Raw genomic sequence first — 144,179 nt, forward strand, 5'->3', positions numbered from 1 at the left:
TGCTAATGATTTCACTGCGAGTTAGGTATTCAAACACCTCTAAGGACACACGTTGTCAGAATTTGCCTTTTTACATTGCTATGTAATTGGCAACAAAGGGTGGGAAGAACTTGCCAGCTTAGCTTGTCACACCATCCTTATGAAAGAGCACGGAGGCACCGACGAGAAATGGGGATTTTCGTCAGGTCTAAAATACACAGCAGACACTGTGGCAGATGGCACTGGATGAACTGAAATGGAATTGAAAAGTTCAGGGTATTTTATAGAGGAGGTTCACGTAAGACAAAACAAGGTAACAGCCTAAGAAATACAGAATAGTGAAGAGAGACCAAAAAAGTACTCTTACTCATCCTTCTGACATACAGAGATGTTCAATGAACTAAAATGATTATAAACACTTAGGCATTTACATTAAGGTCATAAGTGAATACTGATCGGTCCCTATACATTGGCATCTGCACAAACACACAAAGCCACCACTGCCCTGCACGGTTTGCAGTCCAAAGGGTGAGGGAATCTCTCTTTGCGTTTGTTTCAATGCAAAGCACAGGTCAAGTGTGAACCTCACAAGGTGCCGAAGGCAAGACCTGCAAAGGGTTAAGAAATCAAGTCTTTGAATAAACAGGTAACGAAAACATAGAAGATTATTAGATTAGTTAGTAAAAAAGAGTAGGAATAAGCCCTCAAACCTTCCATAATTGTCCTCTATGAGGACTCCATCACCTCTCCCCAAAGTCTTTGGTGCTGGCTGCTGTTGGAGACGTTACTGGAACAGACAGACCTCAGGTCTGAGACTCTGCCAGTCCCCTGCTCCTAAGATAGAACTCAGCTCTGCGGCTGAACATTTCAGAAGCAAGCATGCTACTGAAACAGAGTTTGGACAGCGTTTCCAGAGCTGCAGGGCCCATCAGGCCAGCTGATAACTCCTCATTAAAAAAAGCAACAAGAAACAAAAAACCAACCTCTTTTCCAGGCGGTGAATGACACTAGCATGAGACTGACAACTTTCAGGATGAGGTCACCTCCGTTTCCCTTCAGAAGTGAAGCTAGCAAGTATAATTAACAATAATTAAAAACTCCTTTCACAAAGGGACACTATACTTATTATCTCTGCTGAAGCCTAATCAAAAGCATCACAATGGGCTTGTTCATTTTTTTTTTTAAAAACGAAGATACAAGACAGAAAGAAACCGGCAATTAAGAACAGAAACCCAATCTCCTTAGGTGCTGCAGTATTTTGGATCAAAATATAAATTGTCTCCTACTTACCTAAAATAACAACTCACTACTTACTAGTTAGCCACAGCAAAACATAACCAAAATCTCTAATTTACGAAAAAAATGCTTACTGGGTAAATAAATGTGCTCATGACACTGAAACTTCTATGGGAAGTGTAAGCAATAAGCTGTAATCACACTCACGAAAAGCTATTTGCTTTGCTTATAATGATTTTCTTCTGCACAGGGTTCCAGCTGCATAAAAATATCCTGAGACGTTCACTGCAAGAACATGAACTGGTTTGTATTTCAAACTATTTATTATTCATATTTGTTTCACCTTATGTGTCAGAGGGGAAAAAAAAACCCCAATGGTCTAATCACTACTGACCCAGTAGCATATGGATAGCATTTCAGCCCCCAAGTATGAGTGTGTGGGTGAGGAGAATTGCTCTCCAGACTTCAGTGATAAACTGCATCTCCAGCAATTACAACAGGAGTTGGACGCTTATGTGACGATTTAGCTGCCTAAACACAGCACCTATGCCTCCTGTCGCTTTAGGTGACGTACAGTGTCCTGCCTGGCCCACACAAAACTCCCACAGAACTCGTGTTGTACCTGCCAGCTCTGTGGGTATGTCCCAAAGGCACCAGACACCAATGTGCAGAGAACTGAATCCTGTCCTTATGCACTTGCAGGTAGGTATGTGTGCATATATTGTGCTGTCTGGTCTTTGTATCAGAGCCAAATCCCACCCATGTGTTCTGCTGCGCATCTACAGTGTAATAATAATGTTAAAAACCTTCTAAAATGTTTTTATTTTTTGTTGTGGATGTTAAGGCCCCACTGCTCTTTATGAGGAAAGATACTTTGACATTGGTGTCTCTTCCCATACGCAGGCAGAACTGCCAGATCAGATTTACCAGCAGAGCTTTAGGGTCCAGATTAAACCTTGGCAATTGGCTTTCATCCAGAAACTCAAGTGCTTAAATCGCTTCTAAAGTGTGATTACTTTTAAAAGATTTACTGTTATAACCCCAAAGTGACCCTGCTGCTACACACTGGAGTGCTGCCTACAGTGTCCTCAGAAGCATTACATGTGCACACGGGTCCTCCTCTCCGCATAGGCAAACAATTTTCTTGAGAGATCGAGCAAATTTTAGGACAGAAGGGTAAGTCTAGGGAACTGGAAATGAGAAAGTTAAGTGGCAAGCAAGCAGGAAGGGATGGGTGAGCCACTAAGCGAAGCAGAGCAGGAGGAAGCCCACCTGCCCAGCAGCCACATGCCCAAGGAGCAGATGCCCCCCGGACAGATGAGAGGTGCCAGTCAGCAGCCACAAAGAGCAGCGGGGCAGGCGGAAGGGAAGGAAACACACAGTTATTAAGCAAGAGGTCAACCCCGTTTGAACGTCTCAGTACTTAAAAGCGCGGTTTTCAGAGAGAGTGAACTCTGCAAATCCCCACTGGTACCAAGGTGCAGCTGTAAAGGTCAAGGACCACGGACTGGGGATGCTGTGACACAAACAGATCTGGTGAGACCCCATCTGGAATAATGGGTCCAGTTCTGGGCCCCTCAGCTCCAGAAGGACAGGGAACTGCTGCAAAGGGTCCAGCGCAGAGCCACAAAGGGGATGAAAGGGGTGGAACATCTCTCTCATGATGAAAGGCTGAGGGAGCTGGGTCTCTTTAGCTTGGAGGAGGCTGAGGGGTGACCTCATCAATGGTTATAAGTATGTAAAGGGCGAGTGTCAGGAGGATGGAGCCGGGCTCTTCTCGGTGATGGTCAGTGACAGGACAAGGGGCAACGGGTGCAAGCTGGAGCACAGGAGGTTCCACATGAACATAAGGAAAAACTTTTTCCCTGGGAGGGTGACAGAGCCCTGGCAAAGGCTGCCCAGAGAGACGGTGGAGTCTCCTTCTCTGGAGACATTCAAAACCCGCCTGGACGCGTTCCTGTGTGACCTGCTCGGGGTGGTCCTGCTCTGGCAGGGAGGGGTTGGACCGAGTGATCTCCAGAGGTCCCTTCCAACCCCTGACATTCTGTGATCCTGTGATTCTATCGCTGCTATTTCATATATATATTTAGACCTGGGCTGAGCGTAAACAGGGAAGTCACATGGCATCCGCAGTGTCACGCAGTCACTTCCTTAGTGTCACACAGGCTTAGCACATCGCCTTTAACATCTATTAGCCCAAACAGTGTCTGCAAAAATGAGAACCTTTAAGCAACTCCTATTAACAACGCCCATCTCGGCCATCCTCCATGACTCAGGAATCTGTTTCTGGATGCTAGCGTATATTTTCCACTTCCTTTCCCTGCAGTGTATGTAACAGAGACGAATCTGAATGCTGACACAGTAAGTAGATTGATTGCAGTATTTTATTTTTTGGACTGAGTCCCAATTTTAGTCTGATCTAGTTCTCAGATAGGAGGTTGTACATTGTCACGTAGCCTGTAAAAGCAGTTGCTACACTGATTTGACTAGATATGCAAGGCTGTGCATCTGCGGATCAGAAAGCCAGATCGTGCACGCTGCAGATGCATCAAATTTTCTCAGAATAATAAACTGGAGATTTACTTAAAACAATACGGGAATAATTTTATGTGTTTCTTCCAAACACGAAGATATAAATACAGGTCAAATCTGCAAAGAGTGTTCAAATTTGCATCATTGTGTTTTAAAAGCAATTTGAAAAGAACACATTTTATAACAGTACAGAGAACAAGCCTGGGAGACAGCAGATTTTCCTCTTACTACTACACCACTGACCGTGGATCATGCCAGGCTCTGGGAAAAACTCAACTTTCAATCAATTACCCAAATGACAGGTGACATTTTCCAAGTGCTCAGCATCCAGAAGGCGTCACCACCAGCTAGAATTAAGCACATAGGTGCTGGCTGCTGCCCGGTACTTTGAAAATCTGGTCTTTTAAAGGACACTTAAAATGGAAATTTATTAATCAGTACATACCAGCAAATACAAGCAAATACATCCGAAGCACACACGCAGCTCAGAAGCTCGCTTTCCTACACAGTGTAAAACCAGCAATTCACTGTCCCTTTTCCAAAGTCATGCTAGCACATAAAGCTCCTCTTTTCCTCCCTTTTTTGTAATGCTGCTTATGCAGCAATACCTCTGTTTCAGATTGACAATGAAAAGGTTAATCTCTGGTTATTCCATGGCATTGTTATCCCATTCTTTGACACAGTTTTATTAACTTTGTTCAAGAAAGAACCTAGGCTTGCTAATGTAATGGCAGTACAACAATTACTCGTACGTACCTGTTAAAGAACGTACCATTTTGAGACCAGTTTCAACAGAAATTCACACCTTATAATACAACTACGATTTGGTCTGCACAGACAATTTTAAACCAAAACCTTAAAGCTTCCAGTCATGTCCTGAATGAGCAGAGGAAGGTCTTCTGATCCCTTACTATGTGTTAGCTGGTTAGCATTTCTTCTAGGAAATGAATCATCATGTTTTTAAGCAAATTATTCTCTCACAAATGGATTGGTTCTGCTAGACCGAGCGACACTGACAATACTGAAAACTTAATGACAACAAGCAATAAGCTGCTTTGAACTATTTTTCAGCCCAGAACTGTACACTAACAAGTCCATGCATATGAGCCTCCATCCACAAAACAGCATCATCTGTAAAAAAGGTGTTGTGAATCTCAGTACAAAGGTGTGTGACCTATCTTCCAGATGGGAAGCATAATACAAATGTTATTACATGCAGATTTTTAATATGAGGCAAATGAGGCTTCTTGCACCGGTTCTGGTCTTAGGGCAGTGATCACAATTTAAACACGTGGCTGATCGTAGGGAGAAAGAAAAAAAAAAAAAAAGATTTGGACAAAACCACAGAATCACAAGGGATGGGTGATGTATTTTTTTACCACCTCCTTGCCCTACCCCCATTTCAGCATTTGAAACTGTTTCAGCATCCTAAAAAAAAACCCCAAAAACCTAAATCATCTTACTTCTTCTTTAAGCTGCCTGGTTATTTTCCTACAGACGCTATCTCAGCATTACACAGTCAATGCAGCTAAGAGCTTTAATTGCTTTCCTGTTACTGAGACTGAGCTAGGGGTTCCCTTCACTTTCTCTTGAGCAACAAACAAACAGAAAAAGTCCAGGTAAGGAGACTATTAGAAAATATTCTCTCCAGAAATAAAATCTGGTTTACAACAGCAGGAAACAAACAAGAAAATATGCATAGACTTCTGTCAGCCTATTTCAATTCTGTGTTTAAAACGCTAGCTGAAGGTCTCGGAACTCTACGGGGCAGAATTGAAGTGCAATAAGCCAAGTAAAAGGGATGTATTTCTGAGCAACGCACCTTTCCACCATGTCGTTCTGAACTCCCTCCGTAGCGTCTAAAACACACCGCTCCATTGTGTAAGCCCAAGCCTTGAAAAAGTTAGTAAACCTCCTCTGCTGTAGTAGCTTCCTGCACCTGCCCCTACAGGTAATAAAAGATTAGAAGAATCAGAATTGCAATGATTATGAAACTTTTTTTTTTTTTTCCTTTCTGCTCAGCAAGAAGCTCTTTTCTTATGCTTAAAATGAAAGGAGTGGCTGTGTCGAAAAGAAAAAAAAAAAAAAGGTAAGAAAAACAACATAATGAAAAGGAAGCACACACCCATATGGAAAAAAATGGCAAAAGACGAGGCGTGCTTATTACAAATGCTCTGTAGCCTTGTCACTGATAAAAGCAAACAAATAATTAACGAAAGGGAGGCTTCCAGGTTTTCATTCCTGTGTATTCTCAGAATCTTAACAATTGTCTCCACTTGCATTGAGGTCGTATGCTGCTCTTACGACTGTTGTGGTACGTTTTAATATCAAGCCTAACAGCAAACAAACTTCTAGTTGGGACTGCAACTGTAAATATTTTAACAGTGTCCACGCAATCCCACAGATGGCAACTAAGAGCAGCGTTTCTGACACGGCAATTCCATTCCTGCAGTTCCTAAAGCACAGACAAAGCATGGATAAACACCACGAGGATTTCTGCTTACGTAAGAAATGCAAATCTGGGGCTCTGACATACCTACCACCCAACAGGCTTGTACTAAACATACCCACACATTCCTCTGTGTCTTACTTCGCACAGTTACTACACCATCTGAACATCAGCAAGAGATTTGCTCTGTTTAATGGTAAGAAACATCTGCCTAAGTACAGCAAATGATTTCTGGATCTGTCTTGGAGATTAAATGCTGACTACTGTACGAGCTGGCTCGGTTACACTTCCAAGCTTAATAGGAAATTCAGCTTGCAACAGGTGACCACTCTCAAGATGAGAAAGATTTCACTCACCGCTTAAGGATACTTTTAGAAGTTACCAAAACCCTGACAGATTTTCCAAACACCCATGTAACCCAGCCTGGCAATAAAAAAATGCAGCAAACACCACAGAGCTGGTAGGAGTTACTAAACATGCCGTAACACTGGGCTGGCATCTCCTTCCCCAAACTGCTTCCAAAGCACAATGTGGGTGCAAACCATCCTGCCTGACGCAACCTGTGCTAAAACCACTGATGTACAACGCACTGGCGAGCGGGGGGGTTAACGGGCTCCTCACAGCAGGCTGCTCGATATACCAGGTTTTCATCCTGCTGTCAAATCCACATGCAGACAAAGCAATGTAGTTTTCATCAAAAAGCAGGTCCAGCAAGGGAAAACTCTCACCTCCTCTAGCTACTGGACGAAAAATCTGCAGGGACTGGTTTCTAGTAGGATTTTTCCGTACAACACAGCATATTAAGTTATTCCTTAGTAAATACACACCTTTTTGGCAGCTAAGATAAAGCCTGTAAGTTCCTGCAGTAGTCATTCACCTCTATTTGGGCTTCAAAAGGACTTGCTCTATCACAATAAATATTGAAAATGTACCACGCACAACTTAAGAGGAGAGCAGAGCCATTACCTTAAACAATAGGGTAACTGTACCTGACTGCAGCGAGGTCACAGCTAGGGTTATAACGCTGCCATAGTAAATTAAAAACACCTATTAGTCACGGTGAACTATGTCCAGGCTTACAGCAGTTAGAGTTAAAGATCCTAATAAAAGCCCCGTCAGTCAAGGTTTGATAATGATTTACTTTACCTTCCCCCTTCATTCATTAAAATTAAAGGACACTCAAGTTTGGGCCTTTGCGGATCTGTAATTCCAGTGTATCCCTCATCTTTGTACCTTTAATTCAGCAGGTCCCTCCTTCCACCTGTAGCTCTCGGGTCATTTCAGCTCGTGGGAATACCCACTACAAACTGTAATGCTCCAGACAGTCTCCCTTGTGCTTCACCCGCTTTCTCTGTGACCTCCTTAGAGCCAAAAAACCCAGCAAATAATAATTATGGGTTTACATACTTCTGCAGGAACACTAGGAAAATCCAACCATCTGACCAAGGTGAAGACTACTGCTTACTGCACGCACAGACACGGCGAAGCTTAGGCAGAGTAAATGTTGTGCCACCCAAACGAGCTGGATGCAGACCAGTGGAAAGCAGCAGAGGTCTCGAGGGTCTGCTTGCTCACCTCCACACCCCACCATCCCTGTAAGAGCGCTGGCTGCTTGTCCTCTCCGCGTGTCTGGAGGGGGGGGTGGCTGTTACCCGTCTTTCAGGTACCATAGAGTTGGCCCGTAATGCGGTTCCAACCTTTTTGCTACATACCTACCCATCTACTCACCCACTCCTACCTCCTCTCTCACTTGCCAGTCTAATTACCCGCCCACTCACATTTTCTCTTACTCACTCAGTAACCCACCCATTTACATGTTTTTCATTCATCTCCCCATTCAGTTCCACGATGGGATCCTCAAACACCTTCAATCCACTCACTAATAGTAATTTTACCGCCTAGGATACACCCCTCCTCGCCACTCTCATCAACAGCCCTACCCTGCACCGAGCTTCCCGGTGGCTTGACGGAAGACAGCTCACCACCGCCAGCTCCACGAGGCTCCACGAGGCCAAGCGCTCTGTCACACCAACGCTAACCCACTCCTGGGATCCCTTCCGAGTCAAACGACGCGGGTGGACGGTGGGGACGAGGACCGCGCAGTGCTGGCGCCGGCCCTGCCTTGGCCAGCTCCCAGGTCCGCTGCGCCTCCGGTGGGTGCACAATGTACACCCTCACCCTACAAAACCCACTTTTATTTCAAGGCTTGCAGCACAACCCTTTTTTCCTTGAGGAAAAACGGTAGTAATGCTTCAGAAGTCGGAGAAGGTCTGGGGGAAAGGCGCTGGATCATGACTGTAGGCAGCTCTGAAGGGACTGGCTCAGGCCAGCGTGGCCACGCGCCAGCTCACAGCAACCGGCCTGTCTCTCATGGGGTGACAGCAAAAACAATAGCCATTTGTCCTCTTTATGGCCACGGAGTATTTGTTTTGGGGGTATATTGATCTAGCTCTTTGTGGTCAAGACAACGGAAAACTTTGGAGACAACACTGCTTGGGCGCCTGAGGCTTTTGGTAGAGAAGACCAAGCCCTGAAGAACAAACAACGAATAAGCAACCCCCCAAGTACCTTCAAAACAAGTGAAACTATAAAAAGAAACACAGTTATTAAGTCAAGAAACTTTGAGAAAATGATAGGATAATGGAAAGCTGGTGAAGAAAAAAAAAAGCCTCAAATACTACATTACAACTTCCATTACTTCTGTCACTAATGGAAAACTGTAATTTTTCTCATTTTCGTTATAATGCCCTCCACAGACCTGCCTGCACACATCCCCTTCCCCGCAGTTTAAATGCCACAACAGAGTTAAAATCACTTAAATTATACTGGTGTAACTCCCCTATATAAAAACATTTTCATTTCTGAGTAAAACTGGCCTTTTCAGGTAGTTTTCATCAATTTCTCAACTGACACCAGAACAGTCCACTCTTATATGGGAATAAAATACACATCTGAGAAATCACACTATTAGCAGTTCAGTTTAAAACCTATCTTTAATCAGTATGATTTTCCCCAAACCCTGAAGAACTGAACACGCAGCACTTAAGGTGATACATCTAATATTCAAAAGCACGTAATGTTATTCTGCTCATATTTACGGGCTGTTAACACCACAGAGAGAATTACTGAAAGATGAGAACGTACACTTGAAACAATATGGTGAAACAAAGAAATGGAAAAATTTAGGCCAAATTATCAGGCAAAGAAAAATCTCGCCATCAAACCTGGTGGAAAAGACTCCCGAAGATCGAAGTGGAAGGCCAAGTTTTTAGAGTATCTCTAGCCATAAACCACAGGGAAGAAAAAAAAAAAAAAAATAAAATTGTAGCAGAAAACATGTACTGGCAAGACGACGGTCTGGATGATCTAATGCACTTTCCATCTCTAATATCTATGATTCTGTAATTCCGTAGCAGCGCTTAGCAGAGGGCTGGCAAACTTTTGTAGCAACTCAATCGTCTGATTATTGTGTGATAATCAAAGTGTTCAATTAAAAGGAGGTCCGTGTAGCTGGATGTTGTAGCTATGCCACGCCACTCTCGTTCACAGTTGTGCATTACGTTGCCAGTGGAGCGCCTGATCTGAATGGCAGGCGCGCAGTAATTACAGAGTTGTGGGTAGCTCTCCTAAATAGGCAAAACAGAATTTAAGTAATTAAAGAGACAATCATCATCTTTCTCGCAAAATGCCCGGGGTCAGCTTTTGACAGCGGATTTGATAATACAGAGTTCAACTTTGTCAACATTTATGCATGCAAATAACTGCACTCATACATGCAAGGAAGCGTTAGCGTGGCTGGATCTATACTATACGGCATTTTTAACTATTTACTCTTGATTTGTGTGCTGAGAAAATCCTCCCTGAGGGCAAAATACCAGATTGTTTCTCAGATCACATGCTCCGTTTGCTATTTTCAAGTTATTAGGTAAGCGTACAGGCAGAAAGAAGAAAGTGCAAAAAGGACGCACGGCACGAGCACAACTTTTATGTTTAAAGCACATGTATGACAAGAACGGATTACAGCGATAAGAACTTTTAAGAATCAGGAAGATCAAGTGAAAAACTGCACCAGAAGCAAAAAAAGAAAACCTCCAAAGCAGAGGAGTGGAGAAGAGAGGCACACAGGAAGATAAACCTTCACAACATGAAGAACTGTGCTGTGTCTGCTGGGAGCCCACTGCCTGAACCATCGCTGCCCTGAAATCTTCTGTGGAGGGTTGGGTTTGGGGGTGGTCTGCTGTTTTTCCTGGCCTAGGGAAATCCTACCCCGACTCCCATTAGGACAGGGCGTGATCTGTGGGATTACAAAGGTAAATTTTGTGAAAAGTACGAACAGAAGAACAATTTGTGATGCTGTCCCAAAAAAATGCCCATTTGGTAAGTGCCATGAGCCTATCAGGCTCCATAAATATTATTTCTATACTATTTATTTACACTGATGGCCAGAAATTTTAGTAAGGGATGGACTCCTTTTTGCCACCGTACAACGTTACTAACCTCACTCGTAAGAGCTTAGGCTCTGAACAGAAAATGGAAATGCAAAAGGAATACACTGACCGCTCGCTGTACACAGATGCTTAAGTTAAATGTAGACACCTAAAATCCAGACGCCAAAGGAAAACAGGGAAGACTGAAAATCAACAGATTGCTTGTTGTGGAGAACAAGATTAAGTTAGCTCTTGCTTGCGCTCCACTGTGATTAAGAGACAGGGGAGATGCGGTTTCCCCAACAGACTGAACTGAACCTCATGCAGGTGGCACTGGAAGGGACAGTCCCACCTCCTCCTTTGCTTCTGGCCAAAAGTTCCTGCTACTCCCCATCAGCCCTTGCAATCATGCAGCTATGCAAGGAGTTGCATCAATTTTAACTTTCCCCAAAAGAAATGAAAGGCAGAAGGAAAAAAAAAAAAAAAAAAAAAATCTAGTTTTCAACCAGTTGAGCAAATTGAGCTGGCTCACCCCAAAGCCACACGGTCACCAGCAATGACCGTGGAAGCAGCTGGCTTTGAGCTTTGAAACTGCATGTGCCATCTGCAGAGCGGTTCGATTCATTAGGTACACTCCGGTCACACCAAGAGAAGACCAACTGCAAGCCAACACGTAACGGTCACGGTAGAACCTGCCCACAAAAGGTAATACTGTCACCTTTAAATGGGAAGAGCTCCCCTGGGAAGCTGGGCACTCTTCCCCTGCAAATCCCTCCTCCTACAAAACCCTCGAACCAGCAGACTCGAAGCAGAGCTTGGGCTGAGGCTGCTTTCTGCCTTCCCACTGGAGCTGGGCCAGCCCAGAGAGGAATTCAAAATTTACAAAGCCATGAAGAGAAAGCACTGCAGGGCAAGTATGACTCGATGAGAAAGAGACTCCCAGGAGAAGGGGTAGAGCCCTATATTCTGGTCCCTTCTCCAAGAATTGCTCATGCCTATTGCACTGAAGATTAGATAAAGTGTATATACAGCTCCTTTTATACAAAAGCTTGAAGAATACGTCCTATGAGCTACGTAAATACACTTAAGAGCCAGTGAGAGCTCTGCCCTAACAGGAGAACAGCATATACCTACTTGTATTCTTGGAAATATTTTTATTTTTGGTGGATAAAAGAAAATCAAAGAGCAAAGCTGAGATCTTCACAGTTATGACTCACTTCTGCCAACCTCATGTTTTGGCAATAAAACTGCATACACACTCTCACAGGAGCCTGTAATAACAGGTCATATGGGGAATTCAGTAGCCGCTTCGGTCCTTAAAGTTACAATTCAGGTGTCCAAACTTTGATTAGAAGTTAAAAATGCCTGCTAGCTTCCATTTACTGCACCCGTGAACCCCTAAAGCCACAGCACCGCAACACTGCCTGGAAGTGGCCCAGTTTGCCAGACATATGGGACACAAGCAAGGGAACTGGACGGCAGAGATCATGATACACAAATATACCCTGAAAATGCACCGATAAAAGTGGCTTCTACTCATACCTCACATTGCTGGTACACACACATTTTTATTTGGCTTAATGAAATTTATTTTTTAAGGAATTTTGGTATTACCATTCTAGTAGAGCCAAGCGCTTGTCTTTCCCAGGTCCAATTGTGAGCTCACCATTTTTTACGCAAACTTCAGCTGTAAACTCTGCATTTGGATAGCTACGGGCCACAAAGAACTTAACTCAAAAACTTTACAAAACAAACAACAAGAAAAAAGCCAACAAATTCTTTACGCCTCGCCTGCGAACTTCCGGATGGGAATCCCTCAGAGGTCAGCACAAATGAACACTGTCAAGACACTGCACAGCCCTCAAACATCAAGCGTCGTGGTGGTTCAGTAGAAGACATCATACCACACACCTGTGCATCGACTATGGATCATGCTGGTGTTTTCCTTAGATGCCATTTATGACTTGTGTTTAAAAAGTTACCATTTATCAAAAGGGAGGGGGCAGTTGGGTTTTTTGCTTATTTGCTTCGTTTTCTTACAAAATCAAGTCCTTCACTACCTAATGTAATAAGCTGTTTTCTGCCTCAGAGAGAAAGCGCTGCTAAACCTGCCTCCACGTGCTGCTTGCCTTTTGTTTTTTTGGTCAAGATAATCACAAAAACCATGGAAAAATGTGACCTCCACACCATGTATTTTAGATTCTATCACATTAGGTGACAATCGAAAAACCGCAAGGAAATGGAGGTATTACAAACATACACATAAAAAAAAAAAAGTCATTAGTTTTCAAAATAATGATTTTTTCAATTGTTTTTGGTGTGAACATCCCTGCGCACTGTGCTGATGGTAACAGTCTGCTCCCCCAAACAGGTGATTCTCAAGAGCAGCAGTTTCCCTGTCCCAGGCAGGTACACAACAATGAACTGAAGACCTAAGACTCCTTCTCCTCAAACAGGGCCTGCTGGCAATTTCTTAGTAAACGGAATTGCTCCAGTGTAAGCCTGAGGAAATTTGATCCACCGCTTCAATACAGGTTTAACAATTAACAATTTAGGGGCTATAAAAATTTGCAACTTCCTTTCTTTATCTGAAATGATGTGAAAACAATGATTTTTCTTTTTGTTGCCCCTTTTTAAGGAAAAATAAAAAAGTCCCTCCTGAGAACCTTTTGATAAGCTCACAGTTCAATGATTTTCAGAAGATATGCAATTAATTCACAAAGATACTCGGCAAAAAAATCTAACTTTGAATATCTAACTCATGTAACATTCTCCTTTATTTGTTTAATTCAAGTAAAATATTTTCCTCCGCCCTTTCCCTTTTCATAGGCTTTTCACACCCACATAACAACCAAGTGACTCTTCCCTGACCCTGCCCTCCCACGCCTTTTGGTACAACTGCTCGCCAGAAAGTCACCCCGCTCTCGAGCTCTTCTCCCAAGACCCGAAGGAAGCACTTAAGAAAAGGAAATCCAGTACAATGCTAAATCTTCCCCTTTTCTTAAAAAAAAAAAAATAAAATTTAAATCTCAGGGTTTATTTGTGGTTCTGTAGGCACGTGTGGTATACAACTGCCCCCTTGGTTGCTGTTTTGGAAAAGAGGGGGAAAAAATACCCGCACGTGTCTCACTCCAACTGCCGACTCAAGTGGGTTTGGGAATGCAAGGCATCCTGCTGTCACCCACCCAGGGAAGAAGAGCAGCAGTGCATTCCTCCCTTCGTGGTGGATGGTTAGGACACAGCACCAGCAATTCCTACAACTGGTGCCTGGGAGGAGACCCACCAGGAACGTGATAAATGCAATTAGCACTATTCTCCTTTCCCCATCTTCTAAGAATCTATGCATTCAAACCAATGTCCTGGAAATCCAAAAGCTACAGTACCATGTAGCAGCACCCTCTCTAAACAGGAGACACAGTGCTGGTAAAGCACTTAAGGAAAGTTAAACACCACCATCCTCATTTTTTTTGACAACTACGAATAAATAATGACTTGCTCAAGAAGCACCTCCTCCAAAAAATCCCTCCCAAAACCAGTGGCAGAGTTGACAGCAAATTCAGGGAGCGTGACTTCCAGACCTAGCTCCGTCAGCCGACGTGATTCCTTCTAGCCAATAATACGTCAATGATTTGGTTTTTTTTTGAGAAACCACTAATTGATAGCTTTTTTCCTTGGGATTTACAGAACCACTTAAAAATAACACCGTTTTTATTCCAGGCATATTTTAGGAAAAGTATCATTAGATTTAATTCCAGGGATGGTCATCCGATTTCCATGGGAAATTCAAGAACACCGAAGCCTTGTTCATTCATTGAACTATAACAGGAGAACTACAGCTTAGCTGTGACTCCAGGATGATACGATCCCAAAACTGGAGGGCTGGCCCATCCCCTTTGCTTAGTCCCAACGTTAGCAGAAGTTTGTAGGTTAAAGGTGAGAGGCAAGAGCAATTTCAAATTGGTTTTGTCAACCTGATCGACAAAGTTTCCCCCCTTATTTACAGACTCCTAAACGGCAGCAGGCCAGCTTGTGTTTCCTCTAAAAGCTGCTCCACTGAAAACATGAATATACCTTGCCACGTTCAAAAAGCTGTTACAGAGCTTTCTTTCAAACACATTTAGCAAGATACCATCTCAGCACTGAAAATGAGAAGTACATCCACTTACCAATGCATTATCAGGAGAAGCATCAGAAATAAAGTTTAGGTGTTATTCAGCAGTCAGCACCTCAGCACTTTCCTGGCACAAAGCAAATCCCACAGGCAGCAGGTACTAGAACCGTCTCTCCTTTGCTAGTCATACCCGTACGCTCACAGACGTCTTCCGAATCTGCCACCAACAAAAGAAACCACAGTAAGACTGCTTCCCTAACGCTTCATAACTGAGTCAGTAGGTCAACAATTTCTTCAGTTTAGGAGCCAGACCAATTCCCTTAAACACCCCCTTTTTTTTTTTTTTTTTTTTTCTGATGGAGAAGCCAACTGCCTCCTGCCAGTGGCAGCCCATCTACTTCCAGAACAGAACCAAACCGCTCCAAACCACCACCTCGTTTTGGCGCAGACACCCGTCCTGACGCAACTCCATTTTGTCTCTCACATCTGGGAAAAACCACAAGAAAATACTTACCATTGAAAGGGAGTCAGGAAACTGCTCCTTGTGCACCTTGCACGCTGCTGCCGGCTCTCAGCCCACGTTCTCGTTTCCCATCCCCGAGATGGGAGCGGTATGAAGAAGAGCACTTCATGTAATATCCCGGTCTGCCTTGTTCCATGCAAGCACAGAATACCCTGCGTGTGCATTTCAGGCGCACTGCTCGAACAAAGAGAAAGCTCTGAAGCTGCTATCCCTCTTCCCGATCCATGACTCAAAACGTCTGGTTGAAAATCGGTTTCGTAATAAACCCTTTAGTACCACCTACTCACATCACAGAGTGATTCTTGCAGCAAATGCACAGGAAATCACCAACGAGTGCCAATGGAGCTACTATTCCAAGAACTAGCTCTTTCGGTTATTCCTTCATCATTTGGAAACAGAGATGCTTTTACTTTCCCTATCGCACAGGATATGTATTTTTTTTTTTTTTAAGAAGAGCTTTTAACTATGATCCTGTAAAATACTTTGTTGATAAATCACCAGCTGAAAACTTGCCCACTGTAAAAAAAAAAAATAAAAAATTTCACAATACTCATTCCAGAAAAATACAGTAACTCCTTTCTGGAAATAAGTCACTCGACAAAAATCAGAAGAGCAGAATTAATTTTCAGAGACAGTTTGCATCCTGCAGAGCACACAAAGACGGTGTAGTCAGCCACGTGCCTTTCTGACCACCAACAGCAGACCCCTGACTCACCCAACCACAAGATGAGTCGCTATGAACGATTTCCTCTTCTTCCAACACTCCCCCGGGCTGCTCTGTGCCACCGGCATATCCTGAGCCTAATCCCGACTTTGATGGAAATTCCAAAACTCATCTCGCAAGGCTGTGGCCACCAGCTAACGATGCAGCCATCTGCCAGCTCCTGCTTTGAGTCACCTGTCAGCAATACAAAAGGAAATTACTCAGCAGCGAGCACGTGGAAGCCCACTGCTACAGGCTCTCGCGTACCCCTTACAGGAATACAAAATTCTGGAGCGCTCGAATCACTCTGAAGGAAAAGTGTTCTATTCTGTAGCACTCACATTCAAAAAGGTGAAACTTGGTTAAAATAGTTAAAAAAAAAAAAAATAGAAAAAAAGTGACAGGACCACAGACAGAGAGCATTTCGTCTGGGTTTTCTATTCCAGCGTCACTGAAGCTGCCGTGGAAGGGGGGGCAAAAAAAAGAAGACATTTCACAAACACTAGACCTTCACTGTGCGTGACAAGAAAAATAATTAAAACAACTGAGAGAACTAATCTGTGGCCGCTTAGGAAGTTAACTCTTCGAAGGAAGTGATTAAGTAAGAGAACAAAAGCAAAGTGTTATGTTTATCAAACAAGTAAACTTAACACACGAGAGGGCTTACTCATAGACGTGAAGACGAAGCACTGTCACAGCCATCCCCGCAGGCGCAGGTTCACATGGGGCTGGGATCTTATTGATTATTAAGCAGTTATTTCAAAGAAATAAATCTTTTAAGAAATACGAAGCGCTGCTTTGCCAAGATGCCGAACACCATCAGAAAGGCAGCCACAACGTCCTGTGCCTCTTCACGAAATTCCCTTGATCTAACTCCCATTCAGGGCAAAATGCACAAGGATTTTCCTGCGAAGACCTGATTAACCACTACAGTATTTCCACATTCAGTCCAGCAACAGTCATTTTTTTGTTTCATCACAAATGCTGCAGCTGACAAATTCAGCCCTCCGAAAAAAAGACTCCCAACTTCTCCCAAAAAGAGCAGGCGAACAGAAGACAGTTACTACACATGACACCTTGAATCTTCAGTAATTTCACAAAAATTAATTAATACCAGAGATTTAATTGTCTAACCTGCTTCTGCATGCAGAAAGAGCCAGACCTGGTGCCTCTACAGTGGGGGAGGGAGGCACTTCTTGTTCCTGTTTCGTACTTGACTTTTTTCCCCCTGCGCAGGAGATGATCTAATTATTCAACGTGTCAGTATATTGCTTCACCCTTTCTCGCGTGTCTCCTTATATTAACATATTTTAAGAATTCAGCTCATTAAGAAGCAGGCGAGGAACAAAACAGCAGATTATCCTTAAAAATCAATCACAAAGGCAGGAGTCTTTCCACGTTTTGTCCTGTACCTCTTCGAAACTCTACGGGAGCACGCAACCCACGAAGCCGAACGTACACTGGCAACAAAGCTCCCTAAACCCAGTCCTCACGCTGCTCAGACGTTAAGTGTACCTGCTCAAGACACAAGCCTGATCGATGAGCTCTGTGAAGGATTAATTCTGGGTCCTGCCCAATTAGGAAGGGAAAGAAACACCCAAATGACAGCCCTTTATTGTTCCCAAACACGCTGATGCTCAGCTGCAGGCACTATCGGTGAGAGGGGGCTGATGGATCTCATGTGTAATAACTGGCTATGAGTGATGCAAGCGAGGGATCGAACCACGTAAGGCTGCTACCGATCAACTTGAAATGGAGCTGAAAAACCCTGAAATCCAAATATAACGTGCATGGCAGCTGCATTTGCATACGCAGGATGCCAGCCGAAGTTTCCGAGCCTTTTTCTCAAATGCCTTTTTTACAGCAAAGAGCCATTCAATACCCAGCCCTTTCAGCAGATACGGATTTGAGAGATGCTCTTAGTGTTTTAAACCTTGACTTGAATTACTACAACAGGTTTGCTCATGAATTAGCTTGAGCAGAGGCCCCATGGCGTACATTAAAACCACTAGTTATCGGGAAACATTTCTTCAGCAAGTTTTGTGTATAATAGCAATGCCTATATATAAACCTGTTTACGGCTATTTCTAAAGAAAAGCCCGTTCTGAAGCAGCTCCTTTATTGTGATCGAACATGCTGGATTCATTCCCAGTCAAGGCTTATATAAGGCCTTCAAGGAAGTAGAAACTTACTGGGTACGAAATCAAGCCAGTATAGTAGTAGGTGCAACGGAATTATCCTGTTACACATTAAGTTTTACTAATAAAAGACCTGCATTGCAGTCAAAGTCAAATGCTGCATCCCACTGTACAAACAGTCAAATATTTCCTGCCATAAAAATCAAAACACACTCAGCCAAGGGAAAGACGACAGGTTAAAGCATTTGCTTTTTTTTTTTTTTTTTTGGTATAAAAACATCACATCACTCTCCTTAAAAGAAAAAACACATACTAGCTAAAACGGCTCTTCTTCATCGCTTGCCTCAGTCTGATTTAAATTTGGTTTAAAAAGAAAAACCCAAACACACAAATGCACATTCAAAAAAGACAGCCATTTTCAAATGCATGATGTAAACTTTCTCAGTGCTGGTTTTTTGGTTGCTTGCTTTTTGAGGATTTGGGTTTTTTATTTGTTTTGGTTTTTTTTTGTTTGTGTGTTTGTTTTTTTGTTTTTCCTGTTTTTTTTTTTTTTTGGTTTGTGTTTTTTGGTGGGTTTTTCTGTTTTTACAAGTATGTTGCTTGTGTTTTTGTTCTTCTGAACAAATCGCACCACTGGCAGGTACACCCACTTTTGTCTAATAAGTAACACACCTTTCTGAACTGTGGTCCGCCGTGTATCTACTATAGATTATTCCCGTGGCCTCTGTTCGGAGGGAGCACGCCCAGGTGTGCTTGCAGGGATGGTGACTCCAGAAACCCTTGCGAGGACGCAGCACAGCTAAGCCTGTACCTGGTCTGGTTCCCACAGAGTCACACAGGCCTCTGACACGGCTCCAGCAAGACCTACACTTCCCAGGACCACCAGATCCTGTCAAGCCACACCAAACCCAAACTCAGCCTTTAGGACCGAAAGCTGGGTATGTGACCAGGTCTTAAGCTCTCGTACTCAGCATAAAACCACCGAACTGGTAGACTGTAGCACCATGTGCTTTAAAATTTCAACAACAAAAAAACCCCGCTCAACCAAAAAATTCCCACTAAACAAAAACGAAAGGTTGTGAATAATGTCTTATGGTGGTCTTCACGCCGCAGGGGAGACCTGGTCTAAGCGCCATGCAGTGCTGGTGTAGGGAACCTGCCTGGGCTTAAAACACATCCCTATCTTCTGTGGGCTGGGAGGACAGCACAGCTCCCCGAGTGGGTGCGCTGAGCACACACAGACAGGCAGCGAGACAAAAATACTCACTCCAGTGTCATTTAGGTGTCTACATCCAAATAAATCAATAAGTCTCCACCTGATTAGCACATGCACTTTCCACAGCACTTCCGATAACGCCAGGGCTTTCTCCCCTCGGCCGTGTCCCACTTTGTGTCACCGCGCAGAGGCAGTTCAAGGACTAAACCAGGTGCAAACTAAACCTCCTCTTGCTTAAGATTAAAGTGTTAAGAGGACTGACCTTGTAGGTACCTCAGGCAAACCTTTCAGAGAGGTCCACAATATAGCACTGAGCTTCAGCACGAAGCACTGCACTATAATTTTCTTTGGAAAATACGGTCAGAGATGCTACTCACCCTTCTGCATCTTCCTATCGCTAAGTCTCTTACCTGTGAAGTGGGAGACATAGTCTGCTTTCTCCTTCTGCCTCCACGGCCTAGCAGCGTGCTGTAATTTGGATACTACACATTTATGAGCCGAGTGGTGACCTCTCACCCCTCTTTCTGAATCATGCCGCTGCTCACAAAGACATGAAAGATTCAGAGTGAGAGGATATGGAAGAGCAGCTTGACCCTTACCCTACAAAGAAAAGGAGTGCTCTGGGCATTTGGAAGTCTAGGTTTCGATTTCTTTTCTTAATCCTCTTTCTGCATTTTATCCAAGCTGTACAAGCAGACCTCAAGTTAGGACAGCTACACTTCTAGCATTCAATACTGGCACGCTTTTTTTCTTCCCGCTTAGCTTGCTGGCAATTCTTAGATATTTAACTCTTCTCATGCATTCTACACGCATCTTCTGTATTCTTTTAATTTACTGTAATTCCACTGTGGGCAAGTTCAGGATTTTTTAGATTTCGTTTCATGGGCTTGCACACAAACAGCATGCACAAAAGAAATCTGGAGCTGTAGGAGCTGATAGGAACGGCTGAATTCTGACCCTGGCACGAAAAGCATGACTTGAGGGGCATGTGAGGCAGTACCGAATTGCTCTCCTGACTTACTCTGGTAGCTACAACAGATGGAGCACATAATCCAATCCAAACAGCAAGCAAGTTCCTCGGTAATAAGAGAAAAAGGACGCAATGACCTCTAGGTAAAACTCCTAGGAACAGCAAGCACACATAAACATCAACCTGAGCAACTTTAATTCTGCGCCAGAGCTTGAACTGAAGATAACAACGAAGACAAACACCCCATACGGATTTAATTCAGACTGTAATTCACGGCACACACATGCCAAATTGTGGTATAAAACTCCTGCCTTTTAACACTCCTCATTCTAAGGGCTATTCTTATCTTGGTGATGAATGTAGGTTTTTAGAAAGATTTTTCGAGCCTTTTGCAATTTCGGTGCAGCCTTCTTTAAGAGAGAGGAAGCTGGAAGTACTTCAGGTTACTAGCTGGGGTGCAGTACGTCCTAGTACTATGATCTATGAACGCAGGGCATCTCATGACAGGGCTCCGTTGATGAATTGTTGCATGGCTACAGACAAGCATGTTATTGTTACCTCCCTCCCCCCTAAAGCAAGGGTGTTTAAACCTTAGGTTTATTTTGTTTGCAAAGTTGATTCAGATCCTTAAAACAGAGGCAACACCAGCATGAACTCTGTTTTCTTGGTATGAAGGTACAGACCTCTCAAATTTAGAAGATGACTATGAACTTCCCCGTTCCTCCTTATGGTTAACAACTCCTTGAAGAGCACTCAGAAAACCTGACAGGGTAGCAGGGGCCGTAAATACTCATTTTCTGCCCAAAGCAAGGGAGCATTTCAGAAATAATGAGTATTGGGGAGGAGGCTGGATTTTTGGGGGGGATTTCCTTTCTTTTGAGTGCTCTTAGTTTATACCACTAGATGGCACGTTTGAAACTCTTGGCATCTGGGTGAAATCACAGCCAAGTCTTCGCTCTGCATCACACCGTGCTTATCCTGCTAGCCTCGCCTGGGATGGAAAAGTACAGGTAAAACGATATCTCAAGAGCCAAAGAACCGAAATATGCGGACAACAGCGTGTAAGAATGCGCCCACGCAGGAAGGCAACGCAAGTCAGCGGGCTGAGAGCAGGACTGCTGGGGAGGCCTAAGCTCCAGCCCTTCTCACTGACCTTGGTGTGGCCTTAGGAAATCGCTTTACGGCTTGGGAGAGCATCTCCATCTGTGTGCTGGAGAGGGAGTCGAGACAAGAGGAAAATGGGAAAGGAGGGTTGAACCTCCGGAGGCATCCCACCGCCTTTCACGGAGAGCTGAGCACTGCTCCGCTCTCTGCAGATCCCCGAGAGCTCAAGAGACACGAAAACCATTCGCAACCTCTCCAACACCTCAGAGGGATGAACGGATGGGAGGGAGAGCATTCAGGGCGCAACCAAACCCCGGCGGAAGGTTTAGGCGATCCCCAGCGTCACGTTTTGCCATTGCGAGATCCAGCTTTTCCAACGGGGTCAAGCGCTTCGCATCCCACAGACCCAAGCGTTCCACGGCAGGGAAGTGAACACGCAGTAGCCCACGACCCAGAGTCAGCTTCAACAGGCAAGTCACCTCTTGTGCCGGACACGTTGCGGTGCGTACCTCGCTGTGCCCCGGCGTACTGGCCTTGGCAGGGATGCCAGGGTTTGGCAGCACCGCTTCCTTTAGGCTCCTGGCTTGTTCTCGCTGCCAGTTCCTTAATTTCACTGAACCCACTTTAGAAGTGCATTAGCACAAGCACGTATTCGCCCCAACTAACATTCCCTCAAAAAATAAGGACAAGTTGGTTCAGCACCAACGCAACGATCGCGGGCACTCAGAGACGGTACTTGTCACGGCATCGCACCCCGCATTCCCCGTGTGTGCAATTTCAATAGACGAGGATTAACGATTTACTATGAGCGCTTCAACACCTGACTCAGTCCTTGGAACAGGCACCCATGTCAATGGAAAAATAACTGTCAATTTGAACTGGAGAAGGAAAGACTTTTTTTTTTTTTGAGAGACCCAAGGGCGATGGCAAAAAAACACCATCTTCCCCCTTCCAAGAAAGAACAGCTCAGCCCCAACACGGCAGCAAAACAAAATGTGTTTTCCTTCCCTTATGCAGGATTTACCTTCACTGAAGGACCAAAACACGCTCCTCAGGCAGCACAGGAAAGCTCGCAGTAGCATCATCCATCCTAGACTGCTCTTCGGGAATTTTGCTCTTTCCTGACCTATCAGTCTGGCGCTACTTGTGTATTTACATATTCATGTTTACACAGTATCAACCTGCTAGGCAAATATTCCTCCAAATACACCAGAGGACATTTCTGTGTTGATGTCTCCAGACTCTGCCAACAAAGAGTCTGCAGACATCAACACACAGCAGTAGTATGCTGCTGAAATATTCCAGCAAGGCCTCTATTTTCAATGTACAAACAACTTAAGAGAAACTAATTCCAAACATAATGATGCAATAACCTCACCTGACTCTTTCCAGTCCCCTTGGGCCTGCACTTTGGATGCAGCTCTCACTCCTACGAGGACATGCCAATGCAGAGATGCCAGCAGTTGGGGGGGGGGGGGGGGGGGGGGGGGCACTACGGCAATTACCACAGTTTGAGCTCAGTTTTTTGGAGCTACCAAAAGGAATGGCTGTAGGCTGTCCCAAAATGCAGGTTTCCACTGGATGATGCTGAACCGTTTCCAAATATGCATCTACCATGTATTCTGACTACTTTTAAACGAGAACCACCACAAGTACGCCGACAGACAGGTTAACTTCTCAAAATAATTACAAACTCCAGTGCTAAATTTGGTGGGGAATAAAATGGCAGAGATCTATAAATTAAAATCCTTGGAATTCTGTTCCAGATTTTTCTTCTAGGCCAAAGAAAGCCCCAATACATTGTGTCCCAACCAGAAGCAAGGAGGAGATTTGACAAACGGGATTAATTTCACCTCTCTCTAAATACCTGCAGCATAGAAGTTGGTATGTGTGTCACAGGGAACCCCTTTATAGTCAGTGCAAAGAAACTGCCACTTCCATGACACGATTTGTCTGACTTAATCCAGACAGTTACTTGGGATGTCTTCCCAAGAAGAGAAGCTGGGAACATCGCAGCCCTGTCAGATGAGTAACAGTGGTATCAAGCCTCAAATGCTGCTTTAAGCTACTGTAGAAAGTGACACGGAAAACGGGAGGTTTTTTTGACAATGACTTACAGAGCAGCAGGCTTTTCTCTGTCGACTTAAGTGGAAAAACACGAGAGTTAACCGTTTTTGTTCAAGAATTCTCTTGCTCAAATTTGCAAACTAAATTTTGCAGCACTGGCCCAGTACGCAAGAGGTGGATAAAGAATTTGGGCAATGTGCAAAGTGAAAGTAACTGATTCATTTTCACTCAATAATTTCAAAGCAAACACAGTAACCTAAAGAGCAGAAAGTGGATTTCATCATGCAATACCCTTCTACTTTAATAAATGGATGTTCATGAGGAAGAAGGAATCACCTTGCGGTTAAGGGCAAGATGTTCACAGTGCACTACTAGTCTGGACTGTATTTCCCCACTCACGTTCACCAGTAAGTCTCCACCTCAATGCCACACATACTACGTTTACTACCTCAGATCTACATTTCTGGAAAGGACATGGTCACAGAAGGAGATCTTCTTGGGAGGAAGATGGAACAGGCGCTGCTGAAGTGGTTTCTCTAGTTTCTCAAGGGCTAAGCTCTCCCTGTACACAAAAGCTGACTGCAAAGAGGATGGATCCCAAGGACAATTACAAGGATGTGGCTATTAATAAGTAGAGTTGAAACTCGTGACGTTGCTCTGGCATCTGCAGCACTGCTTCATTTGATGTATCTTATCTGGAAACTCCCTGTCCAGTCAGCCTTGTTCTCGGCATAAGAGGAGTTAGCAGCAAGGGTTTCCTTAACCTCACTGCCTTTGCTGCTCTCCTCCTCAACAGACAACCACATGTATACAAACAGCTTTCTGAAGAGAACGGAGAGACCAAAGGGATCACTTCTGTGGAAATAACGTGAACTCCTAACGCTCGAGCACGTGTCCTGAGGCAGTGGGATGGGCCTGGCTATGCCCAGCTGCAATCTCTGAGCTGGACCTCGGCCCGCAAGAAGAGGCGATCCTGTAACACAGCACTGCTCCCCGTGCTAAGACTAACCTCAGGCACCACAGTAACTTTTATCACAGCAGAGGGTTTTTAATTTCAGAGCTCTATGCTGCTCATGCAGAATCAGACCTCGAAAATGTAATTCATACAGCTTTTAGTTCTCTTTTAATTATTTATCTCCCATCTACATAAACAGACCCACTCCCACCAACACTTGTAACTAAATTACTGTATTACAGTAGATTAGCAGCTTCTTCTGTAAAACTAGTGGTATACGACTGGCTGCCAGCAAAAGTCAACATCCTCGGTCAAAGAGCATCTAACAATTAAGATACTTCATTTATCTGCCACCAATGATGTCACCAAGAGCAAAGTACAACAACAGAACTGACAGCCAGGCGGGACAGAGCTTTTCTCAAGTATTGTTCGAGCGACAACCAAACAAACCCCTCATTGTTTATCTGCCTGTGGAAGTGGATGGCACACAAACAGCTACCTACGTGTTTCTCAACACATACTGGGAGATGCTCGGGCAAATTTATCACTGGAAAAGAAGAACGCATCCAACAGACTGCAAGCTGAATCATGTAAATTTGGGTAAAGAGAATCCCATTAAAGCAGCAAAATTAACGTTAAGCGTACCAGATGAAAGATTTCATTCCTAAAGCCAGCGCCGGAACAAAAATTCAAGCTACTTCGAAGATATTCAGGTCATTCAGACAATTATTTTAAAATGGCAGAGAAAGACAGTCTGATGATCCATGTACAGAAATCGGAGCCAGCAGCTCTGAATCATTCATAACAACACTTAGCAGCTCTATCATCTGCAGATCTCAAAGCTACTCCGCAAAATGGATATGAATCGCTGGCACCCAACTGTGGCTCCTCTGCAGTTGGCTGGCATCACACCGCTGCTCCAGGAGGCCTGGAGAGCACAAGGGTGCTTTCCAAACAGCAGGCACTAATTACAGCTTTTGTCCCTGTTTATCCACCTACCTACCTGCAACTCTAATTTAGCACTTCCCGTGGCTGACAGCGATGGCTGTATCCAGCCTCCCTCTGCACAAATGGAGAAGAAAGTGAAGTCTTCAGTCAATACTGGGATCTCTCTGACAAATCTCCCTTTTCAGAGGCCAAGCTGCTTGAAGGAGCTGTGTTTTATTCTGATCTCCTACAGCTGCGTGGACTTAGTGGACTCTCAGCACCTGCTATATCTGAGAGTGATCTTTCAAACCACCCTTGTGTCTGAGATTAACACAGGGCTCTGCTGAACCCACCTTTTCCATCCCTCCATCCCTGTGCTGTTTTACCCCAGTCACATTTATAGACTGAGGCCCTTAGACTGACTTTGCAAAAAAAAAAGAGGCTAATGCACAGAGAAAATAAGCAGTGTGCTGAAATAACAGAAAGACTCTCAAAGACAACAGCAGAGCCAGAGTGCTGGCTTTCCACCTGATCCACTCAGTGCTGCTACACCCGGTTTGAACATGTGTTTTGAGGTTGCAGATGACTCCTATAAACTGTCTGTGCCCCAACGCCCCCCTGTGTAACAGCAGTAGCTGTTTCACAGGGCAGTAGTGGAGGTCTGAAGGGATATTTGCCTTTTAATGGCAGAACACCTTGTAACAACGCTGCATTTGCTATTATCCATCACTGTTTCTGCAACTACCTACAGCACGGTCAGAAATACAAGCAGCTCTAACTATGGGGCAGGTACCTGTTTCCACGCCGTTTCAACAACGCTCCCTTTAGCCAGCCCCGCGCTTGTTGCACCTATGTGCCAAATAACAAGGGTATCAACTGTTGGGATCAACTGTCCATGGAAGAGCAGAAGTATTGCACGCTGAAACCTAAAGCAAATGTAAACCCCGCTGTCCTGTGGATGAAACTCCAGGATAGGACACGTTTCCCTGAACTACGAGTTCTATGTAGAGATGTAATTAAAAGAAAGAAAAAAACAACGAAACAAAAACCTCAAGGAAAAAAAGCTGCTACCAAAACCTTGTCTATATATTTCTGCTGGCTACAGAAGTCTCAGACAATAGGAGTTTAAGTCTCAGACACTAGAAGTTTAAGTCTCTTCTGCACTGTTCATCCCCCAGTCAGTTTTGCTACGTGTTAAAGGTCCAACTTAGACCAACACCTCAGAATGTTTTTTAATGAAGGCTTGATTCGCAGCCCATTTTTACTAGCTACCACTACAATTAGGGGATGATTAAAACCTTACATTCTCTTAGCTGCACCCTTTTACCTCTATTTGACTCCACAACTAAGTCATAATCCAGAGTTTTAGGTATCCTCTTTCCACACCAGCAATGGGATGACAGAAAGAGAAGCAGAATTCCTCTGCAGGTTGATCCTGAGTTAGGAGGGGCAAAGATTTTGTTAAAATTCAAAAATGACTGAGATTACACAGGAAAATACGGACTAAATCCATTGGGATAAATGGGATTATACCTCGTAAATCTGTTTTTGGAAGCAGGGTCCTCATTTTTATGTAAAACTTTGTACCTAACCTCCTGAGAGTGTTCTCCAACATAGTAGTTGCCTTGTAACCGTGTGTGTTTGAGATGCTTCTCCCAGTAATGCAAACATCATATAATGAAGCCACAATAACTTCAAAGGAAGAGACTGCTCAGGGCAAAGCTGAAAAACGTTTCTTGTCACCCAGACAAATTTTTATGAACTTGCTCAAGCAGAATCATTTTTAATATCACCTTCTCCAGGCGTGCCTTCAAAGAGAAGCGAAGCTGCTTCCCCTCGACACGAAGCTGCAGAGAAAACCATTTCCTGGTCAAGCCCAGCTTGTGCCAAGACTCTACTTGGCCGAGCCGCAGTGCCAAGTAGTGCCGAGAACTGCAACTCACAGCAAGGACCGATTTTAACAAGCACAACTTCCTGCTTTTCAAGGGGCTTATCTGAAATCCTCTTCTTCCACGTTTGCTGAATAGTTCTAAGATTCACCACCTATTTCTTTCCTTCAGTAAGTGCACCCACGTCCCTCCGCTGGCCTCAGCTGATACCCAGGAATCTCCTGTCCTCCTTAGCTCCATTAGTTAACACAAGAAGTTCAGTCTCCCACTTCTTTCCCCAGTCCACCATTTTCATCACATTATTTCCCTTTCACTACCATTTCAGTTCAGCAATAGTGGTCCTCAGCCTTCACTAGAAATACTCAGACTTTTTGAAGTCAGTCCACTATGTCTAAATATGAAGTCAAGAACTCTATTTTTTTTAGAAGGCAAATAAACTTTGGATAATTATTTTATTGTTTTTCTTTCAGTTCACAGAGGAATTCCAAAAAGAAATGCTACTAAAAATTAAGGCCCCAATACACAACGTCTTAATTTCACGTGGATTACTGACATGCCTGAAATGCTTTGCTAGGTGAGGACCTATCAGGAGATCCGTAATGCTTCCAGCAATCCCAGTGCAGTCCAGCTGAGTCCAGTACAAAACACATCTCTGCTGAAAAGAGGGAACTCGTGTGTCCTCCTGCCATTCACACTCTCCCAGCCCTGCACCAACTCTAGCACTCAGCTGGCAGCAAATCCTGCCCCCAGCGCAGGGTCCAAGCCTGGGCTGAGGATGAAGACGGGGCGACGGCAGTATGGACTTGGGCCTGGTTAAGGGGACAGCAAAGAAACAGCCTAAGCAGCCAGAAAAAAGAAAAGTCATGAAGGGAACAGAGAAATACAGCCGTGACCAGACGAGCTACAGTCTGTCCGGAAGAGGGCAGCGACAGAAAGCAAGCTTGTCCTACAACCACCAGCCCACAGCAGAACGTACAACCTTGCCTAGACAGAGGACTATACACCACCACCATATTAAAAGGTTAAAAAAGGAAAAGAAAGCCATTAAAAATGCACTGAAGTATACATTTCTCCAACAAGGTTCATTAGTGACACCCACTGATGTTGAAAAGAAACAGGCAGAACACACATCCAGTTTAAAGTGGTCATTCGAATCCCAGCAGTCTCACACCATCGGGCTCCTTGAGCTGCAGGGAACTGACTCTTGAGCTGTAATCACAGTCTCAGCAATGGGTCACAATAATGAAATAGCTTACAAGTTAAAGGCATACTTGTTAAGTGATAAAAATCAATACAAGGATGACCAGTTAAAAAGTTCATTACTGGTGTGTCCGATCTTCCCTTCACTCTCATCACCCAAAAAACACACATCTGCTTTTGAAAAGTATTACTTCTAATGACAAATGTGACTCAACAATTTTGATAGCACTGACTGGTAGCCTTCATTCTGCCAGGCACTTTTTCACTACAATGACTTAAAATTTTTTTTTTTTTCAAAAATCACAAATCCTTTAAAAATTTTATTTCCAGCAATGTTACCAGGTAAATGCCAGAGACAGCTGATCCTACTCTGAGCAGGAGGCTGGACTGGAGACCTCCTGAGGTCCCTTCCAACCTAAATTGTTCTATGATCCCATGATGCAAGTGTCATGTTACAAAAATCCATGCAGGCTTGTTCATGTTTTTTGGGTTTCATGAAAAAGAAAAAAAAAAAAAAAGGCAACTTCTTTGCTGCCAAAAGGTACAGAATTGGGTGGCAGCAAAAAAAGGACCTAGCAACTTTCTTTATACTGGTAATGCTTCAGACTTGTCTATACTTCTCTGAAATTATTTTCATCTTGGGATCTGAAAATTCCCTGTGCCCCACTTGTTCCATTTCATAATACCATTTACGCTCACATGTCTGTAAGCAAATTCACTCTGGCACAGTCAGCAACACCTTATTTACTTCCCTGTGAATTCCTCTTTGCAAAGAGTAAGGATACAGAGCAATCAGGCGAGTACTACTAAAGAAAGGTTACCCAAAAAAGGCAGTATGTTCTTTATTTACTATCCACATTTGAGTGTTTAAGTATGAGGGAAAATTTGACTACGTACTTCCTCCCAACCGCACTGCTCTTTGTAAGTCATCATATTCCCCAGAGTTTTAGTGCAGAGTTTTGGTCAGCCCCAATTCTTTTTTCACCCAATTTTGTTTTAGCCCCTACTTCAGCCTCCTCCAGCCCACACACTTACATGTACACTTGTTAACGGTTACTGCATTGTACATGTAACTCAATGAATCTGCTTTATGTCTTCTAAAGCTGGCAGTCCTTTGAAAACTAGTCCCCTTTCCCACCTTACTCTACATGAGCAGAGACAGATCTTCAACTCTTTGGTAAGTTTTTCCAACTGAGCCCAGGGATTTCATTCCCAGTACAGTGAGCACGTTGGCTATCTCATCCAGAGCTCTCCACCAGTCCTTCCGTATCTGACAGCCGTTCTCCAGGGCAATAAAAGGTTACGGTACAGAAGGTCTCTCCCAGGTTTCAACATGCAAGTATTCAAGAATGAAGATTCAGGACTGAGAAGGTACGTAAATGAAAGACACAGGAATCATTAGCGTTAATTTCTGGGACAAAGGTACTGCACTCTGCAAGGAAGGACAGAATTTCACTCTGGAAGGACTGGCAGCGAAATGCATTTTGTTTTCCCTCTCTCCCTTGCAGAGTTCGTGTAATCCAGGGAATTCTGCATCTGCGACGGAAGATTTGAGAAGTATTCTGCACGAGAAGCTTCCAGCTGGTTCAGGTAGGATCTTCAGATTTAAAATCAAGTAGTAGATTCAAAATTCAACCAAACCCCGGCAGTCAAATGCATAGGTAACTAAAAGATTATACAAATTTCCTGTACTAAAATCCCACTGAATGCTCTTTTCATCGTAAAAAGGGGATTAGCAGCATATAAACAATTTATATAAGGAGACTTTAACCATTTTATTGTCATGTGCCATTTAGCATTTGCAGAGGATCCGATTATAAAACTTTTACTTAGTTTTCCATGAGTCACCCTCTGAATAACATGTTTTGATTTACCTAACAGCAAGAACTCTTGGTAGGAGGCTGCTTGACTAAATGTGGTCATCCAGGCCTACCATCGCATTGCTGCTGGATGCAAATTCTGTACAGAAAAAGGAAATTTTGCTCACTGAACACTAACCAATTGTTCAATCTCACCTAGCTTTGAAGAAGTTAATACGGCGACTTAGATTTTGGCTGCAATGATACTAAAGGCTAGTGTCTCAAAAACAATCCGGCAATGTTTGGATCGATCGCAAGTGATACTGAATACTTAAAGCTATCTCGAAAGAAAAGCCAGTCAAACTTCTGGACCATGAAGCAGGAGAAAGGAACTCCTGATACAATATAATACAGTCAACTCTCAAATATGTCTGATAACAGGAAGCTGGGGTAACCTAGTTAATGAAAAACCATCAATAACAATACTATTCTTTGCAAAGCCAGCTCCTGGCATCTTTGGGTGGTTTTATTAGCTTGGCCATGGCACTGCAGAAAGGCACCGATCCAGCCCGGGTCCCAAAGCAACGCGGTTCCTCTAACCCAGCACTTCAGCCTCGAGGGTTTGTACAGAGCAGTTTATGTGTCTTTGCACAGCACTCTACAAAGCCTCCACCATCAGGGTGGTTTAGTCCAGAGTCAATACCACTGTTCTGCTCCTTGGCCACAGTAAAGTCACCACCCGAACGGTCTGCTCAGACGAGGACGTCACAGACCTGACTACACACATCAGACCACTTTAGCTCCAACAGCAGTAAACTCCGGTTGGCATCCTAGGGGCTGGGGTTATTCTTGCAGTGCATCAGCTTTAGATCTTCATGGGAAGAGTGGTGTTCGAGGGCAAGATCATTGCGGGGAGAAATAATTCTTCCAGCAAGCAAGAAACTGTCTGTTCAAAGAAGTAGAGAGGGGGGGAAAAAAAAAGCAGATGCTGACAGGGAAGAAAAAAGCCACTTTCATCCTCATGAGAGCAGCGCACTCCAAGGACTGCAGGTCCTAGTACACAGTGCTACGTAAGTACAAAGTACAGAACCACACGTGTGCCAGACAAACAGCAGCAGCCCTCAAACAATCCAAGAGCTCAATGCCCATTCTCCTGAAGACACAATACAGGTAAAATTTCCACCTATTTAATTTTCTTCCGATGACTAGTGCTGTTCCAAACACCAGTAACTTGCATGAGACCTCTCAGAGCAGCAAAACCCAGGCTGTTGACAAAGGTGGAATATACAACAATACACCACTACTCTAAAGAAGTACATACAGGGGTGGAAAGTCAGTAAACAAAACAAAAATAAAATGCAGATGGTATGTAGCTAAAGCAAATTGTATGGTTCACTGCATACCTAGCAGGCCAAGAAGGAAGGGAAATTCCTTCTCAGGGTTTACATGAACAATGAGTTTCCCTGAAAACTCCAGGAGGCCGTTCCCAGCTCCTCCGCTGGCACCATTAATAGGAAAAGCAAATGCTGGAAAGGTTGTTTCAGTTCAATCTCAGTACCGGTGAACTCCAGTGTAGATCAATGTGACCTCTTGCTTCGGAGCGGCATTGCTGTTACAGCACGTACAGCATGCAGTGCTTCTTTTTAAAGGAAAATACAGCTGTTGATAGGCCACCGTGCTCAAACTGATGTCCCAGCAGTCACACAGGTCTGATCAAACCAAGTTCAACATGTTGCTGCTCAATCCCGCGCTTAGGATACCGGTCAAACTCTCCTCCATTTTAAGACAAAGCATGAAAAAGACGCAACTCGTAACCGTGCAACTGCAGGTAAGGGGTGAATGCAGCAACCCAGGTATTATAAATATAAAAATCAGCAAGCGCTGCAGCCACCTTTATCAGAGTTGTGAATAAAATGCACACTTTGGGATATGGCTGTCACCCCATTTGCTAGCAAGCTTTTGACAAGTGGGCATGCAAATACAAATGAATGTGCCTCTGAAATGCTTCATTAAAATAGGCTCAAGAATTCATCAAGAAACTCTTTAAAATCTTCTAAAACCAGTGGCACAGGGCACCATAACATCTACTGTCAAAAAAACCCCAAACTGTGGCTCCTCTGCCACGTTGTTTCTATTGCATTAAAATGTCAGTAATGGTTAAAATGTGAAAAATAGGAAAGTCTCACCAATTCAAACCAAACCGCAAACCACTTTGTAAGATCATGGAATTCTACAAGTTAACAGACAAATGAACAAACATGCACACCAATAAAACTGCACAAGAAGAAACATGCCAGCTTCTATTTATTTTCATTTGCTGTGTTCTGCAGTTCAGGAAAAAAGGTCTGTAGCAGTCGAGTTTTGTTAACGCTGGAGGTAAATTTTGGAAGTTTTCATTAAAGAATAATTTTTTTTTTTTCAAAATGGCTTCGATTCAAAGCATGGATGTGAATGGAAAAAGTGACAAAAACGTTTCAGAACCTGAAAATAGGGAAGACTGGAACAAACATGAAGTCATCTATGGATAATGCTCTCCAAATATAAATTCCTGCGCTCAGTCTTTTGGTAATACTTTGATGTGTGCTGTGGTTAAAGAGCAAGTTGAAAGAAAGGACAAAAAAGAGGTAGTCGCATGTATGTGCAAACTCATTATTGCAAATTTCTAGTTCAGATATAAAAGCTGGTCTGAAACACTGGCACGAATTTTTACAGAAGTTTCCATCTCATGTTTTCATACGGGTTTTGAATCACTAAAGAATTTCTGATCCTGGAAACAATTCCAAATATTAACCTCGTTTTACTGACAACAGGCACACAAAGTATGTACCAGGCATGACCTAGCAAGCCAGGGAGAAAGACTGGAGCAGAAAACTCTCTGCTCTTCTTGTGTCCACTTTTTTGGCATACGTGAGGACAATCCTTCCTCCCTTAATCCCTTGGAAACTGATGGCAAAAATACAAATATCTGAAAATTCACTGACTTAAAACACCAACTGAAATAGAGTCAGAAGAGACAATATGACCTTGTTTATCTACAGTACACTGCATCTCTAGTCAGCTTCTTACATCCAGTAAGTGTATGTTAGCACATTTACAGCTTTTGAGCTAAGAGGCTGAAATCCAACCTTTAAATAGCTGCCTTGCTTGTCAAATCCAGAGAAATAGACACTAAAAAAAAAAAAAAAAATACATAAAATACATGCAGTTAATCACTGAACACAAATGCCACGATAGCAAACCCATCTGTGAGATTTTTTTTTTTTTATCTTGGGCTGGTCACTGAAGGTATCAGAGTCCTACTGACACTGGACAACTGGTTGCTCATTTAACTGAATTTTCTGAATTAATAAACCAGCAGAAATGCAATATACTGCTGCACAATTTTAATTAAAAATAAACAAATAATCTTATTCAGCTGATGGCAATGACTACACTGCACATAAAGTCTTCTTGTTCTTCAGCCAACCTAGTTCTAAGCTCTAATCAACTTGCAACTCAACAGAAGCAACTGCAGGATTGGCGTGAGCTGCTACAGGAATACAGTTTAACTATCAATTGTAACTAATCACGTATTGTTTATCAAATCTTTACAGTCACTTGGAAGAATTCCTAGCTGTAGCAGTTCTCAATTCTTACAGAGTATGTTTAATACAACAGCAGTAATGAATGAATTAGGTTTCATTCACATAGTGCGAAGAAAGTAGAGGGAAGTAGGTATTATTAATCCTAATTTTCCAGATGGGAAACTGCAGCACAGAAGAATGCAATGACAAGCCCAAGATCACAGGCAGAGAACTTAAAGGTTCTGATGTAAATTTTCCCTGCCCAATACAGCTGACCGCCGTTCTCGAAAGCCCTCAAGACTGACAAACATACAGCTTTCACTGAGAACTTCAGAAAAATCCACATTTTCAGAGGCAAACCGACCCATATTTCAACCATAAAAACTAACGCAGACATTAGAAGCCATACTTACATATACGAGTAAGCACCTAGCAGTGTTTTTTAAATCCAGGACACGTAACCAGAGGGTCCTTCCTTCTTGGTGTCTCTTTAAAACTCGCTACCTTGCCCTTTCCCATAAAGCCATCGCTTCCTCTTACCCCTTGCAGACACACACAGCCTGTCTGTAGGCGCTGCGCAAGCAAGACGACGGAAGACTTGCTAGGATTAACGCTCTGGGAATGTTTCACGTGAGGAATACAGAAATAATCCCAATAAGATTTCTGGAAGAGTTCCAGAAGTGGCTATCTAAGGTAATATTAGCAAAATCTAAAGGATTTCCGTTTGTCCTTCCTTCCTCCCCCCATGCAAAAACCCTGCAAAGGCATTAAGCAGCATAAAATTACTGTGTGATATTTCAGAGGCATTCTTAACACTGCTGCTTCAGCCACCAGCCAAACAAAACCTTCCTGTCCCCGTTAACATACCACTCGTCTCCTAACTGTAACAACCTACACTTGCAGCCAGGGACCAGCAACGCTTCTCCTGAGTTCTGAGAACGATCCTCTCAGACCTAAACGCTGCCAGTCCCGCATTTTCAGTTTGCGGCGAATTAACAATAAAAGCACCAGAAGTCCTACACTCCTGAAATGACTTACTAAAAATACCTTATCCCGCCAGAGAAAATGGCAACAAGAAGTTGCTCATCAGTTTACAGTAACGTACTTTCCCCAACACACGAGGTGCTGGCGATACCAACAGTACAGAGAGAGAGGTTCATCTTGGTACACGCGGATGATTAAAACAAAAACCCATTATAGACTAAATTTTGGCTGCAAATATGCTGATGTCTGCTGGAAGCAGCTCTGCAGCCTCCTGTGGAGAGAGTCATGATTTTCACCTGTGTAACCTGGATCTGCATCTGAAACCCCATTCCTCTACTGAAAAAGGAAAGTTACTGGAAAAGGAGGTCGCTGAGATCACTAGAAACCTACCCATCAGGCAGCCGTATACACACTTAAAGTAGTTAAAATAACAATTCTGATAAAAATATAAGCACTTTTCCTGATAGAATTAAAACACTATTAAAAGGAAAGAGACACACAGAGAATTACCTCCATTCTTGCTGAAAGACACGTAGTCAGAACAAGACAAACTGCATGCTTCGAGCCGTTAATAAAAAGAAGAGCAAGCGAATGAATAGCTTTCGGACGAATCCAAATAGTTTTTGTTTCTCTGCTGCAGTTTCACCACTCCCACAGGGTAATTTCTATGTTCACTTTATAACGAAAGCAAAGTACAGGTCAGACCAAGAAAGGGAGGAGACCAAAAAAACTCCACTATATTAGTCAAAGTTTGTCATTCTTGCTTTCTTGTTTTCAAATGGGGGAAACAGGGCTGGAGTGACAGAAGGGGGATTCAGAGGGGTGTTCTGCTTATGCTTAATAAACCAGAAGTTCGGCTCATCTGCATTTTATACGATCTGATTGGTAAAAGCAGGAAGCAAAAAAACCTTTCAAGTGTGTGATTTATGGAAAGATTATCACATGACTAAAAAGCACAGAACAAGAAGGGCCAAATTCAGCCTTCATTTACATCGATGTAGATCTCACATCTCTCTATTGCCTTTGACAGATTTATTCCACTCAGAGTAAAATATCTGGTCTCCGTAAAGACATAAAGCAGTTTTAAAAATCAGAATTAAGCCTCTGCTTTTCAAATACAGAAATTGCTTCAGGTCTGTTCAATGCAGACTTTCTGTACTGGACAAGAACCACAGGATCCATCATTTTTAGGGTATTTTAAAATACTTTTCTGCTACCTCTCCTCTGTCACTGTCTCCAAACAATCCAGCTGCCCATTGCCGATCTACACACTCTTGTGTACTTAAGACACTCCTATGAATGCTTTAGAATCTATTGTAAAAAAATCATAAGGCCCAACAGTCTGCAAGTGCATTGAAAACTCTCTCTGGCATTTCATAAAGGAAGATCATGGAAGTGTACACTCCCTTTATTATTTGGGGACCAAGATACGAGGATGTAACATTCAGCAACGTACGGAGATTTTTGTTCAGACGAGAATGAGGAACAGTAATGCTCTGGTTTTTGCTCCGTTTCCAGCAATTAAGTCTACATTTCCATGAAAAGCTAGCACATTAGATGAGCTACAGGCCATTTCTTCCCTGTCTCATGCATGGACTTTTAGACTGAGAGAGAAAAGTGTTGGAGGTGAAAGAAAACTAAAGAGGAATGTTTACTAGGATGCCACTTGATAGTTAAGGAAAAATGGGAAGTAATAAAGGGATAAGAAACCAAGAGCAAACACTACGGAAGACAGTGAAACAGAACTATCCCAGCAGAGGTGGTTGGTGTTTTTTTCAGCGACGGCCTCAAAGCACTGCTGTCCCTTGAGCTGCTCGCTCAGATGGCAGAAGGTTAAAAGCACTGAGGAAAACCTGAATCATCTGACCTAAAAATGGAAAAGAGACAGGAAAAAAAAAAAAAAAAGACTTTGTGGTACAAGCTTACTTTTAACACGATGCCCTTCTTTAAATACTGAAGGACTCTACTCCCTTTTGACAAACACTTGGTAGAACACATTTAATGTGTGCAGACAGCAGAACCGTAACGGCGATTCATTTTATTAGCCTAGAGTCAGAACCCTCATCTGTATTTCACACACTGCAGCAGCAACCTATTAATCAACTGGGTGAATTTTATACATGGGGTTTTGTGATACTATCACGGTACTTCAGCAGAATGTAACTTTGTTATGTTTAAAAACGACATGTAGATCCAGTTATGACACTGGTATCTAATAAAAAAAAAAGTAGTGAAATATTAAAAAGCCAATTATCAGGGATTTCCCTGTGTTGTCTGAACAGTAAGGCCCAGCCTGAAGAGAACACGAGGCAGGCTGCAACTAAACAGCTGAGCAATAATGTACGTAGTTGAAAATATGGCTGGCGGTCCATAAAGCATTTTTTGATAGTCTTTAAATACCAGATCCTCAGGTATTTTCCTGTACTTCAAAACTGTCAGATCTGTCTCCAGCATGCGTGGCAGCAACCCCACGAAAGATTCATAACAAGATAAAAACAAATAAAAATAAAACCAACCCAAAAGTAACTGTTTATCATACTGTCCAGGAAGTGGTTCTGTTTGAGAAATCCTGAACAAAAGTGAGTGCTGGTTTACAAACTGTCTTCACTGGAGTAACTCAGGTATCCTTAACCATTTGCAGGGACGAGGATACAGCATTCATGCATACCAAACACCTTCTGGCAGACTTTGTGTTCATACAACAGTGACTAGATTACTGGTGAGTTAGCTGCTATCAGGACTGGGGTTCTCTTACTCAGCTACAAGTGCCAAAAACCACACACAAGCTCACTTTTAACTATATTCTTGAGCAGCTGTCAAAAAGAGCCAACTGCTGATGGTGGATCTTGTTAAATTCCTTAGGAATAAGTATTTACACGAACATCAGAGAGAGAGAAACAGCTTTGCAGGTCAGCATGACAGTGCAGCAGACTTCGGAATTCCCTTAGGCAAAAGCTACGTTCTCCAACTGGGATGCAGAGTCTCCTAAAAAGAGATCTTAGCATGAAAAGTCGCAAACCTGTTTCGCTCCGTTTCTTGCTAACTAACTCAGAAGTTACTGGCAGATTGGAGATGAAGAAGGGCAAGAGGAGTCACATGTTTGCATAGATGGAACGCCAGTAAAGAACTAGACAGAAAAGGAGTAAGAAGAGTACAGAGTAGAAACTCAAGGAGTAAAATCAGAGAAGCAGTTCTGAAGAACACGAGTTGTACCCACACACGTCGTGTCCCTCAACAGCCCACCTGCAGCTAAGGAGCACGACCGATCTCCGTGCACCATCCGTCATGGGTTACCAGCGGCCGTCAGGAACACTCGCTGGAGATGCACTGAGCTGTGCCTCAGGCCACCCCTGAGGATCCCGGTAGAACATGTGACAAGCAGCAGTGTTGACACACAAGGTAACCAAGCACCTCTCTTTGTACAAATACACCGATACTTGTGGCTTATTACAAATGTTTGGTGTTTTCGTTGGGTTTTTTTGTTGTTGTTGTTGTTGCTCAGCATCTTTCAAGCACCGTATGTTCCACAAAACTTTGGCAGAAATTAAACTAAAGGAAAAAAAAAAACCCAAACCAACAACTGACATGATTGCTGCTGGACTGCTGAATCCCAATCTTCTACAATCATCTTCTTATAAATCAAAACCCTTTAGAAAATGAAGATCTGAATGATCTAAAAACAATACATTTCTAAAAACATGACGTTCTTCGTTCGGAGTGAAGACAACTCAAAGCTGTTTTGAGTTATGGGAAGAATTAAAAGCAGCCAGAGACCTACAAGGGATGTTGCATAGCAGTCAGGGAACCATCTATCTGACGCTGCCAACTCATCTTTCTACCATAAATAAGTAACGGCAAAAGCATTCTTTGAACTGCTGCATTTGAATTCCATCACTCATTTCCTCAGGGTCCCCACCAAAAATTGCGGAAGAAATGCAAATCTAAAAAAATTCTTTCTAGGTTGATTACACACAGGAATAGGAAAAATAAACGCATGCCTGTCTACTAGTTCATTCAAGACATATGCCGGACAGGAGGTATTAGTCACTCTTGTGAGCACAATATTAGGATGTTGACTGCGGCCAGTCAAAGACTGACGCTTAAGAATGGAGCCATCAAATTTGTTTCCTGGTCCAAATTCACAATCAAAAAGGAGATTTCTCAGAGGGAGAGTTAAACATGGGAACAGAAGAGAAGTAACTGAGACTTGGAAGGTGACTGTGCTTCAAGTTTAATTGTCGTGTAATTCCTCCAGAGGAAAGGGAGTGTTTCTGCATGACACAGCCAGCAAAACATGCAGGAGTCACATCCTGGTGAAGGGCTGCAGCTCCAGCACATTTGACCTTGGAGGACAGCTTAATGCATAGGGACACTGGCCAGGTGAAGACAAAGGGAAGGAATGCAAAACAAAGGGAAAGGGGATTTATTTTCAGGAAGGTATTAGGAGGACGCTGCCCTTGTTGTGGAAGAGGGCTTACGTCTGGATCCCCAACATGCATCTCTCAAGGACGAGCTGAGTAGTCAGGCCTTTGTCAGTGCTTCAAAAGCCCTGGGACGAGCCTCATCCTTATTTCAGTGGTGCTGTCATGCTGAAGACCACAGTTCAGCAGCATCACCAAGGGTAAGCATACTTATGTTAACCATCTCTCAAGCCCCAGCAAAAATTCTTTTTCACTTCACAAGAGCAGTGAATTAAAGATGACCTTTCTATACCCTGCACGCTGCAGGACTACCCCTGTTTCTGGGGACTGAGGTACACCTGAACTGCCATTCCTTCCACAGCTCTCCATCATTCCTGTGTCCATCCTGCCCCTCTTCACCCTCAGAGGGAATACTGCAAACTAAATTAGTTTAACAAGCCATTTCTATGCATAATACTGTTTCAAGTTACATATCCATTACAGTGTCTTCAAATGAATCTGAGGACAGATTTGACTCACTTTGCAAATTCTGACTCATGCTTCTTGGGTATGGAAAAAACAGTTTGCAGAGTTGACTCCTGTAGGCTGTAAACTCTTGAATCTCACTGTAGTTTTATTTAAGCAACAGCCAAGTTACCAGACCTCTAGTTCCCTATGCATCTTGAGCACTGGAGCAGAGAACAGGGAGAAAACAGTCAGCACAGAGTGAGTTAAAATAGTTACCTCTTGCTAAGGCAGGAGCACATGGCATACACGCTTTTTTTGAGGAAGAAGCCAAATTTGGTTGTTTTTTTTTTTTTTAAAAAAAAGCTGTTTCATTTTGCTAGAGGTTAAGTTTCACACTCTTAAGTCAGACTAAGAAATCAAGTCAATATTAGATGTTTGCTTAGCCAATTTAGCTTCTGCACACAAAGGCCAAACTTTCCTATTATGCAAGCTCTATAAGATTATACTTCCTTGGATTTCTGAGGAACTACTTACCTATTGTGAGAATCCAGATGGGCTCCTGTGACATTACGCTATGTGTACACAGGAACCACCAAAACTGTTCAAACTAATCACATGATGGGAAAGTTGCCCTCTGTATTCTTTTAACTGGTCCTCTTGGTTATCATCGAGGTGCCCCTCTGCTGGGATTTACACATGCAGCTTTCACACAGCAACTGGGCAAATACTGGAGCTCCAACAGCCAACAAAAAACCCCATATAAAGTCTTTTGTATTTTCAAATATGTACTTCCCTAGTGGATGGAATTTCATTTAAGACCGGCTCATTCAAAATGACACAGATGATTCGTAATGTCTGTGTAAACATCAGATCCATTTTAAGGACATACTCGAAGGCCACTACAACATGAGCTGCTTCTGAGAATCAAAGCTACATTCGTGTTTCCTCTGAAAGCAGCAATTACTTAAGTAAACAAAGTATGATTTCACTTGAAATTATTTTCACTGAACTGCAAATTGGCAATTCATTGTAAACTCCAACCTCAAAATGCTTCCTAATGCAAAGAATCTTCCAAGGAGGCAGATTCATTTATTGAAGAGCACTAACGAGAAGAAATATGCTCAAGATCAGTCTGACCTGTCTACAGCGCTAGATACCTGGTGCTGTTGTGCCAGTGGATCTGAGGGGTTTTACATCATGGGCTGAAGTCATCCAGAAAACATCAACACTGTTCAACAGCAGTACTGTATCTTGAGAACGCAAGTTCAGCTTCCTTCCAGCACTCCTGTGGCTTAAGAGGGGAAGAGTAATCCAAAGACAATTCCTAGATCCAGCTTGCAAACTTGCATAGACCACTAGTTATTAGCCAAACCCCTTCATCAGCCCTCTGCTACCTACAGGGGCTGCTGGGAAAATACCGCCAGACTCCTCTCGTGAGCACACAGACAAACGGCAAGCAGCAACAGTCACGAGCTGCAATAAGGCAAACTGATTAGATCTAAGGAAAAAAAATAATCTTCAGTATGGAAACACTGGGAGATGGGAACAGAAAGGTTATCAAGCCTCTGTTCTTGGAGATTTTCAACTAGTAAAGGCCCTCAGCAGCTCAACCTAACTTCCAGGTCAGTCTTACTTTAAGCAGGTGGTCAAACTGGACAGCCTCAAGAGTCACGCCCAGTTTAGCACTGGTGTGAGTGAATGAGACAACGCAGCCCGCTTCAAGAACACACGCTGCGGTACCATGCTCTGCTTGCAAGACGCCTGTGAAAGAGCAGCACAGCTACGTCCCCACGGAGCACCAGGCCCAGCTGTGCCGATGGAGCGCAGTTACACGCTGTCCTCCAGACCTAAAGGCTTCTGTTGCTTCTCCCAGGTGGTACCTCCCCGCTAACTGCTATTATTACCTCAGCACTTGGTCCTACCAAAAAAAGGTTGGAGATCTGAGTCCTATAGGGCTTGGATTTTCCCCAGGTAAGCCAAGCTAAGACAACATCTGGCAGCAATTTGATCAGAAACAGTTGCTGTTATGCGAGACTTGTGGGACACGAGGTCCCTGCCAGCTAACTCACCCCCCGGGGACAACGACATGCACCAGGCAATCCTTCGCACCGACTGAAGAACGTTCATCCAAAAGCATTTTCTTCCATAGACACACCACCTCTCTTCTCACAAAATCATCTATAGTAATTACCAAAAATCAGTCAACAACTTCCCAGAAGTCGCAAGTCGCAGTCTAACACTAGAGCCGCTCAAAAGACTCCCAAGTACAATAATTTTTACATTGCAAAACACCGATTGCATGGAAATGTGCTGATTTCATCAAAACGCTCTATAAAAGGCAACAAGATTGGCCGGCAGGCCAGTCTGTCTAGCTTCCTGCCAGGCTGCCTGCCAGCCCTAGGGTGGGTACTCCAAGCTCCTGAATTCAAAAAAATAAAAATCAGATAGGAGAAGGCTCCCATGGGATGGGGATTCTGCTTCCTGCAGCTCTCTTAATTAATATAAACCCTGTATAGGTGTGCGTGTCAGAAAGGACAGGGATGCCTCTGCTATCGTACAGCAAGAACGGCTTCTCCGCAACAGAAAAAGTTTAAGAAAATTTGTTCTATTTCAAAAGACAGATGCCATTGCTAGCAGCACGGGAGGGAGAGGATGAGACAACTCTGCCCAAATCCGTGAGAGGGAAGACAACAGCAAAGAAATCCAAACACAAGACAACAAATTAGGGGGGGGGAATCCCCATCTTATCCCTTCTGCAGTACGTATGCAGCTATTGTATTTAATTAAAATAAATTACAGCTAGCTTGTATACATACTGCAGGGCTTTTAACACCCCTGAACAGAAACACAGCGAAGCTCAGTAGCCATCCTCCAGGAGCAGACTCCCTCTGTGTTTTTGATGCGGAATACAGACGCTCTGTCACCAGCACAGTTGCAGCAAGGCTGACGGAATGCAGAACAAAAAGCCCAAAGAGTTCTGCTTTTATACTATCTACTTCCTCAGCTCCATACACGGGATCCTTGCCAGGACACTGGTAACGTTAATGGAGAATGCAAAGCTGCACACCAGCGTCTCAGGCTGCTTCTAACTGGATAGTTGTTTCTTCTAATTGCGGTGATTTAACTCCACTGAACTCAACTATTTCTGCAACGCTTGGCTGTGCGAGATCGATGCACTTGCCTGGTTAACCACTGCATCCACGCAGTTTAATGCCTGCTTGAAGTCACTTCTCGCGTTCACAACAGCAGCAGCATCTCGGGACAGGAACTTCTCTCTGCACAGAGTCATACCCGATGTGCCGCACCACACCCGGGCGCACTGTCCGCTGCTGCTGGGTAACGGCTTTGGGTCGGTACGGGTGCAGCAGCCCTCCACGTCTGAGGGCCAGAAGACGATGAGGTGTCCAGGAATGCTACTGAAGTGCTGCACCACAGGACCCGAAGACAATGCAGAGCACACGAACAGCCTGACAGCGCGCTTCCCGGCGATACAATCCGTGTTTCCATCGTCATCAGGCAGCAGATAAGCCACGCATCCACGGTGCTCCAAGCGCCAGTTGACCGACATGGAAGATCAGCCAATTATCAATGTAAAGCAGTCTACAAAGGGCTGTTACATCGAGATGTTTTGAAACGCCAGCCTGCTAAGTAAAATGAACAAGGAAGTAATTCTTGCCAGGCCATGCCCCTAACAGAATCAGGGATGCAACGTACCCAACAGTACTCTCGATCTGAAGCAGTTTAGCAGATGTTTGGACAACAGAAAGGATCAGTTAAATCCTACCTTAAGCCGCTGCAGAGTTTCAGTCAGTCTGATTTGTGGAAAGAATTTTGGGAAAAAAAAAAAAAAATTCGATTTATTGCCTTTGGGAAGGCATGAGCGAGGAGGAAAAGGCTCTTAAGTAAGCTTATGTAAGTCCATAATAATACTAATTCAAGATTTTATTTTAAAGAGCTTTACCAATCGCAAGCAAAACCTATCTCTACCCTGAGAGATGAAGCAGGCAAATGCAAAGCAACTTGTCCAAGCTCATGCAACAGATGAGAAGTACGAACAGAATACAGGTCTCCAGGCTTTATTTAAAAACAAAACAAAACAAAAGCCCCACCTTGTTTTGCACTACAACTAAGTTTTCCATGTAGTTTTAAGTGTTAATTCTGAGCTCCACCTCCATAGATTTTTTTCTAATCTGACATCATCTCACCCATTATCTCCTCCTCCATACACATGCCATATAAAAGGGATTTGGTATTTCAGAACCAAGAAGAGAGGAAAAAACCCAAAGTCATAAATTTCAATCTAAAGACAAACTGGTTTTTGTATGGACATACAGAATTCAGGTTTGAACTAACACTTGTTCCTGATCTTTTAAGGACAGAAAACACTGCTTGGAAACTGTAGGAAAATGGAAAGTGTTAAGATGCTACTAAATGTTTATACTTAAATGTTCTGATCTCCTGCATTACTATGATGTAAAGTGTGTTTTATGTATTATCTGTTCAGCTGTACATACGCTTCACTGCAGGCAGAGATGAAACAAACGAACCAAAAATGCTGACAAACCCACCACACGATGTTACACTTTTGGAGGGAGCTATAAGGATGAAGACCATTTTTAAGAGCAACCCTTTAATAACAAATTTACTTTTCTTACACATGCATTCTGTGGCTTAGATGCAGACAGCTTTGCACGCAGAAGTAGAGCTGTGGGTGGCAGGCCTCTTGAAAATTTACATAGCTTAACAGAGTAGCATCCCAAGACATCAGCTGGCTGTAAATGAGCTAGATTGGGTACCAGAAGTAGTATATGGGCCATCTGCACTGTGCATTGCTCATGAACCTGGCTTTCCAACGACACTCAATAGACTGGGCAGAGCCTGTCACACTGAAGACTGTATGACACAGCTTAAGGCCCCTTTGCTGGCCACAGGGCGTCCGAAAACGTCCTTGGGTTCTGGTCCCTGCTCTGCTGTGTACCTGTCAGAGCACCTGTACGTGTTAAGTGCTCTCCCTAAAGCTCATCTCCCCCAACACTGAAGTTAGAGTATCAATCTCCAGAACTTCTTAAAGCAAGCATTAAATTGGACAGTTGTCTGTACGCAAGGCAACATTAAGTACTTTATTTTTAAAGGCTGCAGAGCTGGTTGTCATTTTCCAGGCTGTGCAGTTAGTCTAGTCCTCCAAGCTGGTGAGCCAAGAAGGCTGTTTACCCAAAAAAAAAAAAAAAAAAGGGTACGTTGTCAGCAACACAGCAGCCAGGATGAAGGGGGAAAAGGGAAGAAGCATTTGGTCTACGGAAGACAAGACAGACTTCAGTCTGAGAGAAGAGGTGCTGAAAGGCTAGACAGGAGCACATTTCAGGCATGTTCATCACTTTACATTATCTGTAATGATTTGATGTTTTAAAGAAAAAAAAATATTTATTTTTTTTTCCCCTATGAAGTTACATTTTTCTCTACCACCTTCACGCGAGACTCAAAGCCCAAAGCGAATGAGACTCTGTGATATAAATAGGCTGTATAAAACTGCAAGCTCAAGAAGGCTGAAACAGTGATTTCCAAGCTGGAACTAAACAGGTCATACTGCCTCCATCCCTCCGACAGCAAAGGCTAGGACTGATGTTACATGCAGGTGGAACTCTGACTAAGGCTACTTGCCAACACTTGGTGTCTTTGCAAGTGAAAATGGGTTGTGATCTAACAGTTCACAGCAACATCAGAGAATTGTTTTTTCTAGCTAACGGCCAGGGCTTTTAAATATATTTAGCAAGCCATGTCCATGTGTTAATAAACATGTCAGTACTGTTCTATGTTAATGTGAATGAATAATGTGAAAAAATAATGTGATGATAGGCTATATGAAACAGTGGAGTCATCTATAGTCTTTAGGATGTAGGCTCCCACCCCTGAGCTATAGAAACTAGCCTCAGTTAGGGGAAAATAAAATCTGATAAAAGTCTAATAATGATTTGTTAGTCTCAGAGTTTCATGTTAAGAAAAAAATATCAATGCACAAATGTTCACATAATCAAGACGATGTTTTTTTCACCCAGCATTTCCACAGAGAGAGTTTAAAAGGACGAGTACCCCACCCTCTCCCTAATGCTCCCTTTCCAGCACCAAGAGACAATCCTGGCTGCAGCTTTCGCAGGTAGGAATGGTGTATTCAGGATCCTGCGTTCCTCCGTTACTCTGTGCGTGTCTGTGTGCAGAGGTATTTGCCTGAGAGGACGGAGAAAGACAGAGTAAGCACCACGGCAAGCTGGCCACCTGATACTGAATTTACATTTTCTGCTCGCCAATCAGTGGAAGGTGAATTTCTAGGTAAAATTTGGATCTTGGGTATCTAAAAAGATCTGAAAGCAAGTGCTTTTATCTTGCTTTTTCAGCAAGAAATTAAAAGAAGAAAAAAAAAAAATGAGGAGAAGGTTTAGCTGCTAGGCGTCTTCCAATTAAGTCTTCAGAAAACTGCAGTTTTGGACTATCAGACAGCCTGATTAACAGAGAGCGCTCAGGTGAGGAAGGCAAGAACACGTGCTATCTACCACTTAGCCTGGGAATGGGTAAGGCAGCTCTTGTGAATACAGATGCACGTATTCCAGGTTGATACATCACCTCTTTTTTTTGTTGTTGTTGCAGAAAAGTTGGGTTTTCCCCCATTTAGGAAAGGAGGAAAAAGAAGACACAACAGTCCCACTCCCTGGGGCTTCCTGTACCCTAGAATATGGCTGCAGACAGAAAATCCCAAACTGATTGATAGTCCATCCTTTAGCCCAATGAAGTGCATCAAGTAACACAGATGACTCCAGCACACAGCTCCTACTAGTGTGGCACAAGAGGAGTGCTCTTACAAAGTGACATAAAAATGTCTCTGTGTTAATGGTGGTGCCAGAATTTTGTATATGAAGCCATCATACCACAGACAGAACTCATAAAATGGAAATCTGGTAACCAGTCTTAGCACACTCCTCCCTTTGCAAAGCACACATTAAACTTACAGGTACTTTCGTATCTGACAAAAATTAGAAGTGCTCTTTTAAAAGAAGCAAGTTGTGTTTTTATGTTTCTAAGTCATCTAGAAGGCAGCACTGTCAAACGGAGAGTTTCTTTTTGAATACCCACTGCCTGTGTTAATGGCTACTTCACACCCATCCGATGACACTGACCTCTGTGGTTTGTCTCCTTTTATGCCATACATGCTCTTGGACCTTCTCAGAAGAGAACAGATACCTGAAAAGGAGAATGGCTTTCTTTACCCCTGCTGCCTGTACCTGCCAAACCCTCCTTGTCATTCACCTCCCTCAGCCTGAATGGCAACACGCTCCGTGACACCCGTTTGCTCACACGTGTGCGAGGAGCAGGCTGTCTCGTGAGGTCAGATATTAGGCTTTTACTGCCAAAGAGTCAAACTACTGGTAAGCATCGTTGTGTCTGCAATGTGAAGTAGGTATGGTGCCCTCACTTCACAGGTACGAGGGACAAAGTGACTTCGTAGAAGGCACACGAGCTCGCAGATCTTCAATTGCCAATAAAAAGCTTCTCATCTGGTCCATTTATTAGACTACCCTTCATCTTCACACAACCAACCAACAATTCAAACAGGACTACGGCAGCAAATAATTCCACCAACCCTACAACCACCTGTATGCCTGCACACACACACATGAAATGGTCCCCAGCACTACTGTTTCTTCTCCAAGACACTGACTGGAAGGAGTAAGCTGACATGGCACAACGTACTCGCGTCGAGATCCTACAGTATTAGAAGTAATCTTTGAAACCACCTTTTAAGTGCAGTGGTTAATCTTTATAGTAACTAGCAGTATCTATGAAATCAGCTATTTTGGATCATTTTGAAGTACAACATTGAAAACCCTAAGGTTTATGCCTTGCATTAAAAGCATCTGATTACAACGCACAGTTTACATGGAAATATCTCTGTTTGGCAGGTGAGGTCAGCAAGAATACAAGGTTCCCTTTTCCAAAACAAAAGTAAGAGCAGATTTGATACACTAATCTGCTATAAATCTTGGAGAAACCACAAAGCTTTATTTCCTATCCTGAGGTAGAAAGAGGACAGAGAATCTCAGATCCCAAAGCCCGACTATTTTAAGGAAACGCCCATGGAGGAACTAACCCCAGAACTGACTGCTTCCCTCAGTGTAGAACCACCTAAAGGATGATTCTAATATCTGATGTCCAACCAGGAAAACATCAAAGAAAGGAAACAACAGTATTTCAGAAAGTTACAAATTTTAAGATCAAGGGATTCCATCTCTCCCTGTATAACCTGGTGTTTTTACCTCAGGCTCCAGCTGTGCAGAGTTTTGGCAAAAACACATCTCCCTTTTTGTACACACGATGTTCCAGATGAACAACCTAACAGAGCGCCTTGGAAACCTAACACACAGAACTCCTTACGGGCTCTAGGCAGAATTCCTTTCTTACCTGCTCCCAAGTAATGCCCAATTTTAACAGCCTTTTCCAATGGTCAGAAAGCCGCACGGGTTATATGATGTGCAGCCAACCTCCAGGGACCGACAGACCAGGTATCACATCATTATCATCGCTATGTGCCCGACAATTTATTACATTACAGTCTACCTCAAGGACGGCACCGTTCATTTTGGATTTCCCCGCATGCAGCCCTACAGTTCCTGAAAGGTACTCTGATGACAAGCCCCAAGGAGGGTAAGTGGACCACACAACAGACCACACACTGAAGTAGCTCACTGTTGCTACAGTTCACATACACCCTGAGACCCCAACAAGCACGAATGGCACTCAAGGTATAGAAGGAAGGTGTTAACAACCATCCTGGATGAATCTTTTCTTGTTGTACAGCCATTTCACAGAATCTCAGAACAGCAGGGGTTGGAAGGGACCTCTGGAGATCATCTAGTCCAACTCCCTGCTAAAGCAGGGTCACCTACAGCAGGTTGCCCAGGACTGCATCCAGGCGGGTTTTGAATATCTCCAGGGAAGGAGACTCCACACCCTCCCTGGGCAGCCTGTGCCAGGGCTCTGTCACCCTCAATGTAAAGAAGTTTTTCCTCACGTTCAGGCAGAACTTCCTGTGCTCCACTTTGTGCCCGTTGCCCCCTGTCCTGTCGCTGGGCACCACTGAGAGGAGCCTGGCCTCGTCCTCTTGACTCCCACCCTTCAGATACTTGTAAGTGTTGATAAGGTCCCCTCTCAGTCTTCTCCAGGCTAAAGAGCTCCAGGTCTCTCAGCCTTTCCTCACAGGAGAGATGCTCCCGTCACCTCACCATCTTTGCAGCCCTCCGCTGGACTCTCCAGTAGTTCCCTGTCCCTCTTGAACCAGAGGCCCAGAAATTTATGCCAAAAAGTTTACTATGCACACCACACCATCCCCTAGCCTCATGTGCACACGGATAGAGAAATTAAGGAAGTCTTTGGTAATTTCATCAGCGTTTCCAACATGAATTTTGAGACAGACCTTGTTTCTAAATCAAGAGCTGCATCACACCACGCCCCAGCTTTTACTCTTTACCTGGCCAGGCATTTCTCAATGCAGCTTAGTATGACATTAAGAGAAAACTTACTGTAAGTTACCAAGAGAGGAATGAGGATAGCAGGAAGCACTGGACAATAGCAGTTTGCCAGAACAACCGTTGGCGATTTCATTATCACTTCCAGCACTGACTACATGCGGTGCAGGGAAAAAGTTGACCTGGTTAAGGACTTTTCCATTTTTAACTATGATCTCTCAGGGAATGCACTAAGGAAACAATCATCCTACTGAACCATTTCAAGAATTTTACAGCCAAGAAGATTTATTACCATAAAACAGGTCTTGGAAACAGGACTATTTGAGGAGACTCAATAGCTATTAAATCAGTGTGGAAAACATGATGCTGAAGGGATTGCATATGCCTGACACATGTTCTACCACTTTGTTTAAAAAAAAAAGTAAAAAAAAAAAGTGTCTATAAAAACCAAGTCTGTAGAATTACTTAAAGTTTTCAGACAAAAGACACACAGGTATAAGTTAAAATGACAGTCATATAAGTAACAGAAAAATTATAAATAAGCACCACACAAAGGCTGTTTGACAAACTGGAGTCATCAATAATATCAAAACCTATGTGTTAAAACATACTCATCCTTAGTAAGCAAGCCGAGACACATTTTGCAGACTTACAGGTATTTTAAAATTGAGTCAACAATACATAGAAAACCTCACGCAATCTTTTAATGAGTCCGCTTGTCAGCCAGTGTGAAACCAAATTCAGAATAATCTTAGGTTTTGTTATTACAATTGCAATATAGATGTTGTTATCACATAGTACATGCTCTGTTTAAGAAAATTAAAAGCATCTATCTTTAAAATTTCCCATTGTCTACCACAAGTGAATCAGAAAGACAATCTGTAAGCCTTGCTACCTAAAATACCACTGAAAACCATCCTGCTTTCTTGACCAAAATGGAAAAAACTCCTGCGCTAAGCCATGAACACATCCAGTACTCTCAAATAAATGGTTTTAATACATTCAAATATACTCATCCAAAAATACAGCAGCCGTAAAGTAAGGTTAAAGCTTTTCTTACACCAACTGCTATTTCAGAGAATACTAACAAGTCGTGGAGCCCAAAACCAGCAGGTTGGTCTGATTCTTTAAATTTTATCAGCCTTTCCCTACAAACCTCTCCTCTCCACATCCTTGGACTGCTACAACAGCAGCAATAATGCAATTACACAACACCTTCTTGAACTCCCTTATGCCTTGACACAGGGATGAGAAAGGGAGAGAAATGATCTACCTAATGCAAGTCACCCTGAACCATGTGGCCTGAAACCAGAACACTCAGAACAGCTCTACAAACTGCACATGCTACACTCACAGTCAAAGAAATGAGGAAAACTAATTGTCTTTTTAATTAAATGGACGTCTGACAGAACAACTGGCCTATAGTCTTGAAGAGGAAAACGAGCATTCTTCTATAACTTACTTTTTGGATTGTCCTGGTTCGTCCGTACAACTCAGTCAACGTTTCTTCTTCTGCAATACAACAAAGAAAAGACAAATTCTGTTAGAAAAATGTATTTGCTTGAACTGAAGTTTCTCATTATATTGTTAATCAATGCTTGAGGCTTACTGTTTGCTTTTAGTCAGCACCGGAAAATATTTCCATCGCTCATTTCTGTTTCTCTGATTTTGATTGCCAGAATATTTCTGTTACAAGAAACTGCTCTATCAAGATGAATTGTTGGGACTGCCTCATGATTTGAGCACAACACTGAAGAACTAGAAATAAATTCCAAATCCTATTGCAGAGCCTACCAAAGAAATTCCTCATAGCCATAGAGACAGTGAAGAAATATAACGAAGGATTTCATTGCTCCAAGATAGCTATGTAGTGTCTTGTTAAGACTATGGCTGTTCCTCGTCAGCCTCTAGCACCTACTTCAGGAAGGTGATGGCCTTCCCTTGGACTTGGCTCGTTATCTGCTAGCCCTGCGTTTCAGGCACCCTAAGACACTTCAATGGGCACTGAATACGATCGGGTTGGTCATCATGTCCTGCTCTGTGCTTTGGATTCAGATCTGTAAAAACAGACAAAGTACATCCATAGCCTACTGGGAATTCATTAGTGTTCGTAAAACATTTTAAAAATTAAAACAAAAAAAGCAAGTAACCAAAACACAAACCCAAAAATCTACTAAGTGGAATTATGAGAGTATTGTCCTTAAAAAGAATGTTCTAATGCTACATTCTCTGTTTAGCCATATAATTAGCAAACCTTTAGCAGAAGCAGTAAAAAATTCCTCATTCCCATATGCCAAGTAGTGACCTGGAAGAACTACTGAAGCCTCCATAAAGAACTGGTATGCTCCAGATAATCAAGTAAGTAACAGAAGATGTACTGGAAAATGAAGTACGAAGACATCTCAGCACTCAAGGTTAGCACTGTTCTGGCTCTGCTGAAAACGGTCATTTACAAGGGGGGAAAAACCAAACCAAACCAAACCAAAAAACCCACAAACAAAAAAAAACAAACCCAAACCAGTCCGAAAGAATCCTGACTGGCTACGGTCTGCAGCCAGGAGGGGATAACAAAGCAACAAGTAAATACCAACATGGATTTGTCAACCTGCTTAAACTTCCCTTTCCAGTGAGTTAAGAGACCCATGGGATACAGAGAAGGTGTGTGATCACAGTCACCTGCGAGTGTTAGTTTTCACACTGTTTTCTCCTAATTCAATAAAGGAAGTACAGTCCTCAAACCTGCTGTAGAACTGGATGGAAAAACGTAGCTTACAAATAGAACTATTAATGGTTCACAACAGTGACCACACATTGATTTTGGCCTGTGTTATCCAACCTTTAGCATCAGAGAAAACCCAACGCATTCAGAAGTAAAGAGTACCTCATTAATTCATCAGACAGTGACGCACAAGAAGCGTTTTCTGAATCTTGATCAAGTTCTAAAATCTCAATATGAAATAAATACATGTATCATTAAAAAGCATGAAGTTATCTACCTCCTTTACCAGAGACACCATTAAACTTCAAGCTATTTCATGTAGCAAAACAACGACAGAGCTTTATTTTTCACTAATGTGTGAAAGCGTGTTTTTCACTAATGACCTGGCCACTATTTTTGTTACGCTTGCCTCTAAAATGTACGGCCAATATTTGTGGTTTTTAAAAAAACACGGCATTTCTTTTCTTAAAATGTTGTTGTGCAGGAAAAAAAACAATCCAGAAAAAATTAAACTCAGAGTACAATTAAATATACAAAGGAAAACCACACAAGTACAGATTTCATCATACTCCTCCAGATTTTAAATAGATCAACATATTTTGTAGATGGGTGTGATTTTATGCTAGCTATGCCCCTTTAAAATTGGCAACTACATTTAATTCAGTGGCTTCTTATCCCAAATTCCAAACTCCAGTTGAAAATAGATCTCACAATGGAGTCCTGCAGCTGAATATACTCTAGGGGAAAATTATTTGCTTTAATTTATTCCAAATTCATTTGCATGACAGTATATCATTAGTATATACAAAAAAACCCCCAAACGTATTATACCAACGAAGGAAAATTCTGTTCAAACAGTTGAAGAAAATCACATCCCACCAGTGAGATGAGCTTGAAATTTAAAGCACAAACCTATTGTTTCTTTTAAAGAAAAAACAAAAAACAACCACCACACAACAAAACAAACAAACAAACAACTAAACCAGAGCTGTTACTAGTCCGGATAGTAATTTATTTAGATTTTGCCATGCAATTTTAACAAACACCACCACAAATATGATTTCTTGGATACCAGATTATCTCCTAAATAGCTAAAAAGAGCCACTTGGACAACCCTGAGTAGACTAAAAATAACTGATAGAACACACCTCTCTGAAAACAACTCAAGTACAAAGAGAGGTCTTCCTACCTTACTGATTAATAACAAATAAAGGAAGAGGAAAGGAAACACATACTCACTTTATAACTCCATCATCAACCTTGTTGTCCTGGAAACAACTCTTCTACAAGAGAAGAAGTACTTTGCTGAAACATCTTTTGCTACTATTTTATTTTTTTCCCCTCTCCTTTCCCTCGCCTTCTCTGCAGCGCTCTAAATGTTTGATAAACACCCAGTACCAAATCTTTCCCACACAGTGGCATAGAAATTGGATTTCTTGCTCTCAGAAGAAAATGCATCATTCCATTTCAGTATGCAGCACTTATGGGAACATCAGGTTTGCATGAAGACTTTGGAAAGGATTATAATTTTGTTGTTGTTGTTAAAATTACCTACTAACTGAACCTTTCATTTTAGGAATATATAGAGCTGGTAAAAGGTAACTGCCGATTTGATAGCAGCACATTTTTCCAAGGGAGCCGAGTGAGAAATCCCAGACTACAGTCCACAGACACAAAAATGCACAGCATGCTCTGTCAGAACAGCTCAGCTCTCACTCGAAGGTGGTAAACAGCCCTCAACACATACAGACGGGAGCCCTGCACAGAAGATTTGCTGTATGGCTTCTTCTCTCAGCACACAGGCTACTCCCTGTCCTACCACAAGCTTCTTCCTTCTACTGAACTTACGCAGAAAGATTAAATCAAGGACCCAGCTCTACCCTCAAGACAATTTAATATTCCCAAATACTCCATCACTGAAATGTTCACTGCCTCCCCAAACGCAGCTTGAGCGCCCTGCTCGCCTCCGTTCACTAGAAGCTGAAAAGGTTAACGCCATCCCTGCCTGCAGGCAGCCACCTGCCCTAGGAAAGCTCACCCACACACGGGGGACAGGAACACTGAGCGTGACTGACAGCCACGCCGATCAACTGGCACGGCTCTTACTGGGGAAGATGACAAATCCCTTTCTTTGACTCCACGACGGCCTCCATACAGACCGATTCCTAGGACAACAAACATCCTTCTGCTGCTTCTGCTGAAGAATGAATACAAACCAACCTACAGAGCGAATTCAGCCTGCCTTATTCAGGTGCCTAAGAGTCCTCTTGCTGCCGAGTACCTCTGTGGGAGTGCAAAAAGGTCATAAACCACGCCAAAAAAATTTCCATTTCTGGCTTTATGGCTAGTGTGCGTGTTTGGAAGGGAACAGAACTTTCAAACCCAGTTCTTGGCAACACGCGCCACATTGCTGGTGACAAACAAGTGAAAAAAAAAAAAAACCCAAACCAACCCACAGTCTTAAGAGCAGAACTTTGGTTGTCTCTCACTCCCAAAAGAAAGTCCTGTACGCTGAGCTGGAGTAGCCCATCTGGGATCAGAAATCTGAGCAACTCCCAGCTCCAGAGCAGCAGCTACCTCATGCACAAACCCCCTTAGGGGCTCTCCTCTGGCCCCTGGAATAGCCACAGCAGCACGGCCGGTGCCCGTGACGTTAGGGAAGCTTTCCTAGCCCCACCGCAGGGGAGCTGCATCCCAAACAGTCCCTGCACCGTGCTAACCTCTGGACGATGCCCAAGTGCTGTTTAGGAGAGTGCTGATCAGCAGACGTTAAAACCATCCTGGGGACTGTGCTACCAGTTTAACGAGATGAATTACAACGTCCCAGTACCCAGAGCCATCCGTGCCCTTCCCTTCTTAGTTTAGAATCACTCTTTTTGAAAGAGTCCTCTCTGTGCTTCTACTAAAAAAGAAAATTTAATTTTAACTTTTATATCAAGTAAAAGCTGGGTTTAGAAATCAGATTTCTCTAGGAAACAGCAGGTTGGTTTCAGACCACAACCTTTCCTTGCACGTTTGCCCGTACACTGATCTTTTTGCTACACAGCCCAGTCCTGTCAGATGCAGCAATTTGGCTCTTATCTAAATTGGTTCAATCCACTGCAATAAACATACATATACTTATTTAAACACTTGTAAACTCTTACTTCTTAAACGATCAGTGTTTTGACCATGTTTTGCCTCTGACCCTCTCCGTTACCCGCCCATGCATACTATGTTCAAGTAAAATGCCAGAGTCCATGCTGCTCTCAGATGGAGAAAAAGGAAGAAAAAAAAAAAAAAAAAAAAAAAAAAAATCACAACACACTCCATTTTCAAATGAGAGCTGTTAATTACCAAAATTATTCCCCCAGCAGGAACCCCAAAGGGGTTTTGGTTCCTTCAAAACACCTGTGATTAAATACAATGATGCTCAACAGTTTATTCAGTGTGGTATCTGTGACTTATTATCATCACTCTACGAGAGGGAGGCCTGCATTTTCCCTTCACTTCCTCTAACTTCCAATGTATTTACAAGGTCTTTTCATGTTACCTATTAATGCTAGTTAGTCATCTTTTTGTACCTTAGGTTTTGTATTAACGCTACCTGATATGCTTTTATATTCATTTTGAATTGTGTGTCCTTGTTTCTACTTTCCGAATTACTTCTTTAACATATGAACATGTTGCAGAGCTCTCCGCTTTGTTTTTCCTTTTTTCTTGTGCTTTTCCTCTAGATGCTTTGTTAACCCTTATGTCTCCATGTATCTTCTTATTCCTTTTAGTATCTGCTCAAGAGATCATATGCTTACTGGTAAAATTAGCTCCCGATGAATTAGCATCTGGAGTTGCTACTAGTAAACTACCAGCACTAAGAGATCTAAAATCTCAGCTTCAGTCTTGAACTGCCTCTGCAAAATGCCACGGAACATTTACCAGCAGAACCTATCACACAATAGGGATTGTAATTTCTCATCTCCTCCGCTAAGGATCCAATCCCCTAGGCACCATTTACTGCACAGGCCCAATAATCGTTACAAGTATGCGTCATCAAGTAGGCAGTCAACATCTACAGAAGTCTGTCTTAACACATCAAAAATTCAGGAGTTTTGAGCATCCCATCCCTCATACCACGCACACTGAAATTCAACAGTGGAGATGGAGAGGAAGAAGTAATTTGCAAACTTGGTACATGCATGTAAATTTAAGATTATGAAAACTGTGGTGCCTTACAGTAGCAGCAGTATTGCATGTGTTACAAACGCTGAATTTTCTCAAACCAGTAAATTTCCACACACCCCCCCTCAGTACTAGAAATTCCCTACGTATAATATAAGTCTTTATAGTTTGAAACAGGACCAGCTTTACCAGCCATCTTTTAAGAGTGTTTAGACCCTCCCTCGTCTCTGCTACAGAAGTACATCGTATCTCCGGCTGGAAAAGTATTTCTTCTCCAGTTTTTCTCCTTCTTTCAGGCAAAAATTCCAAACCATAGCTAAGTTTTTGCCTTCTGCTGCCACTGAATGCCAGTTGCTGCACAAGTAAAACAGAAGAAAGCTGAAGCCACGACTTTAAAACAGCTACTTCGTTGTAATCTATGATTTTTAGTTTTCAGTAGAGCTAAGTAAGTTATGGGTGGGCAAATTAAGACACAGAGTGATGCAACCGCCACCACAAAGTAGGGTAGTGGCACCGACAGAAAACCAAACCTCTAAAACTTGCAGGATAGCGTGAAAACGTAGTAATGCTGTTCCCTCCATACAAAATTAAAAAACCACAGCAAAACAAACCCTCTGATGATGACTTTTTTCCTCAGCCAGTAACGCCACAAAATACCTAATAAAGTTGATAAGAAGAACTTCTAAAACCTTCACTAATTACCTGAGGCTATTTTACATTTTACTGATTTGCCGTCATGTCCATTACCACATGAAATTACACCAGTTTTTTCCAAAGAGATATTTCCAGTGAAGTCAGTGAGGATTCGACAGGGCCAGGACCATCATATAAATAGAAATCAGAAAATAGTATTTCCGTAAGAAACCACTCAGGTTTATTGGATTAACAGGCACTTACAAGTGACTCACACTGACACAGCCTATAGTAATCCAATCTGTTGGTGATAAAGAAATTCAAAGGAAATCTTAAATTTAGAAATCACCTCTGCGGATTCTCGCACGGTTGGTTTTATTACATGAAATCACATTAGCTGTTCTCTCCAAACGAGAGGACAAATAAATTAAAAGCTGAGTTTTAATATATTTTTTCTATACCATGAGTGCAGTAAGTTCCTAACAGTAGTAGCTGCCACACTGAGTACAATTAAGAGCAGGATAAAAGAGCCCGGAGTGGAAGTGCTGTGCCGAACACAGCAGTTTTCCTGTCCCACGATCCTGCACACATATGGTGCGCCAAAAGGAGTGGGAAGAAGAAAAGCCACTAAGCCACTTCACTACACTTTGCTTGGGAAAATTAAGGGAGATTGTTAGATCTATGATGGCAATCACCATGATTTCTTCTACCTGGGCGGTGGTTTTAATTTCCAATTTGGCATTCTAGGGGAAATATGACTCATCTCTAGGGGCTATTACTGTATCTTAATATACACTGAGGTGTTCTGGCACAGACAACTGAAGTATCAATGCTTTACTGAAATCCTGAAGGATGCATTCACAGCTCTCACACCTCCTTTAAAACAGGGCAGCAAGCAGGGAGGCTGCGACTGGTATGTAGCTTACTTCTATAAATACTCCTTTGCAGCAATTAAAGAATCGGTTCTTCGATACAATATCTCTCAATATTGCCATAAAGAACAACAGTCTTTAAAAAATGTATTATTAAATATCACATATGAAAAGGAAGTTGCAAATATAAGCAAAGGTGACACTGGCCAGAGTGTGGGGTCATGCACTAGGGACCTGGAATTGGACTGTTTGTCACCCATTACTGTAAAACCTGTCATCAAGGACTACCTGCTGTGAGGCTATTTCTGCCATCCTTAAAGCAAAGACACTGATCCACACAGTTGTGAATCACTGAGTATACAGATGAAAACTCATTTGTAAGAACCAGCTGCCCACTACTGAGGCCAAACGCTCACCGAACGCAGGCTTTGAGGCTGAAGTCACCGTTATTGAGAGACCTGCTGCGCAGCTCTCACCTGTGCCACGCAGCTAAGTTAGATCAAGGACAACAGCACATACTCGGTACGTCATAAGCAAGGGGCTCATCTTTATTTTTTATGCACGCTTCCCTTCACGCACACACGCCCAGGCTAATCTGCAATCCCAAAACCCAATACGTTATAGCCTTGGGGTAACTGTATTAGAGTGATCTATGCGGAAGGTAAAAATCAGAGTAAAAACTAGGCATATTACTTTCACCACAATGAAGATACTCCCTCAGAGAGCCCCTTCACAGCTTAAGATTTAAAGAAGCTTACCATAGTCTGCATCTCTCGTGAATTTGGTCATGACCACCTGGGGCGATGCCCAAGGACACTGAGAATAAAGGTAAAAAATTATCCAGTAGTCAAAGTGTTGATTATATGGAACAGTTTTAATGTACTGCAACCCATCCAGTATCAGACAGCAAGGGATGTGGATCTTAGCATGAAGGAATGCATAATAGTGACAATCGAAATGGCAAAGTGCAAGGGGGCAATGAGCATCCCGTTTGTTTGAAAGACAAGGTTCAGAAATCCCATTTTCTGTTGCAATGAATCGGGTTTTGAAAGTGCAACCTCCCTGCCCTTGTGTATTTTTCAAATTTGGGTTTTGGTTTTTTTTTTTTTTTTTGAGAAATTCCAGCCTCTATATTACAGTAAAATGCTACAAAATTTTCAAATAGCTAGATTTTGTGCTAACCCTAATTCGTAATCGTTCTGGCCTTGCAACCGTGGTGTGAAATTTACTGAGCTAGACAGCTGGGAAGGGGTGGGTGTGAAGAGTGGGGGTGGTGTTGGGTTTTTTTATTATTATTGCACTTCTGGTGTTCAACCCTTCCACTCTATGAAATCCATATTCGGAAGTTTGTAAGGATGTACAAAATGCTTTTACTTACAGATACTTGGTCAGATTCGTCTGCACCTTCATTTGCAATGAATGAATTAATCTCCCTTCACATGTACTTTGGTGACTAAAATAGATACGTTTCCAGCCTGTAGCCTTGAGTAAGATAAAAAGTTGCGCTGCTCAGAAAACTGTTTTGTCCATGTAAGGTTCACTGTAACAATTCTCTTCAAAACCCCTTAGAAGTCGCCTACTGAGAAATGCTTTATAATGAAACCCATAAAGAAAATTCCCTGAGCTCACAGTAATATGACAAAATTAAACCTTATCTGAAGTTCCAGGAAAAGATCACGAGTTTTTCACATAAACCTGTGGTGAGTTTTGACTGAAGCCCTCAACCCTACCTACCCATGCCAAGATTTTGTACTTCATTCCCTATCCCAAATCAGTCATAACAGCAAGATGGTTTTGCTCTGCGGTTTTCAGATCTCAAGTCAAGCCCAACACCAGGCATAATTCTGGATGGGGGAACTTGGCTGAGGACTGAAAAAAACCACATTGAGACAATCTACAAAATTTAGTCTGCTTTTACTACCTAAAGGGGCATTGGGCACAGCCTTTCATCAAAGACAAATGCTCACAGTCATGTTTTACCAGTCCATGTGCCCTTGATACAGGCTGGATCGTCATCATGGGGTGTGCAAATTCACACAGAATCAGTCATTTAGGTTGGAGAAGACCTTTAAGATCATCCAGTCCAACCGTTGATCCAACACTGCCAAGTCCACCAGTAAACCACGTCCCTAAGCACTACCTCCTACACGTCTTTTAAATACCTCCAGGGATGGTGACTCCACCACTTCCCTGGGCAGCCTCTTCCCGCGCTTGACAAGGCTTTCGGTGAAGAAGTTTTTCCCAATATCCAATCTAAACTTCCCCTGGCGCAACTTGAGGCCATTTCCTCTTGTCCTATCCTTCATTACTTGGAAAAAAATGAAAAAAAGAGACCGACATAACCTATCTGCAACTGTTTTATAAACACCAGTACACGGGAAAGTCAAACTTGTGCTCAATTTCTTTGCAACTACTGGTCAACTTTTTATATTTTTCCCCCTAAGTCCTAATCTTAACAACACTCCAAAGTCACACACCCCCCCCCCCCCCCCGATACCAAGAACTATGAAAAGCAGCACTGGATTGTTTCATGGATCATCTCCCAAGTGAACACACACAAAGGCACACAACGTCACCGTATTTTAGCCTCCGTAATATTTTCTTTAGACAGGTACAAGTTGTCTCAGTGAGAAAACATTATCTTGTGCATGTCCCATTAAAAAGATTAATCTGTTCAACACTCGATGATTCACTCACCCACATGTTGAAAGTCCACACAAAAATGACTCATTCCATCCGAAGAATAATCACCTGGGATACCAAAGTCCCCTCATCTTTTCCAGAGCTGGTAACTGCTTTCTTACGCAAAGCAAGTGGATGGCAGGCTTTCCTATTATGGCACGGGTGACATGAAGGAACAACAGAGATGGGACTGGGCCCTGGTGATTTTATAAGCAACCTAGATAATAATAAAAATACTTGAGAGTAAGTTTGCAGATATTCGAAGTATTGGCAGAGGAAATAATAACACTCCATAGTGACCTGCAGGTTGGAGACAACACCCGATTTTAATCCTCACAAATCAAAGCCACCCCTGTTTGAAGGAGGAACGCAGGCTACTCCTCCATCACTGGGACACTTTCTACCCAGAATATGGCTCCGAAACAATTGTACTGAATCAGCCCAGTACAGACTGCCAGTGCAGGGCAAAGCCGTATTAAGGGCCTGGCTGATTACATCATCTTTCAGTGTTTATGAAACAAATCAAGCTAAATTCTAAGCTAGAACTTCATGTTCAGTTCTGATATCCACACTGCAAAGATGCCAAAGTACTGGCAAGCATTCAAAGAAGACCTCAGAAAATAGCTGGTCTGGCTGGGATACAGACTTCATGACGCTAGGTCAAAGGTGTCCTTATTAAGGAGAAGATGAGTACGTGACCTTGTTTTTATAGGTTCTTTGCGAATATGACAAATAACAAACAACCCTGCTATCCTTGGAGAGACAGGCACAGCAACATACTACAGCTGGAAGCCAAACAAGCTCAAGTTTGAAATAAACTTGTCACTTTTTAGCAATAGGATTGTTAAATATTTACCACTGCGCGGTGCGTTAGCACTAGAGAGCTTTATAACGGCACTCAAGGACGTAATTCTGTGGAAAAATTCTCATCTTCTTACATACAAAGCCAGACTAGATTACAAGCTTGGTACAGAGAGGTGAATCTAAAAGTTTATTAACAGCTAGCTATGAAATCCTAAAACCAGTACTGAAGTTCTAATGTTTAATTTTCTTGTTGCTGCTATGTAATGCTTACTGCTGCATGCTGCCTAAGATGAACTGTGCTCTTTTGACTTCAAAGAAGCCTCTTAAAGGTTTTCCCCTCAGTAAACTTATCTGCAAAAATACAAGCATGGAAAATACCTGATCTACTATTTTTTCTTTCACCTCATTACTTCAAAAAGTAACACTGAAGCTAAAGAAAGAAAACACAAGACCTTAATTCAGGGAGAAATTGGTGGTAACTTAAATTACACGGAATCAAAGAATGGTAGGGGTTGTTAGGGACCTCCAGAGATCATCTAGTCCAACCGCCCCTGCTAAAGCTAAATTGTGTATTACTAGAATATGATGAGAATTTATGTAAGAAGAGGACATGAGTTTAGCCAAAAAAGCAATTAACAGAAGTGAATCAAGACATGCTTGCTGCCTTCCTGACACAGCTCCCTCTTTCCAGCCTTCCTATCATCCAAACACCTTTTACTGCCGTACCTTCTGTCACTCCAGAACCTGAATTTTTAACTAAAGCTGAGATAGTACTTGGAGGATTGGAGGTGGGCAGCGCACACAGTTCAGTAACTCAGCAGAAGACTTCAGAAGCACATACACTACCTCCATGGCTGGTTGTGCCAGCGTGCACAGAGCCCATCGGTAGCACCTTGCATGGAGCACACCAAGAGGAGAGGGGAACAAAAACAAGGAACTGCTCACATCACGAACGTGTCCTGATAAGTGAGTAACACAAGAAGAAATACTGTAGGAAGGCTGTGTCTTGACACCGAAAAAAATAAATAAATAAAGGATACAGATTCTGAACTCCAAAGCTGAGAAACAAGAAAATCAAAGCTAAAAGCAAGCACTGGTTTATATTCAACCCCTGATCCACACTGAAAAATACTGTTCTAGAAAGTGCACTGTAAACAGGATGTCTAAGAGTATTTATTGGAAACTCACAAGCTGTTCTTCAGGAACCGAAGAGAAAATCATGTCTTGTAGGTATTCAGTCTTAAATTTTATCTTTTTTTTTTTTTTTTTAACTTCATGCTAGGTCCTAAATCTTCAAAATCTCTTCTACAGAAAGAGATTCTGCTTTCTGTGATAGTCAGACAGCTCAGGAGTGCAGGTCATTCCTGTTTTACTCACTCTGTCCCTCTACTGTCCTTGCTCAGGGTTATTAAATCATACCCCTCTGAAACTGTCTCTCTTCCCTACTGCATACAGCAAGTGAATTTACACAGTCCTGGCCAAGGCACCATAAGCTACCCGTTTTACTTACTTCTAATTCTGTATTTTAAAAAATAAAATTATAAAAAAAAAATATTAAACAGAAAAAGGCATAACTGACTCATTTTTAACTCTGAGTCATCTTGAATCTGTAGATTCCTGTGTCAGACTACCAGTACCCTGAAGAAGATATCAGAATATAGCAGTTTCTAACCAACTTAAGCACAGAATTCAAAGCAGACAACAGTAACTGGTCATCATTTTCATTTTATACTGAAAAAACCAAACTAATCCAGCCCTCTCTATTGAATATACTAAGAGTTTTGAACAAACAGAGCGGGTAAGATAAACCACACTGTTTCACACGAGATAAAAGCAGGGAAAGTCCCTTTCTGGCTTGTCCCATTACAACTACAGACCTTGAACTCAAACATGGCAGTAAAAGACTAGGGCAAACTCCTTCACACAGGCCTGTGCTGGGGGCTACAACATACAAACCACATCCTAAATACGTACCGGTTCTGCTCCTGACGCCAGGAGGTAGACTCTTCACCTCCTCCTTACACTCCCATTTTATTCCATTTTAATATTCTGCAAAACCAAATACACTGGTTTTATGTAATGGTTGCCAATTCGTCATTTACTCCGAGGGACTGGAGTTTTACCCTTTAAGGATGAAATCCTAGCCAAATAAATGCATTCCAGGACCCTGGAATACCAGTATTTCTGGGGAAATTATAATAGAGGTATTTAGCACAGTGTTTCTTTATCTTGTAATTTTATGAGAAGACTCAAACTGCTCAACATTTCTCTTAAAATTCTTGTTCCCAGAATTACCAGGTTACGTAAGAATCTCACATGCCAATAATGAAATATTTTCTAGTCTCCAAGGTAGCACAGAGATGCCTGAAATTTGTCTGACATTCCTCCCCCCTCCAAAATAACCCAGAAGGCATGCAAGAAGCACTCAAAAGTGTTATTTATGAAGTCTCATTAATTATCAATTATTGAAATACTAGTGGCCTAACTGTGCCTGGATACTTGGTCAGGAATGCTGTCGACATTTTCCATGCATTACTGTCAGGTCTTCTTTACTAAAAAGAAAAAAACAAAACAAAACAAAACAAAACAAAACAAACCACAACAGAAACCAACCAACTGTTTTCCATCACAATTTTCCAACCTTTTCAAGATTACAAGTACCTGATGTTATCACTAAAATAAATATCTATGGCTTTAATGAATCACATGAACTAAATGAAGATGTTTCCTTCTGAGATCACTGCATCAACCGCTATCAGATCAGCGCACAGAATAAAATCAGCAGGAGCACTTCCCCATGAACAGCACCACCATACAGCTCTGTCAATTCGTTGTTTCAAGTCTGTTACGACTCTGGCTCAAAACAACTTTCAGGAAAGAAGTAGCTGGGAGACTTAATATTTTTCCTTTGCAAATGTCTACATAAAACATAAAAAAAGAGGAATCTTAACTATTTGTTCACAATTAAAGAACACATTTATATTGTTCACAAGTTTTGTTCAAATACACAAGTAGATTTTAAAAGATTAACACACACATTAAAAAACCCAAATCCTGTGTAACACTTAAATATTTGTGTCTTAAAGTTATTCTAAGTAAACAGCAGAAGTCAAGAAGACTGTGAACCTATGGCTACGATTCTGAAAGCTACCAAATAAGCTGGATGTCCAATTCAGTATCCAAGTGTCTTGAGCTGCCTACCAAGTTGGCCTTATGACCATTTGCTATAGGTAGAACACCGGGCACCACGTCAGCTGTGCCTACCCCTACGTTAGGACAGAAAAAAATGGAGAAGGCCCCGTTTCTGGCACTGAGGGAAAGCATCACCGCGTAACCTGCATCCACAGAGCTGAGCCGTCCTTGCCTGCAGCGCAGAGCGTGACCCACATCCCCACCACGCACAGCCCCGGCGTCCTGCTGTCCTCGAGCTGTAGGTCAAGGACAACCACTGCTGGGTTGGCCAAGCAGCGTCAATAAGCATGCTCAAGATTAATAGTGTGGATGACCACAGGACACTTCAAACCCACTCGTCATGGGTTAGGGGTGGGCCGGCCACTAACAAGTGACAGATGCTCTCTGTTGACCTTTGGTGCCCAACGTGGGGCTCCAACCCACGACCCTGGCATCAGGGTCCAACGAAAACGGGGATTGCCCGGCTAGCTCAGGTGGTAGAGCACGGGCCTCCTTGTCAGTTCAACCCTGCTCAGTCAGCTAGTACAGGCCAAGCTTGTTTCGTCACTGAGCACCAACAACCTAGCAGGGACCTCCGACTAACAAAAAGGGTAAATGGCCAAAGAAAGGCTGATTCCGCCATGCAGTCCAAGACAATACCCACAACGGGCTGGGTGGCACATACGCAGCCTTTAAACCTCAGGGAAGCATCTCCTGCAATAGCAGTTTCATTGTCTACTCACCAAACGCTTTCCCAGGCACTGGAATTGCAGAAGTTTCTTTTCTCTCATTCTCAGCCTCTTCATCCTGATTTCAGACCCAAAGCCTCCAAAATGGTTTGCAGAGGCATGTGGTACAACTAAACTTAGGTCTTTCGTAGAATGAAAAAAAGCTCCAAAATGGATCCCTCTGCAGAGTTAAAACCTCAAATTGCAGTTCTGTTCATTTATATTTTAATACAGTTCGTGTGCTGGTATTACAGTAGCATATGGCAGTGTGTAATTTTTTTAAGTTGGAAGAGCTTCAAGGAAAAGCAGCAGTATCATTCTAAAAAACTGCTTTTTCAAGTGGGTTACACCTCAATCTCTAAGATGCTAATCCTCTTCTACCAACACAAATACCCCTCCACATCAAGCATAAAGTTTCCTTTGCACAATTATCTTTAGACTGCTTTTTAAGGCAGAACACCAAGAAATAACAACTACGAAGGAAGCCTAAGTTCTCTGTTTAGAACAGCGATGATAAAAAGAACAGTAGATCTTTCTACTTGCTGTTTGAAATCACTGCAGCTATTAGGAGACTCTGGATAAATCTCATCTCACCTCAGCTCTCTGAAAATCAGATATCCAGATGAGATTAATCTTAATCCATTTAAGAGTAGGTGGATACCACTTTTCACAATGCAAGTTAGGTGAGATGAAACCCTCAACTCCAGAGCTCTGAAGATCTGCAGAGATGGCATTTGCATTACAAATCTGAAAAGGAGTTACTGTAAACAAGACACATATTCTATCACTGCCAACACCTCAGCAGGATTTGAAATCCTGCGTCAAGTATCTAAAATAGAAAATACTAGAAACATCGTTTCTGAAATAACCTTAGGACCCTACAGAAGGTGAAAATAGACAATTTGAAGGAAACAAACTCTTGGAATAAACACAAACCTGATTATTCACTGATTGCTGAGTAGTCCTGCCTCATGCTTAAGACAGCGCAGAGTAAACCTCATTTTTTTCAGTAACAACAACAAATCCTTACCATTGATTTCCGTGAGATTTCTGCCTGAGCAAGGACTATAAAGGTCATTTCTCCGAGAACCATGAGAAGTGCTCAACAACGGAACTAGAAGTTACTATATCCCAAAGAAGTTGAAACATCCCCCTGCAAATTGTACGTGACTCCTCGTTTCAAAACGGTTAACTCAAGTACTCTGTATAGCCCTCATCTGCGGAACAGACAACTCCTCGAGTGAGTCTTCTCCCAAACCACAAAAATGTTGCGTTAATTTTTCTTAATTCTTGGCAGGCATTGACTGAAAACACCCCTCATCATCTCTGCCCTAACACCATTCCTGAGCATTTGTACTCAATCCATGCTTATTTGATAGGAACAAATTAACAGCAGGCTCTCAGCATCCTTCAGTCCTCCAGAAAGTACTACCTTTCCCCAAATTAACGTAGTAACCAGAGAACAGTGAACGTCACTGTTGAAACAAACACCTGCTTTCACTCCTAGCCTTGGCATCATTTGGTGGGCAGAGGAGCATTTCAAGACAGCTAGAAACCCAGACCAGCGACCACCCAGCTGAAATAAACCCCAGCACTACTTTAGGTAACCTACCCAGCTTTTAGACCAGTCTGCATTCTTGCAGAGCCCAAAGCTGAGGAAGCTACAGACAGAACAAAAGGGAACAGAAAAAGTTCATTAACCTCAGCCCAAAGGCTGCTTACGAGCCTGTATTTGCACACTTACGCAGTATTATCCATTCACCCACACAAACCTGAGCTTGAGCATGCATTCTCATAACGTTGAAGGTAAAGCACCACAAAATTTCCAGCGAGTCAGATCAGTCATTTGGATGAAAACTCACTAACAACTAGTATGCTAAAAGATACACTCAAAAGGGTTTGGTTTTTTTTTTTTTTGGGTAGTGTATGAATAACTCCAGACTGACACAAATTCATCTTAAAAACTCAAAAACAGCTCAACTGATACATTGCCACGGACCATACAGAACAATCAGAAAGTGGTAAAACACAAATTAAATACGACATTTAAGGATAGATTCATCTCACCCCATTTCTTCCGTCAAAAATATCAGGGGCTTCCTCATTCACTTAAGCTCTTTCTACAACCACTGTTGTGGAGATGGGCACTTCTAAAGAATCGATCCCACTGATCCCGTCCTGTCATGGCTATCTTACACCAGCAGAAGAACTGCTCTCTAGCAACGTTTGTTCCTCCACAACTGTAAAGAGAGTGTTGGGTTTGCAGGACGCTATAGCAAAGCACTGCAAAAAACCAGTTTACACAGAATCACAGAATGGCAGGGGTTGGAAGGGACCTCTGGAGATCACCTAGTCCAACTCCCTGCTAAAGCAGGGTCACCTACAGCAGGTTGCCCAGGACTGCATCCAGGCGGGTTTTGAATATCTCCAGGGAAGGAGAGTCCACACCCTCCCTGGGCAGCCTGTGCCAGGGCTCTGTCACCCTCAATGTAAAGAAGTTTTTCCTCATGTTGAGGTGGAACTTCCTGTGCTCCAGTTTGTGCCCGTTGCCCCTTGTCCTGTCACTGGGCACCACTGAGAAGAGCCTGGCCCCGTCCTCTTGACTCCCACCCTTTAGATACTTGTAAGTGTTGATAAGGTCCCCTCTCAGTCTTCTCCAGGCTAAAGAGCCCCAGGTCTCTCAGCCTTTCCTCATAGGAGAGATGCTCCAGCCCCTTCATCATCTTCGTAGCCCTCTGCTGGACTCCCTCCAGTAGTTCCCTGTCTCTCTTGAACTGGGGGGCCCAGAACTGGACACAGCACTCCAGATGTGGCCTCACCAGGGCAGAGTAGAGGGGGACAAGAAGAACCTCCCTCAACCTGCTGGCCACACCCCAAGACATCACTGGCCTTCTTGGCCACAAGGGCACATAGCTGGCTCACAGTCAACTTGTCACCCATCAGAACTCCCAGGTTCTTCTCTGCAGAGCTGCTCTCCAGCAGGTCGACCCCCAGCCTGTACTGGTGCACGGGGTTATTCCTCCCCAGGTGCAGGACCCGACACTTGCCTTTGTTGAAATTCATCAGGTTCCTCCCCGCCCAGCTCTCCAGGTCTCGCCGAACACCAGCACAGCCTTCTGGTGCATCAGCCACTCCTCCCAGTTGTGTGTCATCAGCAAACGTGCTGAGGGTGCACTCTGTCCCTTCATCCAGGTCATTGATGAATATATTGAATGAGACCTGACCCAGTACTGACCCCTGGGGAACACCGCTTGTCACAGGCCTCCAACTAGACTCAGCACCACTCATCACAACCCTCTCAGCTCTGTCCTTCAGCCAGTTGTCAACCCACCTCACTGTCCCCTCATCTATCCCACACTTCCTAAGCTTACCTATGAGGGTGTGATGGGCAACAGTGTCAAAATCCTTGCTAAAGTCGAGGTAGACAACATCCGCTGCTCTCCCCTCATCCACCCAGTCAGTCATGCCATCACAAAAGGCTATCAGATTAGTCAAGTATGATTTCCCCTTGGTCAATCCATGCTGGCTACTCCCAATAATCTTCTTTTCCTCCACATGCTTAAAGATGACATCCAGAATGAGCTGCTCCATCACCTTTCCAGGGATATAGGTAAGGCTGACTGGCCTGGAGCTTCCCGGGTCCTCCTCAACGCCCTTTTTGAAGACTGGAGTGACACTGGCCTTCTTCTAGTCCTCAGGCACCTTTCCTGTCCTCCACAACCTTTCAAAGAAGATGAAGTGCAGTTTAGCAATAGCATCTGCCAGCCCCTTCAGCACTCATGAGTGCATCCCACTGGGGCCCTGTGGGGTGGGTGTGTCCTGTTTGCCTAAATGATCTCTAACCCAACCCTCCTCGACCAAAGGAAAGTCCTCCTCTCTCCAGACTTCCTCTCTTACCTCCAGGATCTGGGATTCCTGAGGACCAGCCTTAGCAGTGAAGACTGAGGCAAAGAAGGAACTCAGTAACTGTGCCTTCTCTGTATCCTCCATCACCAGGGCACACACCTCATTCAGCAGCTGGCCCACATTTTCCTAGTCTGTCTTTCACTGCTGATATACCTGAAGAAGCCCTTCTTGTTACCCTCAACATCACATTCCAGCTTTAATTCCAAGTGGGCCTTAGCCTTCCTCATGGCATCCCTGCATACTCGTGACAACATTCCTGTAATCCTCCCAAGTGGCCAGTCCCTTTTTCCACATGCGGGAAACTTCCAGTTGAGCTTTTCCAGAAGCTGCTTGCTCATCCATGCAGGTCTCCTGCCTCCTTTGCTCCATTTCTTACTCATAGGGATGCATCGATCTTGAGCTTGGAGGAAGGGGTGCTTGAATATTAACTATCTCTCTCAGGCTCCCTTACCTTCTAGGGCCCTAACCGAGGGGATCCCTCCAAGTAGGTCTTTGAAGAGGCCAAAGTTAGTTCTGAAGTCCAGGGTTGTAATCCTGTTTATTGCCCTGCTTCTTCCACACAGGATCCTGAGCTCCACCATCCCACGGTCACTGCAGCCAAGGCTGCCCCCAGCCTTTACTTCCCCAACCAGCCCGTCTTTGTTTGTTAGCACAAGGTCCAGCAGCACACTTCTTGTTGGCTCCTCCATGGCCTGTGTCAAGAAGTTATCATCAATGCTCTGCAGGAACCTACTGAACTGTGCGTGCCTCGCTGTGTTGCCTTTCCAGCAAGTATCAGGGTAGCTCAAGTCCCCCCACGAGAACCAGGGCCTGTGAATATCAGGCTACTTTCAGCCACCTGTAGGCGGTTTCGACTTCCTCTTCCCAATCCGGTGGCCTGTAGCAAACACCCACAACAGTGTCACCCATATTAGCCTGTCCCTTGATTGTGTCCCGTAAGCTCTCGACTCGTTCTTCACCCCCCCCCAAGGCAGAGTTCAATGCATTCCAGTTGCTCTCTCACATGAAGAGCACCTCCACCAGCTCTCCTCACTGGACTGTCTGTCCTGAAAAAAGTACGTAGCCACCCATGACAGCATTCCAATCATGTGAGCTGTCCCACCATGTCTCTGTGACTGCAATGAGATCATGGCCCTGCGACCACACCCAGATCTCCAGCTCTTCCTGTTTATTCCCCGTGCTGCGTGCGCTGGTGCACAGGCACTTCAGAGAGGTTTCCCTGGAAGAGCGCGCTGGCTGGTCATCAATGGATCTGACAGCTGTGGGCAATCTCACACCTCAGCCACACAACTCAAACTCAGAAAAAGTATTATTATTACTACTTTCTCCAGACCTCCCAGAGGACTTGCAGTGTCAATTCTGAAATGGAATGTATATATTGCTAAAAACACAAGCAATACCTGATTCCATCCTAGGTTGCAGACTTTTCACTTATGTACTTTTAACAGCGACAAGAAGTAGGCAAAACTACCAATCACTGAAGTCACACCAAGCTGTTCCTCAAAATCAACATTACCTTCACATTACCCTTACATTTGATTATAAATTTCACTCATTTTACCCTTTTAGGTCACCCACAAAACTGCACTTTCATTTCACACACAGAGACACTGCAAGCCTTCTCCTTGCTTTTCACCGTGCCACAATGATCTAAATCACTCTTTCTTAAGCACCACAGTGACTGACAACTCTCTGCAAATGCAAACACTCACCAGTTCAGCAGGCCAAAATACCAGGGTGGGACTCAATTCACCCAATTTCAAGTGACTACAATGGATCTAAAAGCATTCTGGGTGTCTAACCCCCCCCTACTAGACAGCCACTGGAGAGCTACTGACCTGAGGAATGCAGGCAGCAACTCACCTGACCACATGCAGATGCTTACAGTAGCGTGAACCAAACTGCTCTTTCAACTTCACTGCCTGGGAGCAGCATCCACCGTTAAGTGCTAGTCTGGTGTCATTTTGGATAATGTAGAATATTCCAACAGTATGAACCAAAACCACATATGGAGAAATTTTCTAGTAGGATCCATGTCACATCGTTTGACTGACTTGAGTATCTCAAAGTGCAGGGAAGTTTGGGAAGCTCAAGCTCTGTTACTCCCAACAAGAGCACAGTAAGAAAGCCAAGACACAAAAACAAGTTCAGCAGGACACAAGGGCTTTCCAGTTCCAGCCTGAAGCAGAAGATGACATTACAGTCTAGACAAGTGGTCTGCACGATGGGTGGGGACTGGCTGACAGGCCACACCTAAAGGGTGGTGGTAAACAGCTCCTTTTCAAACCGGCAGCCTGTCACAAGTGGGGTCCCCTCAGAGATCAATATTCGACCAAACACTGTTTACTATCTTCAGCAGTGATTTGGGTGATGGGATCAAGAGTGCTCTGATGAAGTTTGCCGATGATACCAAACCTAGTGGGGAAGCAGACCCTTCTCTCCCTTCGGAAGGGAGAGCCACCCAGCAGGAAGACCTGGGCAGGCTGAAGAGTGGGCTAACAAGAACCTTATGAAGTTCAACAAGGACAAGCAGAAGGTCTTGTGCCTGGGAAAACACAACCCAGGGGGGCAGCGCAGGCTGGGATCTACCCAGCTGGGGAGCAGCTCTGTGGAAAGGGACCTGGGGGTCCTGGTGGACAACGAGCTCAACGTGAGCCAACAGCGTGCCGCAGCAGCAGAGACAGCCAACAGGATGCTGGGTTGCATCAACAAGGGCATCGCCAGCAGAGACAAAGAAGTCATTGTCCCACTCTGCTCAGCGCTTCTCAGGCCACACCTGGAATGATGTGTTCAGTTTTGGTCCCCGCTGTACAAAAAAGTTGTGGACAGGCTGGAGAGCGTCCAGGGAAGGGCCACAAAGATGATCAAAGGACCGGGACACCTGCCGTATGGGGAAAGGCTGAGAGAAGTGGGTTTGTCCAGCCTTGAGGAAAGAAGGCTCAGGGGAGACCTGATCACCATGTGCCAGTATCTAAAGGGTGGCTACAAAGAAGATGGAGACTGCCTTTTTACAAGGAGTCATGTGAACAAGACATGGGGTAATGGGTACAAGTTACTCCTGGGGACATTCCCATCGAACATGAGGAAAATTTTCCACAATGAGAACAATCAGCCATGGGAATAATCTCCTCAGGGAAGGGTTGGATTCCCCAACACTGGACACTTTTAACATTCAGCTGGACAGGGTGCTGGGCCGTCTTGTCTAGATCGTGCTTTTGCCAAGCAAGGTTGGACCAGATGATCCTTGAGGTCCCTTCCAACCTGGGATTTTACGATTCTATGATAATCGTGGCCCCATGAAGGCAGTGGACAGTCATCAGTGACAAACCACCTCTGAAGATGGCTGGATTGTAGGATTTTAGAGTGACAGATAAATTCTCAGTATTGTCAACGTGATGTAAACACTGCATTTTTAAGATGCTATTAATCACCGCTTCTTCAAACAACTCTGAAAACCTACAACAGAAGCAAGACTTGACCCAGTCCGGAACTGTGTACTGGATCTTCACTGCTGAAGAGTGACTGCATTACTGATGACAAAGCACTTAAGTTCAGTACTTGAAACATTAGTTTTCTATTTTTTCAGTTATGCAACTAAAAAAAAAGCCCTGCTTCAGCAGGAGAGCTGGACCAGATGACATTTGTTAGGTCTCTTCTAACCTCAAGCACTCTGTGATTAAGAAAAAAAGAAGCATCTTTAAAGATGTAAAGAAGACAAAAAGGTGAATGTTTTTAGAGGCTTACAGGTTGCTAAAGACCCCATACTGCATACAGAAGAACAGGGTAAGTGTAACTTAAAAAAAAGAAAAACCAAACATTAAGAAAGCATGCCCTTCAAAAAGTGAAGTCTAGTAGAATGTCAGGAAAAAATACAAACTTTAGCAAACTAGATGCAAAATGGTTGTATTTCAAGCTAAAAAAAAAATAATTCTGAGAACTGATGTGCTAGGAGAAAATTTTATCAAATATGGAGAGGATGAATCTTATCAGAAAGTCTGCTGGGCCAACAGGTGATAAAAAGGTAAAAGACACACTCAAGAAGAGAAAGCCACGGGGAGGGGGAAAACCCCTCAAAACTACTTCTCTGCCAACATGAAAACCCAAATGAATTCACTGTTCAGTACCTAACAGTTTAGGGAACTTCCATCACTGAAGTCTGCCTGCAGGGAAGACAAGGACAGAGGATCCTCCCTGGTCAGCTGAGAACTGCCAGCTGACAAAGCCCACCACTAATAAAGAGCCAGGAGCACGTGGACTCAGCCAGATTTCTAAGGAAACCAAATTACTAAAAATGCCAACTGATGGATTGCAATACGCAGGTCACACACATGAGGGCTCTGAAGGAGCTCTGATCAACTGGATATTGGAAGTCCTCAGAAATGATCAACTTCTCTAAAAGCTCTTAAAAGAAAACTCAGCTGTAGTGCAGTAAGGAGGAAGGTTTTATTTATCAACAGTTAATTAACAGGCTAAGAACATACCTGTTTACACACACACAGACAGAAGTGGACTCCTACACAGATCTGTGATTAGACCTCTCTCATTTACCTCAGACATCCATTATGCTGAAAAGGATACAATGTGAGGCCACAGGTCTATTAAAAGATAAAGCATGAAGTGCACCAAAGCAGCCACCCTCAGTCCTTTCCTCCAAGTTGTTAATATACAGCACGGCTGGGAGAGAAAACGCAAGATGAAATTCAAAATGCAAGGCCCTGCATTTGGGAAAAAGGTAACTAGTTACACACAGAAAACGATGGATTCTAAATCAGTTTCTTCTGATTAGGAAGGACCTTGAAGTCACTGTAGATAGCTTTATGAAGATATAGTTTTCACACAGGTTGGTAACAGGAGCAGCGCAAAAGCAAACAAAATTTCGAGAGTAATTAGGAAGGGAACAGAGACCGCAAGAGGAAGCAGCAGTGCGACACTGCATTCGCCTGCAGCATGTTTGTACCCTCAACTCTGCACGCCGTTTTGGGCCCCGCAGCTTAGAAAGGGGGTAACACACCAGTGTACAGAACAGTGAAGATGAGACCCAGGCAGCAGCTTGCACGCGAGGAGAGATGAAATCAAGCAAGATTCCTCAAGACTGCAGAAGAAAGGATTAAGAAGAGAGATCGGAGAGGGGTACACAGAAGCACGACATGAGCAAGAGACAGGGGTATCACCAAACTCTTTGAAACAAAAAAGCCTTTTTCACGAGGCGTACACAACCTGTATAATTCACAGCTCTAGGAGATCGAGGACAACCAAATGGGTTCACATTGGACAAATGCACAGCAGCAAACATGGAGCTGTGACCCAGCCTATGGCTCAGGGCTCCTTAACCGCAGGTTGCTGGGGGACGCAGGACTGTCGTGGCGAGCACAGCTACGCTCCCTGTTCTTGCACACTCGCCTGAGCTGCAGCTACAGGCCGCCATCAGAAAAAGGATTTTATGCTACAGGTGCTTTTGATCCAACAGAGTTTTCTTAACACTGTATTAAATGTTTGCTATGCTAACATTAGAAAACAAGAACAAGTAACAGTTCTACTGCTAAGGTATTTTCCTATGCTTAATCATCCAAAACCAGTGTATATTAATGATTGTGGAGATTCATTCAATCGCTTAATTTCTCTTATTCAACATTATTTTCTATGTACTGGTAAGGCAAGAGTGATAAACCAGTTCATTTCAACCAAGTTGCTTTTGAGAATAAAACCCCACAAAATGAAGAATGCTGTGCTGTGAACAACATAGGTCTGGCCCTTTCAAACGTGAAGGCAATCATCCAAAAAGGTGAATCGCTTCCCCACCCCTTTTCAGAGGTGAAATTACAAATATGCAGCTGATGAAGAATGACACTGTATCTTACATGTGAAATTATCCATTCCTACAAAAATTTTTACAGTGACTCCACCTTTACAAGTGTACCAAAACAGCAAAGTGAAATTACTACCAATTCAACTGTGTCACATCCAAGAGCAGGCATACCCACTTCGGCTTTTGGCACAACTTGGTGCCGTTTCAGCTCTTCTTTCTACAGGGATCTGTGCCCAGCACTCTTCAACGAATTCGTAAGTGACATGAAAGCCCTCAGCGGTGAGATGACGACATCTGTTGATGATACTAAGTTATTCACAGTAGCAAAGGCAGTAAACGAGTAGGAAAACCTGAAGAAGGACTGCGTGCAGGTTACTGCCCGGACAATAAAATACACCAATGAAATTCAGTAGTGAAATTCATGAAGTATCTCAGTGAAATTCAGCGTGAAGTACAGTAACTGGGGGTGGGAAAAGTGGTCCTAACTTCATGTAGAAGGTCAACAGGCTCCAAACTGACTTTTCAACAGTTCAAGCAGGCTGAGCTCTAGAAGATTACAATTGTCAAGGAGATGGTAGATAGGGATGAATTATTTACATCTCTTCCAGTACAAGAAGTGGATTTTAAATGGAGTTTAGGTTCAAAACTTAGAAAATAATATGGTCCCTCACTCAACAGGCTGCCATGTTAGTTAAGCTGTGGAACGACGGAGTATTACATTTCCTAATACTTCTCATGGCTTGCAAGGGAGATTTAACGAATTCCAAAGACGAGTCCAGTAAACACTGTCAAAACAAAAAGACACCCAGCTCAGTAGATCCCTGTGCTACCGTTGTCCAGAGACTGAAAAGTGCGCGGAAGGAGGATCCTACATTCTCATTCTGCTCCTGTGCTCCTCAGCTACCCACCTTTGGCAATCACTGGAGACAAAATACTGCTCCAGATGGGCATACAAGAATAGCTGCTCTTCTAGTCTTACATTCACTACCTGTCCGTAAGTAGTTTTGTCTAGAACAGGTGTAACATCCCGAAGAAGTGTCAAGTGTTAGCACCTCTCCTTGCCAGTTACTGTACAGTACAAATACAGAAACAGTCACTGCAGATAGCAAGTTAAAGCACATTCCACCTCTCTACCAAATAAGATCCTGTAATCCTAAAGTCTTTCTTTCATTTTTTAATAGCACGAAGAGGAAAAGATACACAACCTAACATGAGGAATTCGTATCACAAAGGGGGAGTTGTAAATAGATTAGTACAAACACCTCTACTGCAAAAAAATTTTTTTTTAGTTATTTCACGGATTCCAGAAGGCTAAACTGGTTCTAGAATGACGATAAAGCGGACTGGCCTTTTTATTCTGTTCTGGACTTTCTGTGTAATTTGTCAGGGTCAGTCCTCTGAACTACACTGAAAAATCCGAAATGCGTAACAGTAAGAGCTGGTGGGGAGAAAGGGATCTCATGACTCAGCATTTGGTCTATCATCCAGTAGACAATTCTATTTGCAAAACTATTAAAATTGCAATGCTGATTTGTTCCCCATAAACCATTCATCCACACAAGTACAGCAAAATAGTTCTCTCATTTTGAACTGGTGTTGTGATTGCTGTCATGTTACTGCTCTTAGAGCAGTGGCTAGTCACTTGGAAGGCTACGCACAATACAGGGAAGGACAACGCATTTTACTGGAGTTTCACATTTTTATAGTGGTTCTGATAGGCAAAACCAGTATTCTGTATTGGTGCATTTGGAAAACGTCCATTAACACTTTTGGGCTGGTGATTTTAACTCTCTCATGATCTCCAAGGAGCCAGAGAGCAATCTGGTTCTAAAAACTTCAGCTGCACAACTTTATACAGTGCCCCAGTGACTGTTAGTCCCAGAGATTATTCTTGTTCTCTGGGAAGGTGAAAATCTTCTCTACAACATCCTAGTAAGACATCTTATGTGTCTGCCCAGCCCGATATACCCTAAAACCTCCAGAGATGAGGGATCAAGTCTCCAAAACACAGGCTAGGCAAAAGGGTCCATTCGTTATTTGAGTTCCACCTTCCACTAACTGGAAGGTGACTTGCTGCTTATCGCTCTTTCCTTACATTTCCTCTAAGTTTTTACTCCAGACCCCTCTTCCTAGAAGGAAAAACTCCCTTTGAAAAATGCCAACCTGAAAAATTACCTGGATTTCCAAACAAGAGGAAAGAGTTACCTGTTCTGGGAAACAGTCCTACTTATTTAATAAAATTAATGGCTATTTTAATGACACTTTTAGACTACCCTGCTGTAATTTACTCTTTTGATACAGTTGTTCTGACAGTATAGAAATAGGGGAAAAATGGAATCACTGTATCAAAAGGATCTTTTCAGAGAATTACCGTATCACTATTTCCCATTTTTTGTCCTGTTCAAAAGGACATCAAGTTACGCCAACATCGAGCACAACGTAAACCTTCTGTCACAGAAAGCGGAGTACAAAGAAAATCTTACTTTTTATAGTAAACACCAAAAACCCACCAATTCTTAATAGCCAAGGCTACAAAAACAACTTCTACGTTGACACGTACTGAATCACTTTAAGAAATTAAAGTTATTCAATGAATCACTACTCCCAAGTTTCTACTCCCCTTCAGTCCTGTAAAACTTCTCAGGGATAAACATTATTAAAACATAAGCTATGTACAGAACATTCAAAATCAATTCTGCCTGGGCACTATATTTTCCTTTCACACAGTCCAGTTGCCTAAATTTAGCATGTATGTTTTTATTTCTATTAGAAACTATGTTAACAAACTCCCTGTGGCTCTCCAGTATCCTTGATACTGAACCACAGGCTGGTATACGAAGCCTGGAAAAATTGCCAGGGTCGGATGTCCGAGTTGGGCAAAGGAGGATGATGAGTAAGCAGGTTGTACCAGTAATCAAGTGCAACTCCACTTAGGATGGGAAGCTCTCAATTTGGAATGAAATACCAAAAAAAAAAAGCATAGATGAGTTTCACATATAAATACATCTAATTACACACTTAAAGCTTCTGAAATGTTACACATCTAGGCTAAATTAGTGGTCTAGGCTGAACCATCAACGCAAAGAGAGAGGTTCCTTTCTAAAGGTACCTTTTTAGAGCCAAGTCATCCCCTTCGAGGGGGTCTGGAATAGGTACCTTCAGGGAGATGTTCATCCTACCTCCTTTCCACCACCTGCTTCAGCAGCACCTGGAAATCTAAGTTTCACAAGAAGAATTTCACCCACAGTTTTTGAGGTAAAAACAGAAAAACTGAGGTACCTGCATGCGTTTAGGATGTTTTCTAGGGGTGTCCAAGAGGAAACTTCGCCTCTGGGTACACTCTTGTGAACCCTGCACTACCTCATGTGATCACTACCTAGCTATTACACCAGCCTTACACAACGCACACACGCGCTCTTTCACAACTATCCACTTCAATCCCTGAGAGTTACTTATGCTTCTTGGAAAGCAAAGGATTCAGATGCACACACCCCGACTACCCTTACTCGACTTGCAGTGTCTCCATTTTGGATCATCTTCACCGTGCTTCGTGCAGACACTTTGCCAACATACTCCTTTCACATACAAAACCAGTATTTGTCTCCAAAAATATTTTCCTCAGCTCCCGACTGAAAGCAACTGAACAGCCTGAAGAACTACTTCAATAAGAAAATCAATCTGGCAGTTAAGCTGTGGTGACAACGAACTGGAAATCAAGTATTAGGGTTGAAAATTGCAGCTGCACTCGGTACCTGCAAGTATTAGCTTCTGAAATTCTCTAGCAGCTATAAAAGGTAACAGTGGTTACTGGATAGGTTCTACTTGCATTCCCTCGAATCACAAAGCTGCCACCACACGAGTCTTATTTCGTCTTGGACCCACCGTATCTAAAAAACAATGATCCTCTTGTGCTGGGGAAGGGATGGAATGTGAAATCCCATCCACATCCCAACAGAATCCCACAAACATTTTGGCAGTAAAAATTTATTATGTAAAGCCCAGATGGCATCCCAAATATTTCTACTTCAAAATTTAGAAATTATTTTTTTGCTTAAAATAAACGACACAAAAGCATCACGCCTAGACTTAACCACACAAAAGCATCAAGCTAGGTAACCAGACTTAACTGAACTGTTATTTGAACTATGGGAAGAACGTGAATGTGGCTTTCTCCATTTAACTCCATTGTCAGAAATGAGTAATATTTTTCTATTCAAATATATTTGAATGACTGGCAGAGAAGGAAGATATACTAAGCAGATACATCCAGTAACACATTATACTTTGAGAAGAACTTTTCCAGTTATCTGGAGCCTAACAGCTTTACCATTAACTTTTGCAGCAACGCTTCAAACTTTCAGAACATCATTTGCTATTTTTGTTATTCTTTGTTACTCTAACACAGTTCTTTCGCTTACCTTTTGGTTTCTCCACTATCCAATTTCAGCTCTGAATCTGGAAATGTGGTCTTCAGAATGGTTTTAGCTGCTGCTTCACCCAAGAAGCTAAACCTGATTATCAGTTCAGTTTCAACATCAACTTCATCACTGCATACCCTTTAAGCTATGGGATAAAGCTCGATCCTTGATTCTGACTGTCATTTTGCAGTAAGCCCACTCCTACATTCCTTTTATATCCATCACTTCACTGAACGCCAAAGAAATCTCAGTGTACTTGGCACGAAGGCTGCACTTCCTATATTTATGCTCCCACTAATGTATGCACCATTTTAGTCCTTACCAGCTTAAAATCATCTGTGAGGAAAGACAGCATGAAGTGCAAAACAGTTCATGCAACTGTTTTAATGATACAAAATACTGTTCACCCACATTGCCTTTCCATCATCCTCTTTCTCCTGGATTTTCTGTTTAAATATACCCAAAAAAACCTACAGAAGGATCCATGATCATTTTCTTAAGTGAAAAGTATACAATCATATCAGGATTGTTGTTCCTACTCAAACTTTCAGTACCTCCAGAAAACAAACCAGTACTTTTTAATTGTACTACCTTAACTTTGCTGGCAGAAACACATTTGATTCTTCAAGACAGATGAAAATGAAGTGCTCTCTCCAGGCAAGAATTCCTTCTATCTGGCACACTAACGCTTCATCCTCTTTAATTATTCCACAGGTGGTTGCCTTGGAAACTGCCAAGTAGCTCTTGGATTTGAGGGATCCAGCATGAGAAAGTAACAAGCCTTTGTAGCCACGGCATTCGGATCCGCATTGGCTGCAGCAGCAGGGTAACAGAACGGTTGTGAAAACCTGAAAGAGATGGTTAAAATTAAGAGAGGTTACTTACATCGCCCAATTCTTCAAAAATAAAACAAAGGACGTTGCTACCCCCTTAGCAGCAGATACAAACCAGGCTTCAGAGAAGCACTGCACACGCAGCTTTCCAGCACAGCACTGAATTTCACCTTCGGGAGGACAGCACTAAAATGTTGATGCCGAAGGAGCTCACGAGCTCAGCTTTCAAGATCAAGCAATACAAGATTTTGCTCAGCTTCAATAGAGACCTTCCTAAGCGTCTGGTCAAACTGCCTGAAATTCAGTGCTATTGTTTTTCTTTGAATAAAAATAGAGTAACTATAAATAGCTCTCATTATGAATGCTGAATCATTGTATTTTGTATCATACAGCAAATTGCTTCGAACTTCATTTAGCCTTTAAAACTAAGGAAGTTTTGTTTGCTTAAAACATCATCAAAAGGCCAGCAAAGCATCTAATTCTGCATCCATATAGCTTATCTAAAAGCAGACAAAACTTTCATTTCCCTCTCTGATTTCTCATTATTTCAAAAGCTGACCATTTGCACTTTAAAACCAAAAAAAATTCCAACCGACCACCACAAAACCAAACCAAAGTAAAACCTAATTACATTTTCTGTCATTGGTCAAAGTTATGAGCTTCAGTTTTTCAAAACCCTTTTTTCTATGTTTTCTCATGTTCACTTTGTTAACAAAAAATATGTTAACAGTAAGCCTTAGAAAAATAATTCTCACTAAAACTTAATCAGTCACGCAAATGGTCACTGCTGCACCCGGAGGCTGTCTCACAGAAGGCAGGGCGGATCTATTAACGTGTCCAAGCCAACAATGATTTGTCAAGACCTCACTCATGGGCAAGCACTTTGATCCCCAGCATTTAACAGACTGCCTGGCAGGACCTCAGCAAGACAGCACCGTGGAGGTGGGCTTGCCTGCGCCTTTCCGTAACGAGACGCCTAAATGCTGCGAGAATATGTCTGTTAATTCTAGAGCTGAGTTTTACCTCAAAAGACTAGAGTAAATACGTATTTGTTTCACAGAAAAATTTTGAAGTGAGGTAAGAGAAATGAGAGGGTTTATGAACATCTCCCCAGTGCCCACTCTGTCCTTCCAGGGCAGGTCCTCTCCTTCAGGCTTGCTCTCAGCCTAACAACTCAGTCCACTTCTGACTTGCAGAAGACACCACACAGCCTCCCTTGGTCCCAAGGGAAAAAACTGCTTATGTGTCTATCCCCACTCATTTCACAGTCCTCCCTCCTCTACCCCTGCCAGACCCCCCCTTCAAGTGTTCTGCTCCTGATCGGCACTTCCAGAGTCACAGTAAACCTCAGAACCTCTTAGAACTTGATCTTTTAACTTACTGAATAACCATCAAATTGCACCGTTTGCCACTTTCCCTCCTTCTTGCTTTCTGGAATCACTTGCTTGACTGAAAATTAGATTATGAAACAATTTTCCTTCTCGCCCTTCTTCATTCCTCATCCCATCCCACCAAGGACAAAGCACGTTTAAGCAGTCCTACACAGGCTGCCTCCCCTCCTTCCCGGTGGGTTCTGTAGTTTCTCCTTACTTCCTCCTGCACATCCTTTTCAGTCACGTAACTTGCTCCTTTATGAACAAAGTTTCTGAAAGATGAGCTGACAGGAACAGGCATGTACCTTCCCTCGCTCCCCAGCAGTTCCAGAAGTCAGACCTGTTTAATCATTTCTGGATGCAACTTAGGATGAACACGAGTTTTCTCAGCTCCACTGTCCCACTTGCCATCTACCTCCACCCTCTGCGAGAGGCAGCCTGCCTCCCTTTCAAGTCCATCAGGTTCAGTCTGTTTTGCACCTTGCAGGGATTGTCCCTGCAGAAGCAGAATGTCAAAATACTGTGGAATACTGAGAGCATTTTCTCTGTTCCTCCTCTTCACAATTACAGAAACAATCTCCTGCATGTCCTGTTAATTCAAAAGAAATTCAGATGCTCTCGAGCATCTCTGACAGCCTCACTGAAGCTCAAAATGACCCTTTTATCACCCCTGTTTCTTCTAAGGCAAGGTAGGTTTTCCTTTCCTGCCTCAGGTATCTTGACATTACTTTCAAGGACATCTCACTCTGTACTCTTCATCTCATTTTGTTGCTTCTCACAGGGCAGGCAGAAGAACTTTATCAACAAAGTCTACTCAAGAGTGTTTATCTGTCGTTGTTCCAGACCAAATCTGGGCCATGACCAATTCCCCAGCATCAGTCCTTTTAACCCACTGAGATGTTTCCAGAAACAGGGCATCCAATTCTCAACAGGTAGCAATGCCTCCCACTTTCATTTGCTTTATTCTCAGAGCAGTAGCACCCTGAAATGATTTCCAAAGTTGTGTTGCAAGGCTTCTTTACCTTGATTTAGTTGTTGTTCTGATGTTCTAAAAACATCTCTCAATAAGCTGACTTCTAGAGTCTTCACCTGTAGCAGATGACGGAGCTACCACATTGTTTCCCCTATCCTTATCGTCCCATAGCAAGTAAATAATTACAAAGGCTGTAAATGAGGTCTTGCTAAGGTTTTTTTTGTAATATATTTTGGAAACCTTTCTAAGATATGTTTACATTAAACAAATTCATTTTAACACATACTTTTCATATATTCTGTTTCTGTGAGCAACCCCACCTGTGCAGTGGTTTATCTTTGCTGTCCTCCTCCTGCTCAAGCTTCTCAATCCCACTTCAGTCTCTGCCTATCTAGTGATCTGACTTTGTTCTTGGGCTCCTGCACTGTCTTGCTGCTCTCTATAGATAAAGGTCGTGCATCAGAGCCATGAGATGAATCCAACACCTGACTTTGATCTCTTTTAGGTTCTGTACATTGTCCCACTCTGGTGCTACAAAGACACCTGGATCAAGAAAGAGCTCCACTAGCTGAGCTTTTGGCCAGCTCTTTGAAGAAAGAGATGTCGCGCTCTGCAGCTCTTTTCGAGACTTGAGGGAATGGTTCTGTGCTACTGTCTCTTCAAAATACAAATAAAATCTTTGATTTGTGTCTTCAGAGTACGTAAGTCTTTGCTTACTTCCAGCTTCAGCCCCCAAGCCCAGGACTGCCTTCAGATCCACATTTCATCTCTAACAATGCTCTTATAAGACCCTGAGTCACCAAGTGCTTGGAGGAGCTGCCTGCACTCTTCTTCAGCACGAGCACCATCAAAACACTAGAAGCACTGTGAACTCCAAAGCCTGGTATTATTAGAAAAACATATAAGACATGGAACTCTTGAACAGTAAAACTAAAAGCAAGATGAACAAGAGACTGTTAAGTAACTCCCCTAGTCCACTGTGGTTTTGGTTTTTTCCAAGGCTTGTTCTCAATCCATCACCAAGCTAATTTTGCATAATGCCTAGGCACCCCTTAAGGAAAGGCTTTGCTTCCATGTTGGAGCATCCTCCTCCTCAGGCTCCATTCCTGACACAGGCTCCTTTCTGACCAGTCTCTACCCTGTCCTCCAGAAATATGCTCAGATGCTCGCAGGGAAAGCAAAATCTTCTTCCTACCAGAGCCTTGCACCCGATGGAGAATACAGCAACTGTGACAGCACCACAGGGAGCCTTCCTCCCACTGCAGTGAGCAAAGATGCAAACCATTCAAACGCCGTTCATGATGCATCCTACACAGAGGTTTTCAAAAAGGACCAAGGAAGGTCAGATTGCCCAGACCTTAATTAACAAGATCCGAGTTCTTAATTCCCTTTTTCTTCTCTTTAGTTCACGTCAGCATGGTACGTTCAAGCTACGACCGTGCTTCTCAGTGCAAAGTTTTTTGCTGTTCTTGGTTTCACTCATCACTGAATTAATAGGTTTGTAAAATTCAATGACCATTAATTTTACAATTGTGGTTTCTCTAGACACAATTTCTTTTCTCTTAAAAAAAAAAAAGTCTTCAAAATTTACTATGCACAGAACTGATGCACACCCACAACCACATTCCTTAGTGAAGCAGAGAACTGATGTTTTCTTGGTAATCGTACTTTTAGCATCTAAAGGAGGCACACAGCTTTTACCAAGTACAAGGCTTCCGTTTAATTAAATGCTTTGAATGTTTTTAAAATACAGATATTGTAGATTACACATACACTAACAGAGGCACTGTAGTGAGAGTGAGACTCACTGCTCTCTTGGGAAAATAAAGTTAAAACCTTCCACTGTCTCCAAAGGCAGCTGAGTGAAGTCGAGAAGCAATTCATCATTTGATATTCTTTCTAAAATGAAAAATCTATTTCAGCACTGTTTACTGATCTTCCCTTCTTATACCCTTTATTCTCCACTTGAAAAGAAGTTAAATGGTATTTTAGCAAGATGTGTCAAACCTGGATACCTTTCTTGAAAAAGCTTGTCAATAATTTTGTATGTTTTACTGTTTGAAATATAATAAGGGGAAAAATAGCAGCAATCTTCTGAAAACTTCCATGGCTGGCAAGAATCCCATCTTTTCACACAGAAAGAAAAGACCCTATGTTGTGAGGAAAATTATTTGCTCTTTATTGTGGTGATGGTTTTTGAAGGTTTACTTGGAACTGTTTGGTAAATAAAAAGGCATTTTTCTCTTAAATTATTCTGAGGTACAAACATCTAAATCAGACTGCAAAGGCTTCTTTAAACTAACTATTCCACCTCCAGTTAAGATCACCGTAACTGTGCTACTCTACAGCTTTGCCAGGCTAATACATACCTGCACAATGAATACTGAAACAAAGATGAGAAAGAACAGAAAAGACACCCTTTTTCTGTCTTCAATTAAAACCTAAAGTGGGAGTTTTAAATGAGAAATATGGGAATTTCCCCCATAAAATCACAGGTGGCCAGAAAGCGTTCACCCAAGCAAGTTTTTCCACAGATTCAACCAAAAAAAATTATACAAAATATATGTAAAACAAACAATCAGGACACAAGCCACTTTGCTTGGGACATGACTGCTCAAGACAACACGCCGACCAGCCACCGTATGAAGGGAAATGAGAAGACAGGTAACAAAGCCGGGAGGCTCAGTCAAGCAGAAATGAAGACAACTGAAGAAGAGCTGCTGCAGGAGAACATCCTTAGGAAAACTGCAGCTGGGCAGCTTCGAAGAGGTTTATTTAAGATAGCCCAAAAATCAGATAATCACTTTAAGTTGAACGTACTTTGGCAATCAGTCAGATCTCAAGTGAAATGCTTTCCTCACTCTCCGCCTAAGTGGTGGCAACAGCTCTGATGAACTGGGCGCTGTTAGGAGCTCCTAAGCAAAAATGGAAGGATAAAGAACAGAGTCCTCTTGCAAAACAGGCCTCTACAACTGTGTTCATCAGTTCCCACGTGTAAAGTGAGATCCGTACCAGCTAGAACCTGTGAAGACAAACTCTTGATCAAATAATAAACCATCAGATTATCCAAAACCAGAACTGTCTCAAAAGAGAGGAATACTTTTTAGTCATAAGTAAATGCAAGTTCTGCACTGCGCTGCCAGAAGAGACATGGAATCAGGATACTGAATAGTAAGAAATACTGACGACACGCTTCATCTGTTCAGCTCCGTTTCTTAAACAATATTGGAATCTTTTAGGAAGAAAATACAGCACAACTTCATGTAGACTCTCGCTATAGTAAAAGTCACTGGTAAACTTAAACACAAACAAAAAACCTTATTTTGGCAGCACCAAAAAAAAAAAAAAAATTCAGTCAACACTGAATTTCAGCAGTATCTACAAGAGATTTTTTTTTCCTTATACAGAGAACAACACCAGTACGTGAATGCCCCAGAAGACCAGTACATATTTCTGACTTTCTAGTTCACAGCCACATGGGGTGAATATATATGCAAACTATATGCATGCACAGGGACAAACCGTGTTTTGCGAGACAGCATAGGTTTGGAGCCATTCCCTCGCCCAGACTGGATAACCTTGCATTGCTGGGCTTGACTTGTCCCTGGAGTCTCGCTCTTCAGAGCTCCAACTCTTTCCTTCTATATCTCAGAAAACTGCACCCATCTTCAGACTACAGAGGAAGCACAGACAACTAGCATAATGTACATCTCTCTCTGTCAGATTTGTAAAGGTTGATGATGCTCTCCTTCTACTAAAAAGCATGATAGAGTATTCAAAACATAGAAGCTGGCACAGCGATTTCCTACCAAATGCTCTCATAAGAGAAACAAACATTCAGTAGAGAGAAAAAACCCACCAATTTATTTACTGTGAAGTTTGCCTGGTTTAGTATTAGACGTTGTTCAATAGCTAGGTGTTAAGACATCCCATTAACTCAGAAATATCAATTTGTATCTTTAAGACTGAGTTTATTTTTTGAAAAAATCTTTACTAAACACAGTCACGGCATACTGGGAATTTCTACTTTCAACCTGCTAACACTGAGACTAACTTGCTCCACCTAAGCCCTCTAGTAAAACAGTCCAAAGCCTTTTTCCTCTTGACGTATTAGCTGCCAATTACTACAACACAGACACCAAAAATTTATCAACAAAGAAAGTGTTAATACCTTGACAATACTTGCTTCTGAACAGCTTTTGCTACATCAAACAACTGCATTTTTTTTTGTTGTTCCAGCGTTCTGATGTACACCTGGTTGTGAAGCGGCGGTGTTAACACCGCGAGGACCAGCCCGCGGACGCAGAGGCACGCTGTTGGCTGCAGAGCAACACGAGCCACCATTAGCACACGACTGTTCCTAGCAGGAAATGGCCGGGAACCAACAGCTGGAAGTTAACTCCGCAGTTCCTCCATCGGCTGCTGGGGCAGCCACCTTCACCCGTTTCTCATCCCTGACTGCTCATTCCCATCCCTGTTGCACCTCCTCGTTTGGAAGAGCACCCTTCACGCAACTGTGCTACGAACTAGATCTCGGTACTGACCCTGGACAAACCCGATTTTGCTGCTGTTGCTGCTGGTTCTGCAGTGGGTTCAGTGTGCAGCTGTACAAGGATCAGGCCAGGACCAGGGGCCAGCACTCCGGCCATGCCAGCTGGCATCGAAGAGACTGGGGGAAGCTGACTGCGTCTTTCAGCAGCTCTGCCAGTTTATGCCAGCTTAGAATTCCCATGGAACTACAGAAAACCAGCAACTAGACATACTCAAGTTAGAAATGCAGTAGAACACAAGGAAAAAGAAGGAAGAAGCACAGACTGTTTAACCAATAGAACAAACTACTAAGAGAGATGTTGAAATCTTCATTTCTAAGTAACTTCAAAATAAGACAGCATGCCTTTCTGAAAGAGATTCTCAACAAATGCCTGTTAATTTTTCAGTCAAACATGAGCTACTGAGCTCCAAACAGGGAGTAACAGTTACACGTAATGACGTGCAATACCCTAAATGTCAGACTAAATTATCTAACAGTTCCTTCTGCCTTTCGTCTTTGAAACATATATATATATATATATATATATTTTAGTTCTCTCCCTGGTTGTGTCAGATCAGCATGCTTTAACAGTTGGAAGCAACAGAGTCAAATTTAATGATATCCCTGCTTGGAACACACCCAGGGGTTAAATATGATTTCTTCATGTAGAAACAAGAAGCTCTAACATTTGATCTGGAATTCGTACCTCGTTAGAAGGGAAACAGCAGAAGTCTCACTTGTTCCTGCTACCAAGCTGGCGGCGAGGGAGAAGGAGCCATGCTGTGCTAGAACTGGTTACCGACCTCGTCAAAACTCTCAGCTGTGAACGCAGTGAATGATAATTTTGCCTGCCACAAGCAGACAGCCTCAGTGAGGAGGAATCTTCACGTTCAGAAGCACCAAGTAGGAGGGTCAAATTAGAAATCTTGGCTTTTAGCATCTTTTTTCATGCTTCAGTACGTTACGGGTGAAGGAAGACACTTTCTCTCTGCCTCAGTAACTGTATAGTATTCCGTCCTTTGCAAAAAAAAACCCAACTATAAATTTACAAGACATGCAGCACTTGGCAGCATTTCATAACTGCTGAGTGACTAAGATGAGCTCATTTAACACAATTTTGAAATAACTGTATTATTTTATACATCTAAGCTTATACATTTTGCAAGGCAATGAAAGAAGGAACAGGAAGAGATGACACAATGCACGGCCAGAAGAGTGTGGCCTGCTGCCAGTGCCCACACATACTTATTCTCTTTTTCAGCCTCTGTCACACACATACCCCCCTGGAAAAAAAAAAAACAACAAACAATCCGCTCAGGGCAAGTGGGAGCATTTCTTCTAGCAATGCCAACTTCTGCCAAAGTTCTATTTTCATTTTAAAACAAAGATTATGCTCATTGAACCGCAAGATAGTTAACTCACAGCAACATCTGTCAGAGAAGTAGAAATAGAGCAAGGTACAGGGCTGGCAATTGGGTTTCTTTTAAATCCTCTCCTGTTTTCTGTGTGAATGCTGCCTCTTGCCAAAGCAGAATTAATCAACACCACTGGCAAAGTGCACTTTTAAATCCAACACACAGAGACAGAATATGGATTGGAGAAGTGTGGTCAGGTAGTGGGGAGAAGAGTCATCAATATAAAGGATGTGAAATAAGTGCTGGGAGATACAGGATCATCACTTAGCACAGCTAACTGCTGTTTGGCATTATATACCTTGAAAACCAGCTGTAAGCGTGTACTGTAAATGAAGACACCACACAGAAACATCTTAACCATCAGGAGTCTTTAAAGTCCTATTACACTTTCCACAAAGTCACATCTTCTGTTGTACTTTCGCTCTTTTAAGTGGCTCAGTTGCGGGACTTCAGACACAAGCTCCTCAGCAGAATGAGCTGCACGTAGCTTACACTGGATGTAAGCCAGTACAGCAGGAAAACCCAATGCTACACAACACTCCTTATCCTATTGTTCAATAATCTTAACCAGGTTTCACAAAGAAAGATTCTTTCGGTGTTGTTTCTAACAACTCAAAACAAGACATTCGATGCTTAAAAAATGGATACCTGAAATTATCAACCTCCAGTAAACGCACAAAAAAAACATTAAGAGACACCAGCAACCAAATACCAACAGAAAAAAAAAAAAAAAAAGAAAAAAAAAAGAATTTTCTACTGTTTAGTTCCAACACAGATTGCTTAACAGTTTAAGAACGAGATTGAACTAGCTTAGGGAACAAGCGGCAGTCTACTCATGTACCAGGCAATTCACCATGGGCTAGTATGCTAGGCCAAGAACCAGGACAAATTAAATCATTTTCAGATTGGGCCGATTTGGTTGTATCATGAACACAAGCTTGGGAATCAAAGCAGAGTGCTGCAGACCCTGCCGTTGCTGCCGAGTAAGCACAAGAAAGGGGCCAGAGGCATAAATCAACTTAAATCCAGTAGGAACTATGTAGGTACTAATCAGATACATATAGATGTTTAGGAACAAACTAAGTAAGAAACTTTTGTAAATGGACCTATTTTAAAAAATGGAAAATTCCTCTTCCATTTTAAAAGCCAGACCAGAGTTGTTCACTGTAAAAGGATTCCTGTTTGATCAATGCTGACAACATCCTGATGGCACAGGAATTCTGAACCACATCCATCACTGCCCTACTGTGTTTACGGGCCAAGTAATGCAAAGGTCAAGAATGAATGTACCCAGAAAACAAAAGACACCGACTCTTATGCATTAGAGTAATATGTTTACTTGATTAGTCATAAAGAAGTTAATTTGCCCCCTTCAATAACTGAAAATACCTTAAATTACTTCTGTCTTCTCTTTACTACACATTAATTACAGGCCTGAATCAGTTCCACAAGAGAAACTCATTTCTAACCACAACTAAGGCATGACTATTGCAAGAGCTACTCGTGGAAAAAGAAGGAATCACATTGACTTAAATAAAACAATGGAATTACTGTAAGTAGTAGCTGCAAGCTCACAGAAATCTGTTAGTTAAAACAAAAGCTATCAGCATTTAAAAAAAAATTCTAGAGCAACTCTGTGCAAAATTACCTGACTGAAACAACTCATGCCCTTGTGTAAGCACTGTAAGAAACTGTGCTCAACTATTAAACTAACCCAGTTTTCCTTTATGTAAGTTGCCAAGAGAATGCTCTTTCTTTTCACCCTTTGTGATTTCCAGAAAAAAATGTCTTAAACGTCTCAGATAGAACTGGGAGAGTCTGAAGTACGACCGGTAATTTCTGATCAGCAAAGCACTTTTTTTTTATCCCTAAAAATTTAGGGATAAAAATATTTTTAAATGGAAGTATAAAAATTAAAAAAAACCAAAAAAACCACAACACAAAAAACCCCACACAGTAGTCATGACAACCCGTTCAGTTTCCTTCTGCTTACCCATGTCATCAGTATGATACCTAAAATAATCCATGGTATTTAAACTATCGGCAAGAGACATCTACTTGTGCAGAAACTAATTCTAGAAGAACCAACACCAACAACCAAGAAGAAGTATCAGCACAGGTGAGAGATGCAGCATCCAGTGAAGAGGCACTCCCTTCTTGGGAACTGCTGAAGCAGACCCTGTGCACATCAAACCAGCAGAACTACACTGGTTCTGCTGTGAAATGATGAGGAATCCCACCCTGCACTGTATAGCTCCATAAATCCCTCCCAATCATCTACTAAAGGGCTTGGGAGTCTGAGGAGGTCCCTGCTGACTGGAAGCTAATCAATGTTATTCCAATTTGCAAGAAAGGCATGAGGAAGACCCAGAAAACTACAGACCTGTTAGCCTAACCTCAGTTCCTGGAGAAACTCTGGAGGGGATTACACTGGGTGCTATTGTAAGGCATTTAAAGAACAATGAGATCACCAGGCACAGTCAACACAGGTTCACCAAGGGAAAGTCCCCTTTAACTAATCTGACATCCTTCTACAGTAGGATCTTCCCTTCATCTGCTGGAAGGGTGGTCTTCGATGTAGTTTTTCCTGGATTTTAGCATGGCTTTTGATACTGTCCCTCACAGCATCCTTCTGGACAAGCTGTGGGATGAGCAGGTTCACGGCGTGCTGGGCGAAGAACCGGCTGAACGGCAAAGCTCAAAGGGCTGCAGTAAATGGGGCTACACTTGGCTGCCAACCAGTCACCAGCAGCGTTCCTCAGGGCTTAATTCTAAGGCCAGTGCTGCTCAATTATTTATCAACGATTCGCACCCAGGAGTTGAATGCACCATTAGCACGTTTGCTGACAACGCCAAACTCAGAGGTGCTGTTGACTCTCGAGGGATCAGAGGCCTTGCCGAGGGATCCAGATAGACTGGAGCACTGGGCTACGATTAACGGGATAAAGCTTAACAAAACCAAGCACTGGATTCTGCACCTGAGAGGGAATAACACCGGGCAAAGGTATAAATTAGGAGAGGGGTGGTTGGAGAGATGCCCTGCGGAAAGGGCTCTGGGGGCACTGTCAGCAGCAGGCTCAACACGAGGCAGCAGCGTGCCCTGCCAGCCAGGAGGGCAAACCCCGTCCTGGGGGGCATCAAACACAGCATGACCAGCCAGTCAAGGGAGGTGACTGTCCTCCTGTATTTAGTGCTGGTGCAACCTCACCTCAAGCACTGCGTGAGGTTCTGGGCCCTCCAAAGTCAAGAAGGATGTGAAGGTCCTTCAATGCGTCCAGAGGAGGGCAAAGCTGGTGACAGGGCTGGAAAGAATGTCCTATGAGGAGCAGGTAAGGACTTCGGGCTTGTCTAGTTTGGAGAAAAGGAGGCTGAGGGGAGACCTCATGGTTCTCTACAGCTTCCTGAGGAGGGGAAGTGGAGAGGGAGGTGCTGAGCTCGTCTTCCCTATATCCAGTGATAGCACACATGGGAATGGCTCAAAGCTGCACCAGGGGAGGTTTAGACTGGACATCAGGAACCATTTCTTTACTGAGAGGGTGGTCAGACACTGGCACAGGCTTCCTAGAGAGGTGGTCAATGCTCCAAGCTCAGTGTTTAAGAGGCATCTGGACAATGCCCTTAACAACGTGCTTTATTTAACGTTTGGTCAGCCCTGAAGTGGTCAGGCAGTTGGACTGTTGGGATTGTTGTAGGCTGCTTCCAACTGAAATGCTCTATTCAGTTCTAACATTTACAACTAGGTGCAAGCGCTAAGTGGGAAAGATCCTACCTCATCATTTCAGCGGGGCACTTAACAGAATTTCCAGGAAGGTTTAGGTGTGCACTGATTTCACCAGAATGACTCAACTGTGACTTTTTTCCCCCCATTATTTCAACAGCAGGTGACGTTTTCAGAGATGGCGAAGTCATTTGGGAACATCAGAACACAGCCCTATAATTCACCATCTCTTTAATCAATCCATACGAGTATTTTAAGACTAGCAGTCAACTGCATTGCAGAGTTTGATTACAGGAACGGAACAAAACTCATCAAGACAATCTGTGGATTTTACAGCAGAGTGACCACAGCAGCACTGTGCTGTCTAGTACGTATCTAGTACTAATTTTATTCTAGCCCAGTACACTCCCCTGTAGTTCCTCAATTCATACAAACCAACAAAGATTCTACATCAACATGCATGTAAGAAAAAGAGGAAAAGAACAGTATCAATAATTCTCCATTCTGCAAAAGCCCATTTTGGCATATATCAATTTAATTTTGAAAAACAAAAGACTCTAGATACTACAGATTTCTGCAGAAACAACACCATGACACACCTGTATAAATCCAGGTTTCTTCCAAAGCACAGTAATCAAATCACACCATACTGGGATTGGGATTGACCTCACTTGACTTCAACGCAGGGTGTCCACGTCTAAACCAGCTGTCTAGGTACTCACTGCAGGTAAAGGAGATCTGGTTAAAATAGTGGAGTCTTTAGCATGGCTCATTTCTCTGCATGAGAAAACGAGGAATCACATCCTAAACTTCCAAAGGGAGCCCTCCACTGACAGTAGAGAGCCTAGTGACCCGCTCGGATACAGTCATTCACCTACACTGCTGCTCCTGGACGGATCAATCTCATTGGCAACTGTAGGCTTCTCCTAGGCAAGTTCAAAGCATACTCTTGTCCAAAACAAGAAAACCTTGGAAAAAGAAGATTTGATTTGTACTTTTGGTATCAAAAATGATAAACACCAGCCCAGAATGTTGAAGACTTGCTGACCCCATGGTCATCAGCCAAGGAAAGGACACCGAGGACAAAGACATTCTGCCCTCCTAGTCTGACCACAAGCTCCCTCTGTTGAAAAGATGGTATTCCATCATTCCATGAGAGAAATGAACCATCACACCTGATCTTATTTTCTGAAACTGCCGAGTCTTTTATACCTAACCAGGAAACAACAGGTAGGCAAGAACCTTAAACAAAACAAAGAAGTAAGGAAAAGTACAATTTCTCTTACGCACGATATACAGCAGTTTGCCTCATTTCATCTCTACATCTGTGACAGCTCCGTGATCTACGACCAGCGGTACTGTACAGCCAGCGTAATGTGCTGTCACAGGTTCAAAACCAAGCCATCTATGATCTCTCACACTACAGTATAGGTGGGGTGGGAGGGCAGCCTAAAAGCACTTTGAAATTGTTCAGCCCATCTTTACAAACAGGGAATTACATTCTAGATCACTCTAGTCCAAAGTTTTACCTCCTCAGATCATTTTTTGAGCTTTTTATATTTTCTTGTAATTAAGAATATATTGTCAGCCATGTGACACAACGTGCAAGACTAAAACACCTAATACTACTCTTGTAAACATTTTACTACTCGTGATGAGTTTCCAAAGCTTATGTTCAGCATTTCATTAAAAATAAAAAAATAAACACACAGATACAAAAACTTACCAGTCAAGCAGTGCCCTTACTGGAAAAAAAAAAAAGCCCAAATGTATTACTGAATATTTGAAACATGAAGACACAGAAAAGATCCTGTGCTGTTTTAACATGCACTTCACTGACTTTGATCTGGTGTCAGCAAGGGGTTTGACTCCTTAAGTAGGCACAATCACTGCACTCCCTTCAAAACCTCCTAGCTTGTCATTCCAGTTAAGTGATTCAACTGCTTCTCAAGTATTCCACAGAAGAGAAAAATACCCTGAACAATACCAGGAATAACATCCTTCCTTTCCTGTTTCGGTACATTTATGTCAGTCACCTTCCTCTTCCAAGAAATTTCAAGACATCTTTTGAAATATGGAGACATAATTCCATTAAAGCTGTGCAAGCTTCACCCTTAGTGGCCAACAGCTCTGAGATAACTGATAATAAACTCTCTCTGTACGTCAATTTGCACTGTTTCTGTTGGAAAAAACACACTCGACCAACTTTAGGCACTGAACAGACTCCAGCCTCCATTTCTACACATGCATTTATTCTACTTCCAATATACAGCGATGAATGCTCTGGACTCTCCTTCGTTCTCCCTCTCTGTTTCAATTTAAAACTAAGGACTTAACCAAACTCAAGAAACCGATATCAGCTAACGCAAACCCTGAAACAAATGAAGGCCCTGGGAATGGCTTCTGGGGATACCAACAGCCGAATGCCTACAGACGCACTCGTGTACTTTTCCTCTGTTTGGTTAAAAGCTGTTAGGAGAGCAGCTCACACGAACAGAGAGGAAAACCTTCCTTAATCTCATGTTGGATCAATTACCTTTCATCCTCAGTAAACCAACTACGCTGGACTACAGCATCTATTTCCTCCAAGACATTTAAAACCGAAGTATAAAACCCCTCTCCTGCAACCCAAGGCACTCTGTGCAACTCCCGTATCCTGGATCTCTATCAAAACTGAACGTCAGATTGATTCAGGTAAAGCTTGTGTCCTAGGGCAGAACATTAGTATCTCTGCTCCAGCTCCCAGAACTACTGACATGACTACACAGACGTGACAGACACTGGTGCTGAAATTGCTTTCCTGTTGTGACAAACCTTTTTGGTCAAAGCACGCTGACAATGACACAACGTACAGTTAACTGCCTTTCCCAAACCCATCCATTACCCCGATCCTGCTACCACTTGTGACACTTGAAATCAGAAAATCCATTTTGCAACAAAAATCTTTTTTTTTAGTTAAAGACGACTAAAGGGAAGAGACAAAAAGACTTTAGTGTAAAGTACAAGGGAAAAATTATCAACTACTGAGTACAGCAACATAAAGACAGATATACTTCTGGAAAACAGCTGAAATAACCCCTTAATTGAGTATTTGTTATGATTGTGAAATACATTGTAGGATTTCTGCTTTATCCTTAGAATGTCTGAAAAAGATTGAAGACTATTTCTTTGAAATGTTGTTAGAATTATGCAGAACTTGTTTCTTACTTTTACGGTTATACCAGCAGAAATCAGCAGCAAGAGCTACATCAAATCCTACACCGCTCTACAATACCGTGATCCGATTCCGTTCGCCTTTACCACGCCAATGATGCTAAATTTGGCAATACACTGCTGCAAAGACAGTGTTTTCCATCAGTGCTGACAGAGTTCTGTAGTCCTACACCAAGGCAAACAAGCGCCGAATCTGATTACTTGTTGAAATGACAGCAGAAAAATCCTTATATTTGTGGAGACCAAGAAAGCCTGTCACTTTTTTTTGTGTGAGTGTCTTCTAATTAGAGAAGAATGAACGTTTCATGCTCAGCATAGTCTGGAAATAAACCTGCAACTACTTTGGAGAATTTCAATTTTGGCAACCAGCTGAGAAAAGCCAATATGCAACAACCCTCTCTTTCAGCACGTCTGAACTCCCTCAGCCCAGGCCTCATGTCAACCAAGAATCCTCTTCTCCTGTTCATACCGCACAGCTCCGAAGCCGAAGGCACAAGTCTGCTTCATACTTGATCTGCTCTTTGTAACACCTCATAAGCTGCAAAACACAAGTCTAGCAAATCTATTGTAATTGGAGTCTAAACGCTGCAAAAATTAGGATTTCCCATGACTACACTCCTAGTGGTTAATGCACACAGCGTCCTAACGGGCTACGCTACAAATACGAACACACACAGCAGTGCCGCCATCTGTACCGCGTCCTTTTGAAGTGTCTGCCCATCAGATGGTTGCCTGCTTTAACCTCCTGCCTTCCCCTGCCCTCATCGTTCTTCCAAGTCTGTACCAGCTGTCAATCTGTGAGTCTCACAGCTGAATTTATGCAACATTATTTAATTTGATTTTACTCACAAAACAAGATCTCAGCATTGATCTGTTTTGGAAACTCTCTCAAAATCCAACTCATTATCTTAATGTGACGCCTTGAATGACTTCCAATGGACTTACTTTTAGTCAAAGGTTAAAAATTTCCATGTTGTAAAACAATCACCTTATCAAATAAATTTGTGTAATTCAATATAATGTAGCAAGCAATTTTCTAATTTAAAGGGTCTGAATAATCAAAAACTTACTTCACTCCCAACACAGCTCTGCCTTTTGAGAACATTGCAAATATTCTGCGATACCACAATTACTCTGATAATACCACCAACCATTCTCTAGCGTGAACAAGAGCTATACCCCATCATTTATTCAGCCTGAGAGCAGCCTGTGTCCTTCCACTAGTCCAGTGCAACTCCTCAGTACACAGCGTGTCATCCAACCTTGGGGAGGGGGACGGACGGACGGACACGACAGGACAGGACACAGCCACAAAGAAAACAATCCTCATTTTGAATATTCCACAATTAACATTAAACAGGCAGTCTCCTCCTCATTCTCCCCATTAAAATAGAAAGGATTGTAGTCTTTTTCTCTGGGCAGTAACAGGAGGTCTCATCTTTACCTTCCATGCTCAAAACTTTTCAAAATTGTAACTAGATCATTTACAAAAACAGTGCAGGCCTCTGACAACATAACAAGTAGCATTATACAGTGTTTCTGCTCATACTTCAACCATTGTTTACAGTATTCTAGTCTATTTTTAGGATGAGCGATTAGTAGGTCTTAAAAAAAAATCATAAAGACAGACTGAGAAGCCTCAGTCATTAAACATGTAGTAATAAAAGAACTTTAACTACTTTGCTGAGTCAGGTCCTACTCCAGACTTCTGGAAGGTTCTGCAAAACACAGAAAATCTCTGCAGAGTCCCTAGCAGCCACACTTCAGGGGAAAAGGCTGCCTTGACAAACCTGTAATTCAGCTCAAATGATGAAGAGTCGAATGACCCAGGGGACTAAAGCCCGAGATGTGCAGAATGCCCTGTCTCGTCCCCAGAGTCAGCACAGACACTCGACTGACAGAGACTGGAACCAGGCTGGGCCCTTGTTTTTCAGCAGTTAAGGACCTCAGGCAGAACACCACGGGTTTGTTATAAAGCAGAGACTGATTCTCACGGAACATAATAACAAAGTCAGCTGAACTGAGGGAATACAAATGGATGGACAGGAACTTTAAATCTGCAAGAAAATGAAAAACCGTTTTTTTGCTGTGAAGATGAAAGCAACACAGTGAGCACCAGCAAACGTGTGAAAAATTAAACTGTGTCAGACACAGATAACGAGGGGAAGGCAAACAAGTGTTCGAACACAGAAATTTCCATAAAGCAACTATGCAACAATTCCAGACTGCAAGTTTTATCAAAGGGAGATTCACTGGTTTGTTGTTCAGCCTAATGAAATGAAACCATAAAAACAAGCTTCGGTATTGAGGAAAATGTCTCCCAGTGAAACAAGTTTATGAACCTAGAGATGTAAAACCGTATTAATTTCACAAATAATATGATCCCCAGATCTCCTGGGGAAAAATAAGTACTAACTTTTCAAAAATCACTTAAACCTGGGTTCTGCTCTTTTTTGGTAGTCTCAGGAATCATCAGAAGTGGAAGAGTCACTTCTATGGAACACAGCAAGTCTTGACAGAAGTTGCAATGGATTTTGCACACTGGAAGCCTGTAACCTTCTATGGTATACAACAGGAACACATCACACTTATTAATCTGTGTCTTGGTTTCTCTTTCTCTCCATCTGGTGTTATTTTCGTGCATCCTTCACTAACTTTAAATTTGAAACCATTTTCTCATGTCATTTTATTTAAAGCATATGCTTCAGTTATCATCTTTGTCTGCATGTGTGATATCAATAATGATTCTATACAGAAAGAGTCAGATTTGAAATCTTTATTAGGTAACAGCTTGCCTCAGCAACATGGGCAGTCTACAAACTATTTAAATCAATTAGACTAATTTCCTTATTACTCAACCCGATACAGACACTGTGTATCAGAATCTAAGTAAACTTATATACACAAGTAAAAGAAAAGCTATTTTCAAACACTGTAAGAGATCACAAATGGATTAAACATGAATGAAAACGACAGTAAGTGCCATATGACCCATCAGCCAGTGACTCCTCTTACATACCATCCTGCAGAAGCCACCACAAACATATCAGAAAAGGGTATAAGGGATTCCCGCAATACAAAATTGTAAAATAAACAATAAAAAAGAAATTCCTTCTACCTAAATGTCATCTATTACTGGCTGGCGTACGCCCTTGACAATAAGCGTTCCTCTGATTCACTGACAAAGTAATCACAGTGAGATTTCCAAACGTTACCATGCTCATTTTTAGTCCATTTCACAACTCTCTTTCTAATTTCAAGTAAAATAAAGTATCTTCATTAACACATTACTACAACCTTTCAACACATCATTTTCTAGTACCAAACCAGTTCATATGAAAAGGTAAACAATTAGTGCCTTAATATCATGGTCTATGTGTCCTCCTAGTGATAACTATCCGAAACTGCAGTGACATGCTGTTTAAGAGCTCCTGTTCTTTGTTGATTTACTTCATTTTACTCTTACGGAGGGAAATTGCAGCTGACAAGCCATAACTGCTAGCCTTTTCTCACGTAAATAAAGTCTCCACAAGCTCAACGCCAGGTATGCAGTTGGGAATATAACGAGGATGTAAAGACAGCCGGTAACTATTGCACACAAAACATAAAAGCAATGAAGCAATGTACTGTTTCGGAAGAGCATCCAAAGGCTAAATAGCATTTTGCAAAGTACTTCAAGGCTTTGGTTTTTAAGCCACATAGAAAACGAAGAGATTTCAACACAATTTTCAACCAGGTCTATGTGTCGAAGTTTCACCCAGAGATGAGGTATTTTAAATATGAATAAACATGCAGTGTTTTTTCAACACGATAATTATTAAGATGCGTGAGCTTCAACCCCAAGTCCATTTCTACAAAGCAGCTGTACTACAACTCTGTAGCCTAAAGGCTTCAGGTCACTTAATCTAAACCATTTTCTTTCAGATTATTGCATTTCATTGCCATGCTCCTTCGGAAGAACTTTACCTGATTTTTTTTTACCTGTCAGTGACTAGCCTGTGCACCAGACAGAGGACTGGTGAAAACGGATTCAACGAGATATTCCTAGATTATCCCAGGTGAACAACAATACCGGGCTACAGCGGAATGCAAAAACCATCGAGGGCTCTACCAGACTGAACTGGAAGGGAAGTCCACCTGGATCTCACATCCGACCATCAGCACGACTTTTCGGCAGAAGTACCTCCCTTAAGTACTGTCTTAACATCAACAATTCTTACCACCACACTAAAGGCAACGCAACACTGCATTCTCCCCAAGACCCGTGATAAAAGTACATACACAGAGAGCTGTGATTACGTGTACCACGTAGAGCCACGACAAGCTCCTCAGTCACCTCTGAACGAGAGGCTCAGATGCCAGAAGCAGAGTGTTCAATCGAACCCATCAGCTCAAGACCCTCAGACACGCACTACGAACATCAGCAAAAAGGGGTATCAAGTCCCAAAGCTGCCAGTGCTTTAAAGCTGTAACTGGTATCAGCTCCTGGTGTTTCAGAACCAAGGGATCAAAGCACACCTAGTTAAAACAAAATCACACAGTGATAGTCATGGCAACGCAGCAATTGCATGATGATACTGGGACAAGTACACGAATGCCTCGTATTAAGAGATACGAACTGAAGCTGCTATTGTAAAGTTAGAGCCTGATCCCAAACAAAAGCACACTCCCCCAGATCCCCGTACCTTTAGTACACAGTCTGTTTTCAGATGCACAAGAAGAAACAATTTTTTAACTAATAAACCCCAGAAGTAAGATCACACTGATGAGGATGTTGGTTCCACAACCACAGGTTTGAAACCTGGACAAGAAAATGAAGGGGGGGGGGGGGAAATTATCAACAGAACAGTGAACACGGGCCTCTCAAGTAAGTTTAAAACCTGTTTTCTTCACACAGAGGTTACAAAAGCCACAAAGCTCAGGCCTGAACTGCAGTTTTGGCAGTCTGCAGACCAGCGGCTGTAGGAGCAGAAGAGGTTTGACAGAGGTAAGGGTTATGATAGACAGGCTATTGACAAAGGCTAATTACCAATAAAATTACCATGGAAATTTATAGGAATGTTGCCAACTATAGGTTAACAGGCAACGTGTCTTTCTGGAGATAGCATGAGTTTACAGCTATCACAGAACAGCATGCCGAGCAGCTAAAACCACACTACCATAAAACTGTACATTTAAGAACTATTCATATTTTTAAGGATTTCCCACTGCTGTTATTTCTGTGAAGTCTAGCAAGTTACAATCTATTTTCCACGATCGTCAAGCAAAATAACTTGATTTGAACTCAACAAGTCTATGATTAACCCCAAAAATTCATGTTTATCTTCCATCTTCAAACAGACACATGATGTTCTAACACTCATTTTCACAGCAGAAGCTACGTATGTTCACATATGGCAAAACTTCAGACAATTTCTAACTGACAGCACTCCTTTACAAAGCTCTCTAGGTAGTCTCTACTCTGCTAGCCGAGGTATTAGCTGTAACTATTTTTTTTGCCAATTAATACAAAAAAAAGGCCAGAAACATGACCCACACATTTTAGGATTACACTGTTATTTAAATAACACATATATTTAATTAGTTCATCCAACTTTTTTTTTTTAAAAAAAAAAAAAAACAACAAAACACAACAAACACGTAACTCTTCAATTACCTTAGAATTCTAATTTTTCCTTCAGATGCGCTCTTCATCCTGCCTGGTTCCCACTCACACCGACCTGCCGCAGTTTAATTAATTTATATTGCTCTACTATGACTATTCCCACATCTTAAAGAACGCATTTTCGGTTGAAATGAGCTCTTTTATAATATAATGTTATACAACCCAGAAACATGTTCTGTGTTAATCAAATGAGTAATAAAGTGTGGCTGCTTGCTTCCTTTTTCACACAAGAAAGACACTTGTTTCTTTTCACTGCCAAATGCTTGATGTCTTACCAAATTTGATGGCTACTTCTACAACCTCCGAGTTCAGAAGCCACCAACCCCACAAGAACCTCATGTTCAAAACCTGAGAAACTAATTTTAGCCGGCATTGTAAGAAACTAATTGCCTTTTAAGTACCTGGAACTCCACAGGAAAACGAGAACACAAAATAGTTCTGCTGATGCTGGTTTTACCTCGTTATTTTAAACATAATCAGATCATTTGTCAATGTATGACTCAGTTTACTAAAGCTCAACACTGTCAATACTTCCTACGTGTCGGACTCTGTTTCAGTGGTTTCCATGCTACCACCAACTGCACCGGGGTTCGTGAACCGTATTTCTCTGCGGCACCTTCTCCAATACAGCTCGTGCCCTCTGCAGCGTTACCCTCCATCCCGAGGTATCGCTACGCTGCAGCGGTACATAAGCTCTGGAGTAGAAACAAAAGTAAAGGTGGACAGTCAGAAGCAAGAGGAAAGAAAACAAAAACACAGCTGAGTTTTTCTAAGAAATACATTTTTAGATTTACCATGTAAAACAAGGGTTTCAGGAAGTGGCTCATACCGGAAGCCAATGACCTCACAGCTTCTTATAAATACCACACAATTACAAAATGAAAGCGAGCAATATTTCTCGCTACCACTTTCTTTTAACGTTCACGTTAGCTATTAACGCAACGCTTCCCAGTTGCGAAAGTCGAACCGTAGACAAAAGGAATAGGGTTTTTACAGGTTTCAAATACCCATCGGTGTAACACTTGTGCCATCCCAAGCAGTGAAACACCATTAAACCTCTGTGGGATTGTAACCCTTCAACGACTTTTTGTTTTGGTTTGTTTTTTTTTTCCAATTTTGAATCTGAAGTCTATCGTGCAAAGCCCTAACAAGCAGATCATTAGTTACCCCTCACGTCTAAGCCAACCACCAAAAAACCTCATATTCTCTAACAGCTCTCCCCACCCCCTTCCTTCCATTTCCACAACTACTTGTCACTACTTCTTGTCCATCTAGTCCCCAACATTACAACTCTTCTTACAAAACATTTCTCTTGTACAGCTTAAACAAGATTTCTCTATGTAGATTCCCTATCAAGCACCTTAGCAAAGACCGGGGAAATACTGGCCTCTGAAAAAACAGGTCTTGCCAGAGAATGTGTCAGGTCAGTCTAGCATAATTTACTTTTGATAAGTTAATTATATTTTATTTTCTTTATCATTATGTACTCAATGTCTGACTGTCTTCTAAGATTTCAGAAGTCCACCGAAGCCATAGTAAGAGTACAAATCTGTCCCAGTCTTTTTTGGAGCTTATCAGTTCACCCAGATAAAGTGATTTAGCTAAAGTGCTGTAGCATCACTCACTTTTACATCTGCCTCAGTTTCTAAACCATCAGGTCCATTAATCATCCTGCCTTTTCCCCACATCCTTACAAAAGACCAAACCAAATGTTAAAATGCTGTCACCTGCAATGACAGCTCTGCTTCCCCATTCTATTTCTTATTTGAGTGACTAAAGAACCTTTTAATATTTCTCATGGTTTGACATGTTTTAATGTGGCTTGCAGGTTCTGTTTATTTTCTCATCTTTTAAAGTCTGCTCAGTCCTTTCTCCATTCTTTGCACTGTTGTTTCTTTAATGTTCCTATGCAAACATATGGATCTGAAGCCCTTGCTATTTCTACACAACTAATACAAAAATCTAACCACTCTTCTATCAGGTTTTACACCACTGATGGAAAGAAATTCCTGTCTCTATGCTGCGGGTTCTCTGCCTGGTTTACCTCACTGAGTTCATTAGCTCCAAGTGAGCCGAAATGCCTTCAGGAAGAACTGGATCTGATCACCTGCTTTTTCTAAATCCATCAATATATTCTGGGACATGTTTTACATCTTAATAAAAGAGAACACACAAGAATTCAACTTTTTTCAATACATGGACTGCACTAAGACCTCCTCGTGTAACTATTCACGGTCTTTGCTGATGGATAAGTATAAATGCTTAGAATTACAAATTTACCAGTTAGGTTTGGGGATTAGTTTTGGTGGGGTTTTTCCTGGCTTTGGTTGATGGTTTTTGATAAAACTGAGTCAGGAAAGAAGAACCAGGATACTGCACAAAAAGAACTGGATCACCGCATAGACTTGAATAACAACGGTAAGATGAATTTCAACAGCAGAAGATGCACAGTCATACACCTGGGTATAACACACACTCCCACCCCATCAACAGCTCCTTAATTTGGAAACTACAAAGGAGGAAAAAGCCTGGCCCATTACAGACTGACCGTGAGTCACCGGAGTGCCATACCTGTGAAATAAAGCAATTGTGACCCCAATTTATGGCTACCTGCAAATTTAATCTAGTTATGGTGTGCCCTGTTTAAGAAAGATGCATTCAGACTCCAGCAGGAAAAGAAAGGCACCCTTAGGCAGCAGCAGTGACCACAGGTGCCAACCTCTACCTTACAACTGAGAGTTCAGTGCTTGCCAGAACACACGGACCTGGTCCACTTCACTGGGAGTTAAAAAAAAAAAAAAAAAGGGGGGGGGGGCATTGTCTGATCACTAGTAGGGGTCTTAGACCAAGGATCATGATTTTTCAGCTGAGACCAGTGACAGCAGCCAAAGGAATCACTCTAGACCACGAGTAGAAAAGAGCAAAAGAGGAGCACTGGTATAAATGGAGAGAAAGTGGTTGCTTGTTCCTGCTGCCTCCCAGCAACGATGGACGCCTGCCTGCACGAGCTCCTGCTTTGCTGTTCTCTGCTCCACCAGTGGTTTATGTTAAACTGTTCCACTGCAGGAATCAGCCGAACGAAGCAAAGAGAAGAAGCACCTGCAGCCTCCACACTGGTCTCAGCTGGGAAACGACACAACGGCACCAGTTCCAAAATGAAAGGCAGGACCATGAAGTTTCTGAGGCAGGAAATGGAGGACGATTCAAGCAGTCATTTCACAGTCTCAGCTGCCGAGCAGCAGCTAACAACGGCAAGATGATTAAGAATAGTTTCTCAAACCATGTTTCTGCTTTGATGAACGATTCCAATTCCACTAAACATCAAAGCCCAGCACAGCAAGCTAACTCACCACAGACTTCAGATGTTCTGGAGGATATTAAAAGATGCTAAGGGACATTGTGTCCCAGGCTGTTTTAACAGTGTGGGCAGCAAGCAAACCAAGGTGCAAATCCAGCTCTGATCTGAGCCAAGTACGCAGAGAGGCAGAGTTTAGGATGGTCAGAAAAATGGAAAAATCAATACCATGAACGCAGCCTAGAAGTTTTGCTTGCTTACCTGACTGAAGAGGTAGTAAGTGATGCAATTCCTAGTCATAACAGCGTTAGAGGAATAAACATGAGCAAAGAGATCCACATAAAGCAAAACCTGCAATTATCATTTTTAAAGTGCATATGAAATGGCCCTTCAAAAATGTTACACTTTCAAGACCCTGGATGCTCTGACTGTTAGAATCTTTCTTTTAACTCTAATATTGGAAGTAAAAAAACCTCTCCTTAAGATAGAGTTTGATTATTTCAAAGTACAACTTACACAGCAATTATACAACATCAGGCCTCCTGTACCAAGTGACAAGACCGAGAAACCTGGGAAGCCATTTCCAGTTCAATATTCTTACCAGAAGTTACCACTAAGTCTGCAGTAGTATTACAAACACCATCAGCAGTACTTCGGACCAGGAAACCAAGGTAAGAAAGCAGAATTATCAAATCCTGAAGAAATAATGAACAAAACTGACCCCATCGCAAGTTCTGCTATCTAAAAATGACCCCTTCAGCAACAAAGCAATGGACATGAACCGCAGTGCTATCCTTCAGAAAGTATGTCACATCTTCTCCCAAACAAAACCAGGTATTCTAGTTTTACAATTCTGAAGAAATGTTTTCCAGAAAACAACGTACTTAATGCAAGAAGAAAAGGAAACGATCACTACCCATGAATGCAATATCTTAGTGAGAACAAGCATGCAAGGACAATTCTTCACGATTTTTTTTTCAAGCTACATGGAGTCTGAATTATCGGTAATAACATCTGCTATGGTAGTTCACTTGTTATTTCTTCAGACTAAGTACAGACCACTGCTCCTGAGCAGGTCAGAGCACCTCCCCAAACACATTATAAGCAACACTTAGACACCTAAAGTAAGTTTTAAGATTCACACATGCAGTAGGGCAATGTAACCCCACTGAAATCCTAATTTAAACTAATGCAAAAGTAGTAAGAGGACTTGTAATTTTACAGGCACACAGCCTAAAAGATTTATTTAGAAGCTAGCAGTCCTGGAGGCATTTCTGCACTGGTAGTAAGTCAAACCTGAATGGCCCTAATCATGATAATTAAAGAGCAGAACAAATCCTTTAAGAGAAAATAACTGTAGCTACAAATGCATGGTAATGAGTCATGTAAAAAGAAAAACAAAATATTTCCAGTATGAGAGCCAGATGACTGCTGGACCACATCAGTTTATGGTAAAACACAAGAACAGATTTTTAAACATTTGAAGATAAGCTCTTCAAAAGCCAGCATTATCCTAGGCCAACACATTAATCTAGTGGTAGCACAACGACATATCCTACCATAAAATCTAAATTCAAAATTCCCGCTTTATTCCCGAACTAACTTCTGCACCAGAGCTTCAGGCACTTGACATCTCTGAAGTCAATTCTGCAGGAGACGACTTGTGACTCCATCAATTCAATAGTTCTTTCAGGAAAAGACACCAACCCTTCTGTACTTACACAATCAGGTCAAACACAGGCTCTTGTAAGAAAGGGCTGTAAACAAGTCATCAGGAAGCATGGCCAGTCGTTAGGATTATGGAAGATCCATGCAGAAATTCCTCATGTAGGAATCTTCCGCTGTCTTCCCTGCCCAAGGAGTAGGTAATATAAAGTGCATATAAAATTCAACTGATCAGCCTCTTAGGCTAGCAGAAGTGCCCAACAGTGTATGTACTAGGAACACGAACTATTGATAACCTGATGAAATACAGGAAAGTTATACAAACCGTTCAGATTTGATTCTTGTGTCCAGAGGAAACATTTTTGTTTAACTCTTTACATTAAGCTTTGCTAAAAGAGAACCTCACCTATTCTGATCTCCTGCTGGTCATCTGTCTCTTCTTCAGTCTCTGATATTTAACCTCACCTAGTCCAGTTTTCTGGGCTTCTAAGGCTTGCAGTCCTCTTTCAGGAACTGCTGCCCACAGACAGCACTCCACTCACTCCCTGCCTCCTCACCACCTCCTGTGGTGATGCTCAGCCACATACACCAAACACCTCAGTAAGGCAAGCTGACCGTGGATGTACCTCAGGACACTTCGAGCCAGCCCCTTCCCTCTGCAGTGCCGGGCAATCCCAGCCCCTGCTGCCTGGGCTGTTCGGAGACTCCTTCTCTGCAGTCCCAAGCTCTGTTATTTACAAGACTCAGAGGAGATGAAGAACTCAGCAGCACAGTTGTAAATACAAACAACTCAAATCCTGAGCTATCAGTGAAGCTGGTCAACATAATGTAATACTTAAATATGCTCTCACAAACCACAGGAGGGTTTCAGCAGTAGATGGTACTATTAATATAAATATTATTTAACAGAACCCTTGAGAGGCACAGAACGTAGAAGTAGAGGGGTCAGCTGAGTACCGATCAGCTGAAAAAACCACATCTTTACGATCTTCATCCATTTTAAACTGAAATAATGCTAGCAGAAAAAAATCAGATTCCAAAGCCATTCTGCACAAGATGCTGCTACCAAGTCAGTCTTAAAAGCAAGTAGCCCAAGAACCTCCATCCATCTAGTACGCACAGTGGAGGTGCCAGGGAAACAAACACCTTATAACCACAGGACATGAAGTCACTTACTGACAGGCCCCAGCCTACAGAAAGAACAGGCATGACTTTCCCATTCCTCACTCAAGATATTTTTAAGTTATCAAACATAGAGCTGCAATCTGCAGGAGGATTAGCTTAAACACTACTAAGAGCAGCATTCATCTGCATGCTTTGAATATCTGGTGGCAGTGAGGGGCAGAAGAGTATAAAACATACATTATGACTGAAATCCAAGGGTCTGACCACGGCTAAGCTTTGTAAAACAGAACAGGAAACCATGTAAGGCCCGCTACTCACGGAGGACCTACCTATTGCTGCCCTTCCTTGCTTGAATTTCTACTCTCTTGTAGATTCTTTCTTTAAATTTCCAGAACCACCAAACCACCGAGATAACCTGGCATTCAGCCGATAGGCAAAGTCTCCTTTCGCTGCAGGGAAGGCAGAACAACAACTGAAGAAAACAGAGGAATCATGAATGCCACCTGCAGGAAGAGGATGGACTTATTCACCCCTATTTTTGTTTCCTGCAAGGCAGCAGCAGACTGACGACAAGACCTAGTACGAATACCGATAGCAGGCACAACCATGAAGGAACATTTCAAAAATGGGATAAATGGAAAAGTCCTGAAGTGAAAAGAATCACTGCAACCTCCTTCAAAACCTTTATGCATTTCTGCCCACATTACTAAAAAGAACAATGAACAGTTAACAACAGTAGTTAGGGTCTTTGTAAAGATTTACAGATCAAATATGGAAATTAAATAAGCTGAGCAGAGTTTACCCAGGATAAACTTTGCAGGCCAGAAGAGATGCCAGTTTATATGGTAACATTAGAGGTATACAATAATTAATGTTGACACAGCTACTGACGAGATAGCATCTGAAAGTCTCAGAGATGACTTCCAGTTTTAATCTAGCCAGAAAGATTTTTCTGAAGTAGCAGAATAAGAAAAAAGTAAAAGTTACAGCCCTTGTCTGTGAGAAATTGTATGCACATCATCACAAACCTGTTCTTCAAAGCAGACCTCATATACTTTGGGTAAATACAATTTTTTTTCATAGCAACTGACCTTGTAAGAAACTGCCAGAAGATGCATTACTACTTTATCAGCCCATCACACATGCAACAGAATTAAAGCTGTTCATGACAATAGGAGTAATTTCAAAGGAAAACACCAATGTAAGGGATAAATACAACCAGATATAACCTACAGAGACTATGACCAGGATAACACTAGACAAGACAAATAATATTTACCTGATCTAGTAACTAGGAGAATAATCTTACATAAACCTTCTAAAAAGTAACTTCACCCACAGGAACACGAAGTTTGCTTTACAGGAAAAGACTAGAAGCGCTTGGTTTTTAAACCAGTGGTCTTTAAACTACAGGGGCATGCAATACATCCTGAAAAGGGGGAAGGGCATGAAAAAGTTAACAACTGCTGGTTTAGAACAAAATAAGGGCTATAAACGAACGTAACTGCCATCTGCAGATGCAGCGTGTGCAGGACACATGGGAGAGGGAACAGGCATTTCCACTGAAGAACACATTCATTTGTTGTACAAATAGTAAGCTGGCTGTGAACTACATTTGCGCTAAAACTGAAAAGTAGATTTCTAAAAATCAGTGAAATCAGACAGTGGGACAGCCTTTTGAGAGGAGCGATGCAGGTTTCAATTTGGAGCCTGAATATCATTGCAGGAATCACACTGCACATTTACTTGCAGCAGTGGAGGACTAGATCCTGCCACCCAGGCTGCCCCATGAGAATCTATTTTCCATACTTCTGCAACTGAAAGAGTGCTCTAAAAAATGTTTCTCTCCCATCACAACGCTAGGGGCCTGGGTTAACCTATCAAACACCTCTACCAGCTTTTTTTCCCCCTGCTATATTACGCAATTTTGATCTCCAGTACAAATTATTGCTCCTTACAGGTGTCACTCATTCATTACTGAAGAAATACTGCTTTTGAGTAATTCAGCTTTACTCACTAACATCTCAGTTCACAGTTCGTGGGTACTTCTCCGTGGTCACCATCTCTGACTTGTTTCCCCTCCAATATTCAGGAAGGACTTCCTCATGAATCTCAGCAAATCCATTACCAAGAAGGACTGGGAGAAGAGAGGTTCCCACTGAGCTCCCACTGCAGTAACGTAGCTGAACGCTGCCCTTGTCAACTCCCTTTAACCACACCACCAGTGATATATGAAAACTGCAGTTTCTTGAAAACCAAAAGGCAGGCATTTTCCTAAACCACAAAGAAAACAAACCTAAAACAAACCCAAAACAATCTAAAGCAAAAAAACAACACGGAACGCCCAAACAGTTGTGCTACGCTACAGGCTTATCAAAACAGCAGATACATTCGGTGTTAGTGAAACCACATATATATCAAGCTGGTCCAGCCTCATTCCTGTTCCATAGTGCGTGAACGCCACTCAAGTTTAAGTGTCTCTTACATTCAATATACTCATTTCTAGGTCAATATTGTTCTACATGTATCTCTGGATTACCAAAAACTGACAGGGCCAACAATCCAAAGATTAAAGCCCGTTTATTTCCCATTTTATAGGAAGGCTGCACAATTCTCCATTGAAGATAGCAGAATTAGTTGTGGCTCCAGGACAGTCATTTCTGGAGAAGTAGCAGGTCCCACAAGGCTGGATCCACCATTTGGCTGTCTGCACAAAAAGTTCCAGGCTTCACTGAACAGACGCCCGTGGACACGGACAAGAAGGGAAGAGGAGGAATCAGGCGATCTGGCTCGAAGAGGACCCACTGCCACAGCTCTAGAAGAAAGCCCGTATCTTCGAACTCGAGCCGACAAGGCAGCTGGAGGGACAAGCGAGGAAGGGAACGGGGTCCAAGAGCCCACACGGCAGTTTCTGGTGGCGGTGGCAGCTCGGGCCCACCGCCCCGCGCTGCGGATGGCCTCCGGCAGAGGGCAACGGCACCGCACAGCCCTCTGCCCGGCTCGGCAGCCTCTTCCGAACCAGCCGCCGCCTCCTCCTCCTCCTCCTCCCCCGCCGCCACCGAACATCGCCGACATCTGCCTCGGCACACAAGCGGTAGGTCAGACGGCGGGATTCCAGCGCTGCCCCTCCGTTCAGGCTCTTCTCCTCACGTACGTGTTCTCTACACACACGTCTCAGCAAGAAAAAAGAAAATAATCTATTGCTTTTTACAGATTTGGAATCCTGTTCTCTATCAATAGGATAAATGTAATCCTGATTGCTCCAGGACCCCGGGGCACTGCCGTGCAGTCTCAGAAATTAGAATATAAAGACCTCCGAGAACTCGGATGACAACAGCAGATGTTGACAGATTAACATTCGAAGTTATGTTAACAAAAAAAAAAAAAAAAAAAAGAAAAAAAAAAAAAGGAGGGGACGACGACAGTAAAAACGCCAGACTGCAGAACTCGGAATGATACAGCAACTACACCTTGTTAAAAGCATTAGCAGTGCTTTCAGTTTGCAAGACACATCCAGACAATAGCCAGAAACCTCCCTTTTTCTCCTCCTGCTGAAAGTAAACACCGCGGCTAGATGCATCCTCTCCCTCCCAGGAGAGTTCACAGCTGCTGGGTAGAGCAAGACATCTCCCAAGTTCCAATAATCAAACACAAAGATACGTTCAGCTTCAGACACGTCTCTTCTGGGTGAGCTACCACCAACCACCCCGTACGAGGCCACTGGGAAATACCTCACTTTGCCGATGTAAACAGATAAAGCCAAGCAAACCCTTGTTTTCTTTCTGAATAGGCTAAAATTTGAACATCAGTTTGACTCTATCTTATTTCCTCTGCACACGGTGATTTAAGAAGCTGGTATCTGCCTTCCTTTTACAACTCTTATTTCTGCAGAAGCTCCTACAGTAGCTACTACAGTCACACTAAAATTCAGTAACCTGAACATAACAGGTATTACTCAAAATATAGGTATAAAATTCAGTAATCTGAACATAATACAGGTATCATTCAAAACAGCACATTCTCTGGGTACCGCATGCACAATGTTACCAAATGAATACAAAAAATCATCCTTCTTTTCTGAGCATGCATATGCTACCAAAATTATACCCCATGACAGCACGGACAAAAAAGAATTAGCCCAGCTTCAGGGTATATTTTCCAGAGAGATCCAAATTCACTCCATCTGTACTGGGAGAAGTTCTGCGGACGATGTTCAACCCAAGCTAACAAGCACCACAAAAAAAAATCGGGATTATTCCAGGCTCAGCACTACAGTAGCTGCACTCAAATCGCTGCATTTTGGTGTAGCATACAGGCGAGTCAGCATGTTCCTGTATGCAAAGAGGGAGGGGCAGAAATACCTAAACTTTGTATAGCAGAGCATGACGCTTGCCAGGTTTCCCTCTCCCCATTCTGCTCGCCACATCTTCCCACCCAAAGAACGAACTGCTGCTTCTGACCATTTGTGACATGGCACAAAGACCAAAAAAAAAAATAAATAAAAAGAACCACCTTGCTCTCACAAGCATGCTGACTTCACAAGTTTTCTGTTAAAATGAAACCACAGTGCAGCATTCTTTACACGCAAGCACATCATGGGTATGGTTGCAAGACAGTAAGAATTTGAAATACAGGAGAGAAAAACAAATATGACTGCTTTAGCATCTTTCTATTTACCAACTCTGCCTGCTTCCTACGTAATTGCACAGTTTCTGTTCTTCAACAGGACCTGCTCCTGAAACAAGACTTACTTTGAGAGGAATGTTTGTAAAATCATGGTGCTACAAAAGCCCTTTAAATCATTTGTTCCTCAATTTCTTTTGTTTATACTTCAGTAATAAATTTCTAGCCTAGCAAGAACAGGAAAAAAACCCTCATCAGCAGCAGTGCCTCATTAATGCTTCACAATGCAATAGTAATTATGAAAAAATAATTCTCAATTCACTGAAATTCTGCTTACCAATTCAGGAGCAGTACCATCTCCCCTCATCCACAAAACTTTAGACGAGAGTCCATAAAATAAACCATTGTTAATAATAAAACTGTGACGTCCATATTGATTAAAAGTATTGAAAACAAGCATATTATTACAATTAGCTTTTTATTGTCCTGCCAAATACATCACTTCTTATATAAGAAGCTTATAAAACATTTTCAGCTTGACTGCTTTACTACCATAATTAATGTTTTTGCTGTATAGATGTCAGTCTCTCAGAGATCTCCAAACTTACGTCTGTGGAGAAGCACAACACTGGGGATATTTAATGCATTCCTTCTAAAGCTCAAGGTAGCTCACAAAAATTAATGAATAAGGACCCTCTGCAAGCATTAAGTGCCCAGATCTAGAGAAGGATGAAATCTGTGACCTTGGTGAGGGTAAAACTCAAAACAAACAACTCCGACTGCCAGCCTTGCTGTTCGACACCAATGCTGTACCTGCTGGCTGAGGCACAGGATCCTGACGGACTGAAACAGGATGGTGGGGTTTGTACTGCGCTGTCATGAAACCCAAAGCCGAAAGAACAATACTGTTTATGCTGAAATTCGTGACAAACAGTTGCAGTCCCATTAATTCCCTCTCCAATCATTCAGAAAGCCACGAGTCAGGATCCAAAATTATTGTCAAGCTGACTTGAAAGAACTGCTGGGGAGAGATTATCTTTTTTTCATTTTCTACCTCAGCATTCATATTTGTGAGCCCTCTTACCCTTTACGTTACGGCATTTTCAAGCTCCTATTCTGGTGGTACCAATAATTCCAGAAGCAAGATGTTTATGGAAAAACACCGTGCAAATATGGCATCATCAACTTTCAGCCAGTCATACTATACACGACAGGACAAAAAACATGACTCCATGTTTTCATTTTTAAAAATAAAAGAAATCTAGTAAATATGTGATTACAGTCATTAAAAAAAAAATGTAGCCTGAGTTAAAGGGATGCTCTTAATTTTAACCATGTAATAGGCTACGAGTAGCATAAACAAACACAATTTAAAAAATAAGTTCACAATTTCCCTTTTTCTTAAAACAGGAAAAAAGGTTTCACTACTTCCTAACGCAAAACCAGTATGAACACTAGTTTAGATATTTCCTTTTCAGATGCTTTTTAAGTACTTACGAGGGGTAAAATACCGACCTTTTTGCCACTGAAATTTGACAAGGCATTATATCCTAAAATAAAACTCTGAGTACCTCTTTAAGAGATAATCGGTATTGTTTACATAAAAGTGCAGAGAACTGGCACAACACCTATTCTTCACAGCCCTTTTTTCATATACATTGTGCTCATCCCCAAAACAGCTCTGTAGAACACAGAATTCAGCACACATCGTGCCTCGTCATGATCTGACGGCAATTGAAGAGAAGGTGAACCACGTTACAAAATGAAGTATTTGTTCCTCTAGCCGTCTGAGAAGATTAATGATCTTAGTTATATTAAAGAGAAACGGGATACGGGATCCAAAGGGCTCATTTTACCTTAACTGCATCTCACCAACAAAAATAGAGAAAGCAATTTCCTGGTGCATCAATTCCATCAGCAATTCCACGTACACTCCAAAATCAGAGGCGCTGGCACACCCCGTTACTGCGCACCTCCTGGTATTCACAAATCTCTTAACAAACCAACTGCTCTCTTAATTTCCTATTTTAAGGTAGGGGCATCGTTGCATTTCCCCCCCCCCCCCAAAAAATACACAGATATGCAGATATGCCCGTACAAACCAAGTATACCACCCGGGCTGAATAAACATATTTCTGTAGGGAACAGCATTTCAAGTGACTCCTGTAACCAACACAAAACATCAGCTCCCCACAGCATACGCCGAGCACAGCCGATTACCACCCCACGCCTTTCACCATCACAGTGGCCCTCACTCATTTCAGAGCCATTAGGCTTCTTGTTATGTTACGGCCATATTCCCTCCTCATCAACATCAGTCATCTGGAAACTCTTCATCATTTCATATGCAAAAAAATTGTACTGATAAAGTTAGGATGGAAGAGAAGTGAAAGTACACGAAGCTTCATAAACTGTCCCCCATCCATCTACTGGACTAGATCAGCACAAAACTGCAAACCTTATCTTTCTATCCTTCTCACGTTCCGTACCTATAGGGCATTAAAATCCTGCTACTACTAATAGAAGACTCCTTTCTAGTGCAACTCCAAAGCAGCTTTCAGCTGTGCACCGTCCTCACCATTAGTTACAAAACTCTTCTTGACCTATTCTCGTTCATCTGCTGTTATTTAACTCTTTAAGGCTATTCGAGAGTCACGATGTTATTAATGGTTATGCAATTCTTAAAAATACACTGAATTTCAAATTTTTAAACAGAAACATACACAACAAAACACCCAGACACAGCTCGTTTTTCCACCCCTCCTCCACTTATTCTGAAGCAAAATCTCGTCAGTGATCTAGAATGGCAGTCCTGCATATTTTTTTTTTTTCCCTGTTTGTCAGCCCCAGAACCTTTAGCAGTGCAAGAACTCTGCATAATGAACATAAGCCTACAGAAAACAGATGTCCACTTCCTCTCTTGCTTCCTACTGACCCTGGTAAGTCATCTGCAGATGGCCGGGGTCCACTGCCTGCAAGCCGAAAGCCACTGATCTAGAACTTGCATATCCTCTTACTGTTTGTTCTGCTATCCGAGAAGTTACACTAAAATGGCGTTACGTTCCTCAACTCCAAACTAACTCGTCTTTCTCCACGTAGCCTATTAACAACCAGAGCTTTCCGTAAAATCCTATTTTCTAGAAACAAAGAATTGTCGAAAACAAACCATGACACCTCTCTGCCACGGATTCGGACGCAGCGCAAGTCCTTCACGCTAAAGACTGCCCAACCTACCTATAAATAGGCTCAAAGCTTCGGGCTCAGGAGACTGATAGCTAAACACGATCCTCACAGCGTTCCCCTGCGTTACCTACATAAAGCGCCATGCCTTAACGACGCCGCGCTGGGCAGAGACGGAGCTACTGCTGTGGCTCACACAGAATAGCACGGAGGGAGGGGAAAGGGAAAAAAAAAAAAAAAAAGGGAAAAGAAAAAAAAAAAAACACACAACACTGGGCATAAACAGCTCTCTTCCGGAGAGACAAACCTCACTCTCCGGAGACCAGAGCCAGCCGCAGCTCGGCTGTCAGGGCTCAGCCACGAACAGCACCGCCAGCCAGGGACAGGCCCTTCAGGGCGTTTAACGGGGCCCCCACGGCCGCTCCCTTCAGCAGCACGGAGGGGCAAGGCCGGCGGGCAACGCCAAGAGGGTCCCGGCCACCTCCCTTCGGGCAGGAGGGCTTCAGGACCCCCAGCCCGGCAGCCAGGCCCGGGCCCCGTCCGATCCCCGCCGACGGACGGGACGGGCCCGGTCCGTATATCCCGCCCCCCCCCCCCCCCCCCCCCCCCGGGCGCCCTCGCCCCGCGGGTCCCGGTAGCGGCGGGCGACGGCTGGGGGCGGCGCGAGGCCCGCCGCGTGACCGCCTGAGCCGGCGGCACGTGGCCCCGACCATAACAAACAGGCGGGTGGGCGGGAGCGGGCCGCGCTCGCGCCCTGCCAAGGGCGGGCGGAGGGAAAAGAGCGGGGGGGGGGGGGGGGGGGGGGGGGGGGGGGAGGAGACGGGGGAGACAGGGGGGAAGGTGAGGAAGGGGGGAAAGGGGGGGGGGGGGGGCGGCCGCCAGCGGCGCGGCGATTGGCCGCCGGGCGCGGTGGGGCGTGGCCGCCGATCCCGCCGCCTTGGTGCAGTGCTGAGGAGGCGCCAGGCGGGGGCCGCTGCCGCGCGTCGAGGGGTCGCGCGCGCTTCCCGCCCTCAGCCGAGGCCGTTCGCCCGAAGACCCCCCCCACCACCACCAACCCCCCCCCTTCCCCCCATAGCCGGCGCCGCGCCCTCACACCCAACCGCGGCCCCCTCGCCCAGCAGCAGCGATAGCTGCACATGCCGCCGCCGCCGCCGCCCCCACCCCACCACCACCACCACCCCGCCCGGAGCTCCGCAGGCCGCCGGCCACCTTCCCTCCCGCAACACCCGAGTTGCGCCACGCAGGAAGCGCCTCTGCCCCGCGATAGCCGTCCCCTCTCCCCGCTCGGCCATCCTTCCTCCTCCCCCCCCCCCCCCCCCGTACCCCGCTTCCCCACCCCGGCAGCGCCTCACCGCTCCCCCTCAGGTCCTCCTTCACCCGGAGACGACCGCTCCAGCGCTCCCCTCGAAGCAAGCGCTTGGCCCGGGGCCCCTCTCTCCTCACGCACCCACCTGTGGGGCGACAGGCCATGCCCTCGGCCGCTCGCCGGCCGGCCCGCTTCGATCAACCAGCGCTCGCTCGCACCGGGCGCGGAGCATGCGGAGGGCTGGGCGGCGGGGAATGGGGGGGGGGGGGAAGTGCTAAATATACCCGCTGCCGGCGGCACCGCCTGTGTCACGGACCCGGGCTGGCGAGCGGCGGCGCGGCCCGGCCCTCCCCGCCCCCCCAACCCCCACCCCCCCCCCTCCCGCGGCCGCATCTTGTTTTCTCCATACGCACTTGAAAATGCGGAGCGGCCCCGGCGTTGGGGGGGGTGGGGTGTATTTGGGGGGGATTGTTGTTATTTTGGCTCGATTCGGGATACCCACGCAGCAAGGAAAACAACACGGCGCAGTCCGTCCTCACCCCCCCCCTCCCCCCCTTCCCCAAAAGCCGCAGCTCGGCTGTCACTTGGCTCCTTCTCCCCACGTCGCGAGAGGCGCGCACACCACCACTGCCCCCCCCGCCATGTCGCGACAGCAACCCGCGCACCTGCCGCACACCGTCCATCGTCCCCGTCCCGTCCCCCCCCCCCACACTTGCCGTCCTCCTACCGGGGGGAGGGGGCGGGGGGGGGCGCACGCCTGCTTCTCCCTCCCCGAGGGGAAGGCGAGCGGCGCCGGCAGCCCCTGCGAAGCGGCCGGGCAAGAGCTCGTCGCTGGCAGCCAGGTGCGTGGGGGCTCCGCGGTGGGGTGGCGGGGGGGCAGAGCGGGAAGGGAAGCGGGCGGTGGGAGCCGGGATGGAGCGAGCCTCCCTCCCGCCCTCCCTTCTCCGCCTTCCCCCCCCCCCCCCAGCACACACACAACACCACCACCACCACCCCCCCCCCCCCCCCGCCGCTTGTGTTTACCTCAAGTTTGAATTTTATCTGCGCAACATGAGCTGGAATGCGGACATGGGAGGGCGGGAGGGTGCGCACACGCCCGCCGCTCCGCGGGGACACGCGGCGCCCCCGGCTCCCCCCCAAACACACCCCGCACACCCCCCCGCACCCCTCAACAAGCCACCGCCGCCGCGCAAACATGGCGCGACCGACCGCCCCGCCGGTACCCCCGCGCCCCCCGGGCGGGCTGTCAGCCCCCGGCCCCGAGTCCCGCCGGTAACTTACCTCCGAGAGCAGCTGCGGCTCCACCGGTTCTCCTCCTCCTCCCCTCCCCGGGGGAGGCTGCCACACGCAGCCCCATCGGCGGGGTTCAGCCACATCTGCCGCGCTCCCGGGCGCCGAGACAGGTGCAGGCGCGGCGGGCGGCGCGGAGCGACGGGCGGACCGGGGGCTGGGACCGGGGCAGGGCGGGCCGGGGCGGGGGGCACCGCTGCCCCGCCACCGCCTCCCAGCCGCCCCGGGCTCCCCTAATGCTTCCCTCCCCACAATGTTGTTTCATTATATCATGTCCATCATGTGACACCCGGAGGCCTCTCTATGGAAACTTAAAGGGGACTTTCACGTGACGACGACGCCGACACCACCGGACCCACCGGTACCCCCGGTCTCCCCCGGGGGACTACGAACCCCGCTGCCACCCTCCGCAGCCCCCGCTGCCCTCCCCCGGGAAGGGGGGCTGCCCTCTTCGCACCTACTGCCCGCCGTTTTGCGAGTTTTGCAAGTCGCTGCAGCTTGTTTGTTCTGTTATTATTATTAATTCGGGTTGGTTCGGGTTAGTTTGTTTCGCTTTTTTTTTTTTTTTTTTTTTTTTTTTTGTTTTGTTTTTGGGTTGGTTTTTTTCCCCCTCTTTGCACAGCCTGTGCTGCCGATCGCTAAGGGAACGGACGGCTCCGCACCGGCCAGGCTCGTTGCAGAGCGGGGATGGACCCCGCTCCCGGGGGCTGCGGGAGCCGGTGCTCGTCTGCGGCCGCGGTGGGTCTCCGGTGCTGGCAGCGCCAGCCAAAAAAAAAAAAAAAAAACCAAACAAAAAAACCAACCCCCAAAACGAACAAACAAACAAAAAAAAACCCAAAAAAGCACACCCAAGGAAACAAAAAACTTGTTTGGGTCAGACGGAGGAGGCTGGAGATGGGAGCGCTGCCGTCGGTGTGGCTGCGCGGGGTCGACGCGGTGGTGGCGAACGTGGTTTTTAACTCTGCCCGTCGGTCGGGAAATGATTTACCGGTCTGACCCGTAACGCCGTCCGTTTTCTACCGCAGGTTGCAGCACAGAGATGCTGGAAGGAGCCGTTTCTAGGGACGTACGCTTCCCACTGCAACACCACCAGCCGCGTATACAAACAGCCGCCCCTCACGGAAGAGGAAAAAAAAAAAAAAAATGAAGGCATTTTCCGTCATTTCGGAAGACCGGGGTCACCCCGCGCCCCCCGCCGCCGGTCCCCAGCCGCCTGCCTGCGGCGGGGGGGGGGGTGCGGGCAGGCCGGGCGGGCAGCGCAGCGTTCCTCAGGCTGCTGTTCTGCCTGCGGTGCTGAAGTGTTGGGTGGTTGATGGTTGGTTTTTTTTTTCCTTTTCCCAGCTCTCCTCCTACCCCCAGGATTTGGGATGAGGGAGTTAAAGCCCACCTGCTCCGTGGTCCCACCGCCGAACCTCTGCCAGGCTGGCGATGCGCAAGGGGCTCTCGGGTTTTTCTCTGTGGAAGGCAGCGCCCGCAGGAGCACCCCAAATTCTGCGCCTGAACCGGTGGCATCACGTCGGGATTGGTGGTCAGGTGCAAGGTTCGAGGGGCTAGCTTGTAGTGGGGGATGGGTTTGCTGTTAAAAAATGAAGGAAAAAAGCGTGCCGCATTTGTTCCTTCCTCACGGCTTCCGCTGGAAATCGCAGCCCCTCAGCAGCGTGACCCACAGATGCAATAAATGTTAAGTTTGGGATTTAATTTCTTCACTATCCCACCGAATTTTCTTGAAAGGAATCATATAAACGACCTTTTTTGCCATCTGCGGGGTTGGTGGTGGTGCCGGTTATGTGTCCCGCCGGACACGAGAAGGGACCAGAGCCGCCTGGTTAGACGGTGCAGGCCCGATCCTGGCAATGACGACGTAATCTCCCTTCGCTCTTCCCTTAATGCTGCTGGAGTTGAAGTACCTGTGTGCTGCCCCACTCACTTCCACGTGCCCATGCAACGAGCTGTATATGTATCAGATCGGTTTTTCAGGTACCTCTACTGTTATATTTCAAAATTGTCAGGAGTTTTGTAGAAATTATTAATGATTTTAGCTGAAGAGAGTTAACCGAGCGAGGAACAGTTCATCCTCTTTTCCTTCACTCATCTCAGAGTCTTCCCTCTATCTACCCTGCACTTTCTCTCTGTTTGTCTGTCCTTTCCCATCCAATTTTGGGGTGATTTCTACCTCTGGGTTCCCTTCTGCCATTTTATCCAGCTTGTCCCACTGCCGTGGAGTCTAGCTTCGGCGTGCCTCGCTTTCCATCTCCCTGGGCCTTATTTCCCTACCTCACTAAGCCTCTTTTTTATTCCATATTCCCTTCTCCAGATCGTCCTTAAAGGAGAAAGAGGCTGGAGCTGGGATATAAAGTAGTCTTCTAGGAGTACTGCCAGAACCGATCTGTTTTATGCTGCTGCTGCTGCTGCTGCTTCTGCTGCTGTTCTGCTGTGTCATGGGAAGAGAGTTAACCTCGCCACACCAGCCCTCGGAAACGGCACCTCAGGCAGAGCCGCTTGCTGCAAACCCACGCTGTGTTTTACAGAGCCGAAGGGTAAGTTTGCCCGGTGCAGGGTTTAGCCTGGAAGGAGAAGGCGTCCCTCCCTCTCTGGGCTCTGACAGGGAGACCGGTGCCCGACGTTGGGAGATTTGCAGGAGGCAGAGTGGCGGCAGCAGCAGTCACAGCACATCCTCGCGCGGCTTTATCTCATTTTGTCAAGCCAAGGCGCTTTGGGTTACGGCCGAGCAGAAAAGCTAAATGATGCATTTCTGTAAAAAGGCTGCTTTTTCCTAAATTTGCTTTAAATTCTTGCAAGGAGGTCTTGCACTAAGAAAGAGCAGGGATTCTGCCTCCTCTTAAAAAATGTTGCTAGTTATAAAGTCTTTACAATCTTGGCTCCTTCCACCTGAGCCTGTTTCCTTAAAAAACTTACTTTCAAAAATGTGATGTTTAGAGATGAGTCCTCTCTCTCTCTCCCCTCCCAAGTTTATGTTCCTTGGAAAGGCCTGAGGAAGCCTAAGGCCGTGTCTGCCTGTGAACGAAAAAGGTCTGAATAAACACCAACGTGCACATACACGTGCGTACACACGCGCACGCACAGGATTTAAAGCATCCCATTGAAGTGCACGTATAGGAAAATCCTTCATCATGTGATAGGCTTTAATATCTGCCTTAAAATTAATCCCAAACTGATGGTCTCTGTGTTGTGGCAGATCGCAGGAGGCTCAATAGCTGGGGTTCCTGTGCAGGTTTTTTAAACTGCCGAATAAAATCCCCCGTTTGCTGTTGGATTAATTTGTGTTTTCACAGCAGCTGCCTGGGAATTGCTCATCTTGTGAAAGCACGTCAGAAAACTTTATAGGGCTCCAGTCCTATTTTTCCACAGCAACAACAACAAAAAAGAAGACCCTTGTCATGGGGTCATGACGAGATCCGATGCTATTCCACAAGGAAACGGTTAAAGGGCCCGGCAGAGTTCTTTGGTTCCTCTGTTAGAGATAACCCTCCTGGGTTTTTAAAGCCTGAGCTTTGGAGATGGTCCTGCTTACTTGTCAACGTTTTCTTTGCTTCTTTTTTGCTCATTTCTGTCACTGAAACTGGACCTTCTCGTTTCACTTCTCTTTCTAATTCATTTCACTCTTTAGTTCCCATGTGTTAGAAAGTGCAGTTTCATTTAGACTCTTATCAGAAGAGAAGAAAGCTTGATTCCAGAAAGCAATTTGCAGTAATATATTTTCTTTGCCACTCACACGAAAACATTACCACTCAAACAGATCTAAGTATAAACAATGCTGACAGGCCTTCAAAAACAAAACCAAATTGTGAAATTGAGGCAAATAACCCAGAGAACCTGAAATGTTCTGGTTTCTAAAACACTGTCTGCTGTCAAAAATAGGGTAAAATAAAGCTTTGTTTGTGTGTAGAGCAGAGTGTTTGTTGATCAAGTTTCTAAGGTGATGTAGCAGGAAATACTGATCTTAGGAAAAATGACATGAACAAAACATGAAACTAGAATTCAGCAGCTATTTGTCGACTGATAATAGAAAAAAAAAAAAAAGGATATTTAAAAAGCAATGAGAGGTTTTCAGTGAACTTTTTCTCTCCCTTCCCAGCGAATATAAAGGCAGCCTCTCACCTGCTCTGCTCCTGTATATAACTATTTGCAAGAACAGAGCTAAATCATCTATCAGGAGGAATGTTTCCGTCGGATGCAAATGCCTACACTAGCTGCTGTTTCTACGTCACGTCACGGACAAGATTGATGCTCGAGCAAGGTTATAATGTACCTGCGTTTTCTCCAGATTGGTGCCAAGCTTGCTGAGTCATTTTCCCTGTTCCCATTCTGCAGTCGGCTGCTTGCTCGCCTCTCCCTGTTATTTGTGTGGGTCGTAAGCTCAGCAACAGATGAGAATATATTTCTTTAGGCTGCCTCCCTAAGGAAATAAAGGTTCTGCTGTGCTGCTTTTCTGTTCACGTATGTGTCCATCCCCCCTCTCCCAAGAGCTTCTGAACCCATTAATGAATCTGCAGATGAATTTGGGAGAAAGCAGATATTTCAAAGACAGTTCTATTCCTGCAAGTTGTACACGGGCAGGAGGGAGAGACTCAGATCAGAAATTGAAGCAGAACTTAGCCATAACGCATCGGGGCTGGCAGCCACCTTCCAGCCACCCAGCCCGTACGTACCAGCCAGGGAACCCATACTCAGCCATGCCGAGCCACAGCACTGCCATGTCCTGCCCAGTGTAGTTTTCACTGCCAGGCAAGGGACATCGTGGAGAAGCAGAGGAACCAGGATAGTTCAGCAAACAAGTGGTTTTCAAAGCAAAACAGGAGAGGAGTTTAAGGAATATCACCGTATGCGAGGGAAAAGTTAGTACCTGGGCATGCCTCTGTGTAGTTTAGGGGAACGATCTGGCTTTTGTGTCACTCCCAAAGCAAACCATGGCAGAAGAGCCAGCTCTGTTCTTAGAGCCAGCATGGCTTGTCAGTCTCGTGCTCTGTTGGTCTGGGCACTATAGGCAAAGATCCTCCCTCCGCACCTCTTCTGGACGTGGTTGGTTGAGGTGTTGCCCCTGAGATGCCTACAGCCCCATTCTCCCTTCTGCCTTCTTGGTGTAGCCTCGCTGTAGCTGAGGCTCGGCGTTGGCTTACCCTTGGGAAGAGCCAAGCCTGGGACATCTCCTCATGGACAGAAAGGAAACGTGCTGAGTTCCTACCTAGGCTGAAGTCCTCCCGACTGCCTAACGGAGATTATGGCATGGGAAAGCTCTAGCCCTGCATCTCCGCCTCAAGGTGTGCTGGGAGGCAAACACAGGGGTGATGGTCAGGTCAGGACCAGAGGGCAGGATCAGGCCCATTCTCACCTGCGAGCAAAGGCTCAGTTTGTAAGTCCTTTCTCTACCAGCTGCACCTTGCTTGGACCAGCCACTGCGGGACAGATACCCTAACGCTGCGCATAACATACGCTCTCATCTCAATTGCAATTAGTTTGATGCAACAAACAGTTTGAGCGTGACAAACGGCAAGCTAAAAAAAGCCATGCCTTCATATGCATAAACTGGATGCACAAAATACGTATTGTGTGTCACCTCCCATACTTGTTCCCGCAGCAGACACAAATGGCATATGCTCCAGCAATGCTACATGGTCCAAATGGACTCCTGGAATTACAGGAATGATCTGGCACTGGTACTCTTTGAAACTAAGGCGTTGTTCTACCATGAGATGCTGCATATGGACCTCTTCGGGAAGGAAGACTTTTACACATAAGTTAAGCTTCATTAACCCTTGATGATTAATCTATAAAATTGGAGCCAGCCTCTCTATCAAGGAGCATGTTATTATCGCTGTTACAGCTGCTAGACACCAACTGAGATCAGGGGTCTCGTTTTCCTGGACGCTGTACAGTTATACCCTAGAAGATAACCTCTGCCTTGAAGGGCTTACAAAGCAAAAAGACAAAAGAGTGAGCAATATAACTCAGGCAGAGCAAACACGGTGACCTTTTGCAAATGCCAAGTTAATACCATGATCTGGAAGTGGAAGGGGTTTATCAGAGGGTAGGTGGGTCAACAGGGATTGGAGACACTCGGGGTTGCGGGGTGAGATGGAGGAAAAGCCATAGCAGAAGCTGCGTGGTACGAGGTGGAGAGGAAGCACATGCAGAGCATTATATGGTCAATTGGCGCATCCAGGATAAAAAGCTGGTGGGGGAAGAGTGATGGCCCTGCCTACAGCTCACAGTATAACCAGCTCCTACCTGTAGCCTCTTCCCCAAAGCCACCCAGCCCAGAGAGGAGAGATGGAGAAGGCGGAGCGTGGACAGCATGGTTCCTCCTACGTGCTGGTTCCGCACAGGCGGCTGGAGGTGTGATAACCCTGTTTTGGGGATTGTTTCTCTCTGTGGCTCAGCCTCCTGCAGCTGTGTTTATTGCAGCTGAGCCTCGGGGCTGGAGTGAGATGTAGTTCAGCACTCTTAAGTCCAGGGAAACACATAATTGAATATTAACAGGAACAGCTCCAGGAGCTACTGGGACTCAGGAAGTCACAATTCCTTCTCGGCTGTGCCTTTGTCTTAGCGGGAGGTGATTGCTGGAGGCCTTAATGGATGCAAGACGTAATGTGCTTCCCTCACATTAGCTCCAGTTTGCAAACTGAGGCTTTAACCACATCCTACCCTCGCTGATCATTTCCTCATGCACCTTTTCAGCTACATGTGAAGTGCACTAGCTACAGCCGCCCCAGTGTCCCACAGGCGACGAAGCTGAGACGTGCAGAGACCATACAAACACTGACTTTACACCTCATTTTTCCACTGAACAAAGGGGGTCTCACCTTTCAGGCTTATAAATATAAATTATTGAACTCTTTGCCTCTGTTTCATCGTTTTGAGAATGGGAGTTATTTGCTTGCTGAGTGGGGATGCTATGAGCATCATACAAGGTCCATAAAGTGATTTTTAAGTTGAAAACCTTCAGTATCATGCCCTTGGTAAATATTCAACGTAAAATACAGCAAAAAATTCATAGGTAGTAGTGACTCTCCGTGCTGCCTGTCAAGACCGTTTAGAGTGACCAGCGCTCAGTTGCTCCCTCTCCAAAAGTATGGATGGACATCGTTCCCTCCCCAAAACCATGCTGCAGATCTGCTTTGAGAAGTTCAGTCTACAGTCATGTGACTTGTACGGAGTAGACAAAGTGGTTTACAAGAAGAGAGATGCCCACAGAAACCTGTCCATGCCATCTGATCATTCAGAACTTGATGCTAGTCTAAGAAGGGAGGAGATAACGCTTTCAGACTATGAGAGAATTCCGAAACACCCTAAGGGCTCTGCTAAGCAACAGCCAAAATCTTAAATTCCTTCCTCTTCTTTCTTTTTCTCTTCCTTCTCACTTTAAAGGTCACAGAGTCCTTGACCTTGGTGTATCATTTTCCTTCAGGTCCACCAGCACTTGTTTGTTGCATGACAACTTTTATTTTTCAAAAAAAAAACCCTCCTCAATCTCCTTTTTTCATTAGTTGATGTACGATAAACTCTACCATGAGACTGCTTCTGGTTTTGTTTGATTTCTCCCTTCCTTTATCTCTATCCAGAGACATCCAGCAGATTGTTTCATAATCTTCCTAGAGTTCAGAGGGAAGTATATTCCTTCCAGATAGACCGTCAACTCCCTCCTTCTTTTTCCTCATCACCTGCCCCTCTTGAACAACAGTTCTGGCAAACTTTATCCATGTATTATTCCTTTATTTGCGAATTAGGACTTCCTTCTTAGGGAAAATTGAGAAACACTCTGTTTCTCTGCCATGCCATGTGTGCTTTTGCACAACTGCTTTGCACTCCAGCACACTCACGAATTTTTTTAGCCCTTGGAAGTGAGGACCACAGCACGACATTCGTCTGTCAACTGTACGTTGTCTGTGGGAGTTCTGCAGAAAAGGAGGGTCTTCGTTCGGCTTATATCGAGCTACCTTGGTACATTAGAAAAGAAAATTGGTGAAACTATGGAGCACACAGGAGGAAGGGCTGATTTTGGTATTGGTCAGAGGGAGCTCTATGCCTCATTTGGTATCACTGGCTCCCTCCAGTTGTTGGATAATTAATTAACTAACACCGACAGCGTGTTTGAAGCTGTGCTAGAGCACAAACACAAGATTTGCATCAATGTTTTGCATTCTGAGTGGGCATGGGGAAAACGAAAGCGTTGGCACACCCAGAGAAGGTGGTCATGGAAAAGGAGAGCTGGAGAGAGACTGCGAATCCCCCTCGGTGCTCCAGCCCTCTCTGAGAGAGGCTAATCAACTTCCAGAGAGGAAGACCTAGGAATTAATGTAGAAATTTTAATTTTAATTCAAAGAAATTTGCTTTGAATTAAAAAGCTTTTAGGTTTTATTTGTGGGTTTTCCTTCTTTCCCAGATACCCAGTAATAATGATCTCTGCAGGAAATCAAGCCAATTTAGTTCTGTTGTACCCAGAACAACTGTCAATATCCTTCTTGTAAGTCTCCTCTGTCTTAGAAGACAGTTTTCATCTTCTCAAGCATTTTTTTTTTTCCCTTCTGGAAAAAGCAAAAAAAAATCCTCCAACATTTTTGAACAATTTATGATCTTTCTTGCTTTCCTCTAACTCCTCTACAATTTGTCTCCATTTTCGTTCTACTCTCTCCTAGCACAGCATCCAAACCCACACCTGGTATTCCAACTGAGCTCTCATTAGAGTGGAATAATTGCTTCTGATGTTTCACCTATCACGTTCTTGTTCCTACACCCCAGAATAAGATTTGCCTTTTTCTGCAATGGCTACATACTGTTCAGTGTCTCATTCACGGCTCTTCTTCCTTGGAATGGCTGCTTGACCAGTGATTTGCCACTTTGCATTGACATATTTTGTTGCTTGTGACCTTACTGAACCAAATCTGGGTGATTTTATATTATTACTCCAATTTCCCAGCAACATTTTGGAATACATCCTCCAGAGTAATTATATACTCTTTATTTTGTCATCCAAATAACTAATGAAAATATTAGAATGAGGTCCAGGAGCGAACCCTGTGGGAGCCCATTTGGAAAGCCCTCTAAATTCGAAGGAAAGGAATTAGTAATTCCTGTGTGAATACAGTTTTTTTTCTGTCAAGTATGTCCTAAGATGATGTCACAGAGATCATAATTCCCAGTCAGCTTATGGGAATGTCATGTGAAATGGTGTTAAAACCCCTGCTTATTTCAAAATATATGTCATATACTCCTTCTCCCTTATTCTACCACACAGTTGTTGGGTTTAAAGATGGAAATAAGACGGTTTTAACATCACTCATTTATGACAAATCCAATTTGCTTGATTGTATATGTCTATTATCAGTCAAGTGCTTAATAACTGATTGTTTAACAGTTTATTGTGTTATTTTTCTGCACTACATGCTAAACTGACTGCTAGATAATTCCCTAAGTCCTTCTTCCCCCTCTTTAAAGATAGGCGCTGTGTTTGCCCTTCTCCCCTCCACTGGGATCTCCCCTGTTCTCCATGAGCTCTCCCAGATAATTACTAATGAGTCAGAGATTGCTCTGGCTAGTGCCTGAAGTGCTCTAGGGGGAACTTCATCCAGTCCTGCTGACTTGAATTTCTCTAACTTCTTTGAATGACTTTAACTGTTTCTTTTGCTGCTTACCCCCTTGGTAAAAACAGTTCTGATAAACAACAGTTCATCATCTTCTTTTTTTTTCCCCTCCATGGCTAAAGCATAAAAATTAATGAATGGTCCAGTCTTTTCTCTGCTGTAATTCCTGTTCTCTCATTTTACGTTAATTCAGTTATGTATAATTTCTGTTCCCGCCTTCTTGTTTCTGACACCGTTACAGAGCATTCTTTTACCACACTCTATATCCCTTCCTAATTGAAACTCATTTTGTCCCCGGTCTTTCTCATTTTAGTCCTCCATAGTCACACTATTCCTTTGCAGACATCATTTTCCTAGTCTTGTTTCTAGTCTTTGTACAGCTTAAGGCCCGTTCTCCTTTTTCTGCTTCCTTCACTCCTTCCTTTCTTCAGAGGAAGACGCTCCATCACTTTGTTATCTTTTTCAACTTAATTAACCTCCACCTTCCTATTGTCAGCAATCTCCTCCCCATTAGTCAGTCTAATCTCAAAGAACTACAACAATTTCCTCCTCCCCCGGGAACTTTGCTCCATCCTTTGAACTTTTGTTGCCAGCCTCCTCCAAACACAGTTTAAAGCCCTTCTGCTGGGCTTGCAAGGCAGTTATTGTGCAGGCCCTCCTTGCAGAGCACCCTTGGCTCATTTGCCAGATAGGAAACGAATACTTATTTTGCTCTATTATTGCAGATCTAATTAATAATCAATTTGTCTCTTGAACCCATCCTCCCTTCTGCAACATGCCAGTCTTTGCCCTGACTTTTGCTTCCAGGCAGAAGGATGAAGGAGGACATTTCCCATCCCCTCATCTCCTTCTCTCTTCTACCCAGCACCTAGGTTTAAACAGTAGCTGAGAGGCTTTATTAAAATTCTTTTTAGGGTGGTAGTTTAATGTGATGGTTCCTGTAAGCGTTACAGAGGTCACCTGTGTGCTGAGGCACCCCTCTCCAGCTCAGTGGGAGACTGAGCAGGCATTTAGGAGAGGCAATTAAGGGGTCTGAGTGTACTGTGCATTGAAACATCCCTTTACCTTTTGTGGTTTATAGCATCCAGCACACAGATGGCTTTTTTTTTTTTTTTTTTCCACCAAAAATTGTGTTGATATCTTTTAGTAAATCAGACAACAAACCCAGGCCCATATGAAATATATTAAATTAAGTTCCCAGCTCTTCGGGTCACTGTTCTTCATAAAATGATTACATCTCTAAACAAGGAAGAACATAAACCTGCAAGATCACATAAGCAACAGACCAGCAATTCCACCTACGTCCACCTACCTCTTCTTTCTTGGTAACTAGACCCAGGTGACGCTTGCTCAAGGCTTTCCTTAGGCTCTCCAGACTCGCTAGCGCTCTCCACTGAGCAGGAACAAGGACTTCGGTAGCTTTTAAGCCAGATGAACGTAGCCATCAACTTCCATTTTGGAAGAGAAAATAGGTAGCTTTCAGTACCTGAGCAGTGTGTTCCTTGTCACTGGGGCTACTGCTGAAGCTGAGCATTTTGCCATCGGAACCAACATGGACCTACAGCGCTGAGCCCACAGAGGACACTTGGTGGGACCCACAAGAGTAGAGGTTATTCAGGCTTAAGACGATAAGGCTTACTACTGTCTTTAACTACCCGTAGGAGATTACTGAAAAGACAGCGCCAGATTTTTTCTTGGAGGTGCGCAGTGATAGAACAAAAGGCAATCAAAGAGTTGCGGCAAAGGACCTTGCAACTAGATATTGGGGGGGAAAAGTTACAATAAATGTGGTCAACTATTAGAACAGCAGTCCAGAGAGCTTTTGGGATCTCCATCCTTGCAAAACTCAACTGGGCAAGACTCTGAGCAATCTGACTGAAGGGTGAAGTTAGCCCTGCTGTGGGAGAGGACTCTGAGATCCCTGGAGATCTTTCCCTCCCCAAACTTTTCCGTGATGTTGGGATCCTGTGCGGATGGGTCTGTGATTGTATTGCTGTCCTGCCTGTGCCAGCTGATTGCCAACGAAATTGCTAGACTGCCCGAGCGTGTTGGTTCTGTGGGCTTACATTTGTAAGAGTACTCGGTGCAGAATCCAGAAGACTTTGTTTCATATAATAGGAAAATCCCAGGTAATTATGAATTCATTGCTTTAATGCTGATCCCAAACAATATCAAAGAAAATCTGATACAGGCTATGATTAGTAATGAATTAAAGGATGCTAACCTGATTGATATGCCTGAGCAGTTTTATGGAAAGCCTGTCATGTCAAACAAATGAATGTTTTTTTAATGAGAATGTAAGTTTGGTTAATAAAGATAAGGCTGTTATAAATTATTTAGATTTCTGGAAGTTATTGAACAGTTCCTGAACACAGTCCCAATTAAAGAAAAATGGTACAAAACCTAATCTGGTATACTAAATGGATTAAAAACTGTTTCAGCAAGAGATCTTATAATGTAATTTGAAATTCAATTATACTAGAGATATTGAAGTCTTCCATTTATTTATTTTGGACCCTGGATGGCTCAGTGTCTTTAGGATTGACCCAGAGGAAATGATAAAAATCATCACCGATAAAAATGTGCAGATGACGTGAAAGTCAGTCATACCAGACCCATGGTGGGAGGGTGGCAAGGAAATAAGGTGAATTTGAATACAACAAAGTGCAGCGTCACTGTTGTTAAAAGTATAGCTCATGTTTGCAAGACAGAAGACAGTGGCCCAGAATGTGGAAGCAATAAAACAGCCCAAATAATCCACTAAATGGGAACATGCTGAGAGTAAGAGAGAATTTTGCAGCAAACCCAACTCAGCTTACAGGACCGAAAGCTTTTTTTTTTTCAGGAAAAAAGACTTTGTGACGTTCTTGAAGATGGAGAAGAGATTGATTTGACACCCAGGATGGCATTCAAAGAGCCATTGCAAGGAGGTACAGATCACCACCGTGCAGGGATTTATATCAATAAGAGAGTAGGATTCTGCTGCTGCCCACCAACTCTGCACCTTGCAGGCGCTTGGGACACCGCTTCGCTGCCGCGGCAGGGATCCAGGATGCCGGCCAGCAGCTGCAGAAGGGAGCGAGCCTCCATGGCACGCTTCATATCTCTCTTCACGATCCCCTTCCCTCACTCGCCGGCACTAGGCATCAACGGGTCTGTTGGTACAAGGGAGACTGCAGCCTCCTTCGGCTGTCACATCCTGAATCCCTGCCAGATTTATGTTGCAAGAACTGATGCCAGTGGTTTTAACCCAGAGTGTATTTGGCCCGTGGTGTTCTCCATGACATAGAATAAACATTAGGGAGGAGATTCAGGCTTCAATGAGAAATGCTTTCCCATGATACGTTTTCATTTTGGCATGCACACTGTTTATGATGAAAGGATCCTAAAATAATTGTATTAGATGAACCGTCTGTTCTTCTTGCTTTGAGGCCAGTACAGCATGACATTTCAGAGATAAAATGTTGTGGAACAGCCTCTGACTTACAGCCCGATGGAACTTTTCTGAAGCCATTCTTCTTTCTCCTTTCATTTGCTTGAGGTTTATAACCTGAAAACGTCAAGCTTGCATCACAGCATTGCCAAAAGATCGTCCTGTGCATTAGCTAAACCTTAAATTATCAGAAAATTTAATTTTTCTTCAGAACGCTGATTCACAAGCAGTCAGCTCCCCTGTTGAAAAACCTCCTCCCTCCAATTCAGAGGAATTCCAGGATTCACGAGAAATACTACATTTCCAAGAGGAGACTCTGCTTGTCCTTAGGAGAACTTATTTCTGCATGCAAGTTCAAGTGAGTCCACGGGACCTTAAATCAAAGGAGACCGATGCCAGGTCAGTTGCTGAGTAACTGATGATACTTATCATCACCTCCCGACCGGTTGGATGAATGACAGCAACGATTTCTTGGGATAGCATCTGAAGTCGTCTGCATTTTCTTTCTGTGCAATTAACTCATGACTGCAGCCTTAACGAGGGGAAATTAATTTGTGTTGCAGATATAGACGGTTTTGTACCGTGTCCTCTGGACGAAGGTATGTAATTATGAAAACTGGATCATTATGCACATTGCTTAGATTATTGCAATAACAGGAAAGTGAAGAGAGTGCTTTGCCAAATGCTCTGAGAGTCACAGGTGAAAAGGGCTAGTCAAAAGCCACATCATTCATGTTGGGCCAGATTCCACCTGGTACATTTGGGAAGCGCCCTGGGTCTGAAAAGAGGAAGGGAAAAGGTTTAGCAGCTCCTTGCTGCTATTCTCCTTTATAGACTCTACTTTGTGGAAAGAGGTGGGATCCTATCACACTGTTCTTGGTGGAGGGACACGGTGCATCTTGAAGGAGCTCAAGCCCATGTCTCTACTCTCCCCAGCCACTCAGAAGCGGTGCTGGGGGACAGAAGCTGCCCCTAACATGAGGAGTGGCATATGATGAACCTGGGCAAGGTCTCGCTTGCCCTAGCCTGTCCCTGCAGCTCCTTTTGCTGTAGACAGTGACCACACGGGGCACAAGCTGAGCCTTTACCAGCACAACTTGTTTATGTTGCGCTCACTTGGGATAGTTGCTTCATAGCTGAGATTTTTGAAAGCCACTGAGGACAGTGATGAATGGAGGATGATGGAAGTCTCAGCCTAAAACATGACAAATCCTGCCCCCAGGAGCTTGGTACTGGCACTTCTGCCCGCACCTTAGCAAGAACACGGGACAATTTGAGCAAGGCATTTTTGTTGGATCATTTATTTATTGTTCTGTGCAAAGCACAGGGTGTAACTATCACCAGTCATTTTTGGCTATTGAGCTAGCACCAGACATCACTGTGTTACTATTACAGCAAAACATATTAGCTAATCGTGAATTTACTTTTAGCCACGGTGACTGCATGGCTTTCCTGTTTTTGCGCAACGCTGCAGGACGTGAGACAGATCCCACAGTCACAAATTTCTCCTGGGTGGAGATCTGCTTGTTGGAAACAGCCCCATGGGTGTGGGGATACGCACGGGGCCATTGCTGGAGGTCGTCTGTTGGACTAGTTGGACCTTGGTCTGATCCAACAGCTACGTCTACACCAGTGACTAGGTAGGACCAGGGCACAGGGTCAAGCGTTGCCCACACTGTTAAATTTTTAGTGTGGTCCCTGGTACAGTTTTGGCCGAGGCTAACGCTTGCTCACCCAGACCATGTCTGGGCACAGTCCTGAGCTTAACACTCCTGATGGGTGGTTTGACTATGAGGTCCGTGTTTTGGAGAGCAGAAGCATTTATCCCAGTGGCCAGGTTCTGCCAGTTGGACTTGGGGACAGGGAACACAGCCAGTATGGCTGGTACTTCGTTGTTCTTCCACAGTAGTTGCTATCAAGAAGCATTATCCAGGTGCGCTCCAGTCCTTTGATTTGTCACAGACTTTTAATGCAAAGAAGGGTTATACTTCCTGGTGGCTTAATGCTTCATAGCTAATTTTCCCCAAAATACATGGAGGCACGTTAACCAGTCCTAAAGACCTCCTGTTCTTTAATTTATCTTTTTCTTTTCCCAGCATCTCTTCTTCCACTTTCATACGACTTCTCTAGATAAAGGGGTGGCAGCACCCAGAAAGGGGTGCTAGAAAATGCTCGGTAGTCAGGGTTATCCCAAAACATAGCACCTGGCAATACAGCCAGCTTGTACAAGCTGTGGCTAGGACATAGCCTGGGGCACTCGCCTTCTCTTTCTTGGGGACTGTTGGTGTGGTTCACATGGGACCATCCAAAAATGTCTTTTCTGTACCAGGGCTAGGCATCATGGGCACATGCTCTGAACTGACGCCTGACTCTCTCCATCCACCGTATGGAATGAGGCTCAGCCTTGGATGCTCTGGTGCCTAAAAACGACAGTAGCAGTATCCATACTGAGAAATCAGCTCCCTGGTTCCTAGGTCCAGGAAGACAAGCAAGCCCTGGCCATGTCCTAAATTTACACCCAAGAAAGACCGACATATGCACCAGCCTGCCCTCTGTGCAAAGGACCCCCAAGCCGCAGTGTGCTCCGTGCTGGGAGAGGACCAGGACTGTACCATAGCAAAAGGACCGTAGCAAAAGGACCAGGCATACCACAGCAAGCCCCATCAGGTGGCACCAGCATGGACACCCTACCCGTGCTCTCACCTCTGGCTCCTCCTGTGGCTCCCAGGCTAGCTCCTCACTCTACGTGCCGCTCGGTCCACTGCTCTCAAGGGACGTCCTTCAGGGCTAGCGTCAGCTCTCCTGGCTGTCCAACCCTTCTGCAGGGCAGACTCAAAAGCCACCGATGGGGAAGGAGCGACTCAATCCTGCAGCTCTTTCACGACCCATTCTGGAAGGCAGGGGTTGTACAGCCTTGATGGAGTTATTACGCATACTTGTCTTTTGTCGACACTTTAGTTTTTGTTAATTTGGGGTAAACAAGCTTCCTCTAGCAGAATAAGCTGTCTTTTGCATTATGCTGACTTTTTGCTGGTATAATGTAAAAAAGCACATGGGCTTTTGCTGACACTGTTATTCCAGCAAAATGTTTAAGCACGGACTTAGCCTAACTCTTTGACAATACTCTCAGATTTATTACATGCAATGAGCAAGCACAGAACGAGCATTTCAGTGACAATCTCTGGATTGGAAACAGACACAAAGAAATAATTTCTCCTCTCTGCCACATCCTAATTGCTCCTTTTACTCTCTGATGGGCTGTAAGATCACCAGTTTCCTAGGAGGTTTCCTTACTGGGTCTTACAATTAAAAAATTTCCTATTTGTTCTAATGCCCTTTCCTGTTTGCATTTTGAATTGTCCCTTAGGTTTTTCATTATCCAGATTATACCAGACCTTCCGAGGTTTAAAGCCTACAATTTCAAAGGATTTTAAGTGACTTTAACAACACCTTTCTTTCAATATGCATCTGTGAACGTTTTATAAGATTTTTCTGTTGTGCTGCTGATTTTTTAGTACTATTGAGTCGTATATTTTAGTAAAGACTAAAACAGCTGAAAGGCAGTCCACTTACAAATGAAAATCAACTGCAATTTTACTGTTACGTAATACACCTTTATGGGAAAAATCTCGTCGAACTGGGTAAGGAAGGAAAGGAGTGGGAGTTGATATAGAAATTTAACTGAGTTTTATGGAAGTTATTTTAAAACGCTGTGGAGTTAAACAGAGAATAATTTAATTTTTACAGCGTTTTTAATAACCTCTAAAATTCTGTTGCACTGATTTAATATCACCTAAGAGCTCAACAGAAAGGTATAATTTCCTGCTAAATTCTATAGGATCGTACCGTAGGTTTGTATCCTAAAAATAATTTTATGCCCAAGAGAGCATCTTCTCTGAGCAGGAGACTGCCTCCCCCCAGCTGCATAAGATGCTTTAGCTTCGGATCCTTTTGCTTGCATTTTGTTTCTAAAATTTTATCTGTATGGTATAAAAGGGAGGAAAGGAAGAAAAGAGGTTGCCTCTTTCTTTTTCAGTCACTCTGCTTAATAAACGCAACGTCTGTCTCTGTTTGCCCAAATGCCTGCTTTTGGAAGCTCCATATCGTGTCATAAATGCTACTTGTTGGAACAAACAGAGATTTATTTACAGTGCTGAAAGGACTTCTTGTGCTCCCTGCCTCATTTGCAGCATTATTACTGATTGATTTCTGCTGCACCTATTATTGACCTGCCAGCAATATTCCAAAGTAAGGTTGAGGCTATGTCAAAAAAATTTGTTGCCTTACGCTGAGCGTTTTTCAGCACCGTTTACTCAGTATTGTTCCTCCACCCAGCTACTGCTCCAGTAAGCCAAAACAGCTAGCTGTTGTCTGAAATGAAGAATAATTGCGAACACCATGCCTGCTTCTTTCAGCTCAAGTAACAATTCGGCCATTTAGGGCTTCTCTAACACTCCTGAACGCTGAAATACTAAAATCTTGGCTCCCATTGGATAGTAATATTCAAACTTACAAACTCCTGGCAGCATTTACCTCCGTGCTGCACAAAAACGGAGTGGTCAGGCTAAAATAGCACACGGGATCTGCATTACTGCATGCAAAAAGCTGGCGGACGGAGTTGCAGCGTCTTACCTGAGCACTCCCTAGCCAAGGATTTGCCTGGCACGTGGCAATTAATGAAGCTTTAAAAATGTTCTCTGGGAAATATTCGCAGCGAGTCCGCCCGTGAGCTCTCCGGGGTTGCCTTTTGTTCGTTGCCTTCACGCAGAGCCCTCACGACGGCCTCCGGGCTCGCAGCGTGAGCTCCGGGATGCTGCTCCAGCGCGAGCGGAGGATGGGGAATAACACCCGCATGTCACCTGGGGTGCTGAAGCTCTGAGAAGGTCGGACGTGGGACCCTGGAGGACACACGGGATGCCGGAGGTAAGGCTGGGACAGATCCCACCAGGGCTAGATTGCAACATCCTGCTCCAAATACTCGAGTCTGTACCCCCCAGAGAGAAGATTTCAGGACATCAGTAGGTGATTACGCTGAGCTAGCTATAAACCTAAGCAAGGAAATCCTCTGTCTTAGATACCAAAGGGGATGTAGACCCAGCACAAAGCACTCTACTGTTGTCTCCTTCCCCAGCAGCTGACTGTGACTCATCCTTCGGTTTCTCCTCCTAGCCATGACTTGTATTTGCAGGGTGATGCACCTGTGATGCCACCTTCTTCTTGGCTTTAGCCACCCAGCTCTGTGCCTATGACACGTCCGATGGCAAAAGTCTCTCCCTCACTTCTGTCTCTTTGCACTTGGAGCTCTCTCCCGTTGTCTCAGTATCGCAGGGATGCTGGGTCGGCAGTTCTCTTTTGCTTAGGAAAAGTTATTTCTGGCTTTACACACAAATGTCTCCTGCCTTTTCAGGAAGACGTGGGCACGGCATGCTGTCCAGATAATGCCTCTCCCTTGCTTGTCTGGTTGAGAGGATGCACGACACCCCCAGCATCCTTTAATTTGGGAGGATTTTCAACCAACTTGAGTTTCAATGGGGAAATGTTTTTTTCAAACACAGTTCAGCTCAGCCTGTTGGCAGTGAAGATCTGCGAAGCTTTGCTAGAGAAAAGCCCTCCAGCACAGTCTGAGTCCTGGTTTTGTGGCTTTTTCAAGGCTATAAACCCAAGGTCCAGGGGTAGAGCAACAGGGACTTGCATGGTGAAAGGGTCAAAAATAAAAAAAAAAAACCATGGAGTTTATACTTTGCTTTCAGACCAGAAAATGTAGAGCAGCAGAACCCGTGCGTGGTCCAGAGGGCTAGCCGGTGGGCAGATGGACCGCTTTGTGAGAATGGCACAAGACTGGCACCCCTTCCAGCCCTGGCATCCTGCTGGGCTAGACTACACCTGAGCCCCAGACAGGAAAGAGGAAACACCAGAGCCTCCAGGAAAAGCCACTGCTGATTTCATTGTTGATATTAGGTGGCCACAGAAGGTGTTTAGGTACTGTAGTGACAGATGAAGCACAAGGATGGAGAGAGGGATACAGGACACCACCACCACACTTCACATCTGATGGCACAGCACAGATTGGGACCATGAATCTGCTTCTAGCCTTCATAGCATGGCAGATATTCAGGCAATAAAGGCAATAATGAGGTTATTTTGACTCTTTCAACAGGCGATTCCCAAGCACCATGCAAATATGGGTGAGTTAAACTGCCCAACAGCTGTATCAGTAAAACAGGTGTTCCTGTGTCCTTTTCATGGATAACATAGAAGGAGAAGTTGGAGACGGACACACAACCCAGCAGAGCCAGCAGGGGTTCTCAGGGGAGACGTCCTGGCTCTACTGAAACAGATGGAAATCCTGCCACTGGCTTTACTGGGATTGCAGCCCAGGACTCTTGGATGCATTCTGCACGCTTCTCTTGCTATCTCTGCGTGTTATAGTGAAGCTGTAAGAGGCATCAGCCTGCATCATTGTTTGGGCATCACATGAAAAAAGCCTTGTGCAATGCTTCTCCTGTGCTACCAGGGTAATTTTCTGCCATCTCATGTGGCACATCTTCCACTTTGTTTTAAAAGTATAACTGGCTGGCATGAAGTCATTTTATATTATATCATATGATATTATATTAGTCCCTGGAAGTCCAAAGTGGTACCAGGAGAGCACTAAGGCCCAGCTAGAAAACATGTTACGGCCCATAAAACACTATCCTTTGAGTGTGAAAGGTTAGACTGAACTATCCAGCGATCTCTTCATTATTTAGAGTGGTTAATTATGGGATTAGACTGATTCACAGAAGGCCTCCACCCTCCACCACGCTGGGTGGTGCCTCCAAAGAGACAACACGCAACCTGCCTGTACAGGGCAGGGAGAAAATCCCCTTACCTTCCTCATGGGTGCTGCGGAGAAATTGCACCTGGGTGGCCACATGCCCTGAGCATACCTGAAGAAATGAGCAGGTCCAGCCAAGAAGAGGATTTGGAAGAACAGGACCTTCTGCAGTCCATGGCCAGCACATTTCTTTCCTACCTCACCTGTAAAATGCAGCTGTTGTATCTAGCACTGCTTCCTGAGGATCGTCATACTGCTTGGGTTATGGCACCAGATATTATCAAAAGGGAAACTGAGGCATGTGCAGGGGGACAAGGACATAGATTTGCTACCACCCAACGTGTTGGACATAGCAAGAATGGAGCGTGTACCTTCCGCTTGGCCATGACACCTCACGCCAGCTCCCTCCCCTCCCCTTGCTCCATAACTTCCCGCTCACCAGGCAAGAAGCGTCACCCGCTAGTTTATACACAGCACTTCCCGAAGCACCTGCCTTCTCCTCACCAGTCTCCTTTCCAAGTTGTGAGGAGGCTAAATCCCACTTTGTACGACGGACCTGGTGATGCCACCATCTTCTGAGCTATCCAGTTCTCCACACGGTGCGAGAGTCCTGGAGGGAAGGTGCTTTTTGAGGCAGACCACTTCGAAGAGCATCCTCCCTCCTCAGCCTGTGCTCAGACTGGAGGTGGCACTGCTCATCCCCTGCTGAGCTGAGCAGTCACGAGGAGTCATCTGGCTGGCAACGAGACGGGCTGGCAGCACTGCTTGGGGTGTCACCACCCCAACCACAGGCTGCAAACCCCAAAGTTCACTGCCGGTGTGGCCGGCATCCTTCATCCCAACCGCAGCAGCGCAACACGTCGCCGAACAGCTGCCGGCGTTCAAACGTCTGCAGCAGCCACTGGCAAAATCAGCCAGCAGGGTTCAGGGAAATATTATGGCTGAAGTCATAGGAGCTGGAGCTGGTGCAAGGAGAACGTCCAAGCCCTGAAATCACTGCGCAGTCACTAGATGCACATGAGCGATGGGTCAGGGAGGCAGATAGAGTCATGCACACGAGGCCCATCCCTTCGTGAGTCAGGTCCTTGTCAGAGGCGTGTGACCAGGAGCAGGAAAATGCTAAGAAGCCCAAAGTACTGGAGCGAGTCCCAAAAGTGAGTGGCGCACAGTTGGCTCGGAGGAGGCACTGCTGGCTCTGTGTGGCTCGTTCTGCTGATGCTGAGCTCCCCTTCGAAGGGAGACTGGCTTGGCAAGCGCCCTGGCTTGGGGGGGGGGGGGGGGGCGGGCGGGGAGTTCAAAGGCAGAGTCATGCATGGTGCATGAGATCATCTGGTTGGACCTTTCTGAGATGATGAGCTGATGCATTGCCCTGGTTCACCCAGCCTGGGGGCCCATAGGCATGCCCAGCAGAAGCATGTGCTCCAGCCCAGAAAAGCAGCACGCAGAGAAGGAGCCACCATTCTCTTTGCCAGTGGTTCCAGCGGTAGATCAGGTTTCCTGCTAGTCTTGAAGATTTTCTCTGATTTGAGCTTGTCTGACTTCCACTTTTTGGATGTTTAAAGAGCCCATGACAGCCTAGTATCCCACATCTTGTGGAAGTATACATGAAGAGAAATCTTCTTCTGCCTAGCTTCCGACCAGCTAAAAAGCCAGAACTTTCTGCACCTCTCCCTCCAAAGCTTTGTCTCCAACCAGTGAGCAACACTGATTGTAGAATCATAGAATCCTTTAGGTTGGGAAAGATCTTGAAATCATCGAATGCAACTGTAAACCTAATGCTTCCAAGTCTGCCACTAAACCATGTCCCTAAGCACCACATCTACACACCTTTTAAATGCCTCCAGGGATGGTGACTCCACCACTTCCCTGGGCAGCCTGTTCAGTGCATGACAACCCTTTTAGTGAAGAAATTTTTCCTAATGTCCAATCTAAACCTCCCCTGGGGCAACTTGAGGCCATTTCTTCTCATCCTATAGCTTGTTACTTCGGAGAAGAAACTGACCCCCACCTCACTACAACCTCATTTCAGGTAGTGGTAGAGAGCAATAAGGTCTCCCCTCAGCCTCCTCTTCTCCAGGCTGAACAACCCCAGTTCCCTCAGCCGCTCCCCGTAAGACTTGTGCTCCAGACCTTTCACCAGCTTCGTTGCTGTTCTCTGGACACAACATTTCTCTTCTGTTCCTTTACCGCTTTTGCAACATCTTTTCACAACCATAAGCTGGGCGGAGCTCCCCACCATGTGCAGAGAGGAGGACATGCTTCTTACGGAAGGTTAGCATTAGCCATTTTAACCAGTCTCACACTGGGAGCTCCTCTTGAGTTCCTTGTCTCCTGAATGATTTCCACAGTTATTCTTTTCAGAGTATAATCCTTCAGTAGATGGAGATGACTTGCCATCCTTCTCCCCAGGTGGAGAACTTTCCATTGGTGAGCGTTTGAATGAGCACAGTTTGCATGGGGAGCCCGAGTCAGAATATTCATCCACCCATGTGTCATCTGAAAGCGGCACATCACCAGCAGTGACTTTGTATTTACCGTCAGGCCTCCTTCTGATCCCTGTGACACCTCGCCTTCAACATCGCGTTTGGTGCTAACTCCCAGCTGAGGCTGGTCTTTGAGGTCTGCCAGGCAGCTGGTTTTTAATCCGGTTTACAAACAGTTCTTTGATAATTTAGAGTGCCAGTTTGTTAATGGGAATATATCGCCAACAAGTACGTACGGTGTATGGGGTACGAGGACAAAAGTCTGAGCATATTGTACAGTCGTAATTGCCTGTATCAAACAAATCTGTAATCTCACTCAGGAACGGTAAGCCAGGCTCATTTGAAAACACTGTTTTCCTATCAAAACCAACTTGATTGACATTGATTATACTCTTGTCATTTATTTCCATATGGATCGAATCGTATGTAGCGCTTCTGCCGTTTTGCATGGGGTCTGTTGTCATGCCTATAGTTACCTGTGCTGTCCTGCTTGCCTTTTCATGAACACATTATCTTTCTCCCGGCCTTCTGGAGCTCCTCCATAGGGTAAGGCTTGCAGTAAAATTAACATGAGCAGCCCAGAGGCCTATGGAGGCAACCCTTAAGGACACCTTGATGCAAATTTCCTAGCTAACTGATCTAAAAATATCTGTTTGTAGTAGATATTCAATATCCTCCTTGGTTCTATCAGCAGATAGGATTCATCTCACCTCATTTTAGCTGCTGAGAAGTCAGGTGTTTGGTGTGAGCCAAGTGTCTATCCTCCCCCTCTCTAGTCAATGGAGGGAAGCACTTTTAGAAAGCAACTCATCCCACCCATCTCTGGAGCGACTGAATCACCCTCCAGAAGAGCTGTCTCTCTCCATCAACTGCTTAGAAAGGCAAAGTATCTATCTGGATGAGACGCTAATGCTTGATAGCCTTCTTCCCTTGTAGTAATGAGTTAGCATCCTCATCACAAGGACTCCTTTTGCTCCTCATATACCTTTAGTACTTCCCCTTTTCTTCCTTATCCTCCTCAGCCCAACCACCACTATGTTGCCTCTCACAGCCACAGCTTCCCTAACTATTCACTATATGATGCCTGGTATCTGTAGCTCCTCTTTCCCCTGGTTTTTGTTCATTATATACTGCTTTTTATTTCTTTGCACTGCTTTCATCTTGCTGTTCACCCAAGATGAGCACCACTCTGAATGCTGTAGTTTTTTGGACATCCCAAAAAAAACCTCTTCTTTGCAACCTTCCCCTTTCCATCCAGGGTGTTTCATCTCAATGTTTTATCCCGTTTCTCTCCACAGCTTTGGGAAACCTACTGTGCTACCAGCTGCTGCATCTCTCTTTGAGTCTGTTCTCTCTTAGCTCATACCAAATGCTGTCACAGGTGATGTTCACAAGTCTGCGAACAGCCACCAGCTTCCAGTCCGGTGATAAATGTAATGTTATCTGTCATAATGAGGTTTGAACCAGTTGGCTCATATTTGGTTCAAGATCGTTTGTGTCAGAAATTATCTCCTTTAATTTTTAGAAGGCTTGCGGATGTTTTTTTCTGCGGGCTGCCTGAAACTTGTCACATACCTGACTCATGCTGACATTCCCCTTAACAGCAGCTGTATTTCCTGAAACATATTACGAAGATGGGCTCACAGAAAAGCTCATTTTACTCTCTTCCGTAACTCCGTGACCATGTTGATTCTCAGATGCTACAAGTACTTGCTCTTGGGCTTGATTACAATCAGCCTGACTTACTTTTGAAACTGAGAGGATATAGAAGGTATATGGGCCAACACATCCCAAGACCAAGCCTCTAATCCTGTTTCACCAATAACTCACAAAGAAACCTTGAAACAAACCACTTTTTCTCTCTCTGCCTCCCTATTGCTATAAGGGAAACAACATCAACTCTGCTTTGGAAAAAGTTCTGAATTTCTTGGATGCAAGAAGCTGCAAAAGTACAGACAGTTACTAGTGCAGAGTCATGCTCATAAGAGATGTTTTCAGCCTGGAGAACATTCAGATCTAGTTCCCCCTTTAAATAAACTGGCTCACATGATTACCTCCGTAATGAGTTGGGACCCACAAAAAACGCGCTGTAACAGAGTTCAGTTTTAAGAAGTATTAGTACAAGAGAGCTCCCACAAAGCCCTGGAGCCAGATTTACAAATACAGATAAGACATAGCCTGTAAAAAATCAGATATCAAGTCCAAATCTGAATTCTCCTAGGACTCGTATGCATTCATTTCTCCTCCCTCTCTCCCTTCCCTACTTCCCCGCTGCTTTGCCAAAGTAGATGAGCTGGCTACTGTTAATGGCATCATCCTGAGCATTTCTCATGTCGCAGCACCGAGACTTGTTAAAGAAAATCATCGTGTAATGGCATTACTCTGCACTTTTATACAGTACCTTTCAGCTGGGCTCTCCAACGCCGTCTACAAGCACAAATTGATGAAGCTGCACAATGTGCTGCCTGGTAGGAGCTATCACCCACCTTTGCCAACCACCATGCAGAGGCTCGGTCTGCTTTGCTCACCCCATGCTGCAAACCCATGGTGGAGTCAAGAGATGGAAGCAGGGACTCGTTCTCCTGCCTTTCTGACTCCCTCCATGCACAACCTGGCTAGAAGTGGCCAGCAGAGCTTCTTTTGCAGTTCAAGGGTACTGGTGGGGGGCAGCTACAAAGCGAGGGGAGCAAGATGATTCCTCCCTGCTTTGGAAAATTCCCTCTTCCCCTCTCCTCCCAGTCTAGTGCACTGGGAGCAATAAAAAATGATGATCCGTTGGTAAAGAGGAGCTTTCCGTGTGTGCATCTCGATGGTGGGAAGTCAACCGTGCAACACGTTGAGGGCTGGACAGCTCCAGTGAAGGTGAAGGTGCCCGGGCTCCCCTGGGTCCCACCTCTGCACACCAAGCCTGCCAGGATGGGGGAGAAGCATCCCCCCAAGTCCTGAACCCATAGCTCCTGCTCTGGCCATCGGGGTCCTTCCCTTCCACCAAGCACCTGAGGAAATGATCGTGCCTCATGCAGGAAACAGTGCAGCTGAGCAAATCCTCCCTGTCCGTCCCTTAAATTATTTAATGTCCTACAGGAGCAGATGACCCCTGCTAAGCAGACTGTCAGGAGAGCAGCAGCCTTTGATGCAGTAATTGGAAATTTCCATTCTTTGCTTGCAGCCTTGAAAAACAGAAGAGTCTAATATACTGGGAAATCTCCATGCTGAGCTAGGAAATTTCCATGATGGAAATTTTTAATATATTCTCCAGCTTTAAACTATTCAGGTTGATGAGGCTTGGGGTTTTTATTTTGTGTTTTGCGTTGTGTTTGGGGGTTGTGGTTTGGTTTGTTTCTGTTTGTTTGTTTGCTTTGCAATTTGCTTAAAAGAATCAATGAATGACTGTGGGAAGGGTTGGAAAAATCAGCCAGACCAAAGGAAAGTAATGCATTTGCACGAGAAACACGTGCAGGACTAGCAAGGCACCTGTAGCACTCTTGGTCGAGTCAGAGATAATGGGAATCTGTATTTTAACAAGACGATAGCTGCCAGTGATGTGGCAGAAGACAGCGATGACTCCACAAGAGGCTCTGCAGCACAGCTTTGAAAGGTTGGAGCTTTTGATGCTCTTTCCATAAAAAGCCCAGGAGCCCAGAGGGTGAATACGCCTTTGCCCACTCAAATACTTCACAGACCACACAAAAAAGTAGGTAAATAGTGGAGGAACAGCTCTTAAGAGGTACCCGTGTGAGCCTTCGATCTAAATACCTGGCAGTTCTTCTGGTGCTTTGAAGAGAGTTCTCAAGGGCAGAAAATACAGGAGGCAATTGTCAGCTGTGCTGTAAAAATTATGATGAGGAGCTTATAGGAACGAGGGTGGGAGGACAGCAAAGGAAACACATTGGAAGCTGAGCTACCGCCTTTCCTGAATGTACTACTGAGACACTGCACAAGCTCCTGGTTGGCTTCTGCAAACCTGTCCCAGGCTGCAGCCTCTGAGGCTCTGCCAGAATTGGACCCAGCTCCCTGCACGTGCCTCGTCCTGGCACATAAAAGTGGTGGGGCTGCTTCTGCCGACGTCTAGCATCAAAATGCAAGGTGGCTTTGTCATTTCAAAATAACAACGTGAAAACAAAACCCTACCAAAACCTAAGATCCCTTGGCACGCCAAGCCCCCTGCATCCAGTGGGACAAACCAGCAGAAGCGGTTGGTCTTGTCACCCACTGGACCTTTTATTTACGTAAGCAGAAATTAAGGACTCATGGAGACGGAGCCATTGCAACTTCATTTTGTCAGCCAGCTCTTTGTCGGTGACAGGGTTGGGGAGGAAGGGAGACAGCCTGACCCACACCAAGGACTCTGTCTTTGGCCCAGAGTTGGCTCATGGGGTCGGTGCACAGACACAAGCATGTCCACGAAGCCAGCCTAACCCAAAGGCAATGAGAGCTTCTTGGCTGGCTTGTTTCTGATGCCTCAAAAGGTGTTTTCTCTCTTTGGCCATGTGTCCCCAAGTACATTCAAGACGACCCCTCCAGTTCCCAGCATGCAGGAGTTCAAAGAAGGCACTGAACTGGGATGGATGGGTGGGGGACCAGTCAGTTCTT

At 44.0% G+C, this 144,179-nt stretch overlaps 1 long non-coding RNA gene across 3 annotated transcripts; it reads right to left on the reverse strand.

The window, feature by feature from the left end:
* Positions 1 to 5,575: 5,575 nt before the first annotated feature.
* Positions 5,576 to 117,328, reverse strand: LOC147416398 (uncharacterized). 3 transcript variants are annotated; one of them, XR_015184137.1, is made up of 7 exons: positions 117,246 to 117,328; positions 79,641 to 79,897; positions 50,615 to 50,664; positions 15,973 to 16,155; positions 15,249 to 15,431; positions 14,790 to 14,951; positions 5,576 to 5,692 (listed from the first exon to the last, which is right to left on the reverse strand). It is a non-coding gene; the product is annotated as an uncharacterized LOC147416398 (long non-coding RNA). The 3 variants fall into 3 exon arrangements; XR_015184140.1 differs by lacking the exon at positions 5,576 to 5,692 and adding an exon at positions 9,807 to 9,822; XR_015184145.1 differs by lacking the exons at positions 5,576 to 5,692; positions 14,790 to 14,951; positions 15,249 to 15,431; positions 15,973 to 16,155 and adding an exon at positions 43,701 to 45,862.
* Between the last annotated feature and the right edge of the window lie 26,851 nt (positions 117,329 to 144,179).

The sequence above is a fragment of the Leptosomus discolor genome, chromosome 1 (assembly GCF_034619465.1).
Source record: "Leptosomus discolor isolate bLepDis1 chromosome 1, bLepDis1.hap2, whole genome shotgun sequence".
Classification (NCBI taxonomy): domain Eukaryota; kingdom Metazoa; phylum Chordata; class Aves; order Leptosomiformes; family Leptosomidae; genus Leptosomus; species Leptosomus discolor.